Raw genomic sequence first — 144,179 nt, 5'->3', positions numbered from 1 at the left:
CAAAATTAATATAAGAAATATATGGTACACAAATAAATGAAGCTATAAAATTTTAGAAATCCATAAATATTATTAATATTATTAATAGAAGAAATGTAAGGTAGGTTGTAGTGCCTATCCCTAGTTTACTTATCATAGATTATTGTCGAATTCTTTTAGGCCAGTTTTATGATTATGTTTGATGATTAGTGGTATTTTATTTCTAGATTGTTGGATATTATTTCATTCACAGTTGATTATATGATGATTTACTTTGGTACTAGTTAATTCATGTATACATGATTGTTCTTCGATGATGATGCTTGTATGCAGTGATTTCAGTTATTTCATGATGATAGTTAGATGGATGATTTATATGCAGTTTCTATGGATTCTTGCCCCATAATTGTATGTGTATGATGTACATGTATGTTTTATTTTATGATTTACATTTTTGATGTGGTTAAGGGAGGGAGTCATAGTCACCTACTAGTCGAGATCTACATGATGCACCACTCCCCACCATTGCCTATTTAGTTTACAATATATGAGTATGTACATGCGTAAATTTTATGCACATTGCAGGTATTGGGCATCAACTTCCCTAAATTGCTAGGATGAGCATGCCCTATTGTAGTATCTCAATGGTAAAAGAGGAGAGATAATTCTTGAGTTTAAATCCTAAACCTTAAGCTAATTGTCCTAGAAAATAGGACAAGTATCTGAGTTGTTTACCCTTCCAAATTCATCAAGTGACGTAAATTTGTGATTTCAACCCTTGAGTTTGATCTAGTATTTTGCACTTTATGATGAGTTTTCGTAGTTTGTCTTATGAGTCTATTGTGATTTCCAGTTATAATTAAATCAAATTAATAGATAATTTAATGATTTAATTTAATGAAAATTTTATAAAGAAAATTTAATATTTAATTAATCGAGAAGATTTATTAAATTTAAAGATATAGTTAAATTTCTAATTTTGGCATAATCATATTTATTTAATTTAATAATAATATATTTAGGAGTCTCATTTTTATAATAAACTCTCTCTCTCTCTCTCTCTCTCTCTCTCTCTCTCTCTCTCTCTCTCTCTCTCTCTCTCTCTCTCTCTCTCTCTCTCTCTATCTATCTATCTATCTATCTATCTATCTATATATATATATATAATCGATAAACGGTCGTAGCCTTGATTAATTTTATTAAATGAAATTAATAGTACAAGTGGTCCACCATTCTGATGGGCACTAGTAGGAAAGAACGAGGAAAGAAAACCTCTAGTCTTGCTTGAGACCGAAGTCCTATATTATACATTGTTAAAAGGGGCATACCCCAGTTTATTACATAATAAGAGTTGAAAAATGACGACTAAATTCTTCTGATGTATCTCAAAATGTCTCTATTAGATTGATTGCTAGGTCCCTGTACAGAGAGCAACACCAAGAACCAGCAAATGTGTTAAGGTTTAGTAAAAAATAATTAATAATATTTAATTGGAATCCGGGGGAGCCAACTCCAAGTGATAGAAACTATTAATGAGTGATTGAAATATAAAACAAATGAAAGTGATAATGAAAAGGTTTTCAAATTCAGGCCATGGGGAAAACAAATTGAAAACATCATACTCATCCACTGAATTATATGATAAACTAGAAATCTATGCAAAGATCACGTGTCATTTGCTAAAATTTGGATGTGCCACGAATACAATCGATAGGAGCTTAAATAGTATAATCGAAATGATAATGGAATCCAAAAAAATTGCAATAGATTTTGAGGCTTTCATTTAATTAAAACTATCTTCATTTATAGTGGAGTCATTATATACAATATCAAAAACTTCTACAGAGAGCATACGAAGAGGACAATGAAAAAAGAGTCCTGCAACCTACCATCTGAACATAGTATAAAGGCATAACACTATTAACAAGGAGGGACCCTTATGAAAGTGTATACTAAAGGCTATATTAGTGGGTCAATTTCTATTACAAAAGTGACCCATCTACTACACAAAGCTCTAAGTTTTCTTAAAAACCATGATAATTTATGGGACCTCAAACAAATTTTTGGCCTTTGAGCCTGGGAGAAATTCATAAGCCGATCTTCCCCTTCTTGTCTTGTCATAGTTGGGTAGGCAAAACTCCACATCCTCTGGGTTGGAGAGATCAATGTTCGGATGTATATATGCATCAAAAGCCCTAAGATAATTGGTGAGCCATTCCCAACCTGGGTCTTCAATGATACCTCTCCACTTTAACAGGAAATTTATACTAGCCTCCATTCTTAGCCATTCTCTGAAAAATTGGATGTTATCCCTAATGACCAGACAAGGACGCCTTGGGCATCGAGCAAGTTCTAAGCTATCCACTTCAAGCTCCATGTATGCCTTAGGGAGAGGAATTTGGAGTCTAGCATCAATGTTTTCCACGACAATTTCCAACCCAATTAACCAACATGGGTCAAAGATGTTATATGTCAACCAGATAATATCTCATTTCTCCACTCCAGCCCTAACTAAACACCCTACCCAGAGCCCTATGATGTTGCTATTAGTCCTCCATGAGTATTCGTAACTAAAAACCTTCTTCCAACACTCAGCTAACTGCTACTTGGCTCATGTCATCAATGGGCCAAAATAGCATATTCCATCTTTCCTATTTGATTGGATCGCAAAAAGCCATTGTTCGATTTTCATAAGCATGGAAAAGGAAAATGTTGTTATCCATGGCAGACCAAATGCAAATCACAGGCTAAACCTAAACTGATACCAATCACTATCTAGATTGAAATAAACGAATTGTCCAAATTCACATTTAAATAGATTCGAGGGAAAGGTCTAGAGACCTTAATAATTATGATGATGTCCTAATGAATGCTAGAGCACCTCATGAAATCATCATACCAAAGATTGTTTAACTCGAGTAAGAGATTTCCTTTGAAGTCAGGTACTTGGTCCAATTCATGATTAATGAGATCTCACGTAGAAAATAAAGAGGCTATGATTAAAGCCACTTACAACAATAATTTATGGGATATGATTAAATGATAGGGAATTAAGTCCATCAGTACCTATATTAGCTAAAGTGTTAGGCTCCTTATTGCCCTCTCTATAAATATGTAAAAACCTTACATCGTCAAAATATGAGAGTGATTCGATGATTGATTCAAGTTTAGAATTTAGTATCCAATTTGGAGTTTCTCCTTTCCTGAGAGCATTAATAATAATCTAGGAATCCCCTTTAATCATAATCTTTTTAATTTTTAGTTTTATACATAGATTAATTCCTTCTTCTACTACTTCAAGTTTTGTGATATTATTCGATACCTTTTCTAGAGATTCAGATCTCTTGGCTAGCCAATTACCTGATTTGTCCCTTATAATAGATCCTATACCTACCTTACCTAGATTTCCTCTTGAGGCCCCATCAAAATTTAATTTCTTCCATCCTAGTGGTGGGGGTTCCCATTTACATCTTTTCCTGGCTAGATTGTTTTGCTTTTTATAATTTAAGGAGGGGGGGTGGGGGGGTGGGGTGTTAATTAGCAAAGGCCATAATTTTTTTTATCTCTGCATCCCATTTAGAGAATGATCCTTCTTCTCTAGGTCTTTTCCTGAGGTCACTATTCATAAATTCTGTAATAGCCACTTCAATTTTTGCGACTAGATCTTGCTTGAAGAGGCTTTGATTTTGGAAGATGCGACGATTTCTTTCTTTCCATATTTCCCATGTTATAATTGCTGGGGAGATAGTCCAAAGTTTCCCATATAATTTTTTTGAAGCCTCTTTCAGCCATCCCATCAGATGGTCTATCCATTTGCCTGCAAATGGGGCTGTTCAGTTTAATTTTCCTTAGAGCCACTCCCAACATTTCTAAGAAAAATTACATTCATAAAGGAGATGTTCTACGTTTTCTTCGTGTTCTTTACATAATATGCATCTTGAAGGGCCTTCAAAGGCCATCTTTTTAATCCTATCTTCTGTCAGTATTTTTGTTTGCATAGCAGCCCAGAGGAACATACTTGCTTTAAGAAGTCCTGCTGGGTCCCAACATAGATTGATTGGGAGGGTATTTTCTTCCCATCTATGTGAGTTTGTAATCCTTCTATATCCTTCTTTGACTTTATATGTTCCATCCTTTGATGCAACCCAAATTAGTTTTTTCCCCCCTATTCTTAATAGAGATTGGTCGATTCTTTAGAATACTTTCAAGTATTTATTTATCCGTGTAATTAAGTTTGCAATCTGAGAAGGATTTCCATTTCCATATCCTACCTGTGTCTAAGTCTGCTTCCTCTAAGTAGTCTTTCACCTTTTTTCCTCGTAATATTTTGAGGTAAGTAATTTCTTTTGGTGATAGATCTGAAAAGATTAAGGGGGGGTGTCCATTCCAGGAATCTTCCCAGAACAGAGCATTTTCGCCTTTCCCTATGTCCCATGTAAGGTATTTAGAAACCAGACTTCTATAGTTGATGAGAAAATTCCAACCCGCAGAGTCTTTAGGAGGGTTTTTAACTCTGCAAAGGGATGTGCTATCTTTGGGGTCAAGATATTTATTGAATAGGATTCTGGCCCATTTCCTATCCCTTTCATGATATAATCTCCAAACTTGTTTAGCGCCAAGAGCTTCATTTTGCCATTCTAGGTTTTTGATTCCTAGGCCCCCAATTATTTTAGGTGTATAGATTTTACTCCAGTTGATTAGTGTCTCTTTTTTCTTACCCTCCAGACCATTCTAGAAGAAGTCACACAATTTCTTTTCCATTTTTATATTAACATTTTTGGGTAAGTGTGTATAAGAGAGTTGGTATGTTGGAATTGGTGATAGAACTTCTTTGATCTTAGTAGTCCTCCCGGCCTTTTTTAGCCATCTTCCTTTCCATGATTCTATTTGGTTGTTGATTTTCCTAAGGATGTGATCCCAATCAGGGTTGGTCTTGTTGTTCTTATTAAAAAATATTCCTAGATACTTGAAAGGCATATTGCCCTTTTTTAACCCTAGTTTATTACATATTTGATCTTCTATATCTTTGGGTGTATTTAAGAAGAAGATTTTTTATTTCTCAACATTTACCACTTGCCTTGGTGCTTTTGTGTATGTCTCTAGGATATGTTGCAATTGATTTTCTTTGTTTAAGGTACTAATACCTGCAAGTATTGTGTCATCTACAAATTGTTGGTGGGTAGTGTTTTCTACTTCTTTAGTGACTTTAACACCTTTAATTTTACTTTCTGCTTGTATTGCTTTGATTGCTCTTCTAAATGTTTCTGACATGATGATGAATAGAAATGGGGATATCGGGTCTCCTTGTTTGATGCCCCTTGAAATATTAAAGAATCCTTTCAGGCTACCATTGATGAGAAGGGAAAATTTGGGAGTTGAGATACATTGAAAGATAATGTTGATCCATTGTTTTGAAAAACCTAAGGCCTCCAAAGTTTTACAAAGAAATCTCCAATCTACATTATCATATGCTTTTTGAATGTCTAGTTTTAATAACATGCAAGCTTCTCTATTTTTAATTTTTGAATGGATAGTTTCTTGAATAATGGAGATACCATCTAAAATGAATCTTCTAGGGACGAAGCCCATTTTCTCTTCTGAGATAGGTTTTGGAAGGAATCTCTTTAGACGGTTAGCTAGAATTTTTGAGAATATCTTGTAAATGGTGTTGCATAAGGCGATTAGTATAAAATCCCCAAGCACTACACTTTCACTTTTTTTGGAGATAAGAGTAAGAAAAGTGTGATTAATTTCAGTCAGTATTGATCCTCCATTTCGAGTAGCTTCCAGGGCTTTCCATAGTTTTTCACCTAGGATGTCCCAGCATTGCTGGTAAAAGAAGGCTTGAAAGCCATCTGGACCTGGTGATTTGTCTAGGTTAATATTAAAAAGTGCTACTTTGACCTCCTAGAGAGAGAAAGGTTCATTAAGGTATTTGTTGTCCTCCACTGAAATTAGCTTTGGAATATATTTAAGCATCTCCTCCTGGGCTATTCTATTTGATGAGTCATAATTGTTAAGTGTGTCGTTAAAACATTTGACAAAGATATCTGCTATTTCTAATAGATTTTCAGTTAGCTCCCCCTCCAGATTCTTAATCTTTGATATGTTGGTGAAGCTTCTATTATGGATAGTGTTGTTATGAAAAAAAATTGTATTACGATCACCTTCTAGTAATCATTTTTCTCTGGATTTTTGTCTCTAGAATATTTCTTCTTTAGCTAAAATTTCTTCATGTTTTAGTAGGTATTCTTTTTCAAGATGGTAGGCTTCATTATCCATACCTTTCTTGATAATTTCTTTGTTCAAATTATTTATCTTTTCTTCAATGTCTAGTTTTTCTTTAAAGATGTTTTTAAAATGTGTATTGTTCCATTTTAGAATTTTTTCTTTAATACTTTTAAATTTTGATACAAAGAAAAAAAATTTTGATCCCTGAAACTGTTCCTCTTGCCACCATTCTCTAATCTGATCCATAAATGATTTGTCCATAAACCACATTTTCTCACATTTGAAAGGATTCCTTCTTGGTTTGATCTGCTCTTTTATTTCCAGTTTCACTGGGAAGTGATTAGAGCCTGCCATAGATAGTATTTCTGCATTTACAAGCTTATCCATGCTGAGATCTCCTTTAAGTAAAAATCTATCCAATCGTTCTACTATATAACATAATCATTTCCTTTTGTTATTCCATGTATAAATTCCATTCTTTGTAGTGATATCAATAAGGGAATCCTTTTGGGCCCAGTTTTTAAAATCTTCCATGGCTCTAGGTACTGGATTAATTCCTTCCTATTTCTCTTCCTTTCTTAATACCAAATTGAAGTCTCCTCCTAAGATGAATGTTTCTTGGGGCATTGAACTGATAAAATCATTGATTTCATTCTAGACTTCTAGTTTGTCTACTATTTGGGTAGGCCCATTCACATTTATTAGGATTACCTACAGATTTGTTTTTGTACTGATTACTCTTGGTCCCGTCCAATTGGTATGGTAGGTGAGGATTTCTATATTAATATGTCGCAGGTTCCAAATCATTCCAAGTCCTCCAGATTCTCCCTGTGATTGATGAAATTCTGATTTCCATTTTCCCAATTTCTGACTAAGTTTTATTCCTTCTTCATTGTTTAATTTGGTTTCTTGTAGTAATGCAATATCAGAATCAAATAAGGTGAGGTTACGCTTTAACAAGCATTTTTTGCTAGGGGCATTTAGGCCCCTAGAATTCCACATTGTGATCTTCATTTCTCCTTGGAAGGATCTTCCCGTTCCCACTTTGTAGAATATCGAAGATCTTAGTTTGATCCTTTACCTGACCAACTACCTCTCTAAGTTCCTTTAGCGATTTTCTTCCATGTTTCTTCTTTGACTTTCCACAGTTAGGTGTTTTCATTCCTTCCTGATTTACTGAGATGCCTACCCTTTCAAGATTTTGTTCTTTCATTACTTTTTCCACAATTGTTGAATCTTCTCTTTCCTACAAATCTTCTAATATGATTTCTTTGATCATTAATTTGTTGATTTGGTATTCCTTGCTTTTTGAGGGTCGATCTAACCTAGTGTCCTTGATTTCTCTGTTGCCACCATCTTCCCCCGGACTATCCTGTGATTCATTCCACATTATTTTTTCTTCATTTGAAGGATGTTACTGCTCTGAAAATGACCCTCTCATTTTTTAATATGATATTAAATTCTCTGGGGTTGATGCAAACATATCCTTTCCATTGCTAGGAGTTTGCCAGAATTTGTAGCTTTTCTTTTTCCCTTTTTTCCTAACCATTATGTTGCTCCATTGGGCAAAATTTTCTGGTGGGATGATGACCTCTTGCTCATAAGTTTCCTTTTGAGTTTCTCTTTCTTGTGAAATGTCCATGATCTATTCATATTCTTTACTTGATCTTTGAGCCAAATGCACAATGTTTGCATTTTTAGTCAGATTCTTTGTTTGATCAGTCATCCGTTCCTTCATCTATTCCTTGTTAATTCCTGATGTTTCCCCTATTTCTATAATTCTTATTATTTTCCCTTTATGTTCCTTGTGGATATTTTTCGCTAGTACACTCTAATCAATTAGATCATTTTGTATTAGGAAGGCTTCATGCAAAAGCTTATTTAATTTCATGATATTTGATTCCATTTCTTCTATAGTTTCATTTTCCAATTGACAATCCTTACACTTCTTAAATTTGTTCAGTGAATGTTCGTAGCTTATTTTATCCATCCAATCATCCCCTCTAGATTCATTCTTTTCCATCTCCTCTTGTACAAGTCCTTTATTATTTTATTGCTGCCTTTTATCTGAATTGTTGGCTTCATTCTCTACATTCTTATTTTCTCTGAGTTTTTCTGATTCTATGATTGCCTCATCTTCCTGTGCTTTCTTTTTGCTTTTGCATCTTTTAACTGTTAAGCTATCTTTAATGCTATTTTTGATATGTGATTTAAATAAGTTTGGATCTAGAATTTTGTCAATTTCTCCAGAATATTCTTTAAAAGTTATTTAATAAATGGATTTGTTAGTGATTATCTTCTTACATACTGGATGGTTAAGGTCTGATTTTATCAAGACCCTAATTGTATTTGCTTTGTTTATATTATCTTCAAATCCTATAACTGTTCCTAAAGAATTACCAATTTTCTTGATAGTGTTTTCCTCCATTAATTCTAATGGAATTTTTGAGCTTTCCATCCATTTGATCGATTTTATGTTTTTAATATGATTTTTATTAAAATTTGGTTTCCATGTTAGGAAATTGATATAATGTCCTTTGTAAAAATAGTTATCAAATTTTAGAATTTCCTCTTTATCCTTAGCATTTCTACATAGAATGAACCAGTAATGATTGGCAAAAGAAGTAATGCTACTTACCTTATCATCCCATTTTTTGGCTATGATGTGTACTAGCTTGAAGCTTTTCCTTGATGGACCATTCCAATACATGTAGATGCCCTTTTCTTCGCAGTCCTTCCATTTCCCTTCATTATATGATTTTTTGATAATGATTTCTTTGTAGTCTCTGTTCTTTGTTGAGAATCTTTGCCTATTGTTTCTGGCTGCTTTTTCCTTAATTGTTGCTTGATCATTCTTTCGATGTGGAAGAATATAAACTGCTTTCCTTTTAAAAGGCAATGCTGTCTATGGATTGTGGTCGCATTTATTCTTTTAATGATCATGCATGCTTATAGCTTTGGATAAACTCTTTGCTACCAGCCCTAAGGGGACACAATTTGCCTCTGATATGATTTTGGGTCATTCTGCTTGCTCCTCCTAGTGGGGATTTTTGCACATCTTACGGCTAGGGTTTAGCTCTATGACCAGCGCATACTTAGTTTTGTTGAAAAAATTCTTTTGCCTCTGGATTCTTGTTTCATTTCTAACTTGTTCTAACTGATGATGGCTTCGCTTTTTCTTGTTTATCACTATCTACCATCCTTCTTCGACTTTGAAGTTTTTCCTATCTTGGATTACTTTATTCCATTTAGAATGTTGCCTGATTGGGGTTTCAAAATTTCCTTTGCCATTGCTGCGAGGATTGTTTTGGTAAGCTTTCTACGATGAAAGAGCATCATACTTGTTACTGGTTTGCAGAGGGGGAAAGGGCTTCTTTTGCTGCTGGTATGCGTGTGTTCTCGAATTGGGGCAGATTGTATTGATTCGTAAATTCACTTTTTTTGCCATTTTACAAGGTAGAGCTTTTTTTAGAAATTTTCCTAAAGATATATTTTTTAAGTTAATAAATATTTTATCAAAAATATCTCATGAATTAATTAAAGAGAGAAATAAATTGATTTAATAAAGTTATTTTAATTAAATTATAAAAAGGTTGCACATGAAAATTAAAATATAATAAAAATATTTCAAGGAAAAAGGGTTTCGCGTGATTGTAAAATCAAAGCCCTAAATTTGGGAAAGCTCTTTATTAGGAAATTAGAGTTCATTTCTCCATACCAAGATTTGGAGGAGCCAATTTTTGAGACAAGGGTTTTCAAAAGAAGGAGAATTGCTTAAGACCAGGTAGGATCTTGTAGGTTTGCACAATAGTTTTTCATTTTTTGATTTCTCTATCTTCTCTGTGTTTGTTATGGATTTATTTTTAGAATTTCAATTGGGTTGAAACCCTTGTTACAAATTTCATTATTCTTCATTTCAAAATCATTTGCATATGAATCGAGAGTTAGAAACCCTTGTTTTTTTAGTTTTTAGAGAATTGTATTTTGATATGAGTAGGGTTTTGAAAAGAAATTAAGAATGTTATATATAGATTTGATTGATTTTTCATTTCTCTCCTATCAGATCTAATTGGGGGAATCTTTATGCATATATATGTGTGTGTGTGTATGTATATATATGTATGTATATATATGTATATATATATGTATGTGTATGTGTATATGTATATGTATATATATTTATTTATATATATGTGTGTGTGTGTGTATATATGTATATCTATATATGTATATGTATATATATATATATATATGTATATGTATATGTATATATATGCATATATAGATATACATATACATATATACATATATATATACACAAATACATATATACATATACATATATATACATACATACATACATACATACACACACACACACACATATAACTATCACAATAATTAGTAATTACTGTGATAATTATAAATTTATATATAAAATTTAAATGGAAATCATTGTTGGTCTTAGATTGGTTTTGACATTTGAGTGTCAATACACTTAACCAAGTTCTCAAGTTGATGCCGAGAATAATATAGAAGCCAAGCTACAATGTATGTCGAGCCAGAAAATTCAATAGGTGTCGAGTGAACTTTAGGTGTCGAGCAAAGTATAGATGTTGAGTCACTATAGATGCCGAGTGAAAAAAAACTACTATAGGATCCAAGTGAGCCAGTTTTCCTATTTGTGTCGAGCATTAGCAAGTAGTAAGTGCCAAGTAACACAGAATTAGCATATGAGTTTGTACCTTTACAAACTCAGATGTAAACCATTTTTGGAGCTAGCATAGGATGAATCTCAAAGCATCTTGAAAGTAAGAATGAATCTTTTATATTACTTATGTAATCAGCATGCAACCAATAAGAAAAATGGAGAAGACATGCAAGCAATAAGAAAAGTGCAAAAGTTGAGCAGGAAATGAAGATTTAATATTGATCATAGATTCATACCTAACCCTAAGTCTTCAAAATATTTAAAAGTAGGACAAAACCCCATTGTATGTGTGGATGAGAGAAGTGTATGGGTGAACTATAGCGAAATTCAGAGGGGAGTTTAAAAGACTTAGTGAAGAACAGAGCAACATTGCATAATTCAGTTGACTAAGAACAAAGTGTTAGAATTTCGAAGAGTAACATATTAGATCAAGCAAGGATCAGGTCAATAAAAGAAGAATAGGGATATGTGATCAGCAATTGAGGATTGCAAGTTATTAGGTCAAAATCTTCTAATACTTTCTAGCAATTGTATTAGATAATGGAAATCCTCTGGAATTAGGTTGGCCTAGCAACCATAGGTAAATCCTTTAATAGTGTCCTTTAACTAGGCCTACTTTTAGTAGGGTAGTGAAATCCTTTAACCAAGTCACTTTTAATAGGGTGTAAAGTCTTTAGCAAGACAAGCCTTTCATAGGGCAAACCATTGGAAGTGGTCAAACATTGTAACCTTGAACAATTACACATTGCTATAGTGATATTTTATCGATGTCATCCCCACCCCAGTTTTACCTTCTCATTTTGGAGGGTTTTTGGGTTACCAAACTTGTGTGTTATCTGTTTTCATGCATGCTTTTACTTTCATGTTTAGTAAATGAATTAGATGCATGTGAATTATTTCAGTTAAAATATTTTAAATGGTTAAAAGTTAGTTACTTTTGATTTACCCCCCCCCCCCCCCCCCCCAAGAAGTAAATCTTCCCACTTGTTAATTCCAACAATTGGTATTAGAGCATAGTTCTCACAAGGAGCCTTACAGCTTGGAGAAAAGATCTAGAAATGGAAGTCTACAAACTTGGGAAGATCATAGAGAATCAGGGAATTGATATACAACTTGCTTTACATGCCTTAAAAGAAGACAAAGAAGAAATGAGAAAATTCTTAAACAGAAGAAGAGAGATTTCCATAGCTAAGAATGACACATAGTACAAGGAGATTGATACCTCAAATCTAATTCCAAATGGAGATTCTAAAGAATTTGATGCAACAATAGCAAACCCGATGGAGAAGAATAGAGCTCAAGTAGAAGAAATTAGGATACTCAAGCTTGAACAAGAATCACAAGTCATGATGCTTTGTGAGGTGATTGAATAGAAGAAAAGAGCCATTGAAGACAAGTCTATGCTAAAAGAAGACAAGAGAAATCTTGCCAATAGATTGGAAGAAAAATCAATTGAGATAGCAAGAATTTCAAATATTTAGCTAGACACCCTGAGTTAGATGATGAATGCACATCATTAACTGAATATCAAGGATATTATTATCTCTACACTAAAGATGCAGAATGAACAACTGCAAAATGATATGAAAAGAGAGAAGAAGATTGCAAAGAGCTTCAACAAACCTAATGAGGCCATCAAGTACTTTGAATAGCTACTAAAATCACCAAGGGCAAGCAATGACACTTTAGGACTAGGTTACATCAGTACTGAACAAGGAGAATCATCCAAGACTATAGAAGAAAGCAGTAACAAAGGTAAGAATACTAAACCTACTTGTCATTTCTGTGGTAAAAAGGGACATACCTCTAATGTGTGTAGGAGCAAGAATACCCATTAGCATGAAAAGCCTAATAATGCAAGTCATTGTGATAAGTGCAAAAAGCAAGAGCATCAAGCACATTACTATAGGACTAGGACTATCAGAAAACCAAGATTTGAAGGTCACTGCTACAATTGCAAGAAGTATGGACATAGAGATTTTGAGTGTAGATCAAAGCCTATGTGGACATCAAATTAGGAAACAAGGGAAGGTAACCATGGACATCACTACAATTGGGACTACAACACCAAGTATAGTTGTCATTACTATCAAGAATATGGACACATTCCTGAAAATTGCATAAGGACACATTTCAAAGGGAACTACAACAGATGGTTGAGCCAAACCACATGTTTTAGTTGCTTGAAGACTGGTCATATCAGCAGGAATTGTCCAACCAAGTCAAAGGCACCCAACTCAAAGGCACCCAACTCAAAGAATGACAAAGGTAAAAGAGAAGGTAGATGTTGAACACATCAAAGGAGAAATGAACAAGACATGGAAGAAGAAAAGATGGGAGTAGCACATCAAATGAAGATATCACTTCACCTAACAAGTCAAGTGGTCACACTTCATCAAACTAAGTAAGAGAAAGCATAAGGGACTGATTTACAAAGTTTTATCATACATAAGTTCCTAGACAAGAAAGTACTGGAAAAAAAAAGATTAGCATGAATAAAGATGCAAAGTCAAAAGTTTGAGATTTCACAAGTGTTGCTAAGTTTCCCTCAGATGCCGAGTAAAAATCTAGTACATGCTAAGTTGATTGTCAAAATAGTTGGAGCTGAGTTGGTAGAGGAAGCCGAGTAAAGAAGAAATCTCAATAGAAGCTGAAGCTGAATGGTGGAAAGATAATGGAAGCCAAGTAATGTAGTAATCTTTTAGAAGTCGAGTGGACATCTGTAAATGTACTTAGCATTAAATGCAATGAAAATAGTGTATATTATCATATTTTCAATCATTTTTTTTCATTGTGAACGAAGAGCAAAGATGAGAAAGAGCACAAAGTGAATTCAAAGCAGAGAATCCAGTATATAAGAAGATTTCAACAGCATTTCAACACAATTCCATCAATTTTAAGGTATTTACGACTGTGCCGAGCTACATAGTTTTGTGTTTTCTTTGTGAACAAACCCTAGATTGTGTAAAATGGCTTCTAGCTCTAGAAAAACTCAGGAGAAGGAATCATTTGAAGTCCAGTTAGTGTCTAAAGAAGTTAGACAACCCAATTTTTGTCCAATACCTAAAGTTGCATATAAGAACAACATAGTTGGAGCCCTATCCATCATACCCCCTAAGGTTGTAATGGTTCAAGATGTAAGGAAATGCTATAATTGCAAAATTGGAGCTATAGGTGACATGGAGATGAGGGAGGCATATGAGAAATTGTGTGACAATGAAGTATTGAAAGAAGAATACAAAATTGTTGAAAACAAGGGTTTAACGCATGCCCTAGAATTCCCTACAATGTTCAAGACAAAATGGGTTAGGCTAGTATTGAGCATAATGCATGATGGAAGCTTATGGTTAGAGGATGACCCTATAAAAATCACAAAGAGAATTGTACAAAGAGTGACAGGGTACCCAACCCTAGATCGGCTAAAGACTCTTAAGAGTGATCCCAAGGAAGCAATTGAGAAAAACACAAGTGCTAAGTGGAATAAGAGAGGGATGACAATTGATACTATTCAAGACCCTCTAGTTGATTTTGTTGTCAGAGTCATTGCACATAAATTTTACCAATCTAGTAGACTCAATAATGTGCCCTACATTGCAGTAGATGTAGGCTAAAAATTGGTGAAGAAAGATCATACCTATGATCTTATAGAGCTACAATTGCAATAGATCAATGAAAATCTAGTAGTAATTAGAAGAACCAAGGGAGCCTAATGCAAATTTAGTGCCATTTTGATATGTATTTTCTTTTATGTTCAGAATGAATTTCCTTCTTTTGGCAAAGTTGCATGGAAAACTGATAGGTCCATCATAGTTCAAGTCAATGAATTCATAGAGCAGATGGGAGCTAATTTTGAGGCCTTGATGACTAGTTATTTTGAGGACTTTAAGAAAACAATGAAGCAAAGGCTTAGAATTCCAGTTTCTTTAGTAAATAGACATGTAAATGATGTATGTTTTCTTGTAGATATTGATTACACATACATACAAGCTGCCATACCAGATGGTTAAGACCTCTTGGGTATGAAATTAAGATAGATGAAGCATCAACAATAATAACTGTATTATTAGCAGAAGAAATAGACAAGGATGCACCAAATTTTGGGACTTATGACGTGGTTAGGTCAAAAGCGGATATGAACTTGAAGATTGCCTCCACTTTGAAAAAGAAGGACAAGCTTGTTAAGAAGCTAAAAGCTAAATTTGGAGAAGGAACTAAAGAAGAAGCAGAAGAAGAAGGTGAAGATGCTGAGGGTGATGAAGAAGAACAAGACCAAGGGCCACTTGCCTTAACCCAAGGTATGGGGGAGGATGTAGATGAAGAGGAAGGTGCCAAGCAGGAAGCACCAAAGGCTAAGCCAAAGAAGAGAAAAGCTCAAAAACAACTAGCTGCACTGCCCAAAGGAAAGAAGAAGAAACCTACAAAGCCAAGCCCAACCAAGCCAACTACTAGGGCCAACACCAAGGCTAAAACACAAGGGGCAAAGGAACAGGGGAAATAGAAGGCAATAGAACAAGAGGGGCCTGTAGAGCAGAAGAAGAGAAGAAGGTATGTTGCACCCCATGAATCAGATGAGGAAATAATAGAGTCCGATGAGGATTAATTTAGACTAGTAAGCCATTCTACCACATCTAAATTGGAAAGCATTTGTAATAAAATCAAAGACAATGCTGATTTAACTAGTCTAAAGACCATAGATTTTAATAAGTTATCAAAAGAACAACATAACATAGTGGAAGAATCCATCTACACTATGATGGCTAAGTTCAAGACTACCCCACTTGAACTAGACAACTCAATGCCTAAGGAGCTAAGCTCATTAGTTGAGAATAAATGGCATTACTATTTAAAAATGGAGAAAGAAATAAGGGAGTCTACATTGGCTCATGTAATGCCAGACCTTACTAAAGGTCAAATAACAAAGGCTAGCAAGAAGCATGGGAGAAAATTTGCACCCAAATACAAAGCCTTCAAAATTTTGCAGAACCAAATAAAAGATGTTGTCCAAAAGTCCACACAAATGTGGAAACTAATATATGGTTTGACAACTATGAAAGAAGGGCAGGAAGACCCATTTAAGGGTAGAAATGATGAAGAAGAAGAAGAGAATGAGAAAGAGGAAGAAAGGGAGAAAGAAAAAGATGGAGAGAAAGAGATAGAAAAAGAGACAATGGAGAAAACAAATGGTGAAGAGGCAACAACTGAAGAGCAACAGACTGAACAGAGTGTCCAAGACACCCAACTGCCACCACCAAGTCCTCCACACACAACACCTACAGAAATAGTAATTGTGAAGGATGTTCCTAGCACCTCAGGTCAGAACATCAATCCTTTAATTGCAGAGGATCTCAAAAAGATCCTTCACTAATCTACATTGCAAGCACAACTTTGTACAAATCCAGTTTTGGTGAGAGTTGATAAGCTGCAGAAAGCTATAGTAGAGATAACAAGGGAGAAGGAAAGCACACAAGAACAATCTACACAACCTCCCACAACTGCAACAAATCAACCTAAAGAGCAAGAAGAATAAGACAAAATTGCTAAGGTTGATGATATAGTTACAATAACTGTCGAGGAGCCAACAAAGGAACAAATAGGACAAGATGTTCCTGAAGCACAAACCCAAGGTGCACCTCCTCAAATTATCATTATTGATCAAGGTAGTAGAGAAGAGGAGAAAGAAGAAGAGAAAAGCCCTAAGGAGCAGGAGGCAATACAAACATTAGTAAACTTGCCTACCTCGGGGACTACTAATAAGAAGCCCAACATTGATGCAGTACCATTGTAAATTTCTGCACCAGGCTCGAGCTCTACCAAGTTTGCAAGGGTACTTCACTATGGAGACCCTGCATTTGACGGAGAAATAGTCATACCAAGTTATGACTCAACAACCATGAACCTAAAACAAATAAATGAAGTGCAAGAGGTACTAGAGAGGAGGAAGAGACAAGAGACACTCAGAAATGAGTATAGGCAGAAGCAAGCACTAGTGGAAATCAAGGACATATTTCTTGATGCATTCAGCTTGCAAGTACCTGATGAAACCCAATCCATTATGGAGGACCAACTACAGAATGAGGACCTAGAAAATAATGTTAAACTATTAGAATGGTCAAAAAACAAGTTTCAGATGAAAGTCAATGAGAAAATATCAAGTGAAATAGCACGTTTACAAGTTGAATTGGCAAAGAAGATTGAAAAAGTGAAGAAAGCACTTGAGAATGTATTCTCATTGTACACTAAGTTGTGTGATTCATCATATTTCACATAGGAAATGAACCAAATTATATTGAGCTTGGAATGAAATCTAAAGATTTCTAGCACTCAACTACCCAATGATCTAGCTCAGAGTGAGAAGCATTTTGCAGCTACACTTCACACACATAAAGAGTTAGCTATGTTGATAGCTAAAGAGGCCAATATTAAGTCCAAATTGATGCAAATTCAATCTTCCATTGCCCCACATCTGGAAGTACTCCATAAGGAACAAGCCTATGCAAAGGCAGTTCTAAATAAAGATCCTAATCTTTCTACTCTAGAAGGACTTGTACATCTTCTAGCAGAGACAACCATCTAGCACAAATCATTGGAGATTGCTTTAGATAATTGGGATGCTTCTCTCAAGATGATTATGGAGGTAAATAAAACATTTTTGTGCAAAGTATTCTATTTATCCTTAGGACCCTTTGACATAAGTGTCAAAAAGGGGGAGATGATATAATGTTTTGGATATAGTATGTAAATAGAAAGGGAGATGATATAATGTTTTGGGGAGGTGTAAATAAGAATGGTTACATAATACATTCTTTGGTGGAAGTAATAAAGAATATCCAAATGGGGAGATATTCAAATTCACATTTTGATGGAAGTAATAAAGCCAAAAGGATGTAAAACTACAAGAAGATGTAAAAGGGGAACATATACAGAGTACAAGAAGCAGAAATAGGGTACACAGATATAGATAAAGGCAGATAAGGCAAAGAGTATCATATATATAATTAGCATGAGACACATTCAGCACAAGAATTTTGGTTACAAGAATGGAAACGACACATCAGCCTAGGGGGAGTCACAAGATTTTGAGGTATACAATATTTTGAATAAGTTTTTGAAGTCTTGTACATATGCCGAAAAGGTTGGGAAGTATACTCATAAATATTAGATTCACAATGCTTAGTTAAGTGTTTTTGCCACTCATGTCAAAGGGGGAGATTGTTGGTCTCAGATTGGTATTGACATTTGAGTGTCAATACATTTAACCAAGTTCTCAAATTGATGTCGAGTATAATATAGAAGCTGAGCTATAGTGTATGCTGAGCCAAAAAATTCAATAGGTGTCGAGCAATCTTTAGGTGCCGAGAAAAGTATACATGCCGAGTGAAATAGAATTAATATAGGAGCCGAGAGAGTCATTTTTCTTATATGTGTCAAGCATCAACAAGTATTAAGTGTCGAGTAACACAGAATCAACATATGAGTTTGTATCTTCACAAACTCAGATGTAAACTATTTTTGGAGTTGACATAGGATGAATCTCAAAGGATCTTGAAGATAAGAACGAATCTTTTACATTACCTATGTAATTAGCATGCAACCAATAAGAAAAATGGAGAAGGCATGCAACCAATAAGAAAAGTGCAAAAGTTGAGTGGGAAATGAAGATCTAATATTGATTGTAGATTCATACCTAACCCTAAGTCTTCAAAAAATTTTAAAAGAGGATGAAACCCCATTGTATGTATGGATGAGAGAAGTGTATGGGTGAACTATAGCAAAATTTAGAGGGGAGTTTAAAAGACTTAGTGAAGAACAGAGCAACATTGCATAATTCAGTTGACTAAGAACATAGTATTAGAATTTCGAAGAGTAACATATCAGATCAAGCAAGGATCAAGTCAATCAGAGCAGAACAAGGATATGTGATCAGCAATTGAGGATTGCAAGTTATTAGGTCAAAATCCTCTAATACTTTCTAGCAATTGTATTAGATAATGGAAATCCTATGGAATTAGGTTGGCCTAGCAGCTATTTGTAAATCCTTTAATAGGGTGGCATTCCAAGTGAATGTACAAAAGTCCTTTAACCAGGCCTACTTCTAGTAGGGTAGTGAAATCCTTTAACCAGGTCACTTTTAATAGGGTGTAAAGTCTTTAACAGGACATGTCTTTCGCAAGGTAGACCATTGAAAGTGGTCAAAGATTGTAACCTTGAATAGTTACACATTGCTACAGTGATATTTTGTGGGTGTCATCCCCACCCCAGCTTTACCTTCTCATTTTGGAGGGTTTCTAGGTTACCAAACTTGTGTGTTATCTATTTTCATGCATGCTTTTACTTTCATGTTTAGTAAATGAATTAGATGCATGTGAATTATTTAAGTTAAAAGATTTTAAATGGTTAAAGTTAGTTACTTCTAATTCACACCCCCCCCCTCTAAAGTAAATCTTCCCACTTGTTAATTCCAACAATCATAATATTAAGGGGGGCTAGTTTTTTATTTATTTTATTTTTAAATAAACAAAAAAATAAACTTTGAAAATTGTAATATGAGGGGGAGGCCTAGTTTTTTCATTTGTTTTGTTTTTAAATAATTTTTTAAAAAAAAAAAATTATAACTTTGGTGGGCGACAAGCCACCACCCCTGCATCCCCTTCCTTTTTTCTCCCTCTGACAGTCATCCATGGGACTGACATAACATTTCTACTACGACAACCTTTCATTGTTTGGCCGACGGGCCTATAATGTTCTTTTTTTAATATAAGTTTTCTTTTTTAAATTTAAGTTATTAAATTATAAATTAATAATTTTTAAAATTGTAGTTTGTTTAATTTAAATTATTTAAGATAAAAGATGTTATAATTTTTATATTAATTTTTAATATTAATTGTTAATTTTGTTATATGCATTTAAGATTATTTTTAGATGGTATTTACAAGTGGTTTGGAAATGGGGATTTTAGTGTTACATTAACCAGGTTTAGTTAAACTATATATTTTGAACCTAATGTTGATTTATCTAAATGAATATGATGGACTTTTAGGGTTATATTGTAAATGTGGTATGTAAACTTGAACCCTACTATTGAATCAAAATTGTATGTTTTCAAAACCAAACAAAAAAAAAAAATGAAACTACACTGGTAGTTGTATGATTTCTTTTGTGTTGGGTTTGGAGTTGACTTAGGGTGTTGACCAGTTTTGGGATATCTGCCAGTGGCTAGGAGTTATTATTTTGGTGATGTCATGTGATGCCATGGTTTTGTTATGTGTACTTGAGTTTGGATCAATCCTTATAGGACGATTGTGTTGATGGAATCTGTGAATTTTGATCAGTGATATTTCAGTGCTTTCCAATTTCTTGTTTATGAACTGATGTGTGTTTTATGATCATATGAGATCTTCTACTTTTACTAAGTTTAGGATAGGTTATCTTTATGTCTTGTTGGGAAGTGGCCTGCAATGGAGTCCAGAGCCCTAAAGAGGCTTCTTGGGTAACCCATTGTAGGTTATTTAAATAAATGGTAACATTTCATTAAATGAGAGTAAAATTAATTAATAAGAGTCATTTTTTTCCTCGCCCATGCCTCGAGTGTTAGTACAAGCTAGGATGGGAGTAGAGAGGATGCTTGGTTGCGACCTTGCTTCATTAGTATGCCTTGTCTGTCCAAAATGATACTGGTGCCGCATAGAGACACTAGGGGGCCGGAGTCCAGAGTGGTTGCTGGGGTAACTTTAGAGTTGGCTCATGTGATGACACTTGCCCACTTACATAGTAGATTTCCTATGTGTCATTGTTGCCTTTGGGTTTAGATGTCATTTGTGTCTTGCTACCAGGTTTTCCTTGACCTAGATTTTGGATTTGCCTTTTGGGATTGATACCTGTATGAGACTTGAGATTATCTCCTTAGCATGGCAGGAGTGGACCATTTATGTTTTACGAGGTCGAGATGTATTGTAGTTTACTTATACCATTGAGATCCGACAGTTTGATGTCATTGTTGGAGTTCCTTGTGTTGTATTTCCTTTCATTTTGTTCTTGTGTACTATGATGGATGGAACTTATACTCTATTGCATTGTATTTGATTTTAGAGACCTTACAAGATGATGTAATTTATTTTATGATGTATATTCTTTGAGCTTTTCATACCCCGTGACTTGTACAGTGGATGATTATGCATTTTGATTGTTGCCAAGTGGCATTCGATATAACTGTATATTATTTAAATGGACTTGTGCTTGTAGTTATTCTTTGATGATGGATTTGTTATGTATTGGATTCGGTATTAATTAAACTTAAATGTGATTCAACATCATGAGACCCTTAAGAGATGTAATCTGTTTTATGGATTGTGTCTATGTATGTGATTATTGCTTCTGCTATTTTATGTTTGTTTATTATCTATAAAAAAATATTTGGCAAACTTAGTGAAACTTTAGGTTAATTTCTTTTGAGTTTCCTGGTGGGCATTACATAGGTAGATAAATGATGAAGTTACATTACCTACAAAAAGAAGGAAAAACACAATAAGTCAAATGAAATAAGTATTGAAGAAAGGAAAGAATGATACAATAAGTAAATGGGAAAAAGTAGCCACAATAGGACAACCACTCCATAAATAATATAAACCTCACATATAGAATAAAATAACATAATATTATAAAAACTTGACATCCCCAACTTAAACCCAACTTCATCTCTTATACTTTAAAATTGACAAGACAAAATTGTCACAATAAATTGACTCAAAACTAACACACTTTGAACTAAACCAATACCATTTCATTTTGTCTACCATTTTTAACAAGAGACCAAAATCATCAACCATAAAGATCTCAAACTAAAATAAGAAATGGATATCTTGAAATTAAGATCTATAATACATTATCTGCTACTAAACAAATGACCTTTCCCTTTCACTACTCTAGACCTTAAAAAAACCATGACAATAAGTGATAAGAACTGAACCAATAGTATGTTGCTAAGTTCCAAACTAAACCCACCTTTAAAACCCTAAAAGGAGGAAACCAAAAACACCAAGTTGCCATTCCATTTTCATGAGCTCCATAGTTCAAAGGAGTGAAGCATAAATTCAAAGTTTCATTTAATTTAAAATATGGGATTGGGCCCAAAACGTCAATCTGACTAAATTTAAAGAAATCTGAGTGGGACCAAAATGTCAATATCATTGAATTTAAAGATCTCATCATTGTGTCATTTCTTTGTTTTGGCTTCCGTGACCCTTTTGCCTTATACTTTTTCATGGGACCTCCGAATTTCTGCTTTATTTTTCTACCAATAACTTTGTAAATTACCCAAAAAAAAAATACTGAGTTCTATTGACAAAGACAAATGGGATAATAATATGCAGATTCCTTTAAAGGTTATTTGGAAAATTTCTAATTTTATGTTGTTCTTTCTTTAAGATTGGCATGATAACGTCAGACATTTTTTAATTAAGAGAAAGTGACCTGTTTTATAATTTTAAATTGATGCTTTCGTAAGAGAGTTGCTCATACTAGGTGTTAGGTGTACGCCAAGATGCCCATCCAATGAATCCTTCCTTAGTTTTGTAGTATTGAAGATCTTTAATCTCATAATGATGATTGGCCTTGATGGCATGGCATTCAAGTAGAAGGAGAATTCTCTTTAATGTGATTATTGTTATTAGTTATCATTACCTTATGAATAAGTTATTTATATTGGTTTTATTTTTATAAAATTGTTTATCATATGAACTTTAATTCAAGTGGTAGAAATTCTTACATTTAAAAATTTATGTGAGATTTTAGTTTGATTATTTAACTTAAGAAGATAAGAAGTCTAAGTGATAAGAGGTAGATTATTTGTAAGAAGTGTATCACAATTTATTTAGGTTTCTTCAAATATCAATAAGTTTATAATTAGGAGATAATTTCTATAGCAAGTCAAATTGTGATATTGTTATCATGATTTAACTGTGTAGTTGTTTGATTCAAACTCATTGATCCATATTTCATGAGCAGTGATTCAACATGAATCTATCTCTCATGAGAATAAATTGAACACTTAGCACTTATTGGATCTAGGTGAAAAGTTGAAGCATTGTGACTTTAATAAAAGTGGTAGAACTATTTATTTGATGTGGAATTTAGTACAAAGGTAGAAAATTTTACATTTTAAAATTTATGAGAGGTATTAGTTTTAATTATTTAATTTAAGAAGATAGGAGGTATAAGTGATAAGAGGTAGATTAAGAGTAGGAAGTGGATCACAATTTATTTAGGTTGTTTCAAATATCAATAATTTTTGTTGTTGTTAAGAAGAATCATAACAAGTATTCTTATCCTCTTTCTTTCCTTTAATAATAAGAGATTGAGTGTCCAAAACAAGGGAAATAGTCAAGGATAAATGAGGAAGTTTTATATAATCTAGCGATCCATACCTATAACATGTCATGAGAATCAAAAGAGGTTGATAGTGGGCATGGTAACTTAGATCAACTACAAGTGTTGAGAAATCAATTGATAATTTATTTCATTTATTTATTATTATGCAATTGGATATAATTTGTATGAAAAGAGCAGCATAACGATCCTCTACAAAGGTACTTTATTCAAGAAATTTATTATGGCCCATTTTATTTCAATAAGTATGTAGTGAAAGGGGAATCCTTGGAGTCCATTAATAAACTTTTTTTAGTCAAAAAATCTTGGTTGACTTATCAATAAGGCATTTTGTGTGCTTAAATACCTATCATTCTATGAAGGAGTATTTATTTTAGGAAGATCTTAAGGGGTTCTAAAAGACTTGTGGTCACATATGAACACAATATTGGAAGGAAACATCATTTGCCTTCATTTTAGTTTATCCAAGTCTGATACTCTTGATGTATTATTAGTAATTGTCGATAGATTTGTTAAATATGCATATTTGGTGCAACTCTTCATCAATTTTGAGCCTATATGACAACATTATTATATATGAAGAAATAAAAAAATCTCTATTACATTCACAAAATCAATGGGAGTAATTGTGATCATGTATTCAATACCATATTTCAAACTAACGGTTTTGATGCATGGAGCACACAACTAGCATATTCAAATGGCTAGATTGTGATTATGAATAAATATTTCAAACAATATCAATATGCTTTTGCCTTTAAAAAATGAGTGTGATTTTCTACATGTGTCATTAGAAGATTAGTTCAATGTTTAAACCCCTTTCACAAATGAATTGTGATAATTCCATTTGAAGATCTTTATGGATAATAGTGTCAAATGTTACTCTTTATTTATATGGTCATCTTGAATCTTGTATTGTAAAGGATCATATTCAACACCAATATAAAATATATCGAATTGTTGAGGATAATTTAATTGCACAACTACATATGGGATTAAAAAAATACATATCAACATTACTGTAAGAGGAATCTTTTAGGAAAGTTATTGTGTATAAATTTAGTTGCAACCTTAAAGATAATTTTCACTTAAGAAGCATAAGAAAAATGAAGCTTTCATTTATTTATTTATATTTCCTATTAAATCCTCCATTGGGTTGGAAATGTATCTTATAAATTGGAACTTTTGCTTTTTTATGAATCCATCATATATTTCATTTATCTTTAAAAATTAATATGTAGTAATTGAGTTAGCATTGTCTTAGTTAGATGAAGGGAATTTTATTATAGGAACAAAGGAAATTGTATACAAATTAGTCTATAGATTGTGAATGTAAGTCATTTTTGAATTGTTGATTAAATGAAAAAAAAATTACTAGTTATGAATGGGCCTTTGATTGACTAGTGAAGTCGAATGGTTCTAAATGAGCCCACTAGGATCAAGTTTTATTGATTGCAAAGACTCTAAAATTATAAGTGACGAGGTAGGGATTATTCCTCACATGGAATTTGGTAGAATGGATACCCTCATTCCTTGGTTCTTAGTCAAAGAGTTTTTGAACCTCCAACAAAAAAAATCTAGTTAAAAGATGCAACGTGAGAAAATGTATGATTATATAAGCGTTTAGAGTGTCTATCCATTATGTACACCACTTTTTAAAGGGAGATTAGCATGTTATGACCTTAATATTCATCTTGCTAAGAGTAGCAAAGTTAAGAAATTGTCACATTATTAATCTTAATATTTATATTTATTGATTTAATTAGAATAAAGGGGGTTCACCCTACTTGATCATGTCTATATATAAGTGGGAAAAGAATATCTTCCAAACTATCATATGTTATGAAATTAAACACATATTCTAACTTTTGGGGTTCACACCTTTGAATGGTCTAATAATTTATCATTTTTTTCTTTATTTCCAAGATACTTTCCAACAAAGAATATCAAACAAGCATAATTTTCTGACCATGTTAACTTGCACAAGTTGATAAGTAAAGATTTTTCAAGTAAAAAAGATTACATTCATGTCAGTTCCACACTATAATGATCACCTAAGCTAGAATTATCTTGAGGTATTATACTACCTTATAGTTGTTCCTTTTTTTCCCTTGATCACTAAATGAAACTACCACAAGTATGGGAACCACTCCATGTAGAATGAATTATCTATGTTAGTATCTATTGATAGAAATTGAAGTAGCTATTGGTTAGAATGAATGATAGTAGATCCTTACCTTGATTGTAATAGTATGTATTTTATTTACAACTTAAATCATAGATGTAATATGATTGTAATGCATTAAATAAAGTATCTTAATAAAATTTTATTGTGTTACCATGCTTTATAACTATTGCAAGTGAATGGTTATGTGAATTGACCTCATTCTAAAAGAAATTTAGTGGTTGGGTAGGAATTGTAGCTCAAGAATAAAAGTTTGAAGGAAATGTTATGTTAAGAAAGTTGGTTCATTCTGAATAGTTAAATATTTCAAACATCCATTGTGTAGAGAATTTACTTGAACTCCTTGGTCCACTATTTTATAAGTATCCTTAGGAATTTTTATTTAATTTGCATAGTTTGAACAAGAATCCTATAAATGTGAGAATATCTAAGAAAAAAAACTAGGATAGAACTTGTTAGTCCAATAAATATAAGCAACTAGATTATGTCGCATGAGTTGGCCAAACTAATAAAACTTTAATATTCTCCAACTCAATGTAGACTCCTACATGATTATGAAGTGGCCTAGATAACATATTTTTGTGACAATAAAATTAAACTTGATCCTTTTTTTTTCTACAAATTCTATTGGTACAAAGTGCCAACAATGTGTAGACATGTTCTACATGCTTCTCCCATCTCTCATTTGATATGAGACTGTCATCTAAGGAGATGATGATTAAGGAGTTGATATGATTTATAGCATAGAATTGATCAAATGTATACATTTTATTGGCATATTGGTTATACCAAATTTTATGTGCATAATCTACCCTTGATATTTAATTTTGCTTCTATGCATCTTTAGGACATAATCATACTGGGAATATCTTGATTTGAGATCGATATTGATGAATTGTTACACATTGTTAAGCTCGTTTGAGAGGACATAAATCCATTGTAGGGAATATGTGTTCTTTGTTATCCTATTTCTTCATTTTTGTTTGATCAGACAACAACTAGCATGTTTTTAATTGAGCAACTAAATATAAAAATGCTTCAATTCTAAGGATTCCCTCTAGCATGAGATTTTAAAAAAGAAAGAGATGTTTCTTAAAAATAAAATAAAAATTATATATAGGTGAACTAATTTTATATCTAATACTATGATGGTTTATCATATCATGCCACCTAAAATGACTATAGCCATATAATTTGGGGAAGGAACAATAGAAGAGAGTGATAAGGAAAGTGTCATGAAGCATGGAAGATAGAACTAATATATGTAGTTGTAACAATTCAGATGGAGCATGTGAACTAGCAAATAGAAACACAACTTAAAGTAATCATGAAACCTAATTTTTTTGTTTCCGTAAGTAACATGCTCTCCAACCACAATATTCTTGTAAAATATTACTACTCTGATATTCTTGTAAAATCATACTACTTTATGAAATAAATAAATGAAGAGCATTAGATAGATACATAGAATCTAGAGGACGTAAATTAATTATTAAAAACATGATTGAATATTCCCCTACTTGAAAAATAAGGCCATATTTCACCTGTGATTTAATCACATGTTTATGTGAAATGTCCCTTTTCTGATTTTGTATGATATTTCCAACCTTTAATCAGATCTTTAAGATCAAACAACTGATATCACAAAGATCCACCAAATTTCTCAAAAAACCTCAAATCGGGTATGTTGAAAATAGTGCTAAAAGCTTCACAACTTCACAAATTATTAATGAATCTGAAAATGGAAATTTTTACAGAACTTTCAGCAGCATAACAGCCTACAAATTGATATTTCTAGATCCGTATAGCCTTTAAACAACAGCTCGAAAATGTAGGACCAAAACTATGCTCATCGGGCTCCCGAAATAGCACAAAATATGCCCGAAAACACCACAAGAACACTAATAATCTATCTCATAAGTTTAATCACGTCCCAATATATATATTCAGCTCTATTTTAACAGCTTAAAGTATAAAATACAGCAGCAACCAAAACGGATATGAAATACTCAACCGGAAACACCAAACTCTTACAAAAATACACCCGAAAACTCACAAATCTGCACTGTTCAGCACAAAGGCAAACTCTGTATGAGCATGCACATGGAATGGCTTCAAACTCCCGTCCTTAGCCTTCCTGGAAACCTGCAAACTCCCGTTCTTGGGTCTCCCTGGAAACCTACAAACTCCCGTTCTTGGGTCTCCTTCTCCACAGGTTTGGCAGCCTCTGAAGAATAACAGAGAATGAGCAAAAATCAAGTTCTGGAATGAGCCCAAAATGTCTCCAAACCCCTTAAAAGAGGGCATAACTGTAACTCACGTCCAAGAGAGGTTAATGAAACTTATTTTAATAATAATTTTCATTTATTAGTCCAACGGTTTCCAAAGATTAACCCTCTTTTTCCAAAACTTCACTTTCTTGGGCCTGCCTGCATTAGCAAAGATTTTCTTTTTTAATTATTTGAAAAGGGGACATGACAAGTCCTCCCCTCCCAATCATTGCTTGTCCTCAAGCAATGGCTGAACAATAAACCAATCAATCCACCTGGATCCCAAATGTAGTCATGAACTATACTACTAACAATTAACACAGGCTCCTGTAATATCCTCTGCAATATGACCAAGAGGAATCCATAATCAAATTGACAATTATAGCTCAACCAAACTCCGAAATCACCACTACCACAATCAAAAACCCATGAGGCACAAACTCTTAGAACATCAGAACCCAAGTAAAGTGGACAAATCAAACTACCAACACAGTAAATACCATCAATGCATCCCACTGGCCTATATGGAATGTACAATCCAACTCTGCAACAATGGTGAACCCTCTCGAATGAAACTGTACCAAGTATGGAGAATCCACACACTGTACAACTCCTGCAGTCAACACAACTCTGCAAATCATCGGCCACTATCTCATAACCATAACTCCCATACACTGCTGATGGTGAAAAGACATTACAAGATAAAGAGTAAGAAATGGAATCCAAACCAAATTTGTCTGCCATCAACTCCTTAGCACAAGGATCAAATGCTAACTGATGTACATACCCTGCAATATAATGTTGATAAAAAAAACCAACCTCAGTCAACAGCTCACCATGAAGAAGTGATACAACCCATTGTGACTGATCACCAGCTAAGTCAAGAGATGTCATAGCCAAAGGAGTAGAATCAATAACAACACCTACTAAAGCATCACTCCAAAACTCCTGCTCTAAGTCATGTATTATCAACCTGTCAATCGCAGGACCTATCACCATGTCATGCCCATCACAACTCTCATCCCGAGGCATCAAACTATCCCATAACTGATGATAAGCACTAGGAACCAAAGTACATCTCTGTATCATCATCTCATCAACATGGTAATCAAAGGTAGATAGATGAGCATACCTCATAGTGTAATGCCGATAGAATGCACCAATCTCAGTCAGTGGCTCAGACTGCAATCCAGATGTAACTAACTGCAATCGATCATTAACCAAGTTGGAACTGACTACTACCTCTGAAGACATTGTGAAGGGAGTAGTATTACTAGTAGGAACCATGCCAACTATCAGCTCACCAACGTCACACATGGTCTTTGATACAACATCTCTAGTCTTCGTGCCATTAGTACTAGAGGTCACCACCATGTCAGGCACACCACAAAAATCTGCTACAACACCCAACTCAATTGAACCTGACTCTAGTGGGAATGAACTTGATATGCCAATGTTAGTATCAAGGATGGATGCATCCCCATCTCCACTGTCTCTAACAATCTCGGCCATGGACATCCTCGGATGACCAAACACCACAGCTTGTGACTGTATAGAATCAGGTAAAGACTGTAGTCGCTCTAACTCCATGGTCACCTTAGCCAAATGAAACTGTGACTCCTTGAGAGCCAACTGTGTACTCTCAAGAATCTCAGAAGTCACCTCAAGCTGCTCAGTAAGCTTAATCACCTCATCTTCCTTGGCCAACAATGCATCATATGCTGTACTGCCCCACTCCATAAGATAATCTCTGTCGGCTACCAACTGCATATAATTTTGTCTCAAAATCCGAATAGCCTCCCATAAAGAGTGGATCTCTGTCAAGGAAAGATAACTTCCTCCCTGCTCATCACTAGTAGGAGAACCCCATCCATAGACTGCTAACAACTGACGAGCAGCATCGAAATGTTGGCAAGTGATAGCAATGTCTTGGTCACTAACTCTCAACTGATTAGACACATGATGGCACTGGCTTGACTGTCTCCTACAAACCTCCTCTGATGCACTGTCTGAAGGAGTGTCCTCAAAGTTACTAGTCTCTAGAGTATTACCATCCATATCCTGTGAATCAAATCTAAAGCTCATATCAACATACTGAGTATCAAAAACATTAGCATTGCTGTCCAACTCCTCTATACCCAAGGAAACTAAGTCTTCAAAACTGCCCACTGCATCCTCCTGGATGTCATCAATGCCAATATGATCTTGGGACTCATCTATACACACTGCCAAATATGAAATATCATCAACACATTCCAGCAAGTATGGTCGACTAGATATATGAACAAAGCCCAACATGGGTGTATAAAAACTAATACCAACATTGGACAAGCTGCTAGCACAAGAAAAGACAACACCGTGCAATCTGCTAATCAAATCCATGATAGCATCCAAACCAACACTGCTACCAAAAAGTGTTAAAGATCTCCTGTCAACTGAATCCCAAATGCCAATATAACAATCTTGAGTCCATATCTGTAAACTAGAATCAGCTGGTAACTCAAGCAAACTCCTCACCTGAGTAATATGAACAATACCAACTAACTCCACATACCTGTCATGATGAGATAATGAAGTCACAATACTATCTTTGTTCACCTTTAGCTGGCTGAACAAATCATGTGAAGTACTACCAGCCTCAACCTCATGTGATGAAGCATCTAACTGTGCCTGGTACTCTTTCTCAGCAAAGTCATGAATGCTCAATGTCTGCTCATCTCTACCAGGTATCTTACCATCCTGCACAACAACATCCTCATAATCATCATCTGAACCCACTACACTGTAGTCACTGCCTGTTGTAACTATACCATCTTGAATACCTGTGGCATCACCCTTTGACGACCTGTAAACAATTGTCTCAATTTGAGTATCAAGTTGACTGTTACTATCAATCTGTGTGATATCCTTTCCCAACACCTCCTGTGGCAGAGTAGAATCTGAGACCTCTACCTGGCTATCAACTAGTTTCTCAAACTCCTCATGCAAGTTCTTGGGAATTATGTCATCTGTCCTGTGAGAAAATCTGCCAAATAGAAATCCAGTCAACTTATCCACCTTAGCTGGGTCAGATAACATGTCATTTATACGGTGGTGCTCAACCAACTGTTTAGACATGTCATGGCTTATTTTCATAAGTTTATCTCGAATGTCTAAATAACCATCCTTTCTACCATTTTGACTCTGGTTATCAATTGTCCAAGATCGTGTCCTTTGAGACTCTGTACTATACCTGTCCATTCTGGATAAAGTAGAGTGTAACCCCAATAGGATATAACTTCTTCAAACACCAAGAACTAACATGAAAATGATTAGAAGTAGCATGCAACCATAGATTTGGACATGCAACTGATTAGAAGCAACATGCAACCACCAAATTATGACATGCAAGATCTGGGTAGTTGTCAGAACTGACATGCAAGATCTGGGTAGTTGTCAAAACTGACATGCAAACTTCTACAACCACCAAATTCATCAAGAACTAACATGCAAATGATTAGAAGTAGCATGAAACCATAGATTTGGACATGCAACTGATTATAAGCAACATGCAACCACCAAATTATGACATGCAAGATCTGGGTAGTTGTCAAAACTGACATGCAAGATCTGGGTAGTTGTCAAAACTGAAATGCAAACTTCTACAACCACCAAATTCACCAAGAACTAACATGAAAATGATTAGAAGTAGAATGTAACCATAAATTTTAACATGCATCTGATTAGAAGAAACATGCAAGCATAAATTATGACATGCAAAATCTGGGTAGTTGTCAAAATTGACATGCAAGATCTGGGTAGTTGTCAAAATTGACCTGCAACTTCTACAAACCCTCAGGCTGGCAAGATCATGGCTCTGATACCACTGAAATGTCCCTTTTCTGATTTTGTATGATATTTCCAACCTTTAATCAGATCTTTAAGATCAAACAACTGATATCACAAAGATCCACCAAATTTCTCAAAAAACCTCAAATCGGGTATGTTGAAAATAGTGCTAAAAGCTTCACAACTTCACAAATTATTAATGAATCTGAAAATGGAAATTTTTACAGAACTTTCAGCAGCATAACAGCCTACAAATTGACATTTCTAGATCCGTATAGCCTTTACACAACAACTCGAAAATGTAGGACCAAAACTATGCTCATCGGGCTCCCGAAATAGCACAAAATATGCCCGAAAACACCACAAGAACACTAATAATCTATCTCATAAGTTTAATCACGTCCCAATATATATATTCAGCTCTATTTTAACAGCTTAAAGTATAAAATACAGCAGCAACCAAAACGGATATGAAATACTCAACCGGAAACACCAAACTCTTACAAAAATACACCCGGAAACTCACAAATCTGCACTGTTCAGCACAAAGGCAAACTCTGTATGAGCATGCACATGGAATGGCTTCAAACTCCCGTCCTTAGCCTTCCTGGAAACCTGCAAACTCCCGTTCTTGGGTCTCCCTGGAAACCTACAAACTCCCGTTCTTGGGTCTCCTTCTCCACAGGTTTGGCAGCCTCTGAAGAATAACAGAGAATGAGCAAAAATCAAGTTCTGGAATGAGCCCAAAATGTCTCCAAACCCCTTAAAAGAGGGCATAACTGTAACTCACGTCCAAGAGAGGTTAATGAAACTTATTTTAATAATAATTTTCATTTATTAGTCCAACGGTTTCCAAAGATTAACCCTCTTTTTCCAAAACTTCACTTTCTTGGGCCTGCCTGCATTAGCAAAGATTTTCTTTTTTAATTATTTGAAAAGGGGACATGACATTATGTTAAGAATGTTTGGTGAGAGTAAGGGGATTTGACATACACTAGCAAGAAATATGTTAATTTGGTTGAACAAATATTCTTAAATAATGTATTTTCAAAGAGTAAAAGGTATTTTTCAATTGTGAGTGAGTATTCACAATTTTGATAGTCATACCAATGTTTTGAAAGAGATCTCCTACAAAGGGTTTTAGTATTCATTTTAGTTAATTAGTCATCATGTTAACTTGGCTAAGTTTGATGCACTTTCATAATACTCATTTCTCCAATAATGAAGCATGACTACGCAATCCTACTGATATCAAACATAATGCTCAAGTAGCTTACCTAATAATAAATCAAGAAATTTTGAATGGAGTGGCGAGACATACGTTTACATTACATCCACATGACAAACTTGCCCCATAACATTGCAAGTTTATAGTTGACATGTTTTGAGTATGAAAAGAAAGTCTAATTACCTGATAAAATCCCCACTTTTCTTATAAGAACCTTTAAAAAAAGATTTCTATACTTTATGGATTTAAAATAAATTCATCTTATGAACCATTCTTCTTAAAGTACTCCCTGATTCATTTTTATACACTTTATATGCATTTACAATAAATTCAGAGTCTCTCCTTGCTAGTGGCATCTATGAGGCCATCAAAAATCAAAACTCAACTTATAAAATACACTATAAAATGATTACACTATGATGGGCCCATAGCTATTTGTGTGGTTTTGGTTCAATGTTACATTTTCTTAGTACAAATCAGAACTGTAGAAAAAGAGAAGTGGCAATAATGAGGTTTTATTGCTCCGCCATGGGCGTGCTTGGGCTTTTTTCAATGTCGTAAAACCCACTCACTTGAAAAACGACGTTCTTTCTGCATACTTTGCTCTAAAAAATGCATAAAATGGGCCCAAATTGTTGATAACGTCATATAGGGAAGCTTCCAATGAAAAAAAATAAACACATTTGCAGGAAAGACGCCCTGAAAGCCTCTTCCAATCCAGCTACAATGCAATGGTTTCGAGTTTTGGAAGCGAAAACATCACAAGAGGTGCTTGCACTTTCACCTTCCTTGTCACAGATCAAGTTTCAATTTAGGAACACTTGAAATCAGAGATTGCTAAGGTATTAATTGATGTGGAATATATGGTGCTGTTTTCAAACAATGATAACTTATTAAAATTTATTTATCAAAGTTTTTGGTTCCATTAAATGGATTCATGATTTAGAAGTAATGTTTTGATAAGTATTTATTTTTCATTATTTATTGAATTGAAGTGAAGTTCAGTGAGTTCATTTGAACCGAAGTACTAGTAAGATTTATAAATTGTTGGAAAGTTATATAACTTCATTCTTACAAGCATCTCTTAATGTAATGAGTTGTTAATAAACACTCATGATAATAATAAGAGATGTATTCTCGTAAATCATCATTCAGAAAAAAAGGATCAAAAAATGTGCAATTGAATTTCAATGAATAATTGTATAAATAGAAATCAAATATATCTCATTTATCATTATTCATAGAATCTAGGGTTACCTCTTCTTCAAAAAAGAAAGCATATATATTAAAAATATGAATATGTTCACAGTTACATCTTTCAATTTTAAATCAATTAGATGAGTGTTTTTTCTTAATTTGAGATCTATATTTTTCAATGTGGAGGTGCAACAACATATCCATGCATGACATGTCTATATGTTTAATTCATTAAAAAAATGCCTCTTCATTCATCATCACATGCTTAACGTTGTCTCCCATGGAATCTCATTTCATAAGAAGGCATGCAATATCACTTGCAAATGCATTTATTTAGGTAACATAGGCATCATAAGACATAAACCTAGTTCATTTTGTTGTTAAATGAAACAAGGCATTCACTTGGCTTTCTACTTCACATAGCATAATGATCAATCTTTAGCATCACAAGTGGTGTACTACAAAAGTATTCTAGTTTAATATGTGGGTTTTAAAATGGACTATTTTTTAGTTATTCTAATCTTTAAAAAAAAAAAAGGTAACCACTTTGACTTAAAGTTATGAATGGGTAAGACCACAAATGGGGGAACATTCAAAATAACACTCCAACAGAGTTTGAATCTTGATGAAAAAATATCAATGCAACTTAATAATTTACAACATAACAATATTGATATAAAATATTTGTTCATTATGTGTTAATTATTATAATTGTATGAAGATCAAAATATAGTGATTGAATAAAATAATAAATAATAATAATAAAATTTTAACTACGAGTTGGGCATGAGAGAAAGTGTGACATCACATTAAGAAACATTGTGTAAAATGATAATTAGAATTAAAATTTAATAAGTTCTAGAAGTTTTTTTGATAAATATTGATGGGGAGGGATCTTTATCTAAAGTTCAAGTAGATTTCCTAATGTTTGTTCTCTCCTAGAAGAGATACAACCTTATTTGTTATTATAATTTATTTGATATTATTAATAAAATCCAAAGGACAGTAAGCCTCCTTACACAAATCTATATTGTCTTTGTATCATGTCCTACAAACGAGTGTATAAAATCCCTTCAATCTCCTTATCTACCTTCAAACAAATGGTGTTGAACATAAGGTGACCCAATTAAAATAGTAGTATTATTATAATGTATTAGTAAAGATGCGACTATCAATTAACTAGCTTTGAAATAGTAATTTCTAAGTCAAACATATGTAACTCATTAGAAAGTTTGATTTAGCAAATACTAATTATCAAATTCTAGAAATGTGATATTAATTGTAATGTTTATGAATAAGTAGTTAACCAATTGGTATTAACAGTGTATAATATTAACATATTTTATTAATTGTTTATGTGCAAGCTAAACTTTTGAACTAAAAAAGAGGGTATTGTGTGTGAGTGGTGTTCTGTCCAATATATTGTTCTATCCAATATATCATCTACAAGGTAGAAACTTTGTAGTAGAACTATGCACACACGGTGTATCATATGTTGTTGATTTCATCATGGTATGGTATAAGTGATTAATTGTCAAGTGGCCTTGAGTTGATGCCATATCATTAGTATTTATCTCAATAATCTAAGTTCCAATATGCTATTTTTTGGAATTATAAAATTATTATGTTTTTCTATCCTATGTTGATGATGTGAAATAGGAAAATAAGTTGATATATTTTGGATTCATAGCTTATTCAAGTGTCATATATAATTAACATTTCATTCGTCATCATGCTTGATGGTGTGAAATAGGAAAATAAATTGATATATTTCAGGTTCATAGCTTATTCATGTGTTACATATAATCAACATTTCATTCATCATCATGCTTAAGGTTGTTCCCCATAGAACTTTAATTCATAACATGACATTTGACATCAATTGCAAATCATACATTTATTTTAGTAATGATAAGTCTTCATTGAATTGGATTTCTATTTCACATCAATCATTGTGCATCATCAAGTGGATTTCTAGTAAATCTTAAATATTAAATATTAATGTGTAATAGAATGGTCCACTTTTAATTTATAATATTATTATTTTTTATGGTATTATTTAATTATTTTTCAAAATACATGAGTTATTGTAATGCAAAGAATAAAGTATTATCATTGAATTCAATATTAAACAAGCAAGAGTGTGTAAGTAGATGTTGAGAATAAAAGAAAAAGGTAGAAATCATATTGAAATACTTTTACTGTGCAATATAATATATAAATAGAATTATGACATAAGTGTAGTATATTTGTAAGAAACAAAAAGATAGAGCAAGGAACGAGAAACAATCCAAGTAAGTTAAGTGTGAAACAATGTTACCATGAGATAAGCAAAATCTAAGAGCATACACCAAGACGGTTCAACAATGAAGACAAAGATTTATAAGGGGAAAGCAAAGAAAACCCCTTGTGAGTATTATGAATGAAGGCAAATGCCTAGAGAAGAGAGAGAGTGTGTGTTGGAGAAAAATAGCTCAATACAATAACATCAAAATGATGTGTAAAGAAGAAAGAAAGAGGAGCATCTCTTTTAAAGAGATGAGAAAGGAGTTGCATGTGTTTGCATGTGTAACTACCATTTCTATGAATGCCACATTCATAATAGGTGTGTGCAAAGTGTCACAATCCTCTTAAGGAGGATAAACTAAATTCCTTAATAAAGGAGTTATACAAATGAGTTGTCCTCACATGTGTACAATAGGACAAACTACATTTAGGGATCCTTGGAATATCCCAATTAAATACATCCAAGGGAAGATTAACCTTTCTAACAATATTATCTAAGAGTTGATGAATTGCAATGAATATCCAAATTCAAATAGACCCTCTTCTCTTTTTCCTTCTAAAGGGAAAACAATTTTGTTTATAAATACTAATGAGCACTCTTCTCTACAACTCTACAACACTCTTCCCACCCACTATTTTTTTTAATTTGGTGGCTCCCTCTGGGGAGGATCTGTCCTCCCCCACTGTCCCTACAGACCATTTACCCTCTACCCCTTCTATAGAAACTCTTGTCATCGATGTGGTCCAGGTTCCATTTGGGGACTTGTTAGTATCGTCGAGATGATATGCTTACATCGATGGTGTGGTTGTCAATGCTCTAGAACTAATGCAAGGAGGGTAAGAAGAACTAGGGCCAAAGGCACACCCAACAATCCAAACCACCTTGTAGAGTAAACACAACAGAAGTAAACACACAAAGAACACAATGCCACAAGATTCTTTTATTGATTCATCAAATGATCAACATACATGCCCACCTATAAGGCCTTCTAGGTTACAACTAGATATAAAGCTACATTCAAGATCTAGGATCCAGATTCAAATTCATACTTCCAAAAACATATGCAAAAAACTTTCCTAGTCCTCTGAAATCTCACAAAATCTTCCCTAACTCTAACCCTAAACACCCTAGTTATACTTGCCAAAATGACTTACAAAAGATTCTAGAACATTATAAAATAGAAAGGCCAACCCAAAAATGGTTTGTACACATCCCAAGACAAGATCTAATCATAAAAGTCACAATCAAAATTAATCCCATAAGTTGGCTCCCATTAAGAACCAGAACACAGAAAACTCATCCAAAATGTTGACACTCAATATCAACAGGTTCACTCGGCACATGAAGGAATGCTCAAAAAATACTGGGTAACTCGGCACCCACTAGATAGCTTAGCATGCACTATGGAACTTGGCACACACTACAAAGTGAGCTGGGATAACACACAACTCTGAATGTTAACACAATGTGGGATAACTTCAACTCGATAGATACTGCAAAATTCTTGGCACTCAACAATTGTTGCAACTCGGCAATGAGTAAAACTCGATAACAACTGGTAGAATGAACACAAACGAGAAGGATAACACATCAATTCAGATTGAGAAATCCATGTAGCATCTTCAATTGGTCTATTCTTCCACTTCACCAAATATTCATAGTAGTCTTTTCCTCTTGTGATTTTACCAACTCTCTGAACCAATATCTATTCAACCTCTTCAATCTACTTCTTAGGATAATCATCAAGTACAAAAACTTCATCATATGACTCATGATACTTATACAAATCAGCAATATTGAATATAAGAGATATATCCATGTCATCAACCATGTCATCAAGTAACTCAACTTCATAAGCATTTCTACTATCAAACTTCCTCAAGATCTTACATGGTCTAAACTTCTTCATCTTCAACTTACTATATGTTCCAACAGGAAATCTACCTTTCTTCAAATGAACCATCACCTCATCACCAACTTCAAAAACATGATATCTTCTAGACTTATTTGCATTGTCCTTATACTTCTAATTACTTTGTTCCAACTTCAACTTCACTTCCTTATAAAAAGACTCCATAAAATAAGAAAATTCTTCTCCTGCAACACTTCTCTTCTCTTCACCAATAACATCCCTTAAATCTGGTACTCCTCTAGGCTTCATTCCAATAACAATCTCAAAAGTTGTCTTCCCCATACTTCTATTCATAGAATTATTATGTGCAATCTCAGCTTGTGCTAATACCATCTCCCAATTATGTGGTTCATCTCCAACTAAGCATCTCAATAAATTACCCAAGCTTCTATTCAAAACCTCTATCTATCCATCAGTCCACAGATGGAATGTAGAACTAAATTTCAACTCAGTACCCATCTTCCCACAAAGTTCTCCAAAAATAACCAACAAACTTATTGTCTCTGTCAGAAAAAATATTTCTTGGTAATCCATGCAATCTAACAATCTCTTCGAAGAAAAGTTCAGCAAAATGCTCAGCATTTGATGTCTTCTTACATGGCATAAAATGAGCCATTTTAGAAAATCTATCCACAACAAAAAATATTGAATCATACCCCTTTTTTGTTTTAGGCAATCCAAGAACAAAATCCATACTAATGCCACTCCAAGGTTTCTCAGAAATAAAAATAGGTGTATATAATCTAGTATTCTAACTCACCCCTTTTGTAACTTGAAAAACTCCACAACTCTTCACAAATTTATGAACATCCTTATACATCTATGGCTAATAATAATTCTCCTTCAGCAAGCTCAATGTCTTATCAATTCCAAAATGTCTAGCCAATCCACCACTATGCTTTTTCTTAATCAGATTCACTCTCATAGAACTTATAGGGATACACAATTGAATACCTTTGAACAACATACCTTCTTGAATTAAATGTTCATCATACTTACTGATGTGATCTGTTAGATTTGGTACTCTGCACTCTCTCCATGCCTTAGAAAAATCAAGATTAGTATCATACAACTCTTTCATCTCATCAAAACCAAGAACTTCAACTTTCATCTCAATCAACAAAGAACATCTTCTATTCAATGCATCAACAACATGTTAGTGACTCCACTCTTATGCTTGATCACAAATGTAAAACTCTGCAAATACTCAACCCACTTCATATATCTCTAATTCAATTTATGTTGACTTCCCACATTCTGTAAAGCTTTATGTTCAATATACAACACAAACTCTTTAGGAATCAAATAATGTCTCCACTTCTTCAAATCTTGAACAATAACATAAAACTCTTGATCATACAAAAAATGCTTCCTTTTAGTATCATTCAACTTCTTACTAAAGAAAGCAATAGGTTTACCTTCTTGACTTAATACAACTCCTATTGCACTACCACTTGCATCACATTCAACTTGAAATTCCTTATTGAAATTAGGCAAAGCCAATACAAGTAACTCAACAACCTTTTGTTTCAAAGTCTCAAAATTGTTATCAACTCCATGTGTCCACTTCAATTCCTTTTTATCTCCTCTCATTGTCTCAGTCATAGCATTACAAACAGTACTAAAATTATTTATAAACTTTCTATAAAAACTAGTCAAACCATGAAATGATCTTACCTCACCCACATTCTAAGGTGTAGGCCATTCCAAAATTGGTTTAACCTTCTCAAGATCCATCTTCAAACCATTGGTTGAAATAACAAATTCCAAATACACAATCTCCTCTTGCATAAAAGAATACTTTTTTTAGATTAATCATCAACTTCTCCTCTTTCAATCTTTGCAATACTTGTCTAACATGCTCAAGATGTTCTTCCTTAGTCTTATTGAATATCAGAATGTCATCCAAATAAACAACCAAAAACTTACCCAAGAATCTTTTTAGAACTTCATTCATCAATCTCATGAAAGTGCCACTAGTACATTTGCACTTGTTTTTCTACCAAATTTTTTGACCAAAGGTATAATTCCTTTTCATTCCCTTGTTGGTCGAAAATAAAAATTCTATAGCCGATTTGGTCGAAATTTTGACCAACCTTTATTTTCCCAAGTTGAATTTTGACTAACTCAATGTTATAACAAAAAAGAAAAAGCTTCATTCATTCGTGGGTAAAAAAAATTAAAAAAATCATTCATTCATTGGTTGAGCAATGGCGAAAAATGCAAATGCAAAGAGGAGTTGCATGAGTAGAGGCTATTGGTGTTTGCTTTGTGCTCTGGTCTCTTGAGGGTTTCATTCATGGGTTGAGCAAGGGCAGAAAATGAAAATGCAAAGAGGAGCTACATGAGTACAGGCTACTGGTGTTCACTTTGTCCTCTGGTCTCTTGATGGTTTCAAGCCCAGGGTTTTCTAGTCATTGAGCATGGCACCTTGGTAAACAATGGTGTCGAGGTAGATAGGATGGAGCTAGGAAAAGGTAACCATATGGCTGCAACCTTTTAGTTGTATTTACTATGATATGGTCTCGTGGAGTAGTAGTTTTTGTGTAGCAAGAAAATCAAACTATGTTTCTTAACATCGATGTAGGGCAACCTGTTAGAAAGATTCCTTCAACTCTTTATGGAATTTTTTTTGAGGTAAATATTGAAGCCCTTCTCGTACTTGATAAACTGAAACATCAGTTTGATTTCCTCATATTTTTTTTCAAAACAAAGATTTGCAATAGGTTGTTATTCAATTTATCATAGATGTTGCAGGATTTGTCCTCTCTCTAAAATGGGAAAATCTTTTTGATCATATTAATTAGCACCCTTTTTAAACTTGTGGAGGGAGATGGAATCCAATGCTACACAATGATCCTGTATGACTTTGCTAGGAGCTATGAACCTGCTTATAGGAGAGAAATAACTAATTGTTTAAGAAGAAAACTACACAATGTTGCCAGTAGCTATGCACAACAGATTTTTACATTAATCATCTCCTTTTTTATAGAAGAGGGAAAGGGAATCAAATGTTATAAAATATGACTATACAATGTTGCTAGGATTCATGAATCTACATATCTTTCATATTATATTTGTCACTTTTACCTTTGGATTTAGAATCTAGTGTTATACAATACTTCTATAAACTATAGCTTAAGTTATGAACATGTAGTTTTTTCATGTTAAATTGTCACCCCCTTTTACCTTGGAAGGAGAAATCATGTTGTTAAGGGCTCTAATAGAGTTTCTTACATGTTATATTCATAATTATTTGAATATAATATAGAATTGGTAGTAATTGTGGCCAACCTCATTAGTCTCTCTTTGATTTTCCAAACTTAAAATTGAATCTGATGATGTCATATTGTAGGCATGTGAGTGCAATAGTCCAAGTCAAATCTCTAATGCACAATTTACATACACCCTGTTCTTGTTAACCTCTAGAATCTTTGTCCAACTAATGGTTATAATAGCAGATGGAAGAGATAGGAAATTGGGACGAAGAACTAGATTATTTATTTCATCAAACCACTTTCCAAAGCATTATTCTAGGTTCAAGAGGGTTTATATTTAAAAATAAAATCCCCAGCAAGGTGAATAGTGCCATATAATTGTAATGCCAACTTCAGAAATCATGGTATAAAATATGGGTATTCAACATGGTAGAGATCCATAAGAGTGTCTAGTTGAAAGAAGCATTCTGCTACAAGACACTCCTAAAGTCAATGGTGGGATAGACTACACTGTTTAGACCAACAAAAAAAATGATGGCGAGTCATTGCAAACATAGTCATATACAATGGTTTTTTGGTTGCATTTGTAATAGTAATTTTGTATCTCTCCAAATTTTAGGTTTTGGCACTAATCTATGTATGTCATGACCTGTATGACATTTAACCATATGCAACACTCCTGTCAAGATGCATTCTACCATTTTTGTACTGGCATGTTTCATAAATTTGAGTTCAACATACTGTAAGATTTCTCATCTTTTGAGATGGTTCAAACTTCAAGTTTTTAACTTGATTCTAGGAAAACATTTACATAGCAGTCTCAAGTGTCCTATCCAAAGACTCTAAATTCGTATATGAAATCCACTAGTCACTCATGCTTGAAAAATTACTATAAACTTACATGCGAAACCCAAAAAAGAAACCTAAGTAATGTTATATATGAATAGCATAAAGTATAAATGGTAATTGTAGAAAAACAACTCTTCTCAACCTTCCAACCATTCCAAACATGAGCTAAAAATAAATCAAATGAAAAGAGACCTCATGAGTTATACTTTCATGAGCTTTTTTTTAAAATTATTTTAACAAAGTTCACATAGGACAAGGTTTTAGGTTGCTAAGGAAGATGAAGTGTCATCTTGCATTACCAACCTACCATGGCTGGAATTGACTTTAATTAGTGGTCTTCATCATGCTTGATGTTTTTTCTCTAATATTTTTTTAGTTAATTGGTTGATTTTGTTTGATCCGAATCGATTATTAGGATTTTCTTTGGACATCCTTTTTCTTATTATGTTAAATTTGTGCATAAATTTTATTGTTTTGAATTTTTATGTTAGTAATTTTTACCACCATTTAATTTCTACATTTAATCTAGGCAGCTAGTTTTATGTGTGAGCTTAAGTGGCAGCATACGTCTTGGGGTCTGATGATGATTTTCACTATTTCAACATTAGAATTCAGAATTTTTTGTATAACCTCTCTAGATTCATTTGTTTATTTTTTACAATATGCAGCTCACATGACAGTTTAAAACTAAAACTTAGTAATAATGAAATGTCACTAGAATAAAATTTTGATATAAATTAACAGTACTAGTAATAGTTCTGTGAAGTGGAATAGCACTGAATAAATATCCTTTCCCCAATCCCAAATGCATAGATCCCAATCATTGGAGGTTCGTACAGATTTGAAAGCAATCCATTGTTAAAATTTATAATGAAGAAATTTCTTGAACAACTCAATCCCCTTCAAATAAAAAATAAATATTAACTAAACTAGTAAACAGTCAAGAGGCAGCCCAAGGGTTGTGACCCTTATAGATTAGTGGTATATAGAAAGATAAATCTACAGGAAGGGTGGGTTTCGAGCAAATATAATCTTTTTTTCCCTTTATGTAATATGAATCAATGTTTCAACCATCTTGAGGATGAAATCCCTCATAGATCAAAAATTTGGATGAATATAAGATGCTACCCTACTTTTCTACCCAATTTTGCCCAAGGGTTGTGACCCTTACAGATTAGGGGTATATAGAAAGATAAATCTAGAGGAAGGGTGGGCTCCGAGCAGATATAATCTTTTTTTCCCTTTATGTAATATGAATCAATGTTTCAACAATTTTGAGGATGAAATCCCTTGTAGATCAAAAATTCAGACAAATATAAGATGCTACCCTAATTTTCTACCCAGTTTTTTTCTCTTGTCAAAGCTTGGCTAAAAGGTGCTTTTTTCTAACAGTTAACAAGGTTTTTTACTAATAGTTATATGCTACCATTTCTAAGTAGGCTTCCTCAAAGGATTTGTGGCACATAAGATAAACTCTAAGGTAGGTAAAGTATTACATATAACTCTGGAATTTCCTCATAGTTAAACCCAAATCCCAGATCCCAACATCTTTCCAGCTCATCTAAATCCACATCTGTAAGAATCTCTATCCTTGTACAAGACTTAGAATTCTAATTAAGGGGATTCTCCACACCTTGAAGAAGAGCACGAAGTCCCTTCATCTTATCATTTCCAATAGGTTCATAAAAAAAACCTCCCTTATCCTATCCCAGAAGGCCTCTTTGAGGACTCTACTTTTGACACTGAATTTTGGCTTCTTAATACTCTGATAAGCAATATCAGTTTGTTGCACTTTCTCATTTCTTTCATCTAATTACATCTCTTTAGGATCAAAATTAGAGTTAGCAACATCATTATACATAGATTCAGTATCATGATTATCATCAGAATCAGACGCTTCATCTTCTTCACTACAACATGTAGTTGGGTGAATCAACATTTTTATAGATTTGGGACACGAACAACTAGGTCTCTACAATCTACATTTGTAAACTTTAAGAAAATCCTATATCCTCCTTCAAAATCACCAATCTTATTGATTTGGGTTAATAGGAGCAATAGGATCCAACTTTAACCCCACCTCATTAACGTCCATTTGTAATCTTGATCTATCATAAATTCTCTTCATTCTCCTCTACTACTCTCTCGCACTCCTACTTGTTTACAAGCCCATTGACTACTACATTAACTTTGACAATCTCATCATGCTTTGGAATTTACCATTTGAGTTTTTTTTTAAGAAGAACCACTTCCAAAGTCATTCACAAATACACCTTAGACCTACCTCACCATAGGCAACTTAGACCTACTCAACATACGTAGGGACTAGAGCTGTACATAGCCCTTGTTGTATAGTGTTCCATTCACATCTCTCTCATACCTGTAGTTTTTTTATTGAAACAAGGTATTCTTTCTAAATTATAATTTACCAATAAGACATGATCATGGAGCAGAAGAGAGATTTGAGTGTTACACAAAGAGAGCATGATTGATCTGCATTCAAAACATTGAACAAGAACTGTTGTGTGCCCATGCAACTCCATATATGTTGGGTCTCTATTATGAATATTTCAAAGGAGTTTTTAGACAAATATTAGAGACAATAAAATTAAAAAGTTTATTGTGTAATCTTCCATGAGTATGTATTCCAAACTTGAATTATTTTTTAAACAACCATGCTGCTTAAAATCTTGTTTATCTACAAGACATTCACATTCAACAAAAAGATTTTATTGTTACATGATAGAATGTGATTCATTTGTGTCATATAGAAAAATCAATGTGTTAGTTTTCATAATTTTCAAGCTAATTAATTTAAAAGTTGTCAAGAAAACAACTTAAAGTTTGTTTCAACAATATAAAGGTAAAATTCAAACAGCCAAAACTCAAAATTCAAATACTCTATGATTTCACCATTTTGTACATGGGAATAATGGAGGTGAAACACAATAAACTTATACCATAAGAATTCAAATGAAAATAATCTATGGAACAGGCCCCTCGTTAAGAGCCATTGGTCACAACTAGCTACATTTTACACCTTTATATATTGCTCATCTTCCGTCCTGTAGATTTTAAACCTAGATGCTTTATGGATATTGCTTTGCAATGGCTCATCTAGCACTTTTGTGGATTTTAAACCCAAATATCTTCGGAACATAACTTTGCACTAGCTTTGATGGCTTTACATGTCCATATGTCATCAAAAAAAGATGTGGAAATGTTGTTCCAAAATATGCCCCATCAGTATCTATCTTAGTTGAGGAAATTATATGGGCATATAACACCATTAGTGATGCATATTTGTATCTCAAAGTACTATTTTTCTCTCAAAAGGAAAACTGTTAAAATACCTCCAAATTACATATTTAGCCAAAAAAATGAAAATTTTATATATGAAATTAAATGAAAACCCTAACATATAGAAATGACCATTTACTCATGCTATAAATGTATGACTTTTTAAAGAAAAAAATTTATGCAAACATGCTTTATTAAGGATACTGCCTTGATATTTGGACCTTGGATAGTAAACATCTCCACATTTTGGATAGTAAATTTTCACTATGCTTGTCTGTGGAAGATCTGACTGGCCCACTGGGAGACATGGCTGACCTGAATAGTAAACTCTTGGGCACCTTCCAGAATCAGTATTCTTGTACTTCTCTAGCTGCACATGTAATATCAAGAGCAACAAAAGGATCATATGAAACTAGCACAAGCACCTAAATCATATTTAGGTTCAACTAATTTATGATCACATCATATCATAGCATTCATCCCCTTGCTTGTTAAAATATAACATACATGGATCAAACCATAAAGCATTTCAGTAGTAGACTCCACCAACTCATTCTATTCCTTGGTTAATATATCATGTATAAGCAAAAAATATAGAAGATTTTAGTCATTTTTTATTTTGATACTTAAAATTAAACAAATACAAAAGGAGGTGTTGCATATCATTCATATAACTTATTTCATGTAATGACTTTCCCAAAATGCAATGAATGGACTTCATAGAAACATCATGAAAAATAAATGGTATTAAGATTTACTATAATGAAGGAAGATTTAATAAGTTACCCAGCTCCTACAATGTTGATGAATATTTGGAGTTGTATCACCTTGATTGGGATGATCAACAAAATGTGCCAAAAGCTCCAAATAGAAAGCAAGCATCAGTAAGCTCCAAATTGAGTCCTAGTATGCACCTTTTTGATGGAATCAGTAAACACCAAACTTGCATATGGATGCACATCTTAAGATGTCGAATAAGATTTTATATATATAATTGATCAACAATTAAGATAAATGATAATTTTTGAGATTTTAAATTGATTTGAAACATCTAATAATATTTTGTATGTGCTTGTGCAAGCTAGATGGTGGGAAGGGGATACTTAATCAGGGCAAGCCTAAGAAGAAATAGGCCCATAATAATGCACAGAGAAACTATGCAGCTTCAGTTAGACTCTAGACAATGATGTGCATGGAACCAATAATTTAAATTAGTTCTTCTTAGTGGTCATATTTGGAGTTTTATCAACATCTGTAGATATTTCAAGGTTTCCAAGAGGTGACAATGTGTGTCTGAGGTGCTTCTTGAAGGTAATAATTTAGCACAATCAAATAGACTTTTTACTTCATCATTTTTAAAGTTGCCTACATTGCCTACACTATTAGCCTATGCCTAAAAGAAAATTAAGTGTTGAACTAGTCTTAGATGGGGGTAACCACTATCTAATGAATGCCAAAAGAGCCATGGTTAAATGCCACAATCAATTTCATGTTAACTGGTGGCAGAAGTGACAATTTATATATGTCATTGCCTATATGCTACTCTTTTCCAAACCTATTGACCCTTCACCAAATAGAGATATTTTTTGTACAAGTGGGTTCTTGCAAAGTAAACTTTATTAGTTGTAGTGGTTATTTACTTCAAAAGTGACTTGATATGCCCAACTAGTCATATAGGTAGAAATTTGCAACTCTTCCTCATGATTTCTCTCAAACTCCCCTTGTCTCACTGCTGGTCTACTGGCCTTTCCCAGACTTTTTGATCCTTCACCAAAAATAGATCTTTCTTGTAGAAATGGATTCTTATAGAGTAAACTTTATTAGTTCTAGTGGTTATTTGTAATGCTTGATTTATTCTTTATCTATCTATCTAGCTTTACATGTTCTTTTTTTATTGTAGTAATATGCCCACATGCTTGCACATGCAAAATCATTCTTGTTTTCTTTCAGGTCCCATTTTTTTGCTAGTTATAAGTTGATTTTGTTATCAAAATACATGGTACCTTAAAGAAAGAGTGATATTACATTTACCATATGGAAAAATGTGAGCATCATCCCATTGCTTGAAGTCTCCAAACAAGAGATGTGGACATTGTTAACAACTAAATAGCTATATATATTAATATATATGATTTTCCCCTTATTGATTAAAAAATGGTTTGTGTATGGTTATGGACTACATGCACTCATTTATGGTATTAATACGAGTAGGGAGACTTTTGAATGGGTTAACTTGAAGGATCCAAATGTTGAAAAAGCTGAAGTTTTTGGACTGTCTAGTTGGGTTTTCCATTGTTTTATCATTGATCATGTTTAGACATAAGGTGTTAATTAGTGCCTAAGAAAATTTACATGGTTAGGCTAAAAGGTATTAAGTAGTGATTCGGCTCAAGATTTCCCTCTCTACTGTGAAGCACTGTTATATTTTGGTTTAAGAAGAATTAATATAGACATCATAAGGTGCAAAATGATTTCCATGTTATCTCTACTGGGCGATGTTATTTGCATATATGTAGCAAATGGGAAATCAATACCTTGCACAACATACTATACCATACAATATCACTTCACTGCCATATTAAAACAAGCTACCATAGAGTAACCAAAGCTTTTACAACCTAAGCTTTATCATCTCTAGGGCACATAGTCCACAAGTTAAAGATTGTCTAGGTTTCCTCTTTTATTCTTGTTTCTCTTTATTCCATAAATGTTTTTGTAGTCTACTTTTCCTTCCTCTATCCATGGGTTCCTTCCAAGCATTTTATCAATGATAGCATGCATTTCTAATTGTGCCTATGTACTGTGACTAACATTCTTCAATTTTTATTAGATGCTATATTTATTATCATTTCATTCAAGTTGCATTTGTTGTAGATAGTCATTTTATCAAAGTGTGCACCATTCAATCCCAATTAATTATTGTGTTGAGTTCAAATATTTTGCATCCAATCTTTAAAGGGTGGCATAATAGTTGCTTTAAAAAAAATCTGATTTTGTCTTTACATTGATGATTAATATTACATCTTGCCTATAAATAATAGATTTGCAAAGATTTTTTAAAACCATTCTCCCATATGCTCCTAGAATAACATGAGTACTATAGTAAGCCGATAACATCTTCTAAATTGCTTCCATGCAAATATTCTTACAAGGTTGAATGGTTTACTTCTGGTGCATGTGATTATTTTTAGTACTTCTTTTATATGAGTGAGTTTTACATTGTAGGCCCCTCTAGAAAAGAAAAATATTTCATGTCGGGACTTACATATTCGTCTGAAGAAGTCATTATGCTTGTAGCGAAACAAATTTCCATTAAATGCAAGGTTGTACTTGGTTCTCAGAAGAAGTATTTTCTTGTGACTCCAAATCTTCTAATTTCCTTTTTTAGTAGTCTTTTCTACTATCTTATGCAACAACAATATTGTTTTCATATCTAGTGTTACAGGGTTGCATTCTCAAAAATGTTAGATGAGGTAGTCGTGCTACTTATGTTAGAGAATAGAAGAGAGGCACAAGCTCAATCCTTGCAAATAAGTTGTTTTGACACAATAATAAGTCCTTTCTAAGGTTTAAGTGTCCTCAGATTGGATGGTACATTAATTTTGAACTGCAAGCTGGTATTTTATTCTTTTGTATTGAAGATCAGCTTAGAATTGTTCTCTCAATACTGATTCATATCTTTTTGGGGATTTATGTCTGCTTTGGGTGGTTCATATTCTATAAATTTATTTGAACCACAAGCCAGAGTTGAATGCTAAGGCTTATTCAAAAATCTTAAACATTTGAATTTAAATTGAATGATCATCTTAGAGTTGTGTTGCTAATATGAACCTATAGCACTTGGCTATTCTTAGTTTGCTAGTTCAGTTTGAATCTTTTGTTTATGTTTGAATTCAAGGCTTGCCCCTTTCATTTACCACTCTTAATTTACTTTTATCCTTCCTTTATGCTTACTTTTGTTCATTTTCATTATCTATTTTATTTTCACTCTCTCTTTCCACATTCACTTATATTCTCAGCCTTGCTATTTCTCTAGTTGCCCTATTCTTATCCATTCTTCCTTTTGTGCTACTCTATCTTTTACTCCCTACATTGCCCTACATTGCTCTAGATTTGTTTTACTTGCTTTGTACCGAGTTAATATTTTCTTTAAGGTAAGCTTATATTTTGCATTAATAAGATGTGATTCATTGCAGGGACTTACATTCAAGGAAATGATGATATCTAGGCTAAAGGCAACCCATTTGGCACTGAAAGCTCTGGGGCTACCAAATGCCCTAGATGAATATTTGAATGTGTAACCTAAGCTCACTTTGGCTTCAGCTAAAGATGACAACACTGCATCTTCTTAGATGATCTTCTCATGCATCTGCTAGTTGCATTTTTTCTATCAATGTATAGGGCTAATAACATACTAGGATGTATTAGACATGTGAAACTTTTCAATCTATGGCTTTGTTATGCATCTTGAATACGATATCTCACTCTGGTCTGATATGCATCTTTCTAATGTTAATAAGCATAAATGGTACATCTACATTTCTCCCATGCTTGAAAAATGATGAATATTGTCTACAGTTTATTTATAAAAAATAGTGTTCAAGAGGAAGAGTTTAAATGCATCACAACTGGGGTTTAATATTGTAAGCTATTTGTCTTTAGTTTTAAGATGAAATAGAAATAAATTTTTTGGGACTTTATTAATTTTGTTCATCCTTTTCCTCTGTTGTCTCCAAGATGTTGTTTTAGTTTTCACTTCATGGCTTTCAGAAGTGTCATCGTAAAGGTTTTCATTGGTTAATTCCCTCTTTTGATTACTTAAGTCTTGAAATTGAACAGTGCACACTGGTTGGTGTGTAGTGTTCAATTTCTTAACTATGTTATATGCATTCCCTTGATCACACTTGTTTATGTATTTCATTAAACTACATATTATGGTTGATTATTTGATTATGTGCAAATGAATACTTGAAATTAATGGCTATTTTTAGTTGTATGCTTGATATCAAGGTCTTTTTTGTTAATTGTCTAAATGTCAAATATATTTATCTAAAGAATGATTTTGATTGTATGCTAGTTATCATATGCTAGATTTGATTATGATGTACTTTTATATAGCAATCATATTTTGCAGTTAGATAGATTTGAGTCATCTTCTCCACATTCATCTTTACAAGTTGAACCTGCCCAATCAGAGGTATTTAAGCACTCCCTTACTTGGAAGGAGGATACTGTAAAATATAAATGAAGATAGCAAAAGATTTAGCTTAAGATTAATTTTCTGTTCAATTGATAATTCGAATTGGTCTAGCTAGTATTTTATAGGAGAGTTCTTTATTTGTTCTTTACTATTGAAACTATGATTATCATGAATTCCAAGCATGGACATGGTCATTTTACTATTTTCCAGTTTGCTTCATGAACTGCAAATTTTATTGGCATAAATTTATAGAATTATGTAAGGATGTTGCATTATAGATTCGCACTGTAGACAAAATTTTGTTTTTAGTTTCGTACTTGGGAGTCTAGTCATCGACTAAAATTTTAGACATGGAGTCACATTTGTACCAATCTATCTCATCCATCTTGGGAAGGGAAGAATGACATAATACTAAAAGATATTTATGCAGATTTTTTAGTACAGTGAGATAGAGATCTTACGGTTTTCCAATTTGCTTCATGAACTTCAAATTTTATTGACTTAAATTTATAAAATTAGGTGAGGATGCTACATTATAGATTGACCATGTAGACAAAATTGTCTTTAGATCCATGTTTGGGAGTCTAGTCTTCAAGGAAAAGCTTAGACATGAAGTCACATCTTTAACAATCTATATGATCCAACTTGGAAAGTGAAGAATGAAAAAATACTAAGGATATTTATGAAAAATTTCATAGAACAATAAAAAAGAGATCTTTCTTATAACTATTGTTATAAATATTTTAATAAAATTTGGTTATCTCTTTTCTATATAAATGTTATGCCCTATTCATTTTTAGTAAACTTCAAAAGTAGTTGTTCGAGTGTTGAAGTTCTTGTGGGATAAATGCATAATTTTCATAGAGTGGTGTTTAGTTTAGGATACTTTTCTTCTTCAACTTGTGTATTGTATTGTACTATACTTTGAAAACCAACTGTCATGAATATGAAATTCCTTTGTTACTTTGATTATATAATATATCATTATTCATAGTTGAAAAAATTTCTGTCAACTTTGGCAATATCAAGAGTGCATAATATGGCATGTTACACTTAATAGTTCTACTTTTTCTTACCTTCTTGGATGCTTTCATTTCAAAGAATACATGTCCATGTTATATGTGTATGCTCTTCTTTGTTCCATGTTGTATTAAGCAATTGTTTATTATCCAAGCCATTTAATTTGCAACCTTTTAAATCTCTGCATAGATAAAGTTGGAGCATGAGAATTTTTCTTCTCAAAGGTGTCTGTTGCAAATTAAATGACTTTAACAATAAAAAATTGCTTGATACAACATAAAAAAAAATTGACCAATTCTTGATAGTTTTCTACAAAGAATTGGTCAAAATTTCTACTAGTTATTAAAAAAAATTGACCAAACATTGGTGGAAATTTTGACCAATTATTGATAGTTTTCTACCAATACTTGGTTAAAATTTTCACCAATTATTTTAAAAAAAATTTAACCAAACATGGGAGGAAATTTTGAGCAATTCTTGATAGTTTTCTACCAAGAATTGGTTGAAATTTCCACCAATTCTTAAAAAAATTTGACCAAACATTGGTAAAAATTTTGACCAACAATGACAAATCAAAGCTATAAAAAATTAAAAAATTTTGATGAATGTATTGGTCAAAATTTCAACGAGAAAAATTACCACGAACTGCTTGGTCAAAATTTTGACCAACCTAAGTTGAAATTTTGACCAAAATTCGTCAAAATTTCAGTTCAAATTTACTAGTGTGCTAGCTGCATTAGTCAAACCAAAAGGCAACCATTCATACAAACCATCTTTTATTTTGAAAGAAACCTTCCATTCATCAGCTTCTCTGATTTTGATCTAATGATAGACACTCTCTAAATAAATCTTGGTAAAATACTTTGCTCCACTCAAAAAATCCATTATGTCATCTATCCCCAACATAGTTAATAGCTCTGGAATTAGTACATATTCTCCATTCTTCTTAGGTGCTAATACAATAGGTACACACATGGACTCAAACTTTCTCTGATTAATCCCTTTTGCAACAATTCATGCACTTATTTGTTAAGTTCTTCATTCTCTGTACGTGTCAATCTATATGGACCTTTGTTTGGCAAACTAGCTCTAGGAATCAGATCCATACAATGACTTATACTTCTTACTAGTGGTAAACCATCAAAAATTTCCTTAGTAACAATATCCTTATACTCGTTCAATAATTCTATAATTTCTACTAGTACTCAGCCAATATCACTAATTTTTGCTATCACTTGGTCATTACCAGCTTCTATTGTTTGGTCATTACTACCAACACTTAGTCCTCTAGGAACTTATATAGAAAAACAAATTTGATTCTTCTTCACTTCTTTTTCAAATTGCTTTTCATTAATCATGCAAATTCTGATAGTAGTACACTTAACCTCATCTAGACTTTTAATCAAAGGCAACAATATTTTCTTCTTCCCATTCACCCAAAGAGTATATTGATTCAATCTTTCATGATGTACAACATATCTATCATATTCCCAAGGTCTACCCAAAAAAATATGACAAAAATCCATAGGCATTATATTACACAACACTTTATCAAAGTAATGTCCAATCTTGAAATTCACAATGCATTGCTCACTTGCCAATATCATATGCTCATCTTTAATCCATGAAACATGATAGGGTTTAGGATGCTTCAGCATTTGCAACTACAACTTTGTAACCAACTCTTTTGATGCCAATTTGTAGAACTTCCACTATACATGATCACCTTGCAACATTTTCCAGCCATCTCACATCTGGTCTTGAAAAGACTTCTCCTTAAAATATGTTCCTCATCACTTCCCTTATTACATAAGGTTACTCTCATCATCATATGCTCTTCTTTGCCACATCTAAAAAAATTACCATGGAAACCACCTCTAAAATAAGATTTACCTCTTCCTTATTAAGAACCAGTACTTCCTTGGTATGAACTACCATCTTTCCACTTGGTCTTGTCTTTGTCATCATTCTTCCATTCAAATTTTCCTTTATCTTGCATAGAATTGTCAGATATGCTAGCTTCTCCATAAGATCTACCTTTTCCTCTCTAGAATCTACCATGTCTACCTATTTGTCTTTGTTCATCAGGCTTTAAATGTGCCTTAGAAAATACTCTCAACAATCTTTCCTCATCTTGATCTTCTTCCAATTTTGGATTAGGGTTTGGTGCTACTTCTTTATCATCACTCACATCATCAAGATGTGCTCCTCTCCTTTGGGATGTCTCCACAACATCTAATCTGGCTATGATTTGTCTCAATGTATCCAATATGGCATTATCACCATTTCCTCTACCTCGAACCATCTTTACAAATTAGGTTCCTGCAAGATCATAACCCTTTGCAAGTTATAGGTCAAATCCACAAATATGCAACCCTATAACCAAATCTGAATTAGCTTTCTACATAATCCAATCTCCACAAGGATTAACCATAAGCTCTAATACCACCTAACATAAGGAGGGTAAGTAGAACTAGGGCCAAAGGCACACCTAGAAATCTAAACCACCTTGCAGAGTAAAATAGAAGTAAACACAAAAAGAGCACAACACCACAGAGAGAGAGAGAGAGAGAGAGAGAGAGAGAGAGAGAGAGAGAGAGAGAGAGAGAGAGAGAGAGAGAGAGAGAGAGATTCTTTTATTGATTCATCAAATGATTAGCATACATGCCCAGCCGTATAGCCTTCTAGGTTACAACCATATATAAAAATACATTTAAGATCCAAAGTCCAACTTCAAAGCACTTCCAGACACATATGCAATAAACTTTCTCAGTCCTCTAAAATCTCCCAAAATCTTCCCTTACTCTAAGCCTAAACACCCTATTTATACTTGCCAAAATAGCTTATAGAAGATTCTAGAATATTATAAAATAGAAAGGCTGACCCAAATGGTCTACACATATTCCAAGACAAGATCTAATCATAAAAGTCACAATCAAAATTAATCTCACAAGTCAGCTCCCATTAAGAACCAAAACATAGAAAACTCATCCAAAATGTTGACACTTGACATCAACAGGTTCACTTGGCACATGAAGGAATGTTCGACAAATACTAGGTAACTTGGCACCCACTGGATAGCTCGACACACACTATGGAACTTGACACATATTGCAGAGTGAGATGGGATTTCATGCAACTCTAAATGTTAACATGATGTGGGATGACTTCAACTCGGTAGATACTGCAAAATTATTGGCTCTCAGCAATTTTTGTAACTCAAAAATTAGTACAACTTGGTAACAATTGACAAAATGAACACAAATGAAAAGGATAACATGTCTACCTTGTAAGAATTTTCCTTAGGGAAAAATCACCCAAGATCAAGGAACTCAAGCACAAGCACAAGAATAGACCAACAAGGTATGATTAGAATAATGATATCCAAAATTGATTTATTTTCATTCAATGTTCTATCCTATAAACATTAGGAGTACCTGTATGTAAAGGCCTCTAGAATGCCTAGGAATTAGTATACTGATAAGTCTTACAACTAGGCACATGTCCACCAAGAGTAAATTATCCTCCATTATGCACAAGAGTAAGTGCGATGATGAGAGGATAAGACTACAAAGGTGTAGCATGTAAAATTATGTTGTAGACACCATGTGCTAAAATAAGAGTGTGAATAACTGTGTTCTCTACATGACAACTTTGTTAATTATGCAAACTCTTGTGTTGTAGACACCATGTGCTAAATTAGAGTCACTTACTCCAGTGTTCTCAACCTGAAAACTCATAAGAGTACACAAACTCCTAAGTGTCAACCTAATAAATAATAAAATAATGCATCAACCTAAGTAAACTGAAGTGTAATAAGTAAATACTTATCCCCTTAAGTACAACATAGGGGAATGCACTTAAGCTTACGAAAGCTAGGACGAAAATGCATGATGGGTCCCAGCTACTAGGCCATGTTAGCTACCCATTTAAAAAATGTAATACAATCTCTCATAAAGTGGAGAAAGAGGAAAAACCTCATGGGCAAAACCATCCCCCAAAAAGAGAGATGAAAAGACAAGATGCATGGATGGATGGAGTAATCAAGACACCCCATTATGAAACACATCAAGTATATACAAAAGAGAAGTAGAAGAAAAAAACCCCATAAGAGGAAAAAGTCCCCCCCATAAAAGAGAAGAAGAAGGAGACAAGGTAGTCACCCCCCCTAAATGTAGAGTATTGATCAGTGATAGCCACTCCAATGTAGAAGCTGATCCATGATTGTTGAATAATGTTCCTGCCCTTTGGAAGAAACAATGGAAGAGGTACAAGTGAGATGCTTCCCCTATGTGTAGAAAGGATCCTAAAGATGAATGGTGCCTCTAAAACTTTCTTAGTTGTCCCTATGTTGATGCTGATGGTCACTCCTTCCAATACTATGGAAAAGAACATGTGTAGATTGAGCAAGGATGTATGTAGAAAATGCTCCAAAGAGCTAATTGTCTCCTCAAATGATTAAGAGACCTCATGCAATTGTTGTACATAAGGATCCATAATCAAATAAACCTGGAAAGACTAACAAGGTAGAGAATGGATAGGAGGATCAGAGTGAGCCCTTGTGACAACTGAAGAAGATTCTGCTTCATCAAAGAGAAGATGTAGATCATCAAAGATGTCTCCCAAATCTACCATGTGTGACTCCATGAACAAACTTGAAATATCTATCAAGAAGTCATCCGCTGATGCTAGAGCTATAAGACAAGGTGTATCTTATTGTGCTAAATTAAATGAACCTATCACTGTGGCATCGATGAAGTATTTGCCTCAACAAAGAGAAGGAAAATGTCATTGATGATGTCTCCCACATCTTCAATGTGAGACTCCATGAATAGACCTGCAATATTTGGAAGGAAGTCATCCCATGAAGCTGAAGTAGGAAGACATAGTGTTTCCTACTGCACTGAATTAGAAGTATCGATGGCTAGAATTGGATTAGTAGTAGCACCAGGAGCATCAAGAGGTGTAATCTCATCTGGAGAGGATGCAGTTACAGCTGGAGGTAAAAGATATTTTGGGAATGAAGGAATGTGTGGATCTCTATACATCTCCCAAAGATAGATCCAAATATCATATAAATTAGTTAACTTCATGTCATCAAGTGAATTCATAACCTCCATATCCATATGTACAAAGAGTGCATGAAAAATGATGGAGCTAGTGTGACCATTGTATGAAAGTCCTTTCACATATGACAATGCATTATGCTAACTAAGATAAGTGAGAACCATTTGACTCCATTACTTATAGTTTTGTATTGTCAAGGTAATTAAATCTTCCTGATCCATGATTTACTAATCAATGTAGCCCCCAAAATGCAAAAATAAACAATCAACCCCCCCTAATGTATGATTTGGTGCTTTATATGTAGCACATGTACAATAGGCCAGTTGTCAAAATGTACAAGGTGGACTTCTAATTTTCTTGTTTACAACTACCTTTTGAGACTCAATTTGTCACTAAGTACTGTAACTTAGATGTACAACAATTTTGAAAAGTAATCAAAGCAATACAATGTAGAAAAGACCCTAAGTCTAAAAGTGATATTTTTGTCCACACAACCCTATAATCTAATTGTAGATCTAGAAAGTAGACAAATAATTACACACTTTCAAAAAAAAAAAACCTGAAAATGTGTCTAGATGAGCCTCTACAGAGTGTTTCAAGTTGAAAAATGTAGGATTGGACACGTATAGTCACCAAAAGATACAAATTTTGACAAATTCGTGCACCAAAACTAAAAAAGAACAACACCACTAAAAAATTTCAGGAAATTCTACCAAAAAACAAAAAAACCCTCATCTGATTTGGAGTCTGGATGACTAAGATATGGCCTCCCAAAGTTGGACTGTCAAATCAATATTAAATCTGGAGAAGGGTCTGGGTAGTAAACTACGAGGTTAAATTTGATGGTCAAATGGCCTTTATAGTAGTTCAAATTTTCTTGGAAATGATGGTCAGACAACTGTCAAATTTAGAATCATGAAAAGATGATGTCACTGAAAAAGTCCCCTTTGTTGTTGTGGCAGTATGAATTGGTGACTGTATGTACAATAGGATGATGTCACTATGTACAAATGGTCCACATGTTGTGTAAAACCTACTGAGTCACTATTGATGGGGCAAAATATGACATCTTACGTGGCGCCTGACTCACCACTGACCTGGACCCATGTAATGCTAATGTGACAAGGTCGTCCTTCAGCTGAGCTAGTCGGTGTTGGAGGTTGGGTCTGCACCATGTGAGTTGCATTGTCAGTGTCATGTGGAGGGTAGTGGGAAGGTTTCAGTGGTCAGCATTGGAGTAGTAGAGGATGAGCACCAAAATTTTGTTGATTGCCAGAGCTAGGAATATTGAAAATTTTTTTCTTCATAGAAAGCAGAACAACAGTGATGCAAAATGATGTTATGATCAACAAGTTTCCAATGGATGGTGATCAGATGATGTCAGCAGTCTGTGCACCGTGCTGGAGTGTTGATGCCACAAAGTATTGAAAATTGGGACCTGGGAAAAATAGTATCAACATGTTGAGGGGCTAATTCACTGGAGCCAAAAAATTTAACAGTGAATGGGGATTATAATTTTAATCTTGCATCACCAAGAAAATAAGCTACTGTGATGTTTTAAAACAATAGCCCATAGTGGTAAATCAAACCAAGGCCGCCATGGAAGTAAAGGGCCTATCGGATTTGTGACCTATTGTGTATTGCCGAACTATTATAAAATGATCAAAAATTTGGAAGGAGGCTAGTTTTAAAATAGTTCACCGATTGTTGAGGAAACTAGATTTGTGTTAGCCAATGCCAATGGAATATTCCAAATGTCATAGTGAATATTTCCTACAAGGGCCAGGGTTTCACTACCCGGTTCCTGCAAAAATATTCTCTATAGGCTAAATAGGACAATTTTTTTTTGAAAATTTGCAGAATAATTTTGATGGAAATGCAAAGAAAAATAAATCTATTCTGAAAATAAAATAAATTACTAATCTAATAGATCATACCAGATTTTCAAATTGGGCCTTTGGGTGTCAGTTTGCAAAAAAATTTGGCTCAAATTCAATTATGGCCTAGGGTAGGCAAATTCATAGTCAATTTTCACTGAATCAACATTCTAGACGCAATGGCAAGGTCCACTTTGGCTCTAGATGCTCCCAATGACTGTGATACTCTAGATCTGGGCCAAGGTGTTGAAGCAACAAGATTAATTTTGATGGAAATGCAAAGAAAAATAAATCTGTTATGAAAATAAAATAAATTACTAATCTAATAGATCATACCAGATTTTCAAATTGGGCCTTTGGGTGTCAGTTTGCAAAAAAATTTGGCTCAAATTCAATTATGGCCTAGGGTAGGCAAATTCATAGTCAATTTTCACTGAATCAACATTCTAGACACAATGGCAAGGTCCACTTTGGCTCTAGATGCTCCCAATGACTGTGATACTCTAGATCTGGGCCAAGGTGTTGAAGCAACAAGATGGTCTCAAACAACTATGTGAAGAGAATTTCCCTCAACTCTGATACCATGTAAGAATTTTCCTTAGGGAAAACTCACCAAGATCAAGGAACTCAAGCACAAGAACAATAATAGACCAACAAGGTATGATTAGAATAAGAATATCCAAAATTGATTTATTGTCATTCAATGTTCTATCATGTACACACTAAGAGTGCCTGTACATAAAAGCCTCTAGAATGCTTCTAGAATGCCTAGGAATCAACATACTGATAAGTCTTACAACCAAGCACATGTCCACCAAGATTGGATTATCCTCCATTAAGTATAGGAGTAAGTGTGATAATGAGAGGATAAGCCTACAAAGGTGTAGCACATAAAATTATATTATAGACACCATGTGCTAAAATAGGAGTTCGAATAACTTTGTTATCTACATGACAACTCAATTAATTATGCAAACTCTAGTGTTGTAGACACCATGTGCTGAATTAGAGTTGCTTACTCCAGTGTTGTCAACATAACAACTCATATGAGTATGAAAACTCCTAAGTGTCAACCTAATAAATAATAAAATAGTGCATTGACCTAAGTAAACTTAAGTAAAGTGTAATAAGTAACTACTTATTTACACCAACAAACCTAAGATGCTCTTGCATCAAGAACAATCTCCCACAAAAGGGGTTAGAAGTCAGCACTTGTAGGGGCCTCTAAAAATATTCTTGAATCTATCCTAGTTGATATTATCACAATGAAAGAAAGCATGGAGATAGGCCTCCCAGAATCCATAGTTGACAAAGCTACAGTAGACCTCAATCTTTCCCTTATGGAAGATTTGTGAACTTCGTACTTTCTATGGATATAGTGAGACAGTGGACATCCAACTAGTGGAAGTTGAAGGGAATTATCTCTACTTTAGCTATGATCAGTGGTCTCTTTCTATTATGTTTTACAATGATTAAGGACCTCTCACTGGCTCTTTTAGGCTTATGGTTATAGGGAAAACACCTCCATCACATGGGTAAAATGGAAACTAGGGTTTGACCCTACTAATGACCTAATACACATGACATTGGTTTAGGTTGTACCCTCCCCCCTCACCCTTTAAATTTTGGGATAAGATAATATATGATATATGGGTGGATAGGAGATTATGTTGATAACTTGGTGACCCTCTCCAAGTCTATACTGATGTTTGCAAGGTTTTGTGTTATTGTAGCCATTAACAAAACCCTCTCCAACTTTGTCATCCTAAAATCATGGTTTCACAAATACACTCAAGCACTTGCATTTGATAATGCTACTATATATTGTCAATAGTGTAGGACTAGAGGCCACACCAATGATATCTGCAAGCTAAACATGATGAAAAAATAGAAAAGGAGAAAATTTCCTTTCTTGGGGTCATTATTATCACCACTAGTGAATGCTCTAATGGCTCCCCTTCTAGCACTGTCAGCAACCCCAACTCGACTAATGGTAATACCATTATGGATGTAGACATGACATTGGAAGAAGGAGAGATACCAAAACACCTGTCGTGTCAAGTTAGGAGTTGGTTAGCCTGAGTACTAATGTGGATTCTCAATCTCCAACATTGGCAATGGATACTAATGTGATGAGTTCAAAACCTAATGATGTCTTTGGCCAACAAAATCCTATGGTAGTATGCCCTCCAGGAAGCTTAGAAGCTTTGGTAAACAACCCAATGGACCTAGTTTTTGTTGAATATATTGCAAGGTCTACTAATCTTAACCCCAAGAAAGAAAGGTTACCCCAAGACATGATGCTTCTCCAATGTACTATGAGCACCAAAACCAAACCACAAGGTGATTTTGTGGTTGGGACTAATGGGAGAGAGTAGAAAACCTACAAGAAAAAGAACAAAAAAATGAAACTTGAGAAGGTAAATGTGGGACTCTATTTGACAATAGGTTGACTGATAGAGAGAATCTGTAGACATAAAGTTATTGCAAGGGAAATTGTGGCAAGAAGGAAACTCTCCTAGATACTAACCAAAAAGATAAGAAATGATTTTTGTTTCATGGAATACAAGAGGTATCAATGACTCGAGGAAAAAATATGCTATTAGATAGTATGTTTTAAAACATAAAGTGGATATCCTTTTGCTTCAAGAAGTCAAAATGTCTTTCAATAATTTTTCTACTTTAGTGAGCAACCTTTGGCAAATAGCTCTGTGCATCTACTCTAAATCTATCAAGGCCTATAGAGGTATAGTCACCCTCTAGAACCATGTGTGTGTGAAGGGACCCCCTTATCCTTCTCTCAGAACTACCTTGTGGTCTCTTTTCTTAAGGACCAAAATTCTTGGCAATTGTTTAACATATATGCTCCTAACACAAGGGAGGAAATAAGGAATTTTATGATGTCATACCTATTAGATAAATTTCTATTAGTTGGTGACTCCAACTTCCCACTCCACCCCTTAGAAAAATTTGGAGAGTTATCTTATTACAATGATATAATGGTAGAATTGGAAAAATTTATAAATTACTCCAATCTAGTGGATATTAACCTTTTAGGTAAGCCTTTTACTTGGTCTAATAATAGGAAAGGGTGTACATGATTTAGTTCAAATTGGATAGATTCTTGGCTTCTTCCACTTGGGAAATGGTTAATAATACCCATCTTAAGTCTCTACCAAAATCAGCTTCTGATCACAATACACTTATTATTTGATGGTTAGACACCCCTAGGTGGGGGGCCCATCCTTTTAGATATGAAATAATGTGGACAAAACATCCTAACTTTAGGACCTAGTTAAATAGTGGGTGGATACTCCTATCATGAGCACTACTATGTATAGGGTTGCTGCCAAACTTGAGGTTATCAGGAATGGAACCAAGGGGTGGAGTAAAATGTTTTTTGGTGAAATCTTTGTACAAAAGAAGGAGCTCTCAAACACTTTAGCACAACTAAAAAACTAGTTACACACCTTATGATGTGTAAAACAAGGACGAAAGATGCTACCAAGATTGGAAATAGCTCCTATCCAAGGAGGAAACTTACTAGAAGAAAAGATCTCAAGTGCAATAGTTAAAGGAGGGGGATCGTAACACATTTGTCTTTCATCAATCAACAACAAACCATAGAAGAAGGAATATTATATACTCTCTAAAAAGTGAGAAGGGAGAAGTGATAAATGACAAGCTGCAACATGGCTTTCTTGTTAAAAACTCTTTTAAGAACTTTTATTCTTCTTTGCGCAGGAATAACAGCATCCATGACCCCCTCCTATGTCAACTTCCCAGTGTGGTCACGAAAAGGGACAATAAAACTCTCCTTGGACATCTTGTAGATGAGGAGGTAAAAAGAATGGTGTTTTCTATGAATGCCTTCAAGGCACCAGGTCCATATGGTTTCCCCCTAACTTTTTTCTCAAGAATTCTGGGACATCATTGGGCTAGACTTCACTAGAGTTGCAAGAGACTTCTTCAAGACAAGTAAAATCCTTTAGCAACATAACATAACTTTTTTTTTTTGGTTTTTAACACAATATCCTGATGTCTATTTCTAACTTTAGGCCCATAAGTCTATGCTCCATCTTCTACAAAATTTTATCTAAAATCATGGTGAACGGGATTGAGTCACTGTTGGATAAATCATCAGTAAAAATTAGACTTATTTTTCAGTAGAAAAATAATTGATGTTTTCATCTCTACACATGATTATCCATTCTTTGGATAAACTTAAAAATGTTGGTATGGCCCTCAAAATTGATATTTCTAAAGCTTATGATAATGTTAATTGGTCCTTTCTTTATAGAGTTCTTGAACATTTGGGTTTCAATGATAAGTTCATTACTATAAACAAAGAATGTGTGGAAAAGGTTAGCCATTTTAAAAAAAATTTAATGGCACTCTAGCAGAATTCTTCACCCCAAACAAAGGTGTTCATCAAGGGGACCTCCTCCCCCTATCTCTTCATCTTGATTGCAAAGGTGTTTGGTAGGAATATGTAGAATCTAGTGAATCAAAGAAGCATCAAAGGCATCAAACCGACCTCAAACCTCCACCCCTCTATTATTCAATAGTTTGTGGATGATACTTTCTTCTTTGGTGAATCTTTAGAGATTGAGATGAGATAGTGTAACCTCCTTCTAGATAAGTATGTCAAAGCATTTGGGCAGAGTATTAACCTTAAAAGAGCATGATCTTCTTCAACACTAATATAGATATCCAAACCAAGGTCATCAATATATTAGGTTGTTAGTCAACTAATGTCCCCTCCACTTACCTAGGGCTCCATACAATTTTCAAAGATGTTAAATTTGACTTCTAGTCTACAATATTAGAACACACTTAGAAAAATCTCACTAGTTGGAAGGACAAGCTTCTAAGCCATGCTGGGAAACTACAACTTCTAAGGTCATCACTTTAAGGAATACCTATATATTTCCTCTCCCTCTCTTTTCAAAATGTTTGTAGTTATGGAAGAAAAACTTGAAAATATCCAACACAACTTCCTCTAGGAAGAAACTAAAGAGAAAAAGTAGATGTCTTTATTAAACTAGGATAATGTCTGCTTCCCTAAAAAGTGTGGTGGTCTTGGACTAGGGAGGATCAATAATCTTAACAAAGCTCTAAATTGTAAGGTGTCTTAGAAACTTATACAAGGAAAAGAGGACTGGTGTCATATTATGCAGGTCAAGTACCTAAATTGGGACTCTTTTGGGGAGTGATTCATGATGGGGAAATTTCCTCAAGGGTCAAAAATTTGGAACACGCTTAATAAGTGCAAAACTCTACTTCAAAAGGCCATCAAATGGAAACAAAGAAGGAATCAAGTTCTGGCTAGATGACTAATTTTTGACGTGGGTCAGGATCATAGAAGATTCCTCAACCTATGAAACCTTCTAACTCTGATGTTAGGGGAGAGAGTGGAGGGGTACATAAACCCAAGTAGGTGGGTTAATCTAGTCCAATGGATGAGAGAAAATCCAAGTATCAAAAAAGTCGTCTAGAATCTAATGGATGTTTTACAACATATTAGAATCCCTCAAATTTACCAAGTTGATAAGATCATATGGCCCCCCACTACCTCTAGCCCATTCACTACTAACTCAACCTATGACCTAACTTTGATAGCCACCAATAACATTCATGAGTGAGTGAAGATTTGGGATCCTTGTTTTATTTCCAAAATCATTTTTTGGTGGTCCCTCCTCCATGGAAAATCCTAGCTTGGGATAATCTAATTAAACAGAGGTTTAATTTGGGCAAGAAATGCATCCTTTGTAAAAAGATAGAAGGGGACATTAATCACCTCTTTATCCACTATGAATTTTCTTCCTTCATCTTGCAACAGATCTTAAAAAACTAAATCTTGCAGGGGCCATTAATAATGACATTAAGAAACCTGTTAGCTAGTAGTGCACCTTACTCACACCCTCATCAGAATTTTGTAGAAACTTATACCCCCCACTTTTTCTAGACCATCTGGAAGGAAAGGAATAAAAAGATCTTAAAAAATGAAGGAAGCACCCTATTAACCACTCTTTGCCTAGGGCTTCACTTGCTAACATAGAATATTGTGAATTGTAATTGGAAATATCTAGACCCACCCTCCTACTGCTAAACCAAGGAATCACTAAAGAATGGAACTTTTGATAAGGATTCAATAAGTTTGATAGTACTAAAATATTGGAAAGAGTCATTGTCACATGGAATCTACCACCTATCGAATGGTGCAAACTCAACTTTGATGGAGAAACCAAAAATGATATGTAGGAAGGAGGAGGTATTCTAAGGTATCATCATAGAAAACTCATGGTTGTAAATGATTAACCTCTAAAGGATCATATAGTCAAGCATGCTAAAGGCATGTCTCTACCATGGGGGTTGAACATTTCCAACTCTATAGGAAATAAAAGAATTGAGGTGGAAGGGGACTCAAAATTTATTGTGAATGATGTCAAAGGTGGAGGGAGTGTAGGTTGGAAATTTTTTACAATCCTCAATGATTCTATCAACCTCTTAAACCACTTTGAAAGCTATACTCTAGGACACACATATTAAGAGGGTAATGTTGTTGTTGACTACTTGGAAATAGTTGGGTTACACCTAGAAGGCCTAAGATGTTGAAAGGTGGATAATCAACTGTAAGAGGAAACTTGGATCATTTTAAGGAAGGAAGAACACAAGGAAAAAAATGTTAGCCATGAAGGATACCAAGAAAATTATTAATGGGTGTGTGATTAAAGGTACTGATACACATGGTTATATTTTCCATATCATTTTAATGATGAGTTTTCATTATGCTGACATTATTGATGATTTAATGGTGACTCAGATTGTTTACAATAAAAATCATTCATCAATTTTATATTAACATTATTTAATTATGACAATGTGTGCTAGGTGTTGGCACTATGAAAATATTTATTATGTTGTTATTCCCAAGGCTAATACTTATAAAGAAATTGGGGCTTGCACTAATGCAACCAAAATTTTGAAATCCCACATAATGAGATGGTACTTTCCCAAAGGTCAATATTGCAATAAAAGAAACCATCAAAAGGAAATTTTGGGCTTTATTATTTTATAACTTTTTTATTTCATATATAGACATTCTCATCTACACTTTCATTGTGTGATCACGGGAGGAGACAAGCTTCATATTGAGCTGAACAAAATTGATGATACTTTCAAAAACAATCCAAAAGTGATGCTTGTGTGTGAAGAAAAAGAAATTTTACCTTTCGTGGAATGCATGACTAGTGGGCACAATGAAATTGTTTCCAAATAGTTTTTGTCATCTTGGGTTGAAAGAAGAGTTACAGTTGAGGGTGTAAGTTTTGAAATAAATGAAGAGGTCATTCTGAAGGCTAGTGGGATCTTGATGGAAGGGAAAAATTGGAAGAAGATGAGAAAAATGTCAAACTATGATGATCTCAACTAGTTCTTTAGGTCACTGGATGAGGAACCTATTAAATGACAAGGAGGGTTTAGTAGGGAGGACATTCTTGGTATCTGACTGCAATTCTACCACATTATCGTGAAGTATTTAACTCTAGAAGGTAAGTTCATAGTGTTATACTTCTATCACCTATCTTTCCTTAATCATTTGCACAATAAGGACCTCGTTTACATTCTATTTATTTTTCTTCACTCTACTGAAATTAATATTGAGGCTATTTATAAGGGAAAGGAAAATGTCATTTTACATTAGGGCCTCATGTTTAGGCTATATAATTTTCATCGTGCCCTATGTCCCTGTGTTAATGTGCCTATCATTACTATGCAACATGCTACCCCCAATCTTTAACCATCAAGCCAGTCCCATTCATGTTATAACCAATAGGAAAAGGGATAAAACTAAGTCTTCCTCCCCCAAATTTAGTGGAAAAACCATACTTTGATCACCAAGTTGCCTAAAAAAAGAAAACAAAGAGGTTTTCATGATTGATTTTTGCAACCACATTGAGACCCCAGGTTCTTGTAAATAGAATATATTTTCAAAAGAAAAATGTAACCAAGCCCTGAAGAAAAATGAGTATACGGAGTTTCACAATTTTTTTGTGAAAGCCAATGTTGAGTCTTCTTCTAGAAAAACATGTTACTCCCCCTCCCCTACTAAGAAAAAATATACCCCCTCTTATCCCCTCATGTTACCCCTCTCAAAATCCTACCCAAACCCTACCCCTAACCCCAACCCCTCTCCCTCTTTTCAAGAGGATGCTAAGATATAATCTAGTGCTCCCAAGGTTGGCGAGATACTGGGAATTTCAAGAACCAACTTATGACTCTTGAAGGCATGGTCAAGGAGTTGAGGAAAGAGGTGAAAAGGTTCAATAGGAAGATGAAGGAATCCAAAAAAAAATTCCATCAAAGTCATGTGCACTTGCTTTGTCACCGTCTACATGCTTCAAGAGAAAATCACTAGCACCAAGGCTAAGACAGATGAGGACTACAAGGAACTATTTGAGTTCCTTAAGCAGGAGTGGATTGCTATGTTACTTTCCAAGTGACTAGGTGTAAATGATAAAAAAAAAAAAATTATGGTTTATGCTAAGTTTTTTTTTTTTGTTCCATATAAGCATTTGTGACTGTTTAAACCATTTATGGAAAACTAGTGATACTTGTCTTGCATGGCAATGCATTTATTTATATTTAGTTTTAGTTTAAAGACTATCTTGATAACACTTCTAATACTCTAATTTATAGGTCATATTATGTTTTTGATAGAGGTAAGGGTAGGGTTTCTCTTTTTTATGTGATTGTGCTACTTGTGGTTAATGTATTATTAATGTACTAGCTTTGTTGTTCCATGGGCTAACACCCTCTTACTACTTTTATTTATCAAAAATTATAATTTATTTTGTATTATTAATAGAATGAAATTTATAATATGATGGAATTCGACACTTTTTAAAATTGATGAAACAATATCTTTTTTATGAGATTTTTTAGCTTCTCATTCCTTGTTTCTTGATTAACTATTTGGAAACCCCCTCAATCTCCTTATCTACTTTCAAATAAATATTTTTGAGAGTTTAAAATAAAAACAATTTTTATTAGTATTTTCCATTAATCAAGACATGACTATATTAACTCATTTTTACTAGTAATTTGTATGTCAAATAGATGTGACTAGATTGGTAAGGTTGATTTATCAAAAAATGTTATTAAATAATATTTATGTAATTTTAGTTTGATGATTGTCAATAGAATATTTGATTAATTCATGATGATCATGTGTGATAGTAGCCTTTTTATCAATAATTTATATGCAAAGTACACTTTTAGAAAAAAGAAGAGATATTATGTGAGGGAACACTATAGAAACTAATATACCAAAAAGGCCAAAGAGTAGCTTGTAAACCATGTGCACACCACATGTGGTGTCTCTCCCATGAGCATTTTGCATGTCATCTTGATGGATGCAACCTCAATTTTCATGCCTATTGAGTGTTCATATTGGTATGCATTAGTGGTCTACACCCTTGGGGTGATTTGACTTATGTTGCTATATTTAAACTAGTTATGCTTTATGTTTGGCTTATGAGATGTAGGATGTGTTTGATGGTTGCACCGATGTACACACCAATAGCCACCTAGTTTTGGATGATATCGTGATGTCATTATGTGAGTAACCTTAAGATATGAATGCTAGTTGAAATATGTGATGCTTTGATTGTTCAACTTGATTCTACTTCTTGCAATAATGTTCACTTTTATGTGAGATTATGTTATTGGTTATATTTTGATCATATCTACATGATGATGTTTTATGAGTCATTTGGTATTCTTTGCATTTGATATTATAGATGTTGTTTCAAGATAATTTTAAGGGATTTTATGATATATTTTCTCATGTACATTGTTGAATATTTCATTTATTTACTTCCATGCATATATGCTTAGATTTATTTGGAAATGGTTTATTTATGTTTGGATTTGGATTAAGGACTATATATCTAGAGGATGTCCATTTCGATTCATGATTATTGTACCTTTATGCTCTAGATATCTATTTTTCACTTTCAATAGATAAATACTCAAATGATTATAAGTGATTATTTAAATATTTTAATTTAAATTAAATATCATATAATTATATGTTGTGAATATTATATCGCATTACTACTATACATTATTTACCATTTGTTCTAGTATAAAGTGGGAATAGAGTCAGTTATTTATTTTCATGAGATCTAAATAGTGTCATATTCTCCTTTAAAGTGACTACATGTTTGTACATTCTTCGAATAAATATATATTGAGCTTTTATACTTGATGTTTAGTGACTTTGACCTTTCATATTGAGCCAATGTCATCCACGTATGGGAAACATATTTGTATTATTATGTTATTATTATTCCTCCGGTAAATGTTAGTAAATCCAAATTCATAATGCATTATGTAATTAGACCAATGAGTATTTCTATGCATTTAAGGTTTTTTAGTTATCATGGAAGTTATTAAATTAACATGTTGATTTAATTGTATTTGGGGATTTTTAATTATTGGCTAATTGGTTATAGATTTATTTCATATTCCTATGATCGATTTATTTAATTGGGAAAAAGAAAAAATAGATTATTTAGTGGGTTAATAATCTATTTTATAAGTCACTTTGGTAAAAGTACTTATATAATGCCAAAAAATAAGTTGTATTCTCACTTCTCATTTTCATGTATTGAGAATCAAAGGACTTTCCTTTAAACCATCTTGGGGGAAATCATTAAGTTTCTCACTATATTAGACCAAGTTGTTGGATCCATGTGAGAAGTGGCCATTTGGCATGCCAAAATTGCTCAACTTCACTAAATATTTCAACCAATTTGGTGAAGTCTTTAATTTTCTTTCCCCTTTCTTAGTCTTTACCATAGGTGTGACATAGGGTATCTATCCATTTTTAAATGGATTTTTTATTTCAAATGAAATAAATTGTAATAGGAACATGAGATGAGAAATAGCATTCTGGCTCATTTGTGTTTTATTTCTCAACCAGCTTGAGTGAGTGTGAGCATTTTATGTTCATTTCATGTGGGGTTTGAAGTTTTAATGCTATTGAATTTTGCATGTGTGTCGGATAGTTAAATTTTATTTGGATTTTGAAAATTTGGGAATGTTATAGAAATAAATTGTTGATTTCACTGAATTTTAAGAAGGATGAACTTTGGGTTTTTTTGGTGTTGCCTCATTTTGGATGTCACCGAGTATTTGTTTGTCATACTTTTGGCTTAATTAAAAATTTGATGTTCGTAGCCTCTACTGCAAAGAGTAGGATCATGGATTCATAATGGTTAGAGGAAATTTTGAGAGATTTTATATCTCAATCCAAATGTGTGCTTTCAATTATAAAATGTGAACTTTTGTCCTTATTGGATTTGGCAATAATTTTAATGTTGGTTGCTTTTGGAAATTTTATGTGATTCTCGTGTACTAATGAGATGACTTATAAATTTCATGGAAATATGTGCTCTTAGAAAAGTGGCTGATCAAGGTATGTTTTATTGTACTTCCTTATGGTTTCCACTTAGTTTTTTTTCCTAAGTTTGTTTATGCTTTTATTATCTTGTTGCATTTTTTTAATCTAGCCCCTTGCATATTTTATATCATTTCTTTATGTAGGGTTGGTTGTTCCCACCAACATGCACATGAGCATGCTTATGGCAAGATCTTGTGATACATGAACTCTTAGATATAATCCTATTGAGTATTTGTTTGTTTGGAGGTTGGGGTAGTAATTTGCATTATCTTATGGTACTTTTTGTATGATGAGAAGGGTATCTAGGATAGTAGGGTGGAGTGGTCTCTCATAGTCATTTTGATCCATATGTGTCTAACAGGGTAATGTGATGAGCTTCTAAAAAGTGATAACCAAATTTTTAAAAAATGGGTAATGAACTTAATGCAAGATAAGTGAACACTTGTACAGTCGACAATTGTCCTAAGGGAGTTGGTGCAAGGGTGAAGAGTATGTACAATTGCCAGTCTCCTATATGAGATGGTGTAAGGGAACAATATGAGTCCTCTCGAGGGAATTGATTTATCATACCCACATATAACTTGGACTAGTAAAATAAAGTGATTGCACTCCACTAGATTCCCCACATAGTTATCCTATAGATTATTTTGAATAGTAACCAAAAGTATTGCTTTTTTATAATACTCAGCCATGGAACTTGAGAGAATGAGCCATTTAACTAATAAAAGTGTAACTAATTTGTGTTTTACCAATGAGATATGAATCATTCCTAATACATAACCAAACACATATTTTCAAAACTAAAATGTGAGATTACTAACTAGCCCAAGTCCTCATTGGTTTCCTAACATCACTACTAAAGAAACAACATCAAATAGATTTCAATCCATAAAAATATTTATTGAATTGTGACCTTTATTATTTTATGATCATTTTAAGGTTCACATCTTAATTAAATCTAGGCTAATCAACTATCATTATTTGAATTATCAACTGAAGTCATTACTTCAAAACTAATCATCAAATTCATAATCTCTACTAGTTTATGTTTAATATTAATTTTATTTAGACATTAAGGTAGAGATAAGCATGCATTAGGGTATGCATTATCTCATTATTGTACACTCATTCTAAATGCATTAAGTAAACATAAACTAGTCATTGATCAATACAATCAAGTTAGTGTTTACATACATTATATCATAACTACCCATTGATTAAAAGTCTAATTTCCACAAGTTATCATTCATAATACTTCCTTTTAACATTATGTTAAAAGATGAGATTTTCTTTCTATCATTTACTTAGATACATCATAGCATAAGTGTTCCTAGGTTTATTTCCTTCTATTCATAAACATAAAGAATACTTTATAGAGAAATATTTAAATTCTAAAAGATAATAATAAATTTTCACCCTTCCCTTTCTTTTTACCTAGAGATACCCTTTTCTATTACATTTTTTTTCATTTCATTATATAATTTACATAGCATATTGAGTCCACTTTCAAGAGCTCACATAAAATTAGTACATTTGTATTATATCATTATAAGTATATGGTATAATAGAAAGGTTTTCAACTATAGCCAATAATGGAACACAAGAAAAATCATCTATAGGGCCATTAATAGTACCTCAATAACATTTTCTACCAAAGCACATCGAACCACAAAGGTCCACCCCCCCAAGCTAGGAGATGGAAACAAAGTCCACACAAGAAAATAGAGCTATCTAATGTTGCAGGATATCCCTTCCTTACACAAAAATAAATACCAATGCCCAATAAGATATATCTATCAAATTATTAACTTCAAATTACAAAGCGCCAAAGTGAATATAAAGCTCTAATAAACATCAAAGATCCAATATCTCAATATGAACATCCAAGCACAAATATCAAAGCCCAAGACACAAATCATAAAGTATCATTAGAAAATATAAGTGGAGAGTTCTCTAGGGTATTGTTAGGTGAGTGTTGTCGCATAATCCTTTTATGTTGGGATCTTGCCTAGTAGTCATACACCTTGGCACCCTTATGTTGTCTACCCCAATGGTTATAAATGACCCTAGTACTCCAACTTGACCTATGTAAACCATTAATATAGTCTTTCTTTTTGTTAATTTTTAATTAAACCTTATCCATTCTAAATAATTTTATCTTATATTATGTTTTCATCACACATAACTCATCCAAAAGCTATCCTAGTGGCCTCCATGACCCAATATCCCTCAATTAGCCAGTCACCTAGTGTACTTAGAAATCTTATGAAAAATCCATCTAGAGGACTCTACAACATGACATCCCTCTATTGGATACAATTGATTAATTTTCTATTGTCATTGATGTTACACAAATTTCATATCATTATCAATTAGTATATGCCAAGCTCACTGGGGCAGTGAATATAGTTTTCTGTGTCTACCGAGCATTCTTGTGATTGCCTAGTTTAGAAGGCAGTGTCTACCAAGTTTAGGCGTCGAAGGAAAGTATGCAAAAGGTGAGTGTTAATCGAGCTCACTCAGTTAATGAAGGAAATTTGGATGGAACCATTGCTAACTGAGCTCACTCAATTGCCAAAGGATTTTTGCGAGTTTGTAGTGTTAACTGAGCTTTTGTTGGTTAACAAATGAAATCATTTTTGAGTTATTTTCTACCAAGTTAGGTTAGCTAATGAAGGATTTTTTTATTTTGGCATATTAAGCTTAATTGATTTATCTATCAATTCCAACTGACTAAGGTGATGAATATTAATTATTATAAGTTGTATATGAGTCAACTTGACAAAATGGAAGATATAAGTATAAGGTCAAGTTTGTGATTTCAAAATGTGTGAGTGTGAAAGTATGAAGATGCTATTGAAGATTTAATGATGAATTGAATTTGAAGGATAACAAGAATATCCTTGTGGAGCAAAAAAATTATATTCGATCAAGAAGGATCAAGTACAAGCCAGAATAGAGATCTGTAAGCAGCAATTTAGTTACATTCAAATTAGGTCATCTCATTGTTACTCTCTAATCATTGTAGCAGTGATCTAAATCTCCTAATAGAGTTGGCTTAATAGCTATTTACAAATCCTCTAACAAGGTGGCAGTTTTATTGAATTCTCTAAAGACCTCTAACAAGGCCACTCCTAATAGGGTGATTAAATCCTCTAACAAGGTCACACCTAATAGTGTGTTTTTTAACCTTTAATAGGGTTGACTCCTAACAAGGCTCACTTTAGAAGAATGAAAATAGTAACTAGTTGCAATTGGTGGTTTTTCCCAACTTGGGTTTCCACATTAAATCCTTGTGTTAAATGTGTTCATGCTATTTTCTTTTATGTGTTTGTAACTAAGTTAAAGTAATGGTAATCACAGACAACATCTAAAATTTATATAAGCATTTAGTGAGTACTTATTGAGTTATAGTATTTTATATGTTTACCGAGCATCAATAGTATTCAGTTTTTAATTTTCATTTTTGTACTAACAACTAAGGGATCTAGAATTTATTTTTGTAACTAATTCACCCCTCCCCTCTTAGTTACTCTTCTTATATTTCCAACAATTGGTATTAGAACTTTTGGTGCTTGCAGAGAAGGTTTCAAAGACCTAAGCCAAAGATCAGAATGTCTTACAAAAGAGAGATTCCCAAGCTAAATAGAGATAATTTTGCAGCATGGAAAAGATTTATGAGGTTACACTTGGCTACCATCAGTTACTTAGGATGCAAGTATCTTGATATTGAATACAAGACTCCCTCTAGAACATTATCAGTTGAATATATTGTTGAAATGAACAATCATAACATCATGATGATTGATATTGCATCTGCTCTTAGTTATGCTAAATTTGATGAAGTCAAAGACTGCAAGACAGATTATGACATGTGGATCAAGCTAAAAGATATATATGGAGGAGATTAAAATATAAGAAGAGCTAAGGTTAAAATTCTTACAGGTCATTTTGATTAGATGAAAATGAGAGAAGATGAGAACATCAAGAATTATGTGGAAAGGATCAAAGCAAGTGTAAGTGCAATCAAAGCATCTAGAGGAGACATTGAAGAGAAAATAGTTGTAAGCAAGGTACTTAGAGCACTTCTTTCTATTTATGCAATTAGAGTGTTTATTGTTCAAGAGATGAGATTTGATCCAAATAATAAAATATATTTGGAAGCTCTAGTTGGAAGGTTGATAGCTTTTGAGTTAGATAACTTTGATAACTATGTTCCTAGTTCAAAGGTTATTGAATCTACTTTTAAAGATAAACTCTCACTCAAAGAAAAGGGTGAGAAATCAAAATCTAGTCAATCAAGAAGTGAAGAAGAAGGAACATCAAAAGATAGTTTAGACATTGATCTTGAAGTTGTTGAAGCCCTACTTGCAAGGAAGTATTTGAAAGGAAGAGGAAAGTACAAAGATAAAGTTCCTTTGATATGCTTTACTTGTGAAGAAGTTGCTCACATTGCTACTAGGTGTCCAAATAAGGAAATCAAAGATGAAAAGAAATGAAATAAGAATAAAAGCAAGAAGGAATCTAAGAACTACAAGAACTACAAGGACAAAGGAAAGAAATCTTGTTTTATAGCTAAAGATTCTAATAATTGTGAAAATGAAATGGTATATATTATTTTAAAAGATGAATCTAATGATGAAGGAGATAAGATGGCACTTATCTCTCATGTTAGAAAAAATGATATATGGATTATTGATAGTAGTTGTTCACATAATATGACTAGAGACAAAATAAAGTTTGAGCACATGGAATATCATGATGGAGGTAGTGTGAGATTTGGAAGCAATGAACCTTGTAACATAAAAGGAAAAGGATGTATTTCACTAACTAAAGAACTTGTATGTGACAATGCTTATTGGGTTGAAGGACTAAAGCATAATCTACTAAGTGTGGCATAGTTGAATAACATTAGAGTCAAGGTAGAATTCATGAATGGATAGGCCAAACTACTGGATGGAAAGGGAAAACTAGTCGAATCTGGCAAGCATACAAAAGGTAATCTATTTTATCTTGATCTCAATGATTGTTCATGTTTTATTTCTCAAGTAGAAGAAAGTTGGTTATGGAAAAAAAGGTTATGTCATGTAAACTTTGATAATTTGATTACAATAAAAAAAACATAAAAGAGTAAGAGGTATTCCTAGTTTGAAGAAACCTAGTATGGGACTATGCAAGAATTCCCAAATTGGTAAGATGGGAAAGACTAGTTTCAAAAGAAAAAACTATCAATCAGAAGAAGTCTTGGAAATTGTTCATACAAACTTATGTGGACCTATTGGAATAGAATGTTATACTGGAGGAAAAAATTTCATTCTTTTTTTTTATGACTATTCTAGAATGATGACTGTAATGTATCTAAAAGAAAAAATAGAAGCCTTTCAAAAATTCAAGTGGTAACTGACCAGAGTAGAAAAGGAAAATGGAAAGAGGTTGAAATGCTTAAGATTAGACAAAGGTGGTGAATTCATCTCCAATCAATTCAATAATTTATGCATTGAAAGAGGATTCAAAAGACAAGTATTAGCTCCTGGTACACCACAATAGAATGGTATAGCTAAAAGAAGAAACAGATATATCATGGATTATGCAAGAACCTTAATGATTGAAAAGAATGTTGCTCTCAAATACTAGAAAGAAGCTATCAACATTGCAGTTCATAGCTTGAATAGAGTACAGTTGAAGAAAAACTCAAACAAAACTCCTTATCAGCTATGGTATGGCTACAAACCATATGTAAGTTACTTGAAAGTATTTGGCAGTAAATGTTATTTCTTAAAAGAATCTAGAAAAGAAAAATTTGATATAAAAGGTGATGAAGGCACATTTCTAGGATACTCCTACATAAGTAAAGCATACAAATGTTTGAACTTGTCTACTCATAAAATTATAGAAAGTGCACATGTTAGAATTGATGAGTTTGCAGAAAAGAGTAAAGAAGAAAGCAACAAGGAGCCAAAGGATTAAAAAATATTTGTTTACTATGAACCTAATACCCTACCAAATATATCTAAAAGAAAGGAAGCTTCATCTCCCAAAACCCCAAAATCTCCAATTGTTACCAAGGTTTAGATAGTGCAACCTGAGTTATAGTCTAAAGGACTCGAGTCACAATCAGAGACTATCGATCTAGTTCAAACCGAGCATGATGGACCCAGAACATAGATAGAAAGACCCAAGCTTGAAACTAGAATTCATGATGAATATTATGGAACTCATTCAAAGACCAAAGATCCTATGTTAGCAAGATATGTCAGAAGGCATCATGCACCTGATCAGATCATTGGAGAAAAATCTGATGGAACAATGACAAGAAGCAAATTAAAAGGTACATGTTTACTTGTTGAATTTGAACCTAGGAGTGTTAAAGATGCTCAGGATAATGAAAGTTGGATAGAAGCAATGAATGAAGAGATAGAATAGATAGAAAAGAACAAAACTTGGAATCTTGTTCCTACACCCAAGGATAAAAATGTAATTGGTACAAAGTGGGTATTCAAAAATAAACTGAATGAAGATAGAAAAGTTTCAAGAAACAAAACAAGGTTGGTGTGCAAAGGTTATTCTCAAGAAGAAGGTAATGATTATGGTGTGACTTTTTCTCCTATAGAAAGACTAGAAGGTGTTAGAACATTACTAGCATATGTAGCACATAGAGGATTTAAAGTGTATCGAATGGATGTTAAATTTGCATTCTTGATGAGAAAGTCTACATTGAACAACAAGAAATTTTTTAAGATCCTAGCAAAAGAGACATGGTTTACAAGTTACACAAAGAATTATATAGTCTCAAGAAAGCTTTGAGAGCTTGTTATGAAAGATTTCATAATTAATTGGTATAGATTGGCTTTCAAAGGACAAATGATAATAGTAGTTTGTATATCAAAGAAGGATCAGACAGGAAGATTGTGTTGACAAAAATATTTGTTGATGATACTCTATTTATAGGAAATGATGACTTGTGCAAAGCATTTTTAGAAAAAATGAGTAAAGAACTTGAGATGTCCATGTTTGGTGAGATAAAATTCTTTGTTGGATTGCAGATATAGCAGAACAAAAATGGTATCGACATCACTCAGTCTAAGTATATCAAGGAGATGCTGAAGAAGTTTGAAATGGAAGATTCAAGACCAGTTGGAACCCTTATGTCTATTGGACATAAGCTCTCCAAAAATGATGATTCCAAAGAAGTAGATCAGACCACATATAGATCAATGATTGAAAAATTGTAGTATGTAGTACACACAAGACCTACTATTGCTCTAGCAGTTGGAATAGTGACAAGATTCTTAGCAAATCCTAAGGAAAATCACATGATGGAAATCAAAAAAATCATGAGATATCTAAAAGGTACAGAAGATTATGGCTTACGGTATAAACTTGGAGGCAACTTGAACTAGAAAATATTTACTGATATTGATTGGGCAGGAAGTATTGATGACAGAAAAAACACTAGTAGTGGAGCATTCTTTCTTGGTAAAAGACTAGTGTCTTAGACAAGAAAATAGCAAAATTGTACATCTCAATCCATAGTAGAGGCAGAATATGTAGTAGTAGTAGTTAATTATTTTGACATTGTTTGGTTCAAACAATTATTGGAAGGAATGAAGATAGAGATCAAGGATCCAATAGTCATATACTATGGTAACACAAGTGTAATCAATATATCAAAGAATCGAGTGATGCATACCAAAACAAAGCACATTGCAATAAAATATCTCTTCTTAAGAGAATTGGTGCAAGAAAAATAAATCAAATTGGAATATGTCAATACAAAGGAACAAATTGTAGACATATTCACCAAGCCATTACCTAAGGATGCATTTCTACATCTAAGATGTACAAGCTAGTGGTCATTCCCCTATCTGAAGCTCACTAAATGAAGTTTAGTGATGCATCAACCAGAACCTATTGAAGATTAATTAGAAAGGGCATATTAAAAATGAATCAGTACTTAAGGTACATTGGTATTAATAGAATTGTTGTCTTTGGCATGTGTTGTCAAAGAGGGAGAAGTTTACTGTCATATCTCTAAGAAATTTTCTGAACCAGAATAAAGTAAGGAACCAAAGAGGGAGAAATTTTCTAAAGAAGGAGAAGTTTTTTGTAAGAGGGAGAAAGCTTTGAATGAACTTGGAAAAAGCTATTGCAAATAGAGAAAGAATTTAGTGAAAGGAAGAGATCATACTAACATGGTGTGTTGCCATCAATGTCAAAGAGGGAGATTGTTAGATACAATTGATTAATTGTGTATTGTCTTTGCTATTATAAAAATTTCATATCATTATCAGTTAGTATATGCTGAGCTCACTTAGGTAGTGAAGAAAATTTTCTATGTCTATGGAGCATTCATGTGATTGCATAGTTTAGAAGGCAGTGTCTACTGAGTTCACTCAGGCATCGAAGAAAAGTATGCAGAAGGTGAGTGTTAACCAAGCTCACTCGGTTAATGAAGAAAATTTGAATGGAACTAGTTCCTACTGAGCTCACTCAATTACCAAATTAGTTTTATGATTTTGCAGTGCTAATCGAGCTTCTATTGGTTAACAAAGGAAATCATTTCTAAGTTAGTTTCTACTGAGGTGGGTCAGCTAACAAAGGATTTTCTTATTTTGGCATATTAAGCTTAATTGATTTATTAATTAAGTCTAACAAACTAAGGTGATGAATATTAATTATTCTAAGTTGTATATAAGTTGACTTGACAAAATGGAAAATATAAGTATAAGGTTAATTTTGTGATTTTGAAGTGTGTGAGTGTGAAAGTATGAAGATGCCATTTAAGATTTAATGATGAAACAAATTTGAAGGATAAGTAAAATATCCTTGTGGACCAAAAAAGCTATATTCAATTAGGAAGGATCAAGTACAAGCCACAAAAAAGCTCTATAATCAAAAATTTAGTTGCATTCAAATTAGGTCATCTCATTGTTACTCTCTAACCATTGTAGCAATGATCTAAATCTCCTAACAGAGTTGGCTTAATAGCTATTTGCAAATCCTCTAACAAGGTGGCAATTCTATTGAATTGTCTAAAGACCTCTAACAAGGCCACTCCTAATAGGGTGATTAAATCCTCTAACAAAGTCACACCTAACAGTGTGTTTTGTAACCTTTAATAGGGTTGGCTCCTAATAGGGTTCATTTTAGAAGAGTGAAAACAATAACTAGTTGCAATTGGTGGTTTTTCCCAAATTGGGTTTCCACATTAAATCTTGGTGTTAAATGTGTTCATGCTATTTTATTTTATGTGTTTGAACTAAGTTAAAGTAATAGTAATCACAAATAGCATCTAAAGTTTATATAAGCATTTACTGAGTTATAATATTTTTGTGTGTTTACTGAGCATCACCAGTGTTCAATTTTTAGTTTGCTTTTTTGTACTGACATCTAAGGGATCTAGAATTTATTTTAGTAACTAATTCACCCTCCCCTCTTAGTTAATCCTCTTATATTTCCAACACCCTCTTTTGGGTTCTTAGGTTTTTTCCTATGATCTAAATCATTGGGATAAACCCTAACCCAAAAATATAGAATAATGACTTATGTTCTAAAATAGAAAACCCTAGTCAAGGTTCAAACATGCCTTCACTAAAATAGTTTTAACTTTCAAAAAACATAACAAATGTTTACCCTACAAGTCTCTAAGGAATTAAGAAAGGTATTTAGTGTTGCTAATATCTTGCACACCAAAGTTTTTCCATTGATTGGTAACTATTTAAGATTGAAGTATACCATCTCACGATCATCGATAAACATCTACAATAGTCAAATCAAGTATGGAGAAGAGGACAAGGAAAGACAAAGTTTTCTAAAGTGAGCACGATGAGTCACTATTTTAGTGGTACAATAGAGAAGACATGGCATGTACTATGATGTGATTGATACTATGATGAAATGATAAAAAGAAGAAAGGAAAGATAGGCTATGGTTGGACCAACCACAAACTAGGAGAGCTACCAGTCTATACCCTATGATGTAGATATCATGGGTTCCTCATGAACAACTCATACATGAAACTCAAATCTTGAATGCATTATGTTTTGGGTGGGATATATTTAGGGAAAATAATGCTAGAGAATCTATGTATGTATGAACAGATAGACAATGATATGTAGTAGAAGAATTGTTTGAGTGGAATTTGGGAGAAGTTAAGAAGAAATAGGATGTGAAGCCAACACAAACTAGTGCTCTACAAATAAGGATAAGAAAAGAATGAATGTGGTGGTATAGAAGGTAGAAAAGATAACATTGACATGAAAAGAGAAGATTGGGATATCTTTTTGATAAACACTACAAATCTATAAGGAAAGATGTGTCATATAGCTTAGATCAATATTTGATTGATTTCTAATCATTTTTATCATATTGTAAGCTCTTAACCAAGAATTTTTTAGTAGAAAGAATATTGAAAATCCTCTAATAGGGTACCTCCTATAAGGAGTGTTTAAATCCTTTAACAATGTAGTTTTGACAAGCTCATGTAATCCTAATTAGATGTGTTCTCACTAGCTCTTAACTGATCAACCTTTATCTATAGTAACAAGATAGTGGGTATATTATCCGTACCCTATTTTTCATCCTATCATTAGGATTTTCCACGTAAAAAATTATTTTTCACTTGACAAATTATATTGTGTTTGAGTTTACATGGTTTTATCTTGCTACATTTTTCATTACTCTAGCAATTAAGTGGTTTTCTTCAGTCATCTAAGAAAGGTTCTAAAGAAAACCAGTTTAAGTGTTGGTACTAATTCACCCCACAGTAATAATTGGGACCAAAAATTGGTATCAAATCTTAGACCCTTATGGAAACAAGCCTGGTAGGTTGAGGGAAGATCATATGGTAGTCATGAAATATAAAATCAAACTTGATGAAGCTCTCAACACTATTCAGGATTTGAAAAAAAAGTTGAGAGAATCACTATCCAAAAGAAAAAAATCATGAAGAAACAAACTAAGAGTAATGGAATAATTAATCAAATAGAATAATAAAGTGGAACAAATGGATCAAAAGAAACTATCACATATCTCATGACTGATAGTGAGAAGCTAGGAAAATCCATCTACAAAAGAAGAAAGAACTAAAAAATACATTAGAAAAGCTAAGTCAATGATACAAGGAGAAAGCTATTTTTGCATATGCAGTAGTAAAAGTTGAGAATGCACTAAGAGAAACATTGGAAGAAAAGAGAACAATGAGGAGGATTCTAGACAAAAGGATGAACAAATCCACAAAATTAATGGGAAGCTAAAGAGCACTAGCAAAAGAAATGAGAACTCGAAAAGGTTCAATGAAAACTCTATGAAGATAGATGAGAACTTAATGCTTAGAGAAAGACCAAGAGCACAACCAGTCTTGGCTATGAAGGTGTAAGACAGACTAAAGAATGAGATTCTTTTGGAAGCAAGGACTAGAACAAACAAAGACAAGGGAAAACATCATCTAAAGGCTAGATGCCTAAGAAACCAACCTATCATTATTGTAGTAAAGTAGGTTACACTTCTAATATATGCTAGCATAGAAAGGTGGCACCCATGATTCATAATACCTAAAATGGATATTGTAAAACATGTTGCTAGGATGATCACTCTGCTCACAAGTGTAGATCTTATCCATATGAGAAAATATATAAGGGTTATTGTTAGTTTTGTAACAATTATGGGCACAAGGTTGAGGTCTTTAGATCCAAGGAAATGTCAATCCAGTCATCCTAGAGAACATCAACTCTTGGATAGAATAATAAGTTCACTACCATGGTATGCCCAACCCATGTGAATAGAGGACATGCTACAAAATACTACAAATTGAAAACCAGTCATAAGAATCACTCATGTCCCTAGAAGGGAACAAGCATGACCTTTTACTACTTTGGAAAAATAGGTCACCCTGCTAGTGAGAGGAAATCAAATAAAAGGTTTCAAATAAAAAATCCAAACAAAAAGGGAAAGAATAAGAATGGATAAAGAGGAAGCCATAAAGGACTTCTGCAAAATATGGACATAGAAGATTGATAAAGAAATAAAATACAAGCCTACTAAAGTTTTAATCTCGATGGTTGAAGGTGAGACTTTAGAAGGAAATTAAGCTAATCCAAACTACAAGGGGTTGTGTGCAATATAAAATAATCTAAAATTGATCCTCTAGTCAAAATTGGTAAATGATGTACTATCAAAGTAACATAATAGATTGGAAAAGCATGGAGTACCTATGACAAGATAGGAGTGTGAAGGGATTATGACCATTATAGCATGAGTCATTGAAATTAATTTCAATGTAGGTGGTAGGTAAGGATTCTTTTACCATTTCATAGTAATTTGAACCTAATATTATTTATTGAAAGCTATTAGGCTAAAAAAGAGCCATTTACCACTTTACAAATTTCAATACTGAGTTATGCTTTTACAAAAACCCTAGGTTTTTGTTTGTGTGCTATTTAGTCGTGAAGAAGGTTCTCACTTAAAGGTGTAGAGGTGAAAATGAAGTAAGATAACTAGTGACTTTTGATGTGATATAAAATAATACTCACTAGTCATAAAACCTCGTGGCATAGGGAATTCATAAAATTGAATTTGCTAATACCAAGGAGTTTGATGAACCAAATTACGTGATCACTCCATTAAAGGGAGATCCAATAAACTAGACTGGCACTGTCATTTCTACCACAAGACATACTACTCATAGAACATGTGAGTGCATATTTAAAGGTAAAAAAAATTGAACTTGGAGTCAAGAAAATTGTTAAGGTATTTGTTACATTTCTTGAGAATTAGATATTAAACCCAGAACAAAGATATTTGGAGGAAATCATAGTACACCGTGAACTAGAAATTCCTAATTCTTTTAGTATGTTTGTGTAAGAAGTGTATTGAGAAGGGTACATGATGAGTAAATGTGGTTGGACAAGCCATACAAGATTACCAAGGAAGTCATTCAAAGGGTAACTGGATTTAATGAGTCTAGAGAAAAGCTAACAATAGGGAAGATCTCACTCAAAAAATCTATCAAAGTCATTATAGAAAGGAAGGGTGGATGAGCATGTTTCATTGATGACATTCTTGACCCAAAAATGAAGTGTTCTACAATGGTGATAGCATATAGAATCTATTACTCTAGCAGGGAGAATGGTGTTCCTAGCAGAGAGATATCTAATGCATATGAAATAATCCATAATAATTCCCCACTTGACCTAAGTGGATGGATACATTATCAACATGTGCAAGACCAAGAAAAACTACAAGATACATCCATTTTAGTATGGACCTATCTTGGTATGTATATATTTCTACTTCAAAAGAAAAAATTTACGACTCTCATCAATCAACTAGTCAAAGGATGCACCAGTCAATGAACAAGTTTGCAATATGTACATGTGACTTGGAGATAGAAGAGATGGTCTATTTAGGTCATACTTAAAAAAAAATCTATAGGGATATACAGACAAGGTAAATAATACCATTTACCCTAGTCAAGAAATACAAAAAATGAGCTATGTTTCATAGCATCGACAAACTACTACGTGATGTAGGCTATTGAGCCAAGGACATATTGATTAACATCATTCCATTATGAGATGACAAAAGAAGAAGAAAGGCCTTCTGTTGAATTGCTTCTATCAATATATGTAGGCACAAAATTTCCAAAACTCAATGCGATCATGATGAGAAGAAGTGCAATCATCAGAGTCAAGAAAAATAGAGAACAAGTAAAGAAGGATGCAAGAAAGAAAAGTAATAAGAAAGGTGAAAATAAATCCCAAACTAGTACAAGAAAGAAGTTCAAAATGGCAGAATAATTGGGACTCACTAATGAAGCATCATGAAGCTCACAAAGACAAGAAAATGTTCAAGTCAACATTGATTCAAGACCTAAACTTGAAATGATCACTCTAGACATCGACAATCAAGTAGCTGAGAAAGAACAATCAATGAAGAAGAAAACAATGTCATCAACTAGGGAATCCTCAAAAAGGATAACCAAACTAGTAAAGAAAGGTAAGAACCTATCTCCACCTCTGTCCATTGAAGAAATTTTTAATGATATTGTTCACAATGAGAACTATAATACAATAAGTTCTTTATATCCACTTATGAATGAAAAAGATAAAAAAAATGTTATTAGCGCATTTCTACTTAGCTTAGTAACATACAATAGAACTCCAACAAAGATAAATAATTTATTTTTGAAAGAGCTAATGTCTATCATTGATAAAAGATGGCAATATGGGATTGCAAAAATTGAAACCATTTTGGAAGATGCATTGATAAAGGTAGGCCATATTATTGTCCATCATTAAGAAAGACAAATGTAGAAGCATACATTGAACAATGTTCCACTCATGATATATTTCATTTACCATCACTGGTAGAAAAAAATGATGCCTTTGAATAGGCAATTAGATGCTAGAAATCTATAGAAGAACAAATAGAGATACTATGTAATCAAAGTAGGGAGAGTAAGCCAAAGCTATAATCCATATTGATCGAAAAGGAAATGGTAGTCAACAACAAGAAAAGAAAAAAAATCAAGCTCATTGGATCCAATAGAGTGGCCACAAAAGAGGGATATTTAGAAGAATTCCCAAAGAAACTAGTTGATTTCAATCCTCTCACATCACCAAGGAGAGTGATGTGCACCACTACCCATAGTGTAGTTTCATGAGAAAATGTTAAATCCCCTTAGTTAAGAAATATGGAAATAGATTTAGCAACAACTAAATAGAGAAAGAAAGAAATGGAAGAAAATCAACCTAAAAGTGACTACAATTATGGAAGAACAAGCTATAATTCTAGAGGAGACATGGGTACCTCCCACAAGCTCACTAGAAAAGGATGTTGAGCTACCATAGGTAGCCAATCTGGGAGACAATATTTTTTTTATAGAAATAACCAAAAAAATACCTATACAAGAAGTTACAAAAAATAAATTTTTAATGACCCATCAGTCATACATGCCACATAGGACAAGTCTAAAATGACTTGTGGTGCCACCAAAAGTCCCTAGAGCTCAAGGTAGTCGAAATCCAAAAAGAGGAAACTCAAATTGGATAAGGATGAAATAGAACAAGGAAGAGGAAAATAAGGTGAGGGAAAATTTTCCATCCTCATCCTCATCATTTTCAAGCTTTGAAGATAAAGGATAATTATTTGAAAGGGATTCACAAGAGGTAGACAACATTATAAAGGTCCAAGAGGAAATAATTAGAAGTGTTGGAAAATTGAAGGAAATGAGTGACAAAGAACTCGACCACCACTACAAGTTGATTCAAATTTTTAAGTGTCCAACAAGAAGAGGAAATGGGCTCAAATGTTGATAAAATAAAGAGAAGTAATCAGAGTTCTAGCCACTGATTCCCAACATGATGTAGATATAGATCTCATAAGTCAATTTGAACAACTACTTGAAACTATAGATATTGATAAGACCAATGGTAAAATTGGAATAGGAAAGCTATAGGAGAAGCTCACACATGTAATAGGAAAATGCATAAAGGATCTTAGAGAAGAAAAGGACATTGGTTTGGAGCTACTAGAGGGTGTTTCATCTATTTTGCAAAGAGTGTCAGATTTCCAAAGCTATATGGTAGATTTGGAGAACACTTTGAAGAAATCTCATAAGGAGCTACATGTTACACAAAAATCTTTCAACATTATGACAAGTTATGCAACTCTATACACTAGTGAGATACATAAAAAGCTAAATTTGATCAATAGGATCAAAGCAAAATAAGACAAGTGCACATCAATGCTCTTTTCACTGCAATACTTCCTATCCCCACTAGTAGGAATTATCCAAGATTGTGTAAAATAAGTTGAGACACTACTTACCATCAGTATCCTTAGATTGAAGTCCAAAAAATGAAGAAATAACAAATAAAAAAGGATCATAAGTTCTTTCATCAATTCCAAAGGGGGAAATTGTTGACCCTACAAGTCTCTAAGGAATTAAGAAAGGAAATTGGTGTTGATAATATCTTGTACACTAAAGTGTTTTCATTGTTTAGTAACTACTCAAGCATGAATTATACCATATCACGATCACCAATGGACATCTACATCTATAAAATCAAGTATGGAGATGAGCACAAGGCAAGCCAAGGTGTTATAGTTAGCATAATGAGTAACCATTGTTGTAAAATAATAGAGAAGACATGGTCACATGATTGATGCTATAAGAAAATGGTAGAAAGAAAAAAGGACAAATAGGCTATAGTCAGACCTAGCACAAACTGGTAGGGCTACTAGTACAGGCCCTATGACATAGGTGTCACAAGCTCTTCATGAACAACTCTGATGTGTGATTCACTTTTTAAAATTATTGTGTTAAGATATTTTTAGGTTTTTGACACCCACATGAGAAAGGACACATATAGTTTGAAAAACAACATTAGAAAGATTGTGTGTGTATGATTGGATAGATAGTGATATATAGAAGAAGTGTTAGAGTAAAACTTGAGAGGAGTTAAGCAGAAATAGGATGTGAAGCCAACACATATTGATGCACTATAGATAGGGGTAAGAAGAGAAGTAATATGGTGATACAAAAGATATCATAGATTATGTTGACATGACAAGAGAAGACCGAGATATCTTCTTGATATACATTGAAGATCTATCAAGAAGGATGTTCCATATAATTTTTCTTAGTATTTTATTTCTTTCTAATCATTGTAAACATATTGTAAGCTCTTAATTGGGCATGCTTTAGTAGAAAGTATATTGACAATCCCCTAAAAGGTACCTCCTAAAAGGAGTGTTTAAATCATTTAACAAGGTAGTTTTAGCAAGATCATGTAATGGACCTCCACTTGGAGGTAATAGGTTGAAAATATTCATATATGGATGTGTTCTCAAAAGGAACAAGTAGTAGTTCTTAACTAAGCAACATTTTATCTAAAAGTAAAAGGCTAGTGGGTATATTATCCCCATTGTGATTTTCATCTTCTCATAAAGGTCTTCCATGTAGAAATATGTGTGTCACTTAATAAATTTTTTTGTGTTTGATTTTACATTCTTTTATCTTACTGCATTTTCATTACTCTAGCAGTTAAGTGGTTATTGTTCAATCTTGTGAGAAAGTTTGTAAAGAAAACTAGTTTAAGTGTTCATATTGATTCACCCCCCCTCCCCTCTCAGTACCAATTGACCATCTAAAAATATCCAACAAATATATGAAAATTAAAAATAAGTAATAGAATCATCTTTGATATCCACTTTATGTTTGTGTAAAACTTTTCTAATCTATACCATTCACATAAACTTGATTGAAAATTTGGAACCTAAAATGGACATGTTTAATTTGACAAAATATAAATTATTGGACATTTATTTGACCTTAAAAAGGAAATATGAGAGATACTATTTGATATCTCTAAATTTTCCTTCCATAATATTAACCAAGAAGAACCCTAAAGTCAACTTAGATTATTTAAATTACATATCTCCAAAAATGGGTTGCTAAAAACCCTAGGAAAAAATATGGAAATTTTCACAAAAAATGAACTCAAACTTTTAAATAACTCTTAGGAATAGAAATTAAAAATATTATACATCATAATAACATATACATATATCCATATTTATCATATAAATAATAAAATCAATAAATTCAATCCATACCTCAAGTCCTACCAAGATTCAACCGACGAAGGAGGAAGAAGACAAAGAGAGAAAGGTGGATCCAACTTGCGATGCATAATTCAAACTCTCTCCACTTTTAGAAATATCCATAGAATAAGAAAAACCAATTCTATGTTAGAATTCTTAGAATAACTAGGGGGGTGAATTAGTTATCCAAGGTCCAGATGTACTAATTGAACAAACAAACACTTAAACAATTTCACATCTTAATATTTAATAGCTTGCCTCTATAGTCAAATTTTAGTAACATTAACTAGCTATCCATTATTCTAAATATAATATACCTACATAATGTAAATATTAACAGTAAATTATCACATATAACATCCACATAAGTTTGACACAAGGATTTAATGTAGAAACCCAATTTGGGAAAAACCACAAGTAACATGTCACAAAACCTTTCACTATTCTGAAGTGAGATCTATTAGCAACCAACCCTATTAAAGGTTACAAAACACACTGTTAAATGTGATATTTTTAAAGGATTTAATCACCATGTTAGGAGTGACCTTGTTAGAGGACTTTAGAACATTCCATTAGAATGCCACCTTGTTTAAAGGATTTTCATATAACTATTAGGTCAACCTTGCTTAAAGGATTTCAATACTAATACAATCACTACAATATTTGGGGTCAAATTGCAATAATAATTTGTGATGGTAGTCTAATTTTTGGTGGTTTTCATATTTTATTTTTGTAACTTCCCTAACATCGTCGCAATATTGACATGAGCATCATAATTGTAATGCTTGCGTAAGTATTAAAAAAAATACAACATAAATCATTTCCCAATTGTTTTGATTGTGGAGAGTGCACACGAAAGAAGGTGGAGAGCTCTAAACATCATTATGTCCTTGTTCTTGGTATATTTTTTGTTTGTGATATATCTCTTCATTTCATTATCATGCCCTTGCTCTACAGTTTCATTGTTGTGATCTTTGTATTTCATTGTTGTGTCTTTTCTCTACAATTTGGTTGTCATACCCTTGTGATCTTTGTGTTTTGTTCTCATGTCCTTGCTCTATGATTTGTTTGTTCTGCCCTTTTCATCTCTCTTTTTCTTGTCATGCCCTTACTCTACAATTTTGGTGTTGTGTCCTTTCTCTACAATTTTTTTCCATGCCATGCCCTTGCTCTATGATTTTGTTATCTTCTTGTGCCCTTGCTCTATGATTTCATTTCCATGCCCTAGCTCTACAATTTTCTTCAAGGATATGTAAATGTTGGTTTCTTTTCCTTCTAAATAGGTATCTCTTTATATCTCCTTTTTAACATGTATATTTGGAGATCTTTTTTAAGGTGCTTATTACATATTAGCTACACAATATAAAAATTAATCCAACTACATACATATTCTAGAATCCAAATAATAATAAAATAAAATTCACTCAACCCATGCTAAGTGACTTACCTCAAGATCCTCCACAAAAATAGTGCAAACCATGAAAAATGGGTAGAGTTCACAAGAAAATTTACAAAAACATATCATAGTAGATTTTTTAGAAAGAAACAAACCATGACTAGTTAAATAGGTCTAGTTGCTAATTAGTTGGTATATATGTATAGTTAACTGGGTTATGGCTTATGCAAGGGAATGAGCCTCATGATTATGCATATGTCCTTGGTGTATTTCATTCCTATGATATATCTCTGCATTTCATTGTCGTGCCCTTTCTTTGTAATTTGGTTGTCATGCACTTGTCATCTTTATGTTTCATTGTCATAGCCTTTCTCTATAATTTTAGTATCATGCCCTTACTTTATGATTTGATTGCCATGCTGTGCCCTTACTATGTAATTTTATTTTAATGTTGTGCCCTTGCTCTGTGATTTCATTTCCGTGTCCTAGCTTTGCAATTTTCTTCAAGGGTATGTAAATGTTCATTTATTTTCCTTCTAAATAGGTATATTTGTATATCTCCTTCTAAACATGTATATTTAGAGATCTTTTTTAAGATGCTTATTACATCTTAGCTACACAACAAAAAAATTGATCCAACTGCATACATATTCCAGAATCCAAATAATAATAAATAAAAACTCACTCAACTTATGGTAAGTGACTTACCTCAAGATCCTCCACAAAAATAATGTAGACCAGGAAAAATGGGTAGAGTTCACAAGACATTTTACAAAAAATATCATAGCAGATATTTTTAAAAAGAAAATAGCCATAACCAATTAAATAGATCTAGTCATTGATTAGCTCGGTTGATTACAAATTCTTTTAGAAATATCATCAGATTAGGTACAATAAAATGAAAATTCATTTGTTCCCAGCTAGTAGGATCAAATATAGTTTTCCCAGGTGATAAAATTGCATATGCATGGAATGAAGAATAACTTCAGTGAAGAGTTGAGTGTAAGGAGTTGAAGAAGCAAGTTCCACTTCTATGTAAATGCCATCATCACAAGGCTCATTTCCTTGTAGAAGCCTCTACCACAATGACATTACCTCTAAACCATGCAAATGATGTTGAAGTGGTTCCCAACCTTGAAACACTCTTATAAGCATTTGATACTTGGGATCATTGCAAGGATACTATGCCAATACTTGAAACACTCTTATAAAAGTTTGATATTTGGGCTGTAAATTCTCAAATACACTTGCAAGTGATTCCAATGTCATAGTACCTACCACAACACTTTCTTGGATTCTATTCAATGGCTCCCATAATATCCTCTATCTTGTCTAGCCAAATTTTTTTTCCATGCAATCTCTTTCTAAAGCCACTCCTTCTCGTTCTCTTTCTAAAGTCGCTCCTCCTTTTCTCTCATTCCTTGAATTTTGATTATCAAACTTCTGAATATTTTTCTATATCTTATTTGAAATCAACTTCATAGTGTCTTGTAACTCTAGCATAGGTGTTTGATCATCAATAGCTTTCATTTTAGCATTCAAATTTTCAATATTGGTCAACACCCTCACATACGGACATCTCATGTCAAGCACTTTTTGTACTATTTCAACATCATGTTCTTGCTTCTGAGCTAACAATTCTTTAGGTGCATTTTATTGTAAAACATTAATTTTGTTGAATAATTGTAAACTATTGGAATGTGAATTTTTTGTTTCATGTATGTATGTATATATGTATGTATATATATAGAGAGATCTTTTGGATTGTGCATTATGGATTATAAACAAACAAAAAAAATACAACATTAATCACTCCCCATTTGTTTTGATTGATTGTGGAGATTTGCACATGAAAGAGGGTGGAAAGCTCTAAACAAGGGTGGAGAGCTCTGAACATTGGTGGAGATCAATGGAGATCTAGGATTTTTTTGTCATTCCCCTGTGATCTTCATGCCCTTGCTCTATGATTTTCTTCAAGAGGAGAAGAGGTACCTATGTAAATGTTCTTTTCTTTTGCTTCTAAACATGTATCTCCTGTTCATATATAATAGATTTGGTTAGATTCAAGGATAATTGATTATGATGATTGTATGCATATGTGCATGTATGTATATAAATTAGTTCACCATGTGAACTACTTTATGTGCATACATACACACTTGCATAGCACTTGTGCTAAATTAAATTAATCATTCATGTCTTGAATTCACACAATAAATTATCCTTGCATTCAATCAAATTTATTCATACCAAACTAAGTATGCAGAAATCTATGTTACAGATTATATTATCACTTGGTGATTGAGTAAAGATCTTGTGCATAACATGATCCAGGTAATGATTAGATACATTCACATTAAGTCATAATAGGATCAAGAAGGTGATCCATTTATGTTACTTCATACTTGTTTTATTGAACATTTTGTTTAACGTAATCAATAGTTCTAGAATTATACAGCTACAAATAGTATTCTTGTTTATTTTATTTTATTGAATACATTTAAGACTATTATTTTTCTTAAAATTAGACTGTATACTTGTTATCACCAAAACACAAATATAGGTCTTTGATAGTTATCTTTTTTAATTTCAAGATCTTTATATTTAACGTGAAGATTTTCCACTAGTGGATAGTGGAATAGCCACAATTTGGAGCCACATAGCTCGTGACTTTTTCCTCCAAATTATATTTTTGTTATATTTTTGTCCTTCAAAAATATTATAGGTGAATGTTCTTCTAATTTTCTATATATTTAATAATTTTTCACTTGTCATTTGAGGTAATTTTCTATTATGATATAGAGACATCTATCATAAGGATGGACATGCCAATTTTGATCATCCCACTTTCAATGTTGATTCTCTTATCAAATTAATGAAACTACTTGCAACTAACACCTTAATTTTCTGCAACTTGCCCAATTAGCCATTCACACAACCATCTTCCTCCTACCCCACCATAGCATGCACCACTGTTTGAGGTTCATATCTTAGTCCCACCATTTTAGAAGACCAAGTGCAGTGATTTGTATCCAGAAATTTGATGATATATAAATTCAATATGGAGGAGGATATATTGGAATCACAAACAAATCATCTCATATCCATAAACAACATCTAATCTTATGTAAGTCTCTCTCCTCTAAAGACCCAATACATGGAGCCATTATCATCATGAGTAGACTCACTCTCCTTAGACAAATATAATTGAAACTATTCATACCAAACTAAGTATGCAAAATCTATACATACAAATTATATTATCTCTTGCTAATTGAGTAAAAATCAATTACAATTTTCCAAGGTGATAATATTGCATATGTAGATGTATGTATGTATGTATGTATTTCTATATGTATGTATGCATGCATACATTTATCTATGTATTTATGCATGTATTTATGTATGTATGTATCTCTGGATCTTATTGGCATGCCCTTTTGATCTTTGTATGTGTATGTTTGTATGTATGTATATACATATATGTACATGTGTATGTTTTTTATTAGATAAACAAGTTTTACAGGTTTTACAGGGACCCTGAAACCCAAGAGTTAAAACATAAACAAGGCTGATAATAAGTGTTAAAAGCCCAACCAATAAAGAACAAGTCTAAAGGCTAATAATAAGCACTAGGCCCAGCCAAACAACAAAGGCCATAGGAAAGGTCACACTATTATATTAAAAATGAAATAGGCAAAAGCTAGGACAAAAAGCCAGACAAAAAAGAATAGCTAGAAACAAAAGGACGAAAAAGAGCTAATCCTTGTTCTTTCTTTCTAGCTCCTACATGACCTGGGCAACCTCATAGGCCATTTGGTTCTGCTCAGCCTCATGGTGATAAGTCATGTGTACATCCTAGTCTAGACAAGTGTAAGTAATACCTGTGGAAGTTTCATCATTAGATCTGGCTTTGCCCCTGTCTTTTCCTTCCTCATCCCCCTGCATTCCTCTATCTTTAAGAAAATCAATTAATGACAAGATATTGTCATTTATCAAGTCAAGTAGTGAGATCATCTAGCTCGACAGATTGTGGTTATAATTTTTCAAGTTGAGAATCCTCCTTTTCGCCAAGCTAATTCTATCATCCTGATCTGTCCCTTTCTCAAGACCCATCAGATTCTTGGCTCCTTCCGTTTGACCCAGCTTCTACTTAACCTCCTCTAGCTCATGAAAAAGTGACTTGATTGACCTAAAATTGTCAATCATGTTGTTGTGGGTGTTGTTCAAAAGGTTCATCCCTGTTTCTCTGGCATTATTAGAGTTTGCCACAATCATAGGGTTAATTAGCTCTTCAAGCTATGGCTCCTCCTGGTTCTCCACCAAAATCTGGGGATTCAAAAAATACCCATTTTCATTATCCTCACATTAAAATTCCTCCAAGCTTTCCTCCTATCTTTGGCCAGCACTTCCCCACCCCCCATCTCCAATACTATCTTTTTTTCTACTCATCTGGATGGGCTTGAGGATGGAAATGGGAGAGAGGTAGTGAAGACATATCTAGTTCCCGCTGCGACCTCTCATCCTCCAAAACCACCCACTTGCATTTTTTCCCACCTCGGTCTTCCTTTTTTTTCCCCTACTTCTCCTTATCCTCATCTTCAGTCTCCATGTCCTCCTCTTCATCAGTGTAGTCCTTCTCCTCATTCCCAAGAATCTTTTGACCATGAATCCTAGGGCTTTTTCTACTAGGGTAATGGGAGAGGGTGACTTCTTATCATGTGGCATAACTTTTTTATGAAAGAAAGTTAACCCCCCTTCCTCAGATCTAATGCTATGAATATCATCTGAGTCAAAGGAGTACCTTGAGCTACCATTTTCCTCTTTCCTAGCCTATGAGGGGATGTTACTTATCATCTGAACCTTAAAGTTCTCATAGATAAGCAATAACAGCCCCTCATGCAAAGCGGGGTTAAAAGTGGGCTTCTTTTTGAAGCTAGACATTGCCTTGTTCATGGAAGTCAACAAATATAAAGGAAATGAAACTTTACTATCATGTCAAAAATGATTCAAAAGAACAAAATGGTTGGTGCAAACATGATCAAACCTAGGGTCAAGAGTAATGTACTTGATGACAGTGCACAAAACATACCTCTATAGTTTCATTATGGAATCTGGATCATAGAACGTATCACTCCTTTTCAGGGCATTCATCTCCTTACTATTTTCAATGAAGTCCTTCACTGCATTGGCCAAGAGTTTTTTGTCCCTAAAGAACTTAAAACCCTCCATCAAAATCTCATTTACAATCAAAATCACCTCCTCTATTATTATAAATGAAACCCCATTCACCTTGACTTTATTGTCCTTCCACAACCTGACCATGTTTTTGGTCACATTTTGATCAAAACTATGTAGCTTCATGATATATCCTGCAATCTCACCCTATTCCAACTTTTCCCACACTTTGTCCCTGCTTCTCCATTTTTCCATCTTTCCACTGATTCTTTTTTGTGCCTTTCACCCACCATTTCAACAGGTTTGCACTCCCACAATTCTCATAAGCACAGCACACTGTAACTTCACCACCTAATGGGGACCTTTGTGTTTAAGAAAAAATTTGAAGAAATTAACCTTATAGTAGCACAGGTTCCATATGCAAAAAAATACCCATAAAGCATGTCGAATAAACTGTAATAAATTCCACCTCTTGCACTTTCCAATACAACCTTTATGAATCATACCCTTTCCCCAAAAACCATTCCTAGTCATAATTGCAAATTGATCTCCTCTGTAATCCCTTGGATCTTATCTAGCTTGATCAAGCTCTTAACATCCACCAAAAAACTTTTTCCCAGTTGCTAGGTCATCTTTTGGTCAGATTTGACTACTTTATTTGCGAACCAATCTACCACTAGGTTTACTTCTCAAAAAATGTGAGTGACATGGACTCTATTAAATTTAGCAAGAGTCTCATGTGTCTCTTCAATTAGATTTGCAATCGACCACAAATAATGAGAATTTCCATTAATACATTTAATAATGTTATTTGAATCCCCTTCAAGCTAGAGATTAGTAACTCCAAATTCAAAAGCTAGTTTCACCACATGGCAAGCAACACTTGCTTCTGTAAAGTGATTGGTTTGGAAGCCTAGCAGGAGAGAAAAGGCCACTACTCCCTCCCAAAATTCATTCCTTATTATGCCTCCACTTCCTAAGGAGCCAGGATTTCCCTTGGAGGCCCCATCAAAATTGGCTTTATGCCATCCTTTTGGGGGGAGAAGCCACTTAGCTTACTGTCTTTTCAACATTCTGTCTTTTTCCTTCTCAATTTTTCTACCACCCACTTTGATATCTCCCCCCTTCCTTACTAGGTATTTTTCCTTTATATTTTCATAAATCTTCATCCTAAGCACTATGGCTAGCTCCTCTTTGTCTCTGAAGATTCTATTGTTCCTCTTCTTCCATATGCTCCAATAGTAGTGAGGTAAGATCCAGGTACTTAATTCCTGCAAAAAAGACAAATTGAACAAATTTTTCCATTGGCTAAAAAAATCTAGGAGATTATTTGGCATGCACCAGCTAATCCCTAAGCCTTGGTTAAGGAAATCCCAAACCTCCCTTGAGAAGGAACAGTGAATGAACATGTGGTTGCCTATTTCCAACTAGTTCTTACATAAAATACGTCTGCTTGGCAAAATCTATCCTCTATCTATAAGGTTATCCTGAGTGAGGATTTTATTCTATAGGGCCAGCCAATAAATGGTATGAGGCTAGGCAGCCAAGCTCTCAACCATGGAGGCTTCTCTTTTAAGCTCCAAAGAGCCATATAACCTAAAGCAACAGAGTAGTTTCCATTGGATTTTTCCCCCCAGATCATTTCATCCCTCTTGTTGCTAAGAGCCATAGAATTTAACATTAACATAATTGGATTTATATCTTCAAAGATTATAGACAGATCTTTCCAACCCTGGTCATTTCTATAGTTATTGAATTTCATCCCAAAATGTTGAATATAGTGATTCACCCAAACTTCATAGATAGGATTGTTCATAAGGGGATCCTGAATAAGCCAATTATCAGACTAGAACTAGATATCCTCCCCGTTCCCCAATTTCCAAGAAACTTTTGCATTATCAAATTTCTTGGCTTTAGAAAACCATTCCAAATAGTAGATCCTCTAGGAATATCCTCACTAAAAAGGGTGAACTAAATTGAAGGCCTCTTAATATACTTGTTAACCAAAATGTCTCTCTATTCTCAATGTTGTTGAAGATACATCGTAATTGCTTTTCCAAAAGAGCCTTATTTAGATGAGTAAGATTCCTTATACCAAGACCTCCATACTTCTTAGGGAGACAAACTTTGTCCCAGGAAACAAGAGGATATCTTTTTTTCCCTTCTATACCAGTCCATAAGAAATCCCTCTGTATTTTCTCCATCCTCTCAAAAAAGTTCACTGAAATCACAAAAAGACTCAAAGCATAGACAGGCAAGTTCTAAAGGGTGGATTTAACCAATTGGCATTTTCCAGCTTGACTAAGAGTGGCACCTTTCTAGCCTACTAACTTTTTGCTGAACTTGTCCATAATACCATTCTAGAAGGAGTGAGGAGGAATCATTCCCAAAGGAAGCCCAAGTTAAGTAGAGGGAAACTTTCCCACTCCACAACCTAGAATCCTAGAGATTTTTCTGTCTGTCCTTTGGGGTATTAATAAAGTATAAAGAGCTCTTATCCCAGTTAATAAGCTGACCCAACCCTCTGGAGTAGATATCTAGGACATCCTTCATAGCTTTTTCCTCCTTAACTAAAGCCTCTCCCCCCATAATAGTATCATCAAAAAAATGTTAATACAAGAAAGGATCACTTTTAGAGGAAGGTTTTATCCCTTTGATTCTACCTTCCTTCTTCTTTCTCTCAATAGGCCTTCCTATACATTCAACCAGGATAATGAAGAGAATAGGTGAGAGAGGATCCCCCTGACGAAGACCTCTAGGGGGTTTGAAAAATTTTGAAGGAGCTCCATTAACCAACACAACAAGAGAGGAAGTAGAAACAAGCTGAGATATCAACTTACAAACTTTTAAATCAAACCCAAAAGCCTTGAGCACCATATCAAGAAAAGACCAGTCAACTTAGTCGTAGGCTTTAGAGAGGTCCAGTTTAAGCAACATCTCTTCTTGTTTGTCAACTTCCATAGAGTGAATCACTTTATGCACCATCATGATCAAGTCTAAAATCTATCTGCCCAAGACAAAACCCATTTGTTGCTGTGATATGATCAAAGGGAGGACCTTGAGCAACCTAGATGTAAGCACCTTCAAAATAATCTTGTAAAAGGAATTGCATAAACTAATAGGCCTAAACTTGTCCAAAGAGTTAGCCCCAGGCACTTTGGGAATGAGAACCAAGAAAGTGGAATTAATCTCCTTAAGAATGCTCCTGGCTCCAAAGAATTCCTGAACTGCCTTCACCACATATTCCATCACCACCTGCCAATACATTTGAAAAAAGAAGGTTGGAAACCCATATGGGCCTAGAGATTTATCAGTAGGAAAAGAAAAGAGAGCTACACAAAATTCAAAAGCAATAGGAATAGCTCGAAGCATTAAATTATGGTGAGGTTGGATGATCTGAGGAATGCAAGAAACCATGTCTTCCTTGTCCACCTTAGATAGCAAAGGGTCCCAAGACAAGAGAGAGGAGAAGAAGGATACTACTTTAGCTGATATTTTATTCTCCTTAGTCAGCAGATCCTGCCCTTTCTTGATACCAACAATTCTATTATTAGCTCTATTCTTGAGAGTGGTTAGATGAAAGAATTTCAAATTTTAATCTCCATCTTTAAGCCAGTTAATCCTAGATCTTTGTCTCCAGAACTTCTCCTCTTTTCTGATAATATTATGTAAGTCTGAAAGAATAGAAAACTCAACCTCCCTATTAAGCTCATCATACCCATCCTACTAAATAGAGGCTTGAATAGAAATAAGTTTATCAGACAAGTTATCTTTCTCAAGAAAGATATGGCCAAAATCAAATTTTTTCCAAACTTTAACCATCTCTTAACATTACTCAATTTCTTGGCAACTCTAAACATAGTAGTGCCTACCACATCTAATTCCCACCAATTTTTAACTTTATCCAAAAGATCGAGATGAGTGGTCCACATTTTTTGAAATCTAAAACGGGGGTTCCTTCTAGGTCCTATAGGCACAACCAAGAGGGAGATAGGAGAATGGTTAGAACCCACTCTAGATAGAAGAGCTAACCTACAAGAGGAAGATTGCAGCCAATCAAGAGAGATTAAAGCTCTATCCAATCTAACCTAGATACAATCCTTCCCAATATTTTTTTTGACCAAGTAAAGGCACCTCCCATTAGATCTTGATCCAAAAAAACCAAACCATTGATGAAGCTAGAGAGGTCTTGTTTACTATCCCAGTCTGGAGTCAGACCACCCATCTTCTCCTCATCCACAAGAGGGGTATTGAAATATCCCATAATGATACCTTTCTTTAAATTACTACTCTGCACCAGCTCTCCTACTTTAGTCCAGTAATTCTTTCTTTCTCTTTTATTGTTAGGAGCATATAAATTCAGCATAAACTAGTTTTCATTGGATTGAATATGATAAACTTTATAGAAAAGAATATTACCTTCATTAAAAACTAACTCAACTCTAAAATGCTTGTTATTAAATAGAGTTAGTAGACCACTAGAAGAACCCTCTGAATCTGAACCCTCCCCACTCATCATGTTACTAAACTTAATTTTCTCCAGAAAATCCTTTTTCATCTTAGTTTCTTGGATCATCATAATATCATGTCTCTGATCTCTAATCAAATTCCTAATAATTTCCTATTTGTGGGATCCATTTAGGCCCCTAATATTCCATGAAATAATCTTCATTTTCCTTTCTTGGAACACTCCTGAAGAGTTCTATGGTGCCCATTCACCAAACATCTTGTAGTCTTTGCCTCTTTGGTTTGCTTCTCTATTCTTCTACCTCTTCTAGCCACTATTCCCACATCCAATTTATAGTTGCTTTTGGTCTCCACCAGAGAGGCCATAGAGGGTTCTCTAACATATTTCTTCCTAGGCTTAGGGGAAAGAGAAACTTCTATTTCCAATTCAGTGTCCAACAACCTAGATACAATAAGAGCATTCTTTGGAGTACTTGGAAGATCCTCCCAATCATCAAGAACCTTCTCCAAAGCATCATTCTCCACTACTCTTTCATCTCCTACTCTAGAGGAAATAAGATTATCCTCTGGACCTTGATAGATAATTATATCCTTCTTTACTCTATCCTTGTCTTCTTCCTTGGAGGCCAAAACACACCCCCCTTTAGACTCTTCAGGGATCCCTTCTAAATTAGCCTCCAACATAATCTACTGAGAAGCTTCCTTGCATTCAATTACCGCAGGATTAACCTATTGCAATTTTGTTGTCCCTTCCACAACCTTAGATTCCACTGTCTCTTGAATGACATCTTGAATTTCTTTTGGGTCATTTCCTTTGGTAGTTCCTTTAGATCGATGGATCCATCAACATTTAAAGATTTCTGGGCTAGCTCCAAAATCTCAGTTTAGGTAACATCCTTCTTATCTTTTGTTTGAGATATTGCAGCAAAAGATGATAGCTTTTAATTTTTGTCCTTCTTAAGTTCTCTAGCCTTCTGACCAGCCATTTTAGAACCAGCCTTCTGGCCTAAGATGGTGGTCTTCTTCTTCCAAACTTTCTTGTCCCTATTGAGATAAGAAGAAGAAAGAATCTTCTTCTTATCCATCTTTGCTTTGGAACATTGAAAAGCCTTATGTCCAGTCTTTAAACAATGAAAGCATCCAAAAGGTACACTCACATAGTCCAAATACTAAATATGAGTACCAAGTTTAGACTTGAAACACACCACTTCTAGCATATCATCCCCTTCCCTAACTCCTATACAGATCCTTGCATAGGTTAGTCTGCTCTTAGAAGCATTAATAGGATCAATAGATAAAAATTCTTCAAAAGAATTGGCCACATCCAAAAAAAATCCTCATTCTAGAATTCCAAGGGTAGCTCAAGGAGTCTAACCCATACTGGAGCTTGCTGAAAAAAGGATTCATTTAAGTCCAATTTTGAAAACCATTTCTACAACACTAGTGTTGCCCATCCTATGCTTCAGGGCCCTTCACACAGAATATTAGCCATGTCCTCATTACAATTGAATTCAAAAGAGAGAACCCCCTTTGCAATCATGATAACATTGACCTGACCTTTTAGATCCCATCTCTTCATGGTGAAGGACTGCACCACATCGATGTTTGGTTTCTGATCGATAAACTTCCCAACCAGTGTGGATGCCATCAAAGTAATGTTATGATCAACTAATTTGTCTGGAATAGAAATCATGCATGATTCCTTTTTTAGACTAGAAATGATCTTAATCTGAGGGAAAGATGACTTACCAGAGGGTTTGACACCAAAGAGCAAGGCCCATTTCATGGGAAGATTCCCTAGCCTGTCCACCTTGGGTTGTATTTTTGGCTTGTCCTAGACTCTGCCAATAGCATGTGGATCCCCATCCCCATTTTTTGCCTCTCCACACTCTATTTGAAATCCCTCCTTCATACTCAGTTTCCAATTTCCTCCTCCCTGAGGATTCCTGCCCGAGACTAGATTTGAAATTTGAGCAGGTGCTTCCCATCCACTCCCCTGTTCACTCCCTCTCTCCATAATTTGGTAATCCACGAGAGTTGAATTTTTTTTTACATGTGTATGTATGTATGTATATGTGTGGTATATGTGTGTCTATATATGTATGTATATATATAAATAGAGAGATCTTTTTGTGTGTGTGTGTGTATGCATACATACATATACACACATGTGTGTTCATATATGTATATATACACATACATATACATAAAGAGAAGCTTCTCTAATCACCTGCTAGGGGAAATATAAAGAGATACATGTTTAGAAGGAAAAGAAAAGAACATTTACATAGGTGCCTCTTCTCCCCTTGAAGAAAATCATAGAGCAAGCATTACTACATTTGGGCCTGAACACCACAAATTACACCATTGTTGCAAATTGTCATCACAATTTAACCCCAAATGTTGTAGTGTTGTAAAGGGCATAGAGATCACAAGGGCATGACATGACAAAAAAATTTAAGAGCAAGGGAATGAAAATGAAATGTAGATATCACAAGGGTAGGACAACAAAATCCTAGATCTCCACTAATCTCCACCAAGGGCATGACAATGAAATGCAGAAATAATAAGGGCACAAAAATGAAATGTAGTGATAATAGGGAACAACAATGAAATCTCCACCAATGTGCAGAGCTCTCCACCCTCTTTCACATGAAACTCTCCATAATCAAAAAAAAATGAGGAATGATTTATTTGTGGTATTTTTTGTTGTTTATATTTAAAATCAACTTCACATTATGTTGTAACTCTTCCATAAATGTTTGATCCTCGATAGATTTTATTTCATCATTTCAACATTCAAGTTTTCAAATTTCCTCTTCATTATATAATCCTTTCCATCATTAAAATCACTTTGTTACTTCATTAAAATTAGGACTTGGAGAAATCCAATGATAAAACAAAGCCCATATTCTAGAATCCAAATAATAAAACAATAAAACTCACTCAACCCATGCTAAGTGACTTAGCTCAAGATCCTACACAAAAATAATGCAGACCAGGAAAATTTGGGCAAGAAATATTAGAAAAACATATCATAAGAGATTTTTTAGAAAGAAATAAGTCATAAACTAGTTAAATTTTTGTAGTTGTTGGTTAGCTAGGTTGATTACAAATTCTTGTAGAACTATCATCAGATTTGGTACAATAAAATGAACAATCAATTATTCTTAGCTAACAGGATCAAATATAGTTTTCCAAGATGATAAAATTGCATGTGGATGTATGTATGTGTGTGTGTGTATGTATGCATGTGTATAAATATTTATGTATGTATATGTATATATGTATATATGTATGTATGTACATATATAGAGAGAGATATTGTGGATTGTGGAGTTCAGTGGAGATCTAGGATTTTGTTGCCCTAGTATTGTGATTATTGTATTTCATTGTCATGCCCTTGTGATCTCTATATATATATATGTATGTGTGTATGTATGTATGTATATATATAAATATTTATATGTATATATGTGTGTATATGTATGTATGTATGTATATAAATAAAGAGATCTTGGCATAATAGAAAAAAAATAAAACTCACTCAACAATTAGCATGGCCAAGGGTATTGTCACAAGTTTTTAAACATAACTATATAAGGAGTGAGTTAGGATGTATATAGGTTAACCTTACATTAACTATAAACTACAACACAAAGGTTGCATAGGGTATTACAGTACTATAATTATAGAAAACTACCTGATTCATCCAAGTGGGTGTATGATGGTGAAGAGTTGTATTAGGTGAGTAAAGCTCACTAGTTGTTATAGGAATACAACTACATCAAAACAATTAGAAACCCAAACTACATATTTGTTAGAGTGAGTAGTTCAAGGGTCTTGATCATGTGGATATGGGAATGTAGGCAACTTGGGAGGTGGAGTATGCCTCCAATGTGCAGATGCCTTGAACATATTTAGGCAACACTTAACTATTTTGAGACATTATATTTTAACTCACAAGGCTTATATTTAAGACATTATGTGTATCTATTGTACCTAGCTTTTGAAAATAGAAGGCTAAACTCTATGTTTCAGCATTAACTTGACTGGTTTATTTAGACCCATTGATTATTGTCACAAGATTTTAAACATAATTATATAAGGAGTGAGTCAGGACATATATAGGTTAACCTTACATTAACTGCAAAATACAACACAAAGGTTACACCAAGGTATTATAGTATTGTAATTATAGAAAACTGCTTGATTAGTCAAGTGGGTGTATGATGGCAAAGAGTTGTATTAGTTGAGCAGAGCTTACTAGTGGTTATAGGAATACAACTACATCAAAACAATTAGAAACCAAAACTACATATTTGTTAGAGTAGTTCAAGGGTCTTGATCCTATGGATACACATATTTAGGCAGCTTGTAGGTAGAGTATGCCTCCAATGTGCAGACACCTTGGGCATAGTTGGGTAGCACTTAACCATGTATGTATGTATGTAACTATTCTCTACTTAACAATACCATCCACATGCAGGGTGGGTGCAGTTGAGCTTGCACCTTCTGCAATACTTCATTTCCATTATTTGCACTCTTTGAATCAAATGTATATAACTTTATTACTTGTAACTATAATTTTCAAATAGTACAAACCATAATAGTTTCTTATAATTCTATTTTTATCTTTGTAAGTTTATAAAATTGAAGTTTAAAAATTAATTTCTTTTATGTACATCTTTTTCAAGTTTGATATTTCTCTTTTTCCTCACTCATAGTACAAGAATAATTTTTCAAAACACATACTGATCAGTTGGAGATTGATCCAAATAATTATAAGAATGATTGTGCTAAAAGAGCTAAAAACATGATTGGTGCATGATAATCATCTTTTTATGCTCTTTTGGTACAATTGTTCTTACATTTTATAATTTTTAGTGAGAAAAAAATTCCAAACTAATTAGATAGGTGATCCAAAATTAAATCATAAATGGTTGAGGCATGTTTAAATACCTTATTTCACATGTTATTGAATGTTATGTGTTTATGTGCTATTGTTAATGAATGTTAAAGGATGAACTAATGTTAGATGTCAGCTTTGGACATTATGAGATTATTTTATGGATGTTCATAATTGTTTTTACTTCATGTGATAATGAATGAATGTGAGATCCATCTCTTCTTAGGTACTCTTTCTAGGTTGTTGTACTAGTTCTTAAGCCCAAAATAGATAAATCATGATTTGAAATGAAAACTTGGGTGCTTAGCTTAATGAATGAGCACACCAAGCAAAAAACCTTGTGTGATTATATGAGTTCTACATATTTCACCACATAGTAGTGCATTGCAAGTTCACATACTATAGTGCCTGCCCTCGTTCACATTTTTTTGGACACATTGTTGCTATAATTATGAAACTATGTTAGACTAGCTTTATGATGATGGATTAGTGGTATTTTTTTGAGACTATCAAATATCATGTTATGGATTTAGTTGATATATGATGAGATTATTTAGACTTTACATTTCATGTATGCATGATGATCATTACATTGCTTTCAGTTATTGATGATGATTAGTTAGATGGTTTATTATCTCATGTGTTTTATTATGGATACTTACATGTGTATGGATACTTGCATGTGTATGGTGTGCATGTTTTCTCTTATTGTATGGCGTTTCTGATGTGGTTAAGGAAGGGAGTCGTAGTCACCTGCTAGTCAAGATCTACACAATGCACCACTTCATGCCATTTCCTATTTAGCTTAGTATTATATATATTGTATGTACATGCATGGTTTTTATGTAGGTTGTAGGTACCGAGTATCGACTTTTCTGAATTTCCAAGATGAGCGTACCTTATTACACTATCTCAATGATAAGAGAAGGGAGATAAATTCTCAAGTTCAATCCCAAACCCTTAAAACATTTGTCCTAGTGAGGTAGGACAACTATCTGTATATTTTACCTTCTGAATGTGTCGGATGACATATTTTGTGATTTTTAACCCTTTAGACTGATTTTGAGTGAATTGTTCTATGATGGGTTTTTATATTTTATCTTGGAAGTCTATGGTGAATTTTCTATTAATTAAGTCTTAATAAATAGATTTAATTAATAAATTAATTATTTGGAGAAAATTAATATAATATCATGATCTTTGATATTTTGATTATAATTAATTAAATGAGAATTAATTGAAAAAAAGGAATTAAATAAAAGAAAATTAGAAATTAGAAATTAATAATAATTATAAAATAATAAATAATAATAATAATAAAATTTATAAAAATTAAATAAGAGTTATAAGCTTGCCTAGGAGTAAACACACCTTTTTATTTCTCATATGTCAACAACACAGGGGTTAGTGCACCAATTAAGCACATGGTGTCTACAACCTTATGACTCATCTAGAAGGTTGGAATAGACTCATGCTTAGTTGTCTACACCTCCTAGTTGTTTCTAAAGACATTCTAGGTGCTTCCTGAGAGTTTTTTTATATTTACGCATTCCTAGAGGCTTAGGGAGAGCGTTTTGGAGCATTGGAGGACTCAAAAACTTTGGAGAAGGGAGGAGCTTGCTCTGCAGGTTTTCTGAGGAGAAGCGAATTAGCATCAGAATCCAAGTAGACTCTTGTGATTTCTCTTACATTATTTTTGCATCATGCACTTCCTGTCTTCCTCATGTCTTCCATATGTTTTCTGAGGATTTCCATATTTTGATCGTATGCATTATTGCTATGGTTAGTTAAAATCTTTTATGAGAAAAAAATTCATATGCGTAGATCTGAGGATATTACGGGGTTAGGGTTAAAATTTATAGTCAAACCTATTAGAAGCATTAATGGGTTAATTTAGAGAACAAATATTTTATTGATTGAATTTCTTAATTTATAATTGAGAAGTCCTAGTTGTTTATGTTCGCAGACCTTTTTATAAATGATCTGTTATATATATATATATATATATATATATATATATATATATATATATATATATATATATATATATATATATATACATACATACATACATACATACATACATACATACATACATACATACATACATGTTTGAAAATGCTGCTATATATATAACAAAGTCACAGGCATTTAAATAAAATTTGTTTTAAACGCATAAGCGAAAAACGTTATTAAACATTTTCATAAAAAAAAATTAATTAGATTCAAATTCACAATTGTGAAATTCATTTTGGAGAAAACATTTTTTTTTTAAATGTTTGCAAAATATAATGGGGCGGAGAGGGACGAACCCATACCCCCACGCCCCTTTCAATAAATAGTAGTGGCTGATAGCACTGCTGCCGCAGGCTCTGCGACAGTGAACTGTCACACGCCTATGTCAGCAAGCCCGCACGATGCCCCTTCTTTTGGTGGCATTTTTGTCATATGTATATGACATCGACTTTGATATCATGGGTAAAAGATTTGACGTGTTTTGTAATTCGATTTTTATATTTCAATTTTTATAAAATGTTATTATTTTTCATATATATATATGTATGTATGTATGCATGTATGTATGTATGTATGTATGTATATAGGTATATATGTATATATATAAATAATTATTACATTTAAAAGATTGGATTAATGGATCATTCCTTTAAAAGATAAATGAACTAAAGTATTAATATTAGCTTGCCAACTATTATTAAAAGTGGAAAGATATTTAACTTAATTAAACTTAGTTTAATTAAGATTGATCATTAGAATATGTTATAAATCAAATTTTGAATTATGCAATTATTGTTTTTGATAATATTGGGTTCATTAGAAATACTAATTGATTTTTGAAAATTTGATAGGGGTCATTTTTAAACAAAATTTATATAAACAATGAAACAATTAGAAAATTGAGTCTAATGGTTTTGGGAGAGAAACTTTTATCTGTTAAACAAATACATGGGCTAAGAAAAAAGTACAAAATGTTCCTCCATTCATTATCCAAAATTAGAAATGAAAACTGAGACCTCCACACTCTATTCAAAGATGTAATTTTAGCAAAACCAAAACATGTGGTTGCATTGTGTTTTCTCTATGCTATTTGTTTTGGGTTTTGGGTTGACTAGTGTTGACCAGTCATAGGACGTCTACCAAAGGCTTGGGGGTTATGATTGTGATGTCATGATGATGTCTTATTTCTGATCTTTATTAACCCAACCATGGTTATGTGATGGAATGCTCTATGTAATGTTTGTAATTACTGATTGTTATAGCTGAGATTCATATGTATGAGACACTTGACTCAACCATTTTTGAGTCATCAATCAGTTATCCTTGGGATATTTTCCAGTCGCCATGATGGGATTGAAATGTTGATTTATGATGTCATGTTGTGATATGTTTTGACTCAACCATTTTGGATTCTTTGATCAGTATGATTTGAGATATATTTTGGTTATTGAGAACCAATGGATACTTTTGATTATTAGTGATGCTTCAGTTGCCAATAGAGAGTTGTTGTGGTCATGATTTTCTATAGATGCTTTTCAGTTGCTCATGGAGATTTGATCCTATTATTGTGGATATTTGATGTACTTATTATGGATTATCTTTTGATTTTTCTTTCCAGTCACTTGTATAGGACTGGGGTGATTTATGATTCCATGAGCTTAGGGTAGGTTATCTGCTTGTAGTGTCGGGAAGTGGCTTGCAATGGGGGTTGAGGCCCTAAGAGGCTACCAGGGTAACTCATTGTAAGTTGTTTTAATAAGTGAAAACATTCACACCTAATACTGACTTAATGAACCTAAAAAGATAATTTTTTTGTTCTTTCCCATGCCTCGAGTGCTTGTACAAACTAGGATGGGAGTAGAGAGAATGCATGGTTGCGACCTTGCATTCCATAGTATGCCTTGTCAGTATGAGAAGATACTAGTGGCTACATGAGGATCAATAGAGACTCGTGGAGTATAGCTAACTGCCAGGGTAACTTCTACATGATATATGCAATGACACTTTCCCGCTTGCATAGTAGGTTTCCTACATGTCTTTGTGTGCCTCTAGGAATTAGATGTCAGTTTTGTGTTGGAACCTTTGAGTTAGTATACTTTTAGGATTCATGGACTTAGAGAGTATTTATACTATGTGGTTTTGATAACCTATTTGGGACTTGAGATTATCTCCTCAGCACAGTGGGAGTGGACCACTTACCTGCCACACGGTCAGGTGGTAGTGTTTTTCTACTCTTATCATTTGAGATCCGTTAAGACATCGTGGCTGATGCATCCTTCATGATGGTGGATACGTATCATTTCATTAGTGTTTAGCATATGTTAGATGATGTTATCTTATGCTTAGATTTGCATGTTAGATTACTTTCTTCATATGATGTAGTATGTTAGGTGTGACATTCCTACCATGTTAATACCGATGATCTCTTCAGTGATTTGGAATGTTATGCACGGAGGGATGGCTAGGATCCATGATGGTCTAATGATGTTATTTATGGTTGGGAGGAACCATGCACTTAGTTTATTATGTTTGATCTTTATGATGGATGTATATATCTTCTATGATGATGTATCATGTGTATCATATGGTTATCTTTACTTGATGTATCATGGATTGGAATAGGATGATGTACCTTATTCCACATATGTATATTCTTTTAAGCCTTTCATACCCTGTGACATGTACAGTGGATGATTGAGCATTTATAAATGTAATGTATAAACATTAGAATTATCATTATTATTTCATGTGGTTGTTGTATTAGATGGATTTAATAGTGTTAGTTGATTTAGATGTAATTTAACGTTAAGGGATCCTTAAAGAATGTAACCTATTATGTTTGCTTTTAAATGGTTATTGCTATTGCTTTTGTATTTATGTGTTAGTTGTAATTGGATTAGTTGTAAATGATATTACTTTCATGTAAAAAAAAAAAAAATGCTACCAAACTTAGTGAAATTTTAGGTTAATTCTTTGGATCCCTTAGTGGGGCATTACACGTACATTCTTAACTAGACATTTGTGAGCACTAGGTGTGTGAAGGATCCATGCAAAAATATGTAGAAGCAAAAAGGGTCATGATGACTATTTTTAATGACATGTTTTCCAAGAGAAAACACAAGTTCCTCAAGGTGACTTTGCATTATTAAATTTCCATGTTTGCCAAAAACACTACTCTTCTTCCATATCCTACACAAATAAAAATGTTTCCTCGAACATTGCAACCATATGATAAATAGGAATAGCATATGCCTGAGCCATAACCTAGTTAAATTGGTCTACTTTTTGATTAGTTGGATTGATTACAAATTCATGTAGAACTATCATCAAATTAGGTACAATAAAATGAACAATTAGTTGTTCCCAGGTAGCAAGATCTTGAGCTAAGTCTACCCATAAACTCTACATTATTTTTGTGCAAGATCTTGAGCTAAGTTACTTAGCATAGGTTGAGTGAGTTTTATTGTTTAATTATTTGGATTCTAGAATATGTATGCAGCTGGATCATTTTTTCTATTGTGTAGCTAAGATGTAATAAGCACTATGTGTATGTATGTATGTATGTCTATGTATGTATATATGTATGTATGTATATATCATTTGGAGATCTAGGTCTTAGTTGTCATTCCCTTGTGATCATTATATTTCTTTGTTGTGCCTGATCTTTGCATCTCATTGTCATGCCCTTCTAATCTTTTCATCTCGTTCTTTTTATTGTACCTAATATGATGATAGTTCTATAGGAATTTATTATCGTTCCCTTGTGATTTCTGCATCCCATGTATCTTTTGGTTTTTTTAATTTCAGCATCACTATATGGTCCAAAATGTTAAGAAGTACTGAAGACAATAGTAAGTTCTCCCATGTCTTCAGAAAATATAGCATAGGTTTAGGGTCCCTTGGCTCCTAGGAATTTGTAGCATCTATTCTCATTGTTGGAAGAATATATTTGGTGAAGAGTTGAGTGTAAGGAGTTAAAGAAGAAAGTTTTTCTTCTATGTAAATGCCATTATCATGAGGCTCATTCCCTTGCAGAATCTATAACCCAATTAAATATATGCACATATCAACCCAGCTAATCAACAACTAGACCTATTTAACTAGGTTGTGGCTTCTTTCTTTCTAAAAATATCTACTATGATATTTTGGTAAAATTTCTTGCGAACTTTGCCCATTTTTCCTAGTCTACATTATTTTTGTGGAGGATCTTGAGGTAAGTCACTTAGCAACTTAAAAAAGATGTGTGTGTGTGTGTGTGTGTGTGTATGTATGTACATATATATACATATGTATATGTGTATATATATGTATGTATATAAAAAAAGAGATCTTGGCACAAAAAAAGAACAATAAAACTCACTCAACAAGTAGCATTGCCACAGATGCAATGGCAATGCCTATTGGCAAGTAGATTCCTCTTTTTCTCTCTCATTTTTTATGTGTTTATTTCACTTAAACTATTATTTCTTAGGGGGAATTTTCTAATATTGGATTCATTTTATGTATGAGGTGATGAGGAAATTCATGGATGTACCTATGTGATGAATTTCTCATAAGCAATATAGATGGAATTTCCCTAAGAGTAGTAGGAAGTGATGAGGAAATTTTAGGTACTTTGAAGATTGATCCTTTCTTAAAGATATTAGATGTTAATAAGGAATTTAGATGTTAATAAGGAATTTAGATGTTAGTGGCAGAAAAAATAAGCTTCCACCTTCATGTGGTTGACCTTGATTAGTAGAGAATATTAAACTATTCTTTAAATCAAGTGAAGCTCAGCATTAACCTATGACTATATGACAACTAATTGCGTGAATCTCTTGGTTTTAGGCAATGCATAAGGATGCCATAGTTCAATATGCAAGACCAATTCTTATGCATACAACATCAAGTGGAGCTGAAAAATACAACAAGTTTTCATTTTTGATAGAGGTCATTAATTAGGTATTTTAAGTTATAGACCATTATGAAAATTGTTCATGATGGTCTATAATTTCAAAAACTTAATAGACTGATTAAATAAATGTAATCATGTTGTGTTTTATTAGCCCCACCTATTTTCCATGCATTTGAATGTAGTTGTACATGCATTCTCAATTCAAAGTGGCAAAATCTTATTTGGGATGTGACAGAAAAATGACATGCACCAGAAGATGGAAAAATGATGTCACATTTTCATTCTTTTGTACTTTAAACATTTATCCTTTCTTAAAGATGTTAGATGTCAAAAGGGAATTTAGATTGGGGGGGGGGGGTTTGTGGGGCCAAATGAGCTTCCACCTTCATGTGGTTGGCCCTAATTAGTAGAGAATATTAAACTATTCTTGAAACCAAGAGAAAATCAATATTAACCTATGATTCCATGACAATATTAACCTATGACTGCATCATAGCTATTCAACGTTTGTGATTAAGTAAAATAGGTTTTAATGAGTGCCTAAAAACCCACAGTAAACAAGATAATAGAGAATTAAAGTCCAAAACATAAAGAAGAATAGTAAAAAACATGAAGCCAAGAAAGGCCACTAACCAATCCTAAGAAAAAATAGCCTCTAAAGGAGTAGGCAAGCCCTACCAAACTAAAAACTAGGGGAAACTGATGCAGAGCCCTCTGTATTTATCTTCAAGGAATCTTAGTTCAACTCAAGGGATTCACAATATGCTGGTACACCCTCAAGGAACCAAGAACATCTCAAAGATTACAACAAAGAACCCTGACATTATACACCGATAAAGACAACATCTTCACTCACACAATCAGATTGCTATGTCTGATTGCATTGTTCATAACTCCAGTTCTAAATGTCTTATTGAAAAACCATTTGGATTAATTGTTCTAAATTAGTAATTATAAAACATATCCAAAGCTGAGACCAATCCAATAAGCAGATTATAAATTATGTACTCTGAACCAAGACCCATATTTTCTGTCATAAACCTGAAACAAAACTGGTAACCCTGCCTAGGGCATCAGATATCTTCCTCAAAATAAATCTAAATGAAACCAAACCAATTCCATATTATCCATTCTTGAGTCTAGTTTTCAAATATGTAAGCCATTCATTTTTCTCATTCATATATAAATTTCCAAGCACAAATCACTGTCTGTAACTCCAATGAAAATTGTTAAAAAACCAGTTTTCACTCAAATGCCCATAACTTTCACAAATCTATATAAAAATGATTCAAACCAGTTGGAAATGAAATTTAGTTCACATATATTTCCAATGAATATCATTAGAGGTCCTGGGTCTCCAAAATATGTCCGCATCACACGCTGTAACATGACTGTATTCAGCGAATCTCAAATCTGCAAACATCCACTTTCACCAAAATACCCATAACTTATTCATTTCTTCATAAAATTGAACCAAACCAAAAGCATGAGAAGAAGGATTCATCATAATATATATCCATTACTATATCACATGGTTTCTAAGCTGTACATAGCCGTAAAATTCCTAGAAACTACTCTAAAACTAAAAAAAAAATCAAAACCACAACAATAAAATGCACCAAAAATGTATCAAAGTATTTCCTCTTCTCCAAATTGATTTGGTCTGACCATAAAATGGTTTTTATATCCATTTGACAGTTATAAACCTTCCTAAATACCCCCAAGACCAACCATATACCTTTTTACATCATTTTTTCTATTATTAACAACTTTCTCAAAGTTGCATTTTACAACTTTTTACGCAACTTTTACATTTTTGACAAAAAATGGCTTCATAGCCTTTACAACTTGACCCAAATACAATACAAATGACTCAAATGACTTTATATGGATTTCAATAGATCCATTCACCAATTAAATAAACATTTTTACATTATTTATCATATTAAGACCTCCTTTGACAACTTATTACAAATGGCTTCTCTAGCTTTTATATCTTTGTCTTCTTGAAATTTAATGTGCTCCTGCACCAGAAACAAACAAAAAAATGTAGGAGAACAAATCAAGACACCGTTTCCTTAACCAACTCAGTAGTCTTGAGCTCCATCTTTTCCATAGTCTTTGTTGCTTCAGTCATCAGCTAATTTTTATCTGAAGTGTCCTCCATGTTCCTCTTCCTCTTGTTCAATCTTGCTTCATTTCTCAGGATTTCATCCAGAGGGTTGACATCTACTTTAGGAGGCTTGTTCTGCTCGTTTACTATGTGAACCTTCCTATTTTTACTAACCTCCATCATCTCTTGCATTTATTTGATATAATCATTCAAGCCTTTGACAATATTAAGGCTCTGGTTAGCATAACTATGAAGAGTGCACTCCATCCTATCTAATCCCTTAACCATCTTAGTAACCCTAGTTCCTAGAATGTTGATCTTGTTCGACATGTCATCTCCTTCCTTTCCAGCCCCTACACCCTATTCTTTAACTCTTCAATTTCATGGAAAATCAACTTGATTGACCAAAAGTTATCCACCATGTTGTTGTGGACATTGTTGAGGAGATTCATCCCCACCTCCCTAGCATTGTCACTGAGAACTACCATTGCCAAATCAATAAGTTCCTCTAAATGGATTTTACCATCATTTCCCTCTAAGACCTTAGGTTGGATAGTCTCTCTAACAATTCCCATTTTTTTATTCCAAGACTCAAAGTTCCTCCATATCATTTTCCTACCCTTGGAGTTGAAAGATATGTTAGTTTTCTCCTTGGCATAATCATCATTTCTAACCTCCTAGGCATTGGGAGTTGTCTTCTATTGAGTTTTCTAGATCTACTACAAATGTAATGGCATTGCTTGTTAAGGTATATGTTTTCCATATGCAAAATCCTCTCATTTATATTGAGCATAGGTTATTGAATAGACATGTATGTTCAATAATCAAATAATTAATTTATATAAACTTTATTATTATTATTATACACACACAAAAATATATTTCTCACATATAATAAGTTTATATCTCACATAGAATTATATCGCATATATAATTACATGTATATCCATAGAGTTATCTGACAAAAGCTACCAAAAATTAATACTCCCTCTTAGCAAGGGAGGATAAACACAAGACAAATATTACACCTTTGGTAATATTAAGGATATCTCAAAAGTTTTCCACCATTTAATATACCATACGATATCAAGAGTATTGATCTCCAGAATATCAACATATGATATTCATCAATTTCTCAAACTAGGGTACAATATCACATTTGATATCAAGAGTCTTGATCTCCTAGAATCTTGATATCTGATATTCATCAAGTACTCAAAAACAAGGTTTGATATCACATTTGATATCAAGATTATTGGTCTCCCAAAATATTGACATCTGATATTCACCAAGTACTCAAACAAGGTTTGATATCACATTTGATATTAGGAGTATTTGGCCTGCTAGAATATTAATGATATTCACCATTTACTCAAAATTTTTAGATATTACATTTGATATCAAGAGTATTGGCCTCCTAGAATATCAATGATATTCACCAAGTACTCTAAGAGGAATGGCCTCCCAGAATGTTGAGATACAAGACATTCACCATTTACTCAATTTATTTTATCTCATAATACAAGTTTATATTAAGATCGTCACATTACAACAACTTCTCCAAATACAAGTGATGATCATTTTGGAAGTTGTCACTTCCTCATGATGTACACAGGGGATAGGCCCATATAAAAGTCACATGGTCATAGTCCTTTTGACCATGACAACTTATAGATCCTTATAGAAACCATCTTAGCATGGTTTACTCCCTCTTGATCAATAAAATTGAGTTCACTGAAGGACCAAATAGCATCCTTAGTCTTCTCCCTCTAAATTTTAATCTCCCTATTTTTCTTACAAGAATATTCTTGGAGGAAAAGATCAAGGCAAATAGCTCATACAGAGATATAAAATAAGAATGATAACATTAGTTTGATGTTTAGTAATTTAACTCATGCATATTACTAACAACAACATAAATGATTATAACATAACTCTTTATTTTATATTTTCAAAAATTAAGATAACATAATACTTAATTTTATTCATAATATAATTCTTAATAATAATCAATTCATTTGATATCACATAAATATATATATATATATATATATATATATATATATATATATATAATGAATTAATTCATAACATATAACATATAGCATATCAGATATATATAGTATGAATTTATTGAATTTTAAAATTAGAATAAAACATAAAATATATCATACCTTCACCAAGAATTTATTTGGTACTTTTCCTCTTTCCATTCAACCCTATTACTTAGAGAATTTATTTAAAATATATTATTCCCATTTTACGTCATTTATAGCTGCACAAACACAGTGAGGTGTTGCATGCCTAAAATTTCTTCCAAGAACCATCCCCTTCTTCACTTTTCTTTGTAAGATATCAAAGAACTTGTCAGTCACCTAGCTAGTGGTTCCATTGACTTCTATATTTGTCTCTTCAACAAAAACTTTTTTGTATGTATATGATATTCTCTCATGTAAAAAGTATCTGCCTAATTTTCAACCTCTTAGGCAACAAGAATGTCTGATTTGGAATTCTTCCAAAAGATTTTTTGACTTGGTGTAGATCTTGCAAGTCGAACGAAGATCCCATTTTGAAGTTGTACAAATTCACAAACATCAAATCTCTAAATTTTCTATGGAGATCTTGGAGTGCCTTTTTGTCGACCTATTGTAGTGAATTGTGAAACCAATGGAAGCATTTCTTTTATAATCAAATTTATACATAACCAAAGTAAAATATTAGAACTCATGCTTTTGAAAAAATATTAAAACTCATGCTTCCAAGGGATACATTGAATATTTTAGGACCAAATCACATTCAGACTCATATAAGTTCACAAAGTTTATCATCTAAAATAGGAAGGCATTCCTCCCTCACATTCACATTTTGAATTAATGTAACTTGATTGACTATGCATATTAAAATAGCCAAGTTCACATCTTCATTGTACTATGAAATTAGCTTCTCTTTCAAACATTTATTCTATATCGCTAGTCTAAAATTTGAGCAGATTGGTGTACATCATTATTAAATTTTCCATACCAACTTCTCTAATCTAAATCATACAAATATGAAACTTGTTGATGCACACATTATTCTCCAATAGTTCATTATTTTTTCATTTACTCTCCTTTTATGTATAATAAATAATGACAATGGAAAATGCCAGTAATCATTTCTCGCACTTGCAACCTGGCTCTGATACCATGTTGAGTTTTCTAGATCTATTGCAAATTTAATGGCATTGCCTATTGAGGTATATGTTTTCCATATGGAATATCCTCTCATTTATATTGAGCATAGGTTATTGAATAGACATGTCTATTCAATAATCAAATAATTAATTTATATAAACTTATTTATTGTTATATATAAATATATTGCTCATATATAATAAGTTTATATCTCACATAGAATTATATATTATATATAATTACATGTATATCCATAGAGTTATCCGATAGAAGCTACCAAACATTAACATCTCCTACCCCTTGCCAGAATCTCGATCAGCTTCAATTTCAATTCACCTTCTCCACTTTATCAAGCTTTCCACCTTGCTACAAGTCAGGACCTTGCTAGTACCCTCATTATTTACATTAGTCTCCTCTTCTGTATCCATACCCTCATCCTCTTCATTATAATGCCTAGCTAAATTAACCGTAGACTTGAAACTTTCAATTGTCAAGCCTTTTCCAGTCTTTTTCTTCTTGTTCTTGCCCAAATCCTTAATTATCTTGGCCATATCCTCTTCATCATCTGAGTGAAGCCTCACACTATCCTTAGTATCTTATGGGAGATATGAGGTTTCCATATCATCTGAGGACTCCACTTTATGGGCAATTGATCTGCCACGAGTTTGATCCTTGAAGTGCTCATAAATCAATAGTAACATGCCCTCATGGAAAGTTGAGTTAGCATACAATTTCTTCTTATAACCCATGATATTATTATTAACAGAGAAGAAAAGGTAGTAGAATATGGGTATTTTCATGCCATACCTGAAGTGGTTAAGGATGAAAAAGTGATGGGTATGGATTCTATTATACCTAGTATCTAGTGTTATGTAAGAAATAATCACCCTCAAGATGAACCTCCAAATTTTTTTAATTGAATCTAGTTCATAGTATGCTCTCATCTTCACTATTTCTTTCATCTCCTTGGAATTCTTGGTAAATTATTTCTCTACATTAAGGAAAGCTTTCTTGTCCCCAAATAATTTGATTCCCTCAGCATGGGAACTAGAGACCTCTGTAGTAACACTTTTGTTAACCTAGAAATCAACCCCATCTATCTTATCTTTCCCATCTTTCCAAGACATGACCATAAGATTAGTAACCTTAGGGTTCTTTACATGCAACTTCTCAATGAAATTGGAAATTCCACCTTCCTTTAGTTTGTCCTAGACCTTTGATCATATTTTCAATTTCATTGCTTCATCTTCTATCTCTCTATGATGCCTTTCACCCATCATCTTGTTGCTTATAGTAGAAATTTTCTACAACCTTCAAAAACAAAGAATAGGTTGTTGATAAAATTCACAAAAAAAATCTTACCTTTGTTCTTGGGAATGCAATAGTAATTAAGATTTCCAATCACCCATAAAGCATGCCAATAAACCTCCTAATTAAGATAACTCATGTTCAACTCATGCTTAGCTCTCAATAAAACTAATGTGATTCTGGCAACATTTCCTTTCATAATTACTCTTAATATTTCTCATGCTATTCAATGTTTTCGGCCATTTTTTTTTACTAATACAACACATTGTCATTCCCACAACATTCCTACCACATGACCATCAAAATTGTGATAGATATTTATGATGGCTTGCCATGGGGCCCATAGTATTACTATCACACATACATCACAATTATGATGGTGTCTTAGATAGATTTATGTCATGCTTGTGACAATGAAAACAAGTGGTTTTCTAGTTTGTTAGCTCAATTTGTGACTCTTCTGACCATCACAATTGCAATAGTAGCCCTTGTCATCATAACTTGCAACACCAAAAGTCTAACACCCGTTTGACAAGAGCCAATTCCTCTTGATGTTGGTTGGGTAAAGGGTTGCCATTGTAATTACAATGACCTACCATTTTAATTCGAGCCCAAATATGGAAGTGAATGGTTAGAAAGTAACAACAAGTTTGTATTTGAAAAAATACAACTCACTTTGCAAATAAAGATCACAGTTTGACTCACAAGATGATCCATTAATAAGACTTTATTTTCATCTTAGTCTCTGATTTGCTTGGCAACACTTCTATAAATCACACTTCTCCTCTTCTCAACTCTTCTTAGCCTTCTATTTAAGTTTGTGAGTCAATAGCATTAACTACTACTCCAACCTTCAACAACACTTCAAGCTAAGCCCTTCTAGCTCCTTAAATAGGTAATTGTGATCTTTTCCTACTTAAACACCACCGTAGATCTTAGGGTTATGATTTGATTTAACACATATGATGAATTTTTCCACCTTTTTGTTCATCCTTTTCTTTTCTAGGAACTTCTTTATGAATCCTTATATAGAAGCATGGAAACACAATTTCCCTTAACTTAAATGTTCTAGGTCAGTCATCCTTATCTTCAACATCCTTTCCATATTCCAAGAAATCAACTATATCAACTGGAAATTATGATTTCTCATAAACTATCAAAAAGGTGTCCCTCAGAAAACACTATGTTCTAATACTCAGTCATCAGTAGATTACTCAGTTGCTACTAGATTTCTTGCTCAATGCTTATACTATCACTCGGTCAATACTGGTGCTTGGTCAACACTAGTTCTCCTTGACACTTACTGTGGCTTGGTGGACACTAGCATCACTTAGCTTATACTTCAAGTTAATTAATATTTTTCTCTATTGCTCAATCAAGCCCTATGAATTTGGTCTATCTTTGATCTCCTTTAATAGGATTTAGTACTATTGTCTTCCTCTCTTCTAGTATCATTTAAAAAATCACTTTATCTTTTCAAAGTCTATCTAATCAAGAGTCCATTTGTAGTTTCCTCTTCACAACTCAACCTTTGCTCTAGGTGCTTTTGTCATGACAAACTTCTCAAATCCTCTTCATAAAACAAATAGATATGACACTTAGATCAGATAGAAAACTATCTCACCAATAAGGTTTGATATGAATAATAACATAGCAATTGTTCCAAATGTTATTTCCAACAATCTCCCACTTTGGCATTAATGGAAACACCTCTAGTTACCATGTAATCCAAAACAAGTACTAAGTTGAGAAAACTCCCTCTTTGTACAGTATTAGATCTTCATCTCTTTCTTTAGTTTCATTCTAAGTCACATCTTTGTGTCCAACAATCTCTTTCTTTAGTTTCATTATGATTCTCATCCATGCAGCTCTGATATGTAACACATATGCTCCCTTATCATATTAGATCATGAAATCAATCATATTTTTCTATATTTCTGACAATAATTTCTTTCAATTTTCTCCTTCTTTCTTATGGTAACTTCTTGAAAACATCTCCCTCTTTTTGCATGGGTAACTAACTTTCATTTTCTCCCTCTATGACAATAATGTCAAAGGCATTCAACTCATTCATCTTTTTCATGTAGATATTTTCATGTTAGTGTTGAATTCTTCATCTATCATTTGTGTATGACTGACACAACATGATTCTATCCTTCTTCTTCATTACTACCATAGGCAACTCCTAAAGTAGGATTGTCTATGTCAATTTTTAAGATAGTATAATCAACACATTTGATACATAACACCATTTTAGCTTATGTAGATTTTTCTAAGAGAATCACCCCTAGTTTACCTCTTAGATATTCGTGAGCATCTCTAGGTAAATCTTTTATGAATATATCAGCCATTTCCTCCTTAGTGTTCACATACTCCAATTCCACTTATTTGTCTTTAGACAAATAAGTAATGATACTCTCTCAAGTAATGATACTTGACAGCAATATGCTTTGTCTTTGTGTGCATCATAGGATTCTTAAATATGTTAATAGCACTAGTGTTATCACAATAGATAACAATTGGATCAATAATATATTCATTCATGCCTTTTGTAGACACCTAAATTTGATTACACTGCTTTGGTAATCCTATTTAGTTATCTCTAAAGGCATCATTAATTAAATTCCTATTTAATTAATCTGTTGCCATCCCCTAGCTGATTAATTTAATTAATCATCTATAGTCCTAATTGATAAATCAAATAACCTATTATTTATCAATTAATCCTGTTCTTCTATCTAATTCCAAAATCCTCATTTATTAAATAAATCTATTTGATAAATAAAGCCCTCAAATCTAATAACCCCTAAACTATCCTAAATCCTCCATTTAGCCTAATCCACCCCATCCACCCATACTAACCAAGCTTAGCCACTAACTAACTCACCCTCATTGAATTTCATCCACTTGCATATCTCTAACAATCTTAGTCTAATCCTAAATCACCTCTAATCCCCCCCCCCCCCAACCTTGTCATATTCCCTAAGTAAGCTTAAGACTTTTCTAAGCCAAGCAAAGTCAACAATCTCAACTCCCTCCAAAATATCCCAACCACTAAGCTTTGAATGCTCTTACAAAGGCCATAAAAACTCTTACAAGCCCATTCATTACTCTTACAAGCCATTATGAAGGGTCTTTATGAAGATATTATCCCTTGAGCCTCCTTTTTTGAATCATCCATCCCCTTGCCTCCATCCACTCACCCTATGACATGTGTCACTCCCTGGTTGGTGCTAAATAAGCACAATCCATGTACTCCCCTTTGAGTGCATCCTAGCCCTCCTTAAGCTTTCATCTTTCCTTGCATCTTAACCCTCCATCCCTCAAGCCCTTAGCCTATAAATTGAATCCCCTCCCAAGCCATTTTATCACAACCTTTAAGCCAAAGTTATAATGCTAGTTTGAGAACCAAAAGCCATCAACCATACCCTTATAATGCCAAATTGAGTGCTCACAAAGCTACCAATTTGCCATTTACTCATCCCCACCATTGAAGCATAGAGCAAGTTTGAGCATACATACCAATCCTTTACTTAGACTCATCCCTAAATCAAGTGACCATCTTCATTGGGAGAGCCATTCTATGGCTCATATTCTCATTTGAGAGTTTCACTTTGTCTCTCATATATGTTATAGTTTTTATGCTAGTTAATGCTTTTGTTTTTTAATAGATTAGTATTACTTGCTAACATATTTCTCATATACATTTTGGCACGCCCAGTGGGACCTCAGTATGGGTCATTTAATCATCCATTTCTATATATATGTTGTTTTTTCTAATAATCTAATATTTCTTGTTGTTTGAGTGAGTTGTAGGGTGTTTCACTTGTTTTTGCAGGTTGAAGGGTGCACTCAAGAAGAAGACATACCCTCTAAAATCCAAAAATAACCAAAAAATTTTAAAAAATTGGAAAAAATCCACGCATTCTAGTTCTTTTCGCGCAGTGTCATCTCCGCAGATTGGCGTCTGTGCCTGCAAACTGTCGTCTCCGTCAGCTACTCTGTCGCCTCTGCAGTTTGGCATCTTTGCCTAGTTTTTTGCTGTCAACGCCACCACTAGACTGTCATCTCTGCATCCTGAACTATCATCTTCTTAGATCAGTGCCTCTGCTAGCTACTCTTTCGTCTTCGCAACCTAAACTATCATCTCTATCATCGCCAACCTAAACTGTCATCTCCACAGATCAACATCTTCGCAGTTCAACGTCTCCACCTCTTTCTTTGTCATCTTTGTAGATCAGCATCTTCACATTTTGGCATCTGTGCCTAATGAATTGTCATCTCCACCTGTCTTTGTTGCATTTCTATTTTAACATCTTTGTTTCTGCACTTTGTATTTTATTTTTTTAATTTTTTTTTAAAAAGAGTATAAATCAAATTTTAAATTTTGGTGGTTCTATAGAGTAGAGGTTTTTTAAAGCATTTTTACGCTTAGGAAAAAGAACAAAAAAATTTTTTAAAAAAATTTCCATAGTTAAGCTTTCATTTTGGAAAATTTTGGGTGACTAATCAATTTGCTTTTTTGTCTCATTGTAGGTTGGAGCAACAAACTCAATCATGTTTTTTTGATTTTTCATGGAATGAACTTGCATGTTTAAACATGTTTTTCCTTTGAATGTATGTTGCTCAAAACACACTCTTGAATGCCATGGATTAAAATCAATTTTTCTTAAATGCATGATTAAAACAACAAATCTAATCTTGAATGCAAAAGATCAACTAACCATTGCAATAACTCACACTTCAAACTTTGGTGCATTAAAAAGAACAAACAAATCTCTCTTTTGCATGCAACTTAGGCAAAGTTAATTTTTGAACACTTAAGAAATTTGTTAAGTTAAAAACAAATCAAAAAAAATCAAATTTAGTAGTTTCTTCATTGAATTCACCCTCTTTAATCACCCATCAATTTAACCATTGGTTGCAATCTCAGCACCATCTATGAGGATGGGTCCACCTAAGAGAGTGTTAAGTGTTCCATAATTAGATTCTACTTAATTCACTTTTTGAGGGTTTGTCTTAAACTTATAAGATTTTTTCAATGTCCAAAAATTTAGATTAAATCAATCACACTTCAAGTTTAAATTTTAAAATTGAACAACCAATTGACGTGGAGGGCCTCCAGGCACGCACTTGATAATCGAGTTTCACACATCTTTGTTTTGGGTTTAAAATGAAAAAACACTCAATCTTGAATGCCTTAAAAAAAAAATTGATACTTGACGTGGAGGGCCTCCGAGCGCATGGGTTTACGTTCTTGTTGACCCTAACTCTTCTTCTTGTTCACATAGATTAGGATCCAAAACCTTGTTTCTCTTTTTAGGAGGCCTGCTTGGGAATTTCATCACCCCTTGGGATGACCTCAACTCCAACATTCTGACATAGTATAAAGATCAAGAGGTGAATCCACAGACACCTCTCTTGGAATCAAGATTTTGTCACTCAGGCTAAGCCTCAAGAAAATTTATACCCTTGAGAAGTGAAAGAGGAGAAGTGGGTTACCGCTCCTCTCAACTGTGTGACATCTTTTTGGTTTCATCTATGGATTTGGGCCTCACGTACCTTGGGTATATCGAGGACTCCCTAGCTAAACCAACTATCAGCTTTGCAGACAACCATCTAAGACGTTAATGTGTTTGAAGTGACTGATCGAAACATTTGTAAAACATACACACTCCTTGGCGCAAGTATCACATTCTGAGAATCAAAAACTTCTATCTGGTTGTTCCTATCTATTGCTTGTCTTTTTATTTGTTGAATGAATGTTTGCCAAACTTGGTCAATCCTAGCTTAGGGAACACTTACCGTAGTCACTGCCTATTTCGAGAGTCGAACAAGTTGAAGCAAAATAATCGAGATCTCTCAAAGCCAAGAAGATTCAAGAATTCATGTCAGAACAACCCAAACCCAAATAGAAGTTTCACAAAGTCAAACTCAAACCATCTCAAGCATACCAAGAACTTTCAACCAAGAGAAAGGAACTAACACCAATCCCTCAAATTACAAAACTCCACAAAGTAGAGGACAAAGTTGCTGATGAAGCCCTTCAAGATGCCTAGTTAGATTGCACCATCCAACTTAACCAACATCCAGGAGTTAACAATGCTTATGCCTTACCAACTAGGCATGACTTCTATGATTAGACCCCCTTGTTTCTCCACATCTTCTTGCATGAGCTTCACTTTAGAGTCATCTTTGTAGGAAAGCCAGCCATCTTTACTTCTCCCCTTAAGCATTTTAGCTCATCCATCTCATTTAGAACCAAACCATCTAGCCAGCAATCCAAAAACTCCACATCCAAGCCTTCAAAGTTGTTGTCACTTTGCCAAAAGTTTGCCATTCCTAACATCTTCCAAATCCACCAACCTCACCAAGGTTATCCCTTTGACAGAGCTTTGTCTAGGGTAATCTAGTTTTTTTACTTGTTATCCCTCATCACCTTGAGCTAAAGGTTGGGATCCACAAGTGGTCAATCTCATGTTCTTCCTAAAGGATCATCAGTCTATCCTTAAGTTGACACAATCACCACCAAGCTTGCACATAGGAAAGCAAACCTTTCATGTTTTGGCAACATATCTTTGAAGTTAGAATCCCCAACCCAATCCTCTTTAGGTTTTTTCATATAGCTTTGCCTCAACCTAGGAAATCTTTTGCATAGAAAAGCCTTCCCCCCTTTTTGCATCCATCAGCATTGTTACATCTCATCCCTAGGAACATTCTACATTTTCATGCCACCCATCACTTGCTTAGGCAAGAAGAAGAAGGAAACAATGGAGCCCTATCATTTGGATCCAACAGCATCACTCCCCTTGAGCACTCAACCATCCTTCAGCCCAGAGAATGCTATACTATCACCTACTGACATTGAAGCTTTCATGAACCAACTAGGAAATGTAGTATTGGTGAATGCCATTATAGACAAAAACAAGGAAACAATCATGGCTAACTTTTGAAGGGACAACATGTGAGCCTTTGACTTTGGAAGACCTCCTCCCCTATCAAAGCCATCTCACCTATTTTTTGGAAAACTCCCACCACCCATAGGCTCTTATGATTCAGATTATCCTCAATATGTGCCAAAAGAAGAGCCTCAACCCACCCCATATGATCCAGCAGACCCAAACATACCAGCCTCCACTCAAGTTGAAATCTCCCTTCCACAAGCCAATCCAGCCACCACCACTCCACCATTGGTCCATACCACTCCATCCCAAACCACCTTTTCCAAAAACACCTCACCATTCACTCCCTTCACTATTGTTGCTGCTACTCCCCAACCTAGCCTTCCAAATCCACCCATCTCCCAAATTAGTGCTAGTATCTTTGGTCAACTTCAGCAATACACAACCGGGATGCCACCCATGGGGCCAAGTAATCAACCCTTCATCACGCCCAACTTGTTTACCTCAGCTCAGAACACCATTCCATCATTTTCACTAGGTCCTTGGAGCTCAGTGCCATCAGCCACAAATCCACAAGCTACTACCCTCACTCCACAAAGCTATCAAACCCCACAAGCTACTATCAATGTTCTGCCTAGCTCTCAAGTGACCCAAGCTCCTGCCACCACTCTACCAAGCTTTCAAATTCAGCCACCAAGCTATCAAACCCCATCAATTCCCACCACCTCCACCACCAACTAATCCATTACCTCCTATTACCAACTATTTTTCTATGCCACTTCTAGGAGGAAATCCACCATCACCAACCACCAATTACCTGGCCTCTTTTTCCATGCAGATACCTTCCCAAATGGGGGCACAACCCACATATATTGGTAAAACTCCTCAAATCCAAAGCCAAGTTCCACAAGCTCCCCGATCCTTTCCCCAAGCTTCACAACCATATTATACCTTACCTCCACAAAAAAATCCATTTATCCCATAGCCAGCTTATGTTCCTCAATCCCAACCTCAAATCCAATATCAACAGCAAGCCTCACAACACATGCAACAATATGTGCCACCTCCACCTCAACAACCCATCATCCACCATTCAGTTGCCCAAGCCATGTACAATCCCTACCAGCCCATACCTGAAAGCCATCCATATTCCATTGCCTTTCATGTCCCCTTTTCAAATAATTAAAAAATAATAATCTTTGCTAAGGCAGGCAGGCCCAAGAAAGTGAAGTTTCAGAAAAAGGGGGTTAATCTTTGGAAACCGTTGGACTAATAAATGAAAATTATTATTAAAATATGTTTCATTAACCTCTCTTGGATGTGAGTTACAGTTATGTCCTCTTTTAAGGGGTTTGGAGGCATTTTGGGCTGATTCTGGAACTTGATTTTTGCTCATTCTTTGTTATTCTTCAGAGGCTGCCAAACCTGTGGAGAAGGAGACCCAAGAACAGGAGTTTGCAAGTTTCCAGGGAGACCCAAGAATGGGAGTTTTCAGGTTTCCAAGAAGGCTAAGGATGGGAGTTTGAAGCCATTCCATGTGCATGCTCATACAGAGTTTGCCTTTGTGCTGAATAGTGCAGATTTGTGGGTTTTTAGGTGTGTTTTTTGTATGAGTTTGGTGTTTACAGTTGAGTATTTCATATCAGTTTGGGTTGCTGCTGTATTTCAGACTTTAAGGTGTTAAAATAGAGCTGAATATATTTATTGGGATGTGATTAAACTTTTGAGATAGATTATTAGTGTTTTTGTGGTGTTTCCGAGCATTTTTGTGTTAATTTTGGGAGCCCGATGAGCATAGTTTTTGTCCTACATTTGTGAACTATTGTGTAAAGGCTATACAGATTTGGAAATGTCATTTTGTAGGTTGTTATGCTGCTGAAATTTCTGTAAAAATGTCCATTTTCAGATTTATTAATAATTTGTGAAGTTGTGAAGCTTTTGGCACTATTTTCAGCATACCCGATTTGGGGTTTCTTGAGAAATTTGGTGGACCTTTGTGATATTAGTTGTTTGATCTTGAAAATCTGATTAGAGGTGTGAAATATCATAAAAAACCAGTAAAGGGACATTTCATTGCCCCATCTAGCACATACCTACCTTAGGGCACTCCTACATTGGGGGCACCCCAGCCATCACCCATTAATTCAGAATGGGAAGCCATGAAAATAGCTTTGAAGAACATCCAAGAGGGAAATGATCCAAAAACATTCAAGTTTGAGAATGTGTGTCCTTACCCATTTGATAGAGCCATTACCATGACACCATTTCCCAAGCATTTTTAGACACCCAAGTTTGACAAATTCAGAGGAAAAGGAGACCCTGTCACACATATCAAAGAATTTTACATGCAATACGATGACGTCTTCCTCTTGCATCTCTTTTCCAAAAGCTTGGTTGTACCAGCTCTTGAATGGTTTTATAGAATCCCCTATGGCACAATTAAAAATTGTATTGAATTGTCTGAGGCATTTGTAGCCCAATATGCCCATCTTGTTGAAACAGAGCTATCAGTAGTTGATCTTGTCCACACTAAGCAAAAAGGTGGAGAAAGCCTTCTTGAATATCTGCAAAGATGGCAAACCCTTACCACCTATATATCTTGCACCTTACCAGAGTGCCATTTGGTGAAAATGTTTATTGATAATGCCTATCCTCACTTGGCTCACCACATGATCATGAATTGTTTACAGACCTACAAAGATATCAAAGAGAAAGGAATGATCCTTGAGCAAGGACTCATTAAAGATTTTGTGGTCAAGATTTACAAAGAAGCCAACCAAAATCAATCACACTCTAATGACAAGTTTAGGTATTGGAACAAAAAAAAGCATGTTGCAACAGATGGCATCACTGACACCAGACATGTGAATATTGTTGGTCCTTCTCAAAACTAGTCCAACCCACCATATCAACCAAACAATCAGCAAGCGATCAACTACCAACAACAAAATAACCAAAGCTATCAAAACCACAATCCAAGACCAAACTTTCAAGGGTCTAGCAATCAAGCTAATGCCATCAATGTAGCTGCAGGACAAAAGCCCAGATTCCAACCTGCACCTAGAAATTATACACCCCTTGGTGAACCTTTGGATGTCATTTTTGAGAAATTAGTCAAGGAAAACCTCATCAAATTTCTTCCTACCCAGCAAATCGACCCAAGCCAATCCAAAGCTGCATGGTACAAAGATAATGAGTACTACAAATTTCATAGGGTAAAAGGTCACACCACCCTCAAATTCATGAAACTGAAAGATTATATGTAGGACCTCATTGATCAGAAAGAAATCACCATTGGTGCCCAAACCTCTCCCAATGTAGGCTTATAGATCTATCAAAATGCTTTTCCTCCTCACAACAACCAAAATCCTACAAAAGCACCTATCCAAACCAACAACAACAACACCAACAACCGCCAGCCAAACCAACAGCATGGGAAGAACAATGACCACACTTCATCCTATATAGACTATGGTAGCCTCATAGGTTGTATATCCAAGAAAGAGCCTTCTGTCAATGTTATCAATATCCAAGGACCAAACAATGAGTGTGTAGTCACCACTCGAAGAGCACGATTTAACATTACAGGCACACCCATTTCACTAACACCATCAGCTCCATCAAAAAGCCAGTACAATATCTTGGAACACCTTGGGAACATGCTAGCCCAAATCTCCATTTTAGACCTTCTCTGCACTAGTCCTGTGTACAAAAACATCCTTGATAGTGCTCTTATAGAATCTTGTGTCCCTTTAGATATCAACGCTACTAATTTTAATAATCTTGTTGGACACCTATCCTCCACATGTGCCCTATCATTCAAACCCATCGACATACCTGTGGTCGAGCCAAATCACACCCTTCTGCTTCACATAGCCATCATGGTATCCAATTTTTCTATAAAAAGAGTAATGATAGATAATGGATCAGCCTTGAATATTTGCACCCTAAAATTTCATAAAACAAGCTGGGTATACTAAGGCAGATATCATCAGTGAAGTTATCACCATCAAAGCTTATGACAACTTGGAAAGAACCATAGAAGGAACTATTTTGTTGCCAATCAAGGTTGGGACAGTCATCTAAGAGACACTTTGCCATGTTATTGATCTAAACCTACCATTTAACATCCTCCTCGGTCACCCATGGATTCATGCCATGAAAGCCATTCCATCCACTTACCATCAGTGTGTCAAATTTCCACATCAAGGCACTGAGGTAACCATCCATGCCAATCCAGAACCCTTTTCTTATTGCAATGTAGTTGAAGCTTCATATACAAACCATTGCCCTGGAATTGATATCAGCACATCCTTTGCCACCTCATACCACACTTGTAATGATCCAGAAACCATCCTCGCCTCCACCTTATCTACCATGAAGATCAATAACAAAGGCTGTGGAGAGTATAGTCTGTTAGATGCATTTGTTGTCGGGGCACTCCCACTTGATCCACATGCCCATGGATGACCAACATATCACAAAGCTAAGGAGATTCCACCTCCTCAATACAAACAGTTTGGCCCAACAACCTTTGTATCCTCGAAAATCCCACTTCATGAGGAGCTCACTCCAGATATCAACAATTGGTTACATAAGGATGCACCTCAAAGAAATCAAGCATGCCTTGATCACTTTAGCCAAAAGTATCCCCAAGAACATAAGCTCATTACTAAAAAATGGAACTATCAAGTTGGTGGTCTAGGACTAGAAGAAAGAGGCATGTAGTACCCCATCAATGCACACAAGTGGGAATCGAAGTCAGGTCTTGGATTTGGCATACCCACAACTGGGGGCACCAATAAGGATGGTCACACTTTTTTGAACATTCACCGTGACCTTGTTGAAATTGAAGACATTCCTGAGGAAGTTGAAAAGAGAGCCTACGACGATATATCAGACCAAATCTCCCTTGGAGACTCTGTTCTCCAAGAACTATCCATCCACCTCATTGAACTACCACTCGCCCATCCACAACTCATAGATTGGGACCAACCAAGCATCATACACATTGATGAGTTCACATCAAAGGAAGCACTTCTGAGATTCATGGGAGCTGAAAGACCTCACAAGAAAACAAAGCCAAATTCTACCTATATCTATAAGCTAGATCCCAAGGGGTATTTTGGAGAAAATCCCCAACCTAGTTCTGATACACTCAAAACTAGAACTAAGGTGAATCTAAGACTAGCTAAGGCAGTGAAGAGAACCCCTCAGCAAGAAAATCTAGAGCCACAAGCAGAACATGAGGATTTAGCATTGCCTGCTCAAGATAATCGACTAGAGGTGTCTTCTATTCTACTTGAGGATACTAGAGAAGTCAACATCAGTTCTTTAGAGATCCCCAGATTTGTTCACATTGTTGCATCCCTATCACAAGACCAAGCTGACCTCCTCTTTGAGGTCTTAAGAGAGAACATTTCCTAATTTGCATGGTCATATAAGGACATGCTAGGATTGGATCCAACTTGTAGTTCATCATCTTGCAATCAATCCAGAGATCAAGCCTGTCAGACAAAAGCTTAGAAAAATGCATCCCAAGGTGGCATTACTGGTCAAAGCTAAATTAGAAAGAATGTTAGCTACTAAGGTTATCCAACCTATTGACTACTCAGAGTGGATCTCCAACATGGTTCCCGTCACTAAACCTTTTGGTGACATCAGAATCTGCACTGATTTCAGAGATCTTAATAAAGCTTGTCCAAAAGATGATTTTCCCTTGCCCAACATAGATATGATTGTAGATCTTACAGTTGGACATGAAATTTTGTCCCTCATGGATGGATTTTCTGGGTATAATCAAATCAAGATTGTAGAAGAGGATCATCATAAGATAGCATTCACTACCCCTTGGGGAACCTTTTGTTACAACATGATGCCTTTTGGCGTAAAGAATGCTAGGGCTACCTATCAAAGAGCTATGACAGCCATTTTCCATGATCTTATCCATAGCATTTTGGAAGATTATGTGGATGATATCTTGGTTAAATCTCACACCTTCATGGATCATCTTGCTGACCTGGAGAAAGTCTGTGATAGGTTAGCCAAATATCATCTCATGCTGAATCCCAAGAAGTGTGTCTTTGGGGTCACATCTGGCAAGCTTCTAGGCTTTATAGTTTCTAAACAAGGTATAGAGATCGGCCCCAAGAAGGTCAAGGCTATCTTAGACATGCCTCCTCCTCAGACACTGCGACAGCTTCACTCTCTTCAAGGAAAGCTTCAATCCATCTGGCACTTCATCTCGCAACTTGCAAATAAGTGTACACCATTTTTACATTTACTGAAGAAGGATGAGAACTTCAAGTGGGATCCTTTATGTCAACGTAGCTTCGATCATCTCAATAGTATCTCACCAATCCCCCTATCTTGGTTCCACCAATTCTTGGTCATCCCTTGATCTTGTACATATCAGCAATGCCTACTGCTCTAGGGGCACTTCTAGCATAGCTCAATGACTACGGCAGAGAAAGAGCCATCTACTACATCAGTAGAACCCTAGTTGGTTATGAACTCAATTATACTCCTATGGAAAAAGCTTGTTTGGAAGTTGCTTTCTCAACTCAAAAGCTTTGCCACTACATGCTAAGTCATACCATCCAACTAGTCTCTAAGATCGACCCTCTCAAGTATATGCTCTCCAGAACAGCACTTACAGGCCGTTTGGCCAAATGGGTTATGCTCCTTAGCGAATTTGACATCTAGTATGTGGATAGAAAGGCAATCAAAGGGAAAGCTATAACAGATCACCTAGCTAATGCACCTCTAATAGACGCATATCCTTTGATCACAGAATTTCCAGATGAGCATATCTGTGTAATTGAAGAATAGCCCCCATGGAAACTTTATTTTGATGGCTCATACACATCTCATGGATCAGGGGCAGGAATATTGTTGGTCACACCTCAAGGGGATTACATTCCAAAAGCCTTCAAGCTACAATTCCCTAGCACCAACAATATAGCTAAATATGAGGCTCTCATAGCAGGATTAAAGATAGCTGCAGAATGGAACATTGCTAAGTTACAAATCTTTGGTGATTCTCAACTCATCATCAAGAAAGCCCTAAATAAATATCAAACCAAAGATGAAAAGCTATTACCCTACAAAGAGCTAGTTGATCAGCTAACCCAACATTTTACAAAGCTTCAATTTACACAAGTGCCTCGAATACAGAACAAAGTAGTAGATGCTATGGCTACTATAGGCTCACTCTTGGAAATTCCCCAAGCAGCTACACAGTATGATTTTTTAGTCGAGCAGCTCCTCACACCCAGCTATGCAAATGAGGATTCAAACCATGTTTGTATCTTGGTTGGTCCCCAATCCCCTTGGTACCATGAGATTCACGCTTACCTTAATGATGGTATCATATCCCCTCACCTCACACATACCCAATGCCAGAACCTCATCTGAAAATCATCCCGCTATGTTATCATAGCCAATACCCTATATCATCGGGGTTATCATGATACTCTCTCTCAATGTTTAGACCAAATCGAGGTTGCGATGGTGTTAAAAGAAGTACACTCTAGACTTTGTTGTGCCCACACGAGTGGTATTGTCCTAGTGAAACAAATCCTTAGAGCAGGCTACTATTGGCCTACCATTGAAGAAGACTCCTATGACTTTGTCAGAAAGTGTCTCCCATGTCAACAACATGCAAATCTTGTGCATGCTCCAGCACAAGATCTACAGCCTATTGCACCACCTTGGCCTTTCGCTTGTTGGGGCCTTGATCTAGTTGGAACTATCACACCCCTCTCATCTAATGGACATAAATGGATAATAACAGCTATAGACTATTTCACTAAGTGGGTGGAAGTAGTCCCCCTAGTCTCAGCTACAGGAGTTCAGGTCTCCAAGTTCATCTTGTACCACATTGTTAGCCGCTTCGGCATCCCATCCACCATCTTCACCGACCATAGAGGTAACTTTAAAAATCTCAACATGGAAGAATTATGCACTTCCCTCTGCATCCATCACCACTTCTCTAGCCCATATTTCCCACAAGGTAATGACCAGGCAGAGGAAACTAACAAAACCCTCCTCAAAATCCTAAAGAAAGTTGTCAATGATTCCGACTGTGATTGGCACCTAAAAATAAATCCATCCCTATGGGCCTATTGAACTTCCTTCCATACATCCATAAGCACAACTCCATACTCCCTAGTCTATGGTGCCAAAGTGGTACTACCTATAGAGGTTGAACTTCCCTCCTTGCGCATATCTTTGCAAGGGAAAATATTAGATGAAGAATACAGAGTAGCTCAGCTCACCCAGCTAGATCTCTTAGATGAGAAGCGACAACAAGCCTATAATCATCTCACCATCTATCAAACTCATCTCAAAAGGAATTTCAACAAGAAGGTGCTTCCATGATAGTTTCAGCCAGGTGACATGGTCCTCAAAGAAAACATGAAAGTCCAAGCAAATCGAGAAAAGAAAGGCAAGTTTGAACCTACATGGCTTGGTTCTTATGTTGTCACTGCCTCCTTTGGCTCTGGAGCCTATCAGCTATCTACACCAGAAGGAGAACTCTTGAATGATCCTACTAACATCATTCATCTCAAGAGGTTCTATGTTTGAAGATCCTTGGTATACCCAGCTTTTGAAAAATAAAATAATAATAATAATAATAAAGAGAAATAAGCGTCCAATGGTGAAAACTTGGCAATTCAAGTGCCTTGGATAGGTACCTTGGTGAAAACCTAGTAATTTAGGTGACTTGTGTACTAAGACTAATCCATTATCTATCACTATCCTATCTCTCATCCATCCAACCACCATCCCATAAAACACCTTCTTGTTCCCTTGGTGTTCCAACCAAATATCCAAAATCTAATGGAGCTTGTAAATACCTTTTGTACAACTTGTAAATCTTGTACCTTAGCTTGTAAATCTTGTACCCCAACTTGTAAATCTTGTACCTTAGCTTGTACATTTTGTACCAAAGCTTGTAAATCTTGTATCCTCCCTTGTATCATAGCTTGTATATCAAAATCTTGTCCAAAGCTTGTACCATATTCCAGCTTGTATTATATACCAAAGCTTGTATCCTAGTTTGTATCCTATCACATGCAAACAAAGAATCCCATTTTCACTTAAGCTTTTCGCAAACCATCTACCTATCTTCCTATCAACTATTGCAGACATCCCACCCTTCACAAACATTTCCATCTCACAAAACCCAAACATTAACAACCTTGTACATTTGTAACATATCTTGGTCTGTCAGCTTGTACATCCTCTTTTGCTTAGTACCATTGTATCTATCCAACTTTTGTGTCAGTGCCTCCTTGATCAGCATCTTTCACACATCGCACAACCCTTGGTTAGCTATTCGAATGCATCCTTTAGCTAGATCTCCTATCACCAAAGTGTTATCTTTCTTAGTTCATCTTGCTAGACCCATCACTCATCTAGATCCATCAGCTTAGGTGCTCTTTGATAGATCCTTGCAAGATATAGCTTTCCTCATGTCTGATCTTGGTCTGTTAGTACCTCATCCTACCCATCTTGTTGGAAAACGGTTCTCTTTTGGATTTTCACTTTCTTTTGATTTGGAATCTTCCCTTTTGGGTCTTGAAGTATATTTTCCAAATAATCTTTTTGTTCCCTCCTCAAAGTTGCCACGATCTTCCATATCATGGTATACTGCGAATGGGGCAATCTAGGCATAAGGTCTTGATCAAGTCTTTTGTTTGTTTGTTTTTTCTGCTTGTGGATTACCTAGTGTTGGTTCCACTCCAATTCTTTCGAGATTCATGTGTGATGCTGGGGCAATCCTTGTGTGTTTATTTTGAGTCAGTCTGTCAGTCCTTTGGATAGTTGGTGAAAAGGCCTTGATGTTCTTGGTAACCTTGGCAATTAGCTAACAGTCCTATAGAAAATCTAGTGCTCAACTACATGGTGGTACTTCTCTTTGAAGTATCCCCCTACTCAAAAGGCTTCAATAGATTCCCTTCATCTCCATTATCCCCCATCCATCTCAAGCATCTGTCACTCCTCCCCCAGCTTATGCATCAGTATCTCTTTGAATTACTCCTCACCTTTAGCTTTAGGAATCCACAATCCTAGTCTTAGGGATCCACCAATCCAATCAATCCACCAAGCCTCATCTTTCAAGATCCACAATCCTGGTCTTAGGGATCTCTGAAACCCATCTTCCACCAATCTGACTCTTTGAAATCCTGTTGCATCAGCTTTATAATCCCCTCATCCATCTCCCTATCCTAGATTCCTTTTATAGCGCTCCACTCCTTCATCCTCCCCCCAATCCTAAAATTCTTAAGCTTATTTACTCTTGTGCCTCTGATTTTCCCCTTTATCATTCTCCTATAGTGAGAGCTTGAGCTATTTTAGCCTCTTCTCTTAAGCCACTCTTCGTCCTCCCATCCCGAATTCTTGTATTTTTCAAGAAGCCGTTGAGCCTCATTTTCTCTCCCTGCCACCTTCTTGAGGGGGCATCTCTACGTCTAGTCTCTCCTCTTCTTATTCGATACTAGGGCAACCTTGTTGCTAAAACATCTTCCTTGTGTCTTCTTCATTCGAACTTTTTTGAAATAGTGTTGTCTCAACACTATGTCAAAGAAGGGAAAAATGTAGACACCTAAATTTGATTACACCACTTTGGTAATCCTATTTAGTTATCTCTAGAGGCATCATTAATTAAATTCCTATTTAATTAATCCTTTGTCATCCCCTAGCTGATTAATTTAATTAATCATCTATAGTCCTAATTGATAAATCAAATAATCTATTATTTATCAATTAATCCTATTCTTCTATCTAATTCCAAAATCCTCATTTATTAAATAAATCTATTTGATAAATAAAGCCCTCAAATCTAATAGCCCCTAAACTATCCTAAATCATCCATTTAGCCTAATCCAAGCCATCCACCCATACTAATCAAGCTTAGCCACTAACTCACCCACCCTCATTGAATGCCATCCACTTGCATATCTCTAACAAGCTTAGTCTAATCCTAAATCACCTCTAATCCACCCCCTAACCTTGTCACATTCCCTAAGTAAGATTAAGACTTTCCTAAGCCAAGAAAAGTCAACAATCTCAACTCCCTCAAAAATATCCCAACCATTAAGCTTTGAATGCTCTTACAAAGGCCATAAAGACTCTTACAAGCCCATTCATTGCTCTTACAAGCCATTATGAAGGGTCTTTATGAAGATATTATCCCTTGAGCCTCCTTTGTTGACTCATCCATCCCCTTGCCTCAATCCACTCACCTTGTGACATGTGTCACTCCCTGGTTGGTGCTAAACAAGCACAATCTATGTACTCCCCTTTGAGTGCATCCTAGCCCTCCTTAAGCTTTCATCTCTCCTTGCATCTTGACCCTCCATCCCTCAAGCCCTTAGCCTATAAATTGAATCCCCTCCCAAGCCATTTTATCACAACCTTTAAGCCAAAGTTATAATGCTAGTTTGAGAACCAAAAGCCATCAACCATACCCTTATAATGCCAAATTGAGAGCTCACAAAGCTACTGATTTTCCATTTACTCATCCCCACCATTGAAGCTTAGATCAAGCTTGAGCATACATACCAATCCTTTACTTAGACTCATCCCTAAATCAAGTGACCATCCTCATTGGGAGAGCCATTCTATGGCTCATATTCTCATTTGAGGTTTTCACTTTGTGTCTCATATATGTTATGGTTTTTATGCTAGTTAATGCTTTTGTTTTTAAATAGATTAGTATTACTTGCTAACATATTTCTCATATACACCTTTCAACAATTTTTTTATCCATATGATATTTGAGCAATTTACTATTGTAGCACATATTCATCTTCAACTGTTGATTGAGAAATGCAGTTCTACTTCTTGCTTCTATATGAAACTAGTCTCTTTCCTAGAAAGAATGCTCCTCCACTTATACTCTTTTTGTCATCAACATTTCCTGCCTAATTAGAATTAGTAAACATCTTTAATTAAAAATTATCATTCTTCTTGTAATAAAATCCATATTCTTCTATTCCTTTCAAATATCTCAATATCCTTTTCACTGCTATCATGTGATTCTCCTTAGAACTTGCAAAAAATCTTACAACTATCCCAACGACCAATGCAATATCACATCTATTGTGAATAACATATTATAGTTTTCCAATCATTGATCTATACAATGTCTTGTTCATATAATTAGAATCATCATTATTAGATAACTTATGTCCAGAGGACATAGGAGTACTAATTGGTCATGAATCTTCCATTCCAAAAAAAATCAGCATCTCCTTATTATATTTGGATTGAGTAATGAAGATATCTTGGTTCATTTGATCTCAGCAAACATTGACATTTCAAATTCCTTCTCCATTTCATTAGAAAATTATTTGCATAATGCTTCCTTTCCTCAAAATATAATATCATCAAAAAAACTTTAGATAAAAATAACTCATTGATCTTATCAATCTTTAAGCATAGATTGGTGTTATTATTATTTCTTACAAATCGAATCTTCACCAATTAATTGTTCCATCTCTCATACCATTCACTAGGGGCTTGTTTCGAACCATATAGATCCTTGTGCATCTTACACAACATATTATTCTTGTTAGAGTTAAAAAATCCTTCAAGCTACTCTATGTACTCTTCTTCTTCAAGTATCCCATTCATAAATTTAGATTTGACATCCTTCTAGTCCTACTATAGGGGAAAAATTTTCACCATAGTTAGTATCATCATCTTGTACATATCCTTTGCATACTAGTCTAACCTTATTCTTTGTGACTTCACCTTTTTCATTCAACTTGTTTCTAAATGCCTACTTTATTCCAATAACATTTTTTTATTTAGGTCTAGGTACTAATGTCCATGTTTTGTTCTTTTCAATCTACTCAATTTCTTTATTCATTTCTTGTATCCAATCCTCGTTCTCCAAAGAATATTTTAAAAATTTGGGCTCAAACTCATAGAGTAAACAAGTATCATGTCTAAGTCTCTTTCTTGTCATAACACTAGATTCTTTATCTCTAATAATTTTCTCAAGTGCATGATGTCTTCTCATATATTTAGCTAGTACAGGTTCTTTTCTTCTTTTTTCTTCAGCAAGTTCATCATGAAAAATGATTTCAAGCTCATTATATTTCTCCTATTTAGGTTCTAGTTCATGTCCAACTCAATTGGCAATGTCTTCCAAATGTTTGTCTCCCCCTACCTGTGACTCGGCATCATTTTGTTGTTGCTTGACACCCATTGTTTGTTCCTTGACAAATGACTATTGCAGCTTGACATTTCCATTATTGATTTGAAGCTTTGTTCTCTTATTCATGTGGGGTTTTCGGAGTACCATCATTCACATATATGAATGAACTGTAGTCTTCAGGTCTTTTTTGCATTCAACTTTATTCTTTTTTGCATATTCATCAACTTTCACACTCGCACTTTACACAACTTTGTTAGTGTTAAAGTTCAAACACTTATAAGCTTTTCCCTTAGTGGAATAACCTAGGAATATGCCTTCATCACTTTTAGTGTCAAGTTTTTTATTTATATTATACTTAAGTATATAGAATTTGCTTCCAAAAAAATTAAAATACTTTACATTTGGTTCATATCCATACCATAATTAAAAAGGTGTATCATTTTGACATTTCTTGACTTGCACTCTTTTCAAAGTATAAACAGTTGTACTTACAACTCCTCTCCAATATATTTGTGGCACATTTTTCTCCATCATCAATGTTCTAGCATAGTTCATGATTGATCTATTTCTCCTTTCAGCTATTTCATTTTGAGAAGGGGTCCTAGGTGTTGACATCTTTCTTTTGATTCCTCTATCATTGCAAAATATGTTAAATTCATTGGAAATAAATTTACCATTTCTATCAGATCTCAAGCACTTCAAACTCTTTTCTATCTCCTTTTAAACTCTAGCCAAATACCATGTAAACAACTAAAAAGAATCATATTTTTCTTTAAGAAACATCACAATCATCATTCTAGAGTAGTCATCAACAAATAGAATAAAATATTTGTCTCTGCAATAACTTTGAACACCAATAGGTCCACATAAGTCAATATGAACCAATTCCAAAATATCATCAAATGGATATGTCTTACTCTTGAAACTAGACTTTGTCATTTTTCCCAATTGACTTTGTTTACACATAGCATTATTAGGTTTCTTCATTTTTGGAAAACATATCATTCTTTCATCTTACTTATGCTAACCAAATTGTCAAAATTTACATGACATAACCTCTTGTGCCATAACCAAGTATCTTCATATTGTGCAAACAAAAATATCTCACTAGATAGAACAAGTTACCTCTTGTTTGATCCCCACTTCCAATTATTTTGCCATCAACATCAAATATATTTTCCTTTCTATGATGAAATTCAACCCTATAACAAGATTTGTTCAACTATGAAATATTCAAAAAATTATACTTAATCCCTTCAATCTGTAAACATTGCCACATTTGATCTTATTAGTCAGTTGTATTGATCCTTTACTTTTCACAAGACATGGTGCATCATTACAAAATTTAACACAACCACCCTTTTATGGTCCAGCACTCTCAAATTTACTTTTATTTCTACTCATGTGATTTGAACAACCACTGTCAATTATCCACCTATCACTCTTATTCACTTATAAAATTAATGTAGTTTTCTCATCTTCATCAAAATCTTCTTTCATAGAAACATAGACTACTTCTTCATCATTACTTTCATATTCATTATCAGTTTCTTCTTTAGCAATGTAACAAGATTTATTACCTTTGTCTTTGTAGTTCTTTTTTCTCTTGTTGTCTTGGTCATCTCTTCTCCCTTTGTACTTTATTTCTCTCTTATCATCATTTTCTTCTCTATCAAGACATCTTGGAGCAATATGACCAACCTTGTTACATGAAAAACATATTATAAGAAGTTTACCTTTGTATATCCCTTTGCCTCTTGGAATTATTCTAGCCATCAATGCTTCAATCTCATCAAGTTCATCATCAGAAGTATCATTGTCACTTTTCACATTTTATTTTTCCCTTTTTTCCTAATAGCCAATTGTGATTTGAAATAAGATTCAATAGAAGTAGGAGAGAAATTATTGAAATTTGACATCTCAAAAGTAGTAAGCCTACCATTCACACCTTCCAGAGTTAGGTCATTACTTGGAGTACATCCTAGTTCTTGTATTGTAGAAACAATAATAGCATAAATAGGAAGAAAAGTTCTCAAACATTTCTTATTACAATGTCATCATCAATCTATCCATTGGCTCCTCTTATAGAATTTACAACTTCTTTGATTCTTCAATAGTATTGGACTATATTTTCACCTTTTTTCATTCTCATTTCATCAAAATTACCTCTCAATCTTTCTAATTTTTCTCTTAGGACATTTTTTCTCTTCCATAGATTTTATGTTGTGTATCCCACTTTTTTTAGCATTCTTGTAGGTTTTAATGTCATCAAACTTGGTATAGCTTAGAGCTGATGAAATCTCCAATATAGCTTGTTGTGCTATTATTTTTCTTTCACTTGTTGGGTAGTCAGAGCAACTAATGTTATCTCAACATATGTATTTTCAACAAAATGTATTGCACCCTCTCCAATTCATTCTAGATGTAGCTTCATCAAACTTTGTCATGCAAGGAAATTCTCTTGGTTCAACCTTGGCACCTCCTTTTTATACATCATGATCTTTAGCTTTAATTACCTTCAAACTTTTCTCTTCAAGCACTAAAGCTTTGATACCAATTGTTAAAATGTTTAGAATAACTGAGACAAGGGTGAATTAGTTATCCAAGGTCTAGATGTACCAATTGAACAAATGAACACTTAAAACCCTTTAGATCTTAACATTTAATAGCTTGAACTCTATAGTCAACTTTTAGTAACATCAACTGCTTATGCACTATCCTAAATATTACAAACTTACGGAATGTAAATATTAATAGTAAATCATCACATATAACAACCACACAATCTTGACACTAGTATTTAACATGGAAACCCAATTTGGGAAAAACCACTAGTAACATGTCACCAATCTTTTCACTCCTCTAAAGTAAGCTTTTTTAGGAGAAAACCCTATTAAAGGTTTAAAAAAATACTATCAAATATAACTTTGTAAAATGATTTAACCACCCTATTAGGAGTGGCATTGTTAGATGACTTTAGAACATTTCATTAAAATGCCACTTTGATTAAAGGATTTACATATGAGTTTTAGTTCAACCTTGATTAAAGGAATTCAATCCTGGTAAAATGGTTAGAAAATAATAATAGGTTTTAATCTAACAAATACAACTCACTTTGAAAATATATATCCTAGTTTGGCTCAAAAGATGATCCATTATCATCTCAAACTTTTTCTTAAGTTTTTGATTCAATAGCATCAACTACTAATCCAACCTTAAAAAACACTTCAAGGTTAGCCCTTGAACCTCCTTAAATAGGTAATTTTGATCTATTTTTGCTTAAACACCATCATAGATCTTAGGGTTGAGATCAAATACAACACATACAATGAATTTGTCCACTCTTTTGTTCATCCTTTTGTTTTCTAGAAAAAAATTTATGAATCCTAACATAGAAATGCACAAACACTATTTCCCTTGATTTAAATGTTCAAAGTCATTCATCCTTATCTTAAACACACTTTCCATATTCCAAGAAATTGATTCTATCGACTAAAAATTATGATTTCTCATAAACTGTGAAAATGTTGTCCATCATCAACACTATGTTCTAACACTTGATCATCAATGGATTACTTGGTCACTACTAGCTTTCTTGTTTGGCTCTTATACTATCACTCAATCAATATTAGTGCTTGGTCAACACTATTTCTTCTCAACACTTACTGTGGCTTGGTCAACACTAGTATCACTCAGCTTATACTTCAAGGTACTTAATCTTTTCCTCTATTTGATGAGGGCACAACCCTAGAAAAAAATGAACACAATATGAAAAGGGAAATATTATTATTAGAAGTGATATGTTATTACATTTAGTACAATGAAAACTGTTGAGATAATGGGTGTTGCACACATTGCATAATATTGATATATTGTATTATTTTATTTTATTATGTAATGTTGCACCTAGATGGATGTGTAACATGTAAATATTCCCAAGGGATATACTTGATGAGTTGTATTATAACATTGTGATAATATTTCATGTAATTATTTGATATTGAGGAAACAAATTAAATTTTTAATATTAAATGTGGGGTCAATGGGTTATTCCATTTGTCAATTATGCAATAACCCCACTAAAGAAAAACAATGGCGATGCTAAATGGAATAAATTCTTTCAAACTCCTCTCTTGAAAAGTCAATCTTGTGGATCTACTCCAAGGTTTTGGGTGATCTCATGACCTAATGGAATCTACTCAGTTGAAGATAAATATTTTAATTCATGAGGAGGTCGTTACTAGTTTGAATGATTTCAGATGAGATGTAGAATCTACTCACTACTTCAAAATAAACACACAAAAGAACTATGTTTTTGTATTTATTTTTTATATGAATGCAATCTAACAATGCAACTAATATGAATTCCTAATTAACAAGGGGTTAGTAAAGAAAATAAAAATAATTTTAAAGCAAATAACATGAAAGTAAAATCCTAATGGACATAAGCTATAGAAACATGTTTGCGAGTTAAGCTTTCAAAGAAATCGATGGGTAACCGATGAAAATAGGAGCAGAACTTCGTTGATTCCACTGATGTAATCGTTGATGGGAAACTTAACAACCATATTATGTTTTACTCTTCATCAAATCACAAGGCCACAAAACGTACACTCATGCAAGACAAGGAATTATGCAGGCACAATTTGGTGATTTCTTCTCAAGCTAGATACATCAGTGAAATTTGTTAAATCGTAGCAAACACCAAAATTAAAAGAGATCGCACCACTAGAAATAATGCAATAAACTTTTGGCTCAATCACAATTCTATGAACATTAATTCACAAAACAATGATACATTTAGGCAAGAATCACTACACTCCAAATGTGAGCACCAAAAGCATAATATTATCGCAAAATAACGGCGGCCCCGATTACATATTACAATCCTATATTTATAAGAAATCATCTCCTTAATTTTTGTTGAGAGTGAGAGATATCTTCATGCAATAATATACTTTTAATTTAATAAAACAAACTAATTATGTACAAACTAACAATCTAACTGGTGCTTAGTAGGACTCCATCCATTTTATATTCATTAATTGGATGCATAAGCCTTTACATGTCATAAAACAAAGAAATTGAGAGAAAATAAGAAGAACAAAGCCTTCAGTCAAAGTACAAGTGTCTAAAAGTGTCAAAAATAGAAGCTCAACCTTCATTGGGTGTCAATCAAAGTTAAACTACTGTCACAATGCATTTTTGATGCATAGAAAGCTTCTAATCTTGGAATTGGTAGTTAACTATCAGCACATCTCTGGAAAAAGTACACCTCAAAAGAAAGCACATTAGCGCACCTGTGCACCTCTAACTTCTTCAAAATTCTTCCACCACTTAGTAACCAAAAAGTGCACTCGTGCACCAGTGCACCAATGCACCTTAGAAGTCCAAAAATGCAAAAATTTCACCAAGTGTCAAAATTAAAATTCTGGCTTTTGGGTTTTGTCCCCCTTCATACCAAAGCTATGTATGGATTCTTGCCCTTGAATTTCTTAATAATCTCAATGACCTTGGCTACAATCGATAGATCTAAGGCATTATATTTATCCTTGACCATTTGCCTGTAGTTATCTTACCTCTATAAAGGTCTCAGCAAAAATCCTCAAGTTTAGTATCTAACTCTAATAAGGCTTCTTTTATCCTGAAGGCCTACCAAATGTCATCATCAGTAGAAACTTCTTCAAAATCTTCCTGAATTTCTCAACTACTACATCTACTAGTATCAATTTCTCTTGTGCATTATCTTCGAATATGTCAAGACATGCATCACTATAAAGTTTATTTCCTTCCAAAATTTTCTCTTAGGCTTGGTCCTTGAGCTAATGGATCTCCACATGTAATGATTCCATTATTTTATTACTATTCACTATTTTCTCTATCCAATCATCAAGAAAACCTAACTCTTTCACAACATATACACCCATAAGCATTCTCTATCTTTGGCCCTTTATTGCCTGTAGTACGTATAAATCTTTCTACCAGGTATGTACCTCATCCATAATACTAAAAAACTACTTCAAAATTGTTACCATTTTATCCACATTTTCTTGCATAAAATGAAGTAACTTTTGATTTCCCTAGATGATCAAAACACCCTTTTCCTCAAAACTTGTCTACCATTGTTGACAGGCATTCAAAAATGGTTCCAACTATACTCCCCCCATCTCTTTTCTCAAGTGCAGCATTTAGAGTCTCCTCAGGTTGTTCCAGATCCAACAGACCAACAACTTCGGCTAAATCTCCTTTTAGTATTTCATTTTGCTTATGAAGTGTCACCAGTTCTGCACCTTCTTGCTCCAAACTCCTAAACACCTCCTTCATCCCCATTGTGACTATCAACTTGGTTGTATCCAATGTGGGTTTTCCAAGCATAACCTCTCTAATCTGATAATATTGTGGAGTCAAATCGTTTACATCTGCATCAGGAGGAGGAATAGCCACTTGTGCGAACAAATCCTGATTTTGATTAGTGTTGATGAATGTTAATGCTCTGGCCTCTTTTGATGGGGACTCAAGTTTCCTTAGAACCTCAATCAACTCAATCATATCCTCTTCATCAATGTTTAATTGTGGCTTTTTACTTCTTATCATTTCTTTTCGTAACCCCTTTTCCTGTATCAATCCTTTTTGGGGTCTTTTCCCTCTATGAGGGTTCTTCCTCTATAGTTTCTATTTTCATGGAGCCCACATTTCTTACCTCAGTGTCCTAGGGAGCTTACTAAGGATGTTGAACCATTTTCCCTTCCCCAGACACTTCATCAATTGATATTTACCATGGTTCTTCCTCCTACTCCTTTTGAATAAATTCTTCTTCAGTACTTGAAGG

The 144,179-nt window shown here is 34.0% G+C and overlaps 1 pseudogene; it reads right to left on the bottom strand.

Moving 5' to 3' along the window:
- Positions 1-45,365: 45,365 nt before the first annotated feature.
- On the bottom strand, positions 45,366-143,680 carry LOC149552038 (casein kinase II subunit beta-1-like; annotated as a pseudogene).
- Between the last annotated feature and the right edge of the window lie 499 nt (positions 143,681-144,179).

The sequence above is a fragment of the Cupressus sempervirens genome, chromosome 6 (assembly GCF_028749045.1).
Source record: "Cupressus sempervirens isolate cs-2001-9-10 chromosome 6, ASM2874904v1, whole genome shotgun sequence".
NCBI lineage: Eukaryota > Viridiplantae > Streptophyta > Pinopsida > Cupressales > Cupressaceae > Cupressus > Cupressus sempervirens.
This window is presented reverse-complemented; position numbering and strand designations above follow the sequence as displayed.